The sequence below is a fragment of the Paramisgurnus dabryanus genome, chromosome 3 (genome assembly GCF_030506205.2).
Source record: "Paramisgurnus dabryanus chromosome 3, PD_genome_1.1, whole genome shotgun sequence".
NCBI lineage: Eukaryota > Metazoa > Chordata > Actinopteri > Cypriniformes > Cobitidae > Paramisgurnus > Paramisgurnus dabryanus.
In genome coordinates, this window is record NC_133339.1 from 26,086,334 (window position 1) to 26,208,229 (window position 121,896).

The window sequence follows — 121,896 nt, forward strand, 5'->3', positions numbered from 1 at the left end:
TTCTAAAACGCCAATGAACTTGGCATGCAGTAATTGACCAACCGAGTATAAAACGGGCAGCTAGTGCAATTCCAAATCAGATATTTACACTGAGAAAGCAGAGCATCAGTGCCCAGCCGACCTCAGCAATGGTACAGCAAACTGTGGCGGTGGGATGTGACGTCTCCGTTCACTTCCTTCACGGAAGTTACATACGTAACTGAGACGTTCCCTTTCAGTTGATAACTACGACATCATGTTGTGACCATCGAATTGGGAATCTCTACCAAAGAGCCACTGAAGCTGACCCTTCCAGTGCCTGCATAAACCTTCCATCTCTAGATCTGAAGATAGTGAACTAGCTACACTGGGAAGTGAACCCATAGGCGGAACAAGGGACACTGCATGGCCCCCCCATGGAAGTTACGACTGGGTGGCGTAAACATGAACAACTAATAGGTTCTCAGATATAAAAATCTCTAATTAACATCACATACTAGAGAGAGGTGCAGAGTGACTCTGCTAAGGGAAAACGTGGGCTGGTAGAATTAACGCAACGGAAATACACACAATTAGTAGGAACCCAGCAAGGGGGCGCTATATGGACGCCAGGCCTATCACAGGTTACAAAGAATACAGCTGATGAAAGGCTGACAGCCGATGCTTCACAACATCAGCCGCCAAGGGCGGTGGAGGAGTACCAAGCTTTTTGTAAGCATTTTGGCACTAACAGCATTCCGTATTGGTACTACTGTGTACCACCAAAGCGGTGTAGCAAGCCAACATGCGAGTTGGCACTCAGCGTTTCACTGGTGCATTAAACAAAGCCATAACTTGTCTGTTGCATCCATATTAACCGCAATCTTCACAATAAACATACTTAAATGCATGTGTCTTATAAACAAGAAGCAATAACAGTATGATGTGCAAAAGCAAAAAGTGTCACACAATCAATTGTTTTTCGGTGTTTATTTGCAAGTAGTGCAATCTGAAAACACAGAACGGTGCAGTGCAGTTGGAATGCTTCAAGGTAAAAGGTTACAGATAAAAAATGGACACAGAAAATAGAGTGCGCTCAAACCACAAACAATAACGTTAGCGGAAGATGTCTTTTATGCAAGTCGGACTAAATGGTCGCGTTGTGGTTGGATAGTGCAGATGAAGGCGTGGCATCATTATATTATGATCCCCTTACTACATCATGGGGGAGCAAAATCTGAAAGACCTGTTTTTGCACATGCTTGCAGTGAATGGTTTACCAAAACAAAGTTACAGGGTTGCTATTTTTCCTGTTTTTGGGGTTGGTAGAAGCACTGGGGACCCAATTATAGCACTTAAACATGGAAAAAGTCCAATTTTCATGGAATGTCCCTTTAATATAGCCTGAGGGAAAACTTCTTGTGTCTGGCTGTCATGTAGTCATGACATCATTTTCTGTATAAGGCTCAAACTGTTTAAACATATTACAACAGTTTGATCTTTCAGATACCTGTAGGATATGAATGGTAGTGGCACTCTCTCTCTCTCTCTCTCTCTCTTTCTCTCCCTCTCTTTCTCTTTCTTTCTCTCTCTATCTTGCAGAGAGACTTAGAAAGAGCAGGAGGTGTAATTAGAATGCGAAGGAGCAAGCCGCTGCTGCAAATTGAAAACATATTGATTCTCCCTCAGCTCTGTTCTCCCTAGCCTGAGAACAGGAGAGAGGTTCACATACAAGGAAGGTGAGACAATTGGATAAAGGGGTTTGGGTTGGAGGGTTGAGAGAATATGGAAATCGAGAGAGAGAGAGCGGGATTACATCACACTTTGAATTGGATAGAAAATAATGGCAAACATTTTTTTATTAATAGTTTAGGTCGAAATAAGTTTAGGATGATTTTGTCCTTGATATACAGGTTTTTACCTCACAAGTTAATCCACCTTAATTTTTGTCCCACATAAAACAAAAAGAGGGATCTCTTCCCTCATGCTATAAAATAGATAATTTACCTAGTACATCGTGTATGAGGACTCCACAACACTCAGCATTCCAACAAGAAAAGTTTAGGGACGTGGATTTGTCCACAATGTCCGTTTAGCATATCATTTCATGTTTGTTTATGTACACATACCTGCAGTGTCTTCAGTAGCTGGTGTCGGACTGCATTAAGCTATAGACACCAAACAGACTGTTTGAAAATCATCTGTTGATGGAGCCACGCATTATGTAAAATGATCGAAATGCTTAGCTGAATGGTTGAATCTGATTGAATACAATTTTTTTGAAGGCGTTTCTTTTTTTTAACACATTTTCATTAACTTTTAATTAAACTGAATTCAAAAGAGAAGCCCACTGTAGCAACAAGATTAAACATGAGGGTAACTTTTTTCAATGTAAAGCACAGAGCAGTCAGTATGTGAATGGGTGAAAGATAAGTAAATTATACATACACACACACACACACACGCATGTGCGTGCGCGCGTGCGTGCGCGCGTGCGTGTGTGTGTGTGTAATATACAGTTCTGGGGAAAAGCATTTTAATATAACAATCTGTGTGAAACAGTTTACAAAAGATATTAAAAAAGTAACATTTTGCAAATGGAGCAAAATAAAGAACCGAATATACCACACAGCGCCTTCTATCAGATGTTCACTGTATTGTATCAAATTAGTAATTTTGGATCACAATGATACTTAATACATTTTACAAACTGCCTTACAGGCCGGTCCGATAAAAGTGCTCAAGTTGCCGGATATGGCTTGGGATGCCAGATATTACTTGCGGGCTATAGTTTGCCCACCTCTGCTCTAAAGGCACCTAACAAACAGATCAAGTCACTCTTAAAGTTTCAAAGAAACTATAAAATGGCGGCGTGGGTACTGGGTACTTAATGCGTATTGTAAGAAAGTATTTTTTTAATGCATACCTTAAAAATATATAGCAAAATTTGAACATTCAACCCAATCATCCGGATCTGTGAGACAAATAAGACAAATTTATGTGGTAAAACAAACATAAGATGTATTTAGTCTTACCTGTGGGACCTTCAGCCCAAGAAATACTGTACCGTCTGCGCCAAAGACAGAGTATGCCCCGAGGCAAGTTTTACCAAGAGACTCCATATAATCGCATCCAATTAATGAAATCACAAAAAACGGCCAGTTCAAAGGATCACATTATCCTTTGCATTTTCATCACCGTATCATGCTCTCTCTGATTCACTCTTTCTCCTCACAATTCATTTAAAGCATTTCTTAAGCCAATGCTCCAGGGTTGTTTTAACAAGCAGTTGATTAGCTGTGGTCTTTTGCAGGCTAACGTTAAGGGTCCAAGTGGGAAGGATGTACCGTGCATGCATATCATGCCTTCGAATCACACTCCCTGCTCAGTGGTAGGAAACTATTTCCAAAGTCAGTGTGGTCCAGAACCAGCAGGAGCAACAATATGAGGAAGCTGTTGTAGCAGCAACTCTAAAACCACACAATCACCCCCCATTGCTTAGGATAATGGAGCCACAATCAATTTCGGTGTCACTTTAAGCTCTCTGCTAATAAACTCCATTCGCCTTAAAATGTTAGCTGTAACCTGATAATAAGCACAGCGGTATCCCAGGTAATATTTCACATGAAATATGCTTTGTTGTCAATGATCTGTGTATTTCAAACAAATTATTGCACAAAACTAAGGTAACCTCAGGGTATTATCAGTACTGATAAAAAACATGCCTATTTCCCCACTCATTTTACCATTAGGCAAGGCAAGTTTATTTGTATAGCACATTTCAATTCAAAGTGCTTTAGAAATTACATCACTCATAGACGCCCCAAGCCCCTTCACCTCCCCACCTAACACATTTTGATCCCTAAAATACCCATTCATTTATGTCCATTTAATCATTCCCTATTGGTTCATAGTGGATCACACACTCATGCTCAGTGGTCAAAGCCAGAACTGGTGTTTGCTCATTGTTCATTCCAGTGATCATGACACAGCTAATAGAGGCTGGATTAGTGTGCAGGAATGAAGAGGGCAAACACACAGAGACTAATGATGGAGACCAGCCAGTCTGCACCACTCTGTCCCATGCAGCCAAGCCCATTTTCATTGTCCCATCATACAGCATGCATACCATATTTCTCTATTCGAACTTTGTTTTGGAATGGATTGATGGCCTGTGTCATGTCTTTATAACACAAGTGAGTGTTTGCCGCTCGTCTGCGTTATAGCTTAAACTCATTTTCGACGCTTTGCCTGTCCCTATTGATACTAATGCACTGCCTTTTATTTATGTTCGCAAGCATAGATGCCGTATATGCTTCTTTATCTCATTCTTTCTTTCCGGTTCTGAAATTACACTCCACAATTCCCTGCTTCAGTAGATCTACTACCCTATATATTTGTCCCCTTACTCTCTCTCTGTTAGTGCGCTCTCCTCATCTCTGTCGTCTGCGCTTTGAATCCAGAGTGGTCCAGCACTGTACAAGACTAGAATTTTAAGCATGTCCTTTGGTCAGGAGAAGGGAGCGGTAGAGTTGGCTGCTGTATGCATGCAACTTAAAAGGGCTATAAAAGAGGGCTGTAGCATTGCACATGCAGCCTTAAAGCAAGTTTAATTGTATACTGTTAGCATTTGATTAAGAGATCGTTTTTTTAACCAGCAGTTGATGGTGTTCCAATATCTGTTCAAAGATTGTCAGCAAAGATTGTGTGTTTGATCTTCAGGGAACGCACATCCTGATGAAATGTATAGCTTGAATGCGCTGTAAGTCAATTAAGATAAAATGCATGAATGAATGCAGAGCGGTGTGCAAGCGCGATATATCGTGCCGCTTTACACTTACATGAGCTGTCCATGTCCCTGGCCACTCATTGCGCTCAAAACAACGTGCGTGTGCTTGTGCGTATTACACAATAAATCGTTATGTTACGCGGTTTGTTCGTCTGTACAGTACAATCGACGTGATTCGCGTCTTCGTTAAACGGTCCCACACAACGCTGAGATCGACATCAAAACCCTCATGTGCTGTTTTTTTTACTAACATTAATTTATCGTAAATGAAGAAAGCGCATTAATACGCTTTATAAAGGCGGCAATGGTAGGACGCACAAGGACGTGTGTTATAACAAAATTGGACAACTATGCAGTAGGCCTATTTAAAAAATTCATTCAGTTCAAACGAGTGTTTTTGGGATTAACCCTTCCTCATCAATCAACATTCATACACATACTATAACTGAAATCTGCATTCTTATGTTCTGCTCCTCTGCTTCGTCCAAATAAACGTGTTTTGATACCATCAACCGCCACGGTTTGGAGAAAATCTTCACCCTTCGCACAGCGGCCTTTTCTGTCGCCGCACATCCCTCCTTTGGTTGTATTATTTTCTCTCTCTCTCTCTCTCTCTCTCTCTCTCTCTCTCTCTCTCTCTCTCTCTCACGCTGTCTCACTCTCTCGCTCTCCCTCTTTCTGAGCCACAGCGCGCCTGCCTACATCCCTCTCCAAAATTTTCACTAGCACACAAGCGAAGGGGGGAGAGAATCGAACCCTTATCCTTCTTTCCCAGCACATCAAGTTCCTCATCTCAGGTCTTTCTTTCTTTTACATGGCGCAAGGGCTCTGCATGCGGGACGATACTGGTTCCGGTTCTGGGCGCGAGAAAGCCAACGCGGATTTGGATAACGGAGCATCACTGACGGGTGTAGAATACAGCAGTTCCGGCGCCTCCGCCTTCTCGTTCTCCTCCTGCCGGCTCTATGACGAGTAATGGTCGGCTCGTTCTGCTGGATGCTCCCTGCTCTAACCGGATCGTCGACGGTACCTTATTGCACAGCAGATTGCCATTTTCGGAAGAAACCTTCAGAGAGCTAGGAGATACATATGGAAACTGGGGACCAGAATTTTAGGAAAAAGGATATATAGTAGTTCTTTATTTTCTTCCATTTTCGTTTATGTTTATTAATTTATTTTGCTCTCGGTGAATTTTCTCATTTCATCGTTGACTTAATTTGTCAAATTGATGTAACGGCGGCATCAGTAGCCTTTATTAGATTTACGGTCTTAATTCTGAACATTCCTTTCGTTGATTTTGAACTGGACTATCCTGCCTCTCCATGTATCCTATATTTCTGTGCTCCTGTAACTAAATAGAGCTTCCCCTTATTTTTTGTAGTCTACCTTTCTCTTTTCCGCCTTTCCCTCTTGATTAGAATAGACTAGGGTTTGCTTAGCCATATTAAGAAAGAACAGCGTGTTTTTAAGCGATTTGCAGCTACGTAGGTCAACAGTTGTTGTAACACATCAAATTGTTTAGATATATTACGATTGGAGGCAAAGCCTTCCATTACTCCATCAACTCTCCACCCCTTTAACGTCTGTTATTTTCATCTAAATCCCACATTGTTCCTAAAGCTGTATTTATCTTCAATTCCTCACACATCAGAAGACAAACTACCAGCTATTTATGCGCCTAAATTGTCATAATTAGATACAAGTATTGTTCAAAAGCTCTCTCCGCGTACTCGCAACATTTGCTTAAGATCATATTCATTAACCGACACATAAACGGCACTGTTGCTTTATTTCGTTTGAATGACAAGCTTGGGCCATGATTAAAAGCCTAGGCAATTACCAGTAAAGTGTATATTTCTATATTACCATTACCTTTGATTATTGGCTTTGCAGCATTAATGTTCGTGTAAGTTTTTACTGTAGCGCTAGCTGCTGCATATCTTACCTCGTTTAAAAAAAAAAGAATATATAGACGATAAAGATTATTTGCTCTTGAAACAAAATTACATAAGCTGAGAAAGCGTGCTAAATATTAGCTTTACCCTTACAGAAATAGCCAGAAAGGCTCACCCATTTCTTCCTCACTCGGTTCTCACCCAAACGCAACCATAAGGTTCCTACCGCATCCACCCCCTTCCCCCTCCTTTCGCTCAAATATATCCCATTTTTTTAGTTTGGTTTGGTCCCGTAAATTTTCAAATATTTATTTCCTATACATCAAGAGGAAAGGGGGTCCCCCTTTCATGGAATGCGGAAACATGGGCGTGTTTGACCGCGGAGTTCAGATGTTATTGACCACGGTGGGCGCGTTCGCCGCCTTCAGCCTCATGACCATCGCAGTGGGCACGGACTACTGGCTGTACTCGCGCGGCGTCTGCAAGATCAAGAGTAACAACGAGAATGAGACCAGCAAGAAGAACGAAGAAGTGATGACCCATTCGGGACTGTGGAGGACATGTTGCTTGGAAGGTAAGAGACCAATGTTTGTCAGTCTCTCTTTGTTCGACAGCTGGTTACGTTTGGTTGTTTTGAATGAATGATAATTTCTTAAGTGGCACATGTGTGTTCGTGTTAGTACTTACGGAAACGAACCCCCCCTCCCTTTCGGGCCTGTACTACAGTGTGCTGTTATGTGGTAACGATTGTTTAGCGCCTTTACGTTCAGCACCACGGACAGCGACCATAACGCGCTACGCAAGATCCACATGTATCACATTTAAGAAACGGTGTTTAGTTTGTGATATAGTACAAGTACAATGTGAAATGTTGTCTATTTGATTGAAGGTAGCAGATGTGAATGTAGATAAATGGACACTTCTGGGACCACCACATGGTAGCACCTGGGAAAGAAATTCACTCGGGTCAGCAGGCACAGATTTCCTGTCATGCTCCAGTGAAGGCACTGACTGCTGACTTTGACCTAGCAATGTCACCTTGTGAGGTCATTGAGCACAACAAATGCTCTTCTTTCTCACCAGGGCTCAAAGGATTCACTGAAGATGGCCCGGGTCTCTTTGGCACATAGCCATATGCAATTTGTGTAGTGCACTGAGATACACATCTTTCACTGCTTCTAGAGCACCGCGCTGTGTGGGCTGGAAAATCTATAGCCCTGTTTTTGCATTATCTTCAAAAAAGTAAACGGGTGATTTGAATTTGCAAAGACGTAATGTAATCGTTTATCATTTATGCTGATAGAGGAGAGTTACCATGCATGAAAAACCGCAGGATCTGAATGAGCATAAGTTCCCATGTTTATTGGACCATGACCACATGTTGACCAAAAAGAGTGACTTTGGCCACATCTGTGAGTGTGCCCTCAACATCTGTTTGTAAGTTTTTCCTTAAGGTTTGTTTGTGAAATGACCCAAAGGCTCAAGGCTTACAACCTCGGTCACTGTATAACATTTGAAAACACTTGGATGATGGAGATCTTGGTGCCTCATGTTAACCACCAAGTGGGATCTGATTAACATTTTCATGTAAAATATCTCCCAATAGCTTCTTTAATAGTGCTTGCATTTAGAAGTGTATGCGTCCCTATCATTTGGCTCAGATTTTAGCATTTCACAAGGCTGTTGATTTGTGAAACGATTGGGAGTCGAGGTTGCATAAACTGAAAGATTGTTCTAATTTGAAGCCGAAAAGTACAGTATGTTTAGTCTTAACTAATTGCTAGTTGGTCAGATTAGTTCTTAAGACACAGTTTTATCTCAAAGGCTATGCAACTGGTCACTGGTTGTTAGTAAGACACAGAGACTGGTTGCATTAAAGTTGGATGCCGAGGTAAAATCCATTGGAATCCAAATGTAAATGTCATAATATGTGAGTTTGTTCAGCCAATTTTACTGATACAAAATTAACACAACTAATAATGCCAAGCCATAAAAAAATGTGTCAGAAAAAAATATAACAGTTCTAAACAGACTGTAAAACCAAAGTGGGTTGGATAAAATCATAAACTCTAGAATATAACGTAAATTAAACCTCTTTAGTACACCATGCAGTTCAAATGCTCATCACAGTCGGCTCATTTGCAAAATTAAGTAGGCTGATCCATGATAAGTCTTAATTAAAACCAAAATGCAAAACATCTGTATTCCTTCTGTTCTTTGTTTACCCTTTCCACAAAAATGACACAAGCAATTAGCTGAAACAGCAAGTAACCGTCAATCGTCAACCTCCCCTGTTCTATCCATCAACCAGGTACCGCCTCTCATGCATAAGACGGCTAGGATGTAAATCTCAGTGGTCAGTACAGAAAATGATTTGCTGGGGAGGAATAGATTTACAGCATGCAGGTGGGCAAGTGTGTTAGTGTAATTTGTCCCTAGAGTGTTCCGAACTGATGAGAGAGGAGAAACACCCTCAGTGGGCTGCCCTCAGCAATATTACAAGCACTTCACATATTTAACATCAACACTTGTATCCACCCACAAGTGACGTGCACTGTAGACCAATCTAGAGTATTACACCTACAAATACTCCTTGCTTCAATAACCAGTTTTGTCTCTGTAACCTTAAATAGGAACATCAAATTACCTATATGAAATATTGGAGATAGGAGAGTTTATTTGAAAAGTATTCAATAAACTTCTTTATACGGTGTTGCTTGTATAATTGGTAATAGGTTTGATGGGCTGCTGTGTGTGTGTGTGTGTATTCGTTAGGTGAAACTAATGTGCAAACAACAGTGTGTTTGTGTCAATGTGTGAAAGTTTTAAGATATACCTCGATAAAAAGAGCAAAAAACAGATTTACAGTATATGTGAATCCAGAATATGTGCCTAATATGAGACTAGCTAAATTAAGATTGGCATTCTTTCAGTGCTAAAATACAGCTTGTATTGACTATAGAGAATTACACTTGCTCTGACTAGTCTGCTTTGAACGATATTGCAAAAATCATTTAAAGAGGTCAACAGCTGTCTGAGGTTTAATTTGTGAAGTTCTAAAGATATACTTGTATTTGGGTTGAATATGTGATGGCCCTTTTTCATGTCTGTTAGAATTTGTTTTAGTATGTATTTTACACTGTCAGAAAAAATGATCAGAAATGGTCCCTAGCTGTAACTAGGGCAGGACCCTTTAAAATGCCCTAATATGTATTTAGGTACAGATATACATTTGGTACAAATATGTTGAGGTACTAATATGCACTCTTTGGTACCAATAGGCACCTCTATTGGCACAAAGGTTTGCTTTTTTTAAAGGGTACTGTGACAGCTAGGGATCTTTTTTTTTTTACAGTGTATGCATTTATTACTACTATAAGCACATTTATTTTGTTGCCGATGAACATAAAGTTGGCCCAAAAATATTTAACCCACAGTTTAAAATATATCAATGTAAAATTGCGTTTTTTCCAAGAGTGGCATTAAAAGAAAGTAAAACATTTAACAAAAAGAAAGTTGTTACTAAATTATAAAATATTAAAAGGTAGTTAGGATAAAACATATAAGGTAACTAGGATTCTGATTAACAAGCATAGTGAAAAATTTCCAGACAAATGTCATGAACTACTGTACTTAAAGTGAATATAAAAAGTAAAATCACCAGTGTTAAATGTACACTGCATGTTAATATATGGGTACCACCAGCACTGTACATCTAACACTAGTGATTTTGCTGTGCACCCTGTAAAATTTGCAGGTTTTTGTGAAATTGCTATTAAAGTGAATAACAAAAGAATCATTTAGGTTCAATAAAAACTATATAATAACCTTGCATAAGTCTGCACACCTTTACAGTATATAATGGGGATTGGGGATTGTGATTGTGTTCAGAATCAACTCATCACATTCAGACTTTAGACAATAATCAAAAAGTGAAAAAAATATGGCATAACCAGTGACATTTCTAAGACCAGGACATCCACCTAAAATTGATGAGAAGACCAGAAAACTTTTAAGGAGGGCTGCCAAGAGGCCTACAGCAACATTAAAAGAATTGCAACAATATCTGGCAAGTACTGGTTGCACCCTCCATGAGCCATTTATAACTTCCAAGTCCGGCTAAAGTTTGGAAAAAATATATTATTGGCCATATTACTAAAAAAAAAATATTTGGTGCAAAAAAACGTCACCAAAAAAACACTATGTCCACAGTAAAGCATGGAAGTGGCACCATCATCCTTTGTGGCTGCTTTTCTTCAGCTGGAACTGAGGCTTAAATCGGAATGTATGGAAAAATGAATAGCTCCAAATACCAGTCAATTTTGGCCAAAAAATTTCTGCCAAAACACTTGGAATTTCACCTTTCAGCATGACGACGACCCGAAGCACACCCACAAATCAACAAAGAAATGGCTTTACCAAAACAAGATCAATGTATTGAAATGGCCCAGCTAGAGTCCAGATCTGAATCCCATCGAAAATCTGTGAGGTGATCTGAAGAGGGCTTTGCACAGGAGACGCCCAACCAATTTGACAAAGTTTAAATGCTTTTGCAGGGAAAAATGGCAGAGTATTGCAAAGTCAAGATGTGGAATGGGTGCTGATGGCGCAGTGGATAAGACCTGGATTCAAATCCACTGTTACACACCATTCCTGAGTAAGAAACTTAACCCATAGTTGCTCCATAGGCCTGCGACCGCTGACATATATAGCAATAGTAAGTCGCTTTGGATAAAAGCGTCAGATAAATGTAAATGTAAAACTGATTGACTCTTAAGCTGAATTCAGACTAGCAGCGACTAGCAGGACCAGAGCAAAGCAATCTCATTGATTTCAATGGAAGCTTGGCAACTTTCGGAAACATGAGCGACAGTGATCGTTGGCGACTGGATGGGCCGTGTCCAGTCACGCAACAAATTTGAGAAATGTTTAACTTTATGCAAATGATGAGCGACTTTCGGGAGGGAATACCGATGACAATGAATCAGTAGAGTTCGTCATCCGTCTCTCGTCAGTTACTAAAGTGGACAGTACTCATTTGATAGTAACAACCAGATTTAAAAACGCCTCTTTTGAAAGACTTGAGCGACACACAGTGACAAAGTCGCTTATAATGTACCTTTTCACATTAAGATTGCATGCTGTGTTAAAATTTAAAGGTACTTCAACTAAGTATTAATTTAGAGGTGTGCACACTTATGCAACCACATTATTTTAGTTTTTTATTGTTACTTCCCTGTCCCTAAAAGATATTTGTTTTAATGGAGTTGTACAGGTTATAAATTCTGAAATTATTTATCTTGGTCTATTTTTTTAAAACCTTAATTTAAGCAGGGGTGTGTAGACATTTTATATCCCCTATATGTGTTTACTCTGCTTAAATGCTTGTGTGAACTTGACTTTATTCATCCACAAAATATTACCTTGGATTAATTCAAACTAATCGGATAAATGCCAAACAAATGTGTAGTTCTGAAAAAAGTTTATATACTTTTTAGTTAGGCTTTAATGTGCAAATACTTTTTAAGGGATGCTGTATGCTGTGTATTCAACCTAATACGTCAGTTTAAGCAAAAAGTGTCAACTCAAGTAATTAGGGCAAAGTTTTTGGTTTCTGTTACTGCAAAAATCAAACCACAAAAAACTTACCGTTGTCATGCCTCTCAGTGAAAGTTGACAGCTTGTTAAGGTCTTATTCTGGACACCTGCAGTGCCATTATAGTGCCACTGTGGATTACAATGTGTCCCTAGAGTGTGGTACCAAATATGAATCAACATTACATTGCATCTACTGTACAGTATGTAACATCCAGTAAACCAAAATGCACAAGCATGCATATACCCATCCAAACATAATGATACGTTGCCATGATAGAACAATAGCTGGTATGTGGTGGGCCATCCAATCAAATGACTTACAGTATACTGTACTTGGATGGGGTTGCTGAGAACTACAAATAATCTGTGTTATTAATCTTCATTACACTAACAATACATCTTAGGGTAGGGCACATCGAGAGCACCGAAACAGCATTTCGAAGTACAATGACAAAGGAGGTGCAGTTATGCTCCTTCCATTTTCAACACTACCCAACACTTATCATTCTGAATCTCTATGAGAGCAAGTTTACCCAAGAAGATGGATTGTTCTCCCAAATGCTATGAGTTGCCATAAATATTTTCTGGGCCACGGGGGGTTGTTACTAATGAATGGACTTTTCGCACTTTGTTTTCTTTTGCATGCGGCCAAACTGTGCATTTAAAGAGATAACCCACACCGTCTCAGCAGCAGGGGCGCAAAAAACTCTTGCATTTTTCTCACTTTTAGATAGTTTATATTCACAGATCTGTTCTTTTTAAGAAAGTGTCTGTGAGGTCTCATACCCAATATTCATCCAGGTAAACCAACCTACAGTGTGCCCGCAGTGCATGCTGTGTGCTAGTATTGGTGAAGGGCATCTTGGGAGTTGTTTTCTGTGATTTAAAATCTTTGGTTGTGTGTGAGAGTGATACATGTATGTACTTGCAAACTGCAACGTTTTTTTGCAGGATTTGATAAATAGCGCCATGTGCATGTGTCCATATATGTGACATAGGCTGAAATAAATAGCAGTGGGCTTCAGCTATGCCTGGCACTGCTGTAGAGATGGATTACGCTCATCAACTTATCAGATAAGGATTACTAGCCTGGCATGTATCTTCCTAGCTAATGACCCATGTCCAAAGTGGCATTACACATCACTACAGCAAATCTTAACTAAACACCCTAAAACTCTGCTCCAAACTTTCCTAAATAAAAAAGTGAAAAAGACTAAATCCACTTGTCCCTAGCCACCATCTGCCCATGGCATCATAAACTACACAGTTCATTATTTCATTGGCACGGTTGACGTGGGTTTCTTCTCTTTTAGTAACACTTCAATACCATGATCCACTTATCCTATAAACACTACTGATGTGATGAAGAGTGGGAAAACACTCTTGAGCAACTGGCCCATTACTGTATGTGCTCTGCCAAAACATCTTGTGGGTAATGTACAGTGAAAGCCCACAGAGCATTTCACCATATTGCACAATGCATTTTATCACCATGCACAATGTTGTTCATTTGGCCTAAGTCATTCAGCAATCTAATTGGTAAGGTGGACGTTTTATGTGAATATTTATCAGATTTTTGTTTTGGCGCTTTTGTATATTTATTTAAAAATAATTGTTTTAACTTGGCCCTGGTATAGCAGATGGACCAGCATGGCCACATAATTTACTTGGCTGGTAAAGCTAAGTTGACTAGAATGGTCTCTGGTGAAGCTGGTTTTCCGAGGATGTCTAAGCTAGATACAATTTTTGTGGTGACATTAGGATCCCATGATGGATACCAACATCCAAACCAACTTGTTCAAGAAGGTACAAAACGTATCACTGGTACCTTTTCAAAAAGTACACTTTGTACCTAAAAAGTACATACTGGTACCTCAAATGTACAAATCTGTACCAAAATGGTTCATATTAGGACCTTTTTTTAAAAGGTACCATCCTAGTGACAACTTTTGTACCTTTTATCTGAGATTTTATAATGGTGACAGTAATACAGGTCTTTTGAAGCAGATGTGCTTTAATTCTTTACAGTTTGCATGTTAACCCTTTCAGAAAAGAGTCTTTAAATACCTATGAAACTCTGTCACTACAATCATACACATTTCGCCCGCAGGCTTTTTCTGTTATTTCCTAAGCTTTCTTTTGAGCATTCCGCTGTTGTTACCCTTTTTTAAAAGTGTTAAAGAGCACCTATTTCATTGCTTAAATAACAACGTTATTTTGTGAATTTTGTATAATACAATGTGTTCCCATGGTTTATGGTTCAAAAAACACATTATTTTCCAAATACCGTACATTCTTGTAGCTCCAGATATCCTGCCTTTCTCAATCGCTTTGATTTTGTACAAAACTCATCGATCTGAAAAGCGTTGTGTCCCTGATTGTCCACCTAATCTATACGTTGTGATTGGCCTGAATACATCTGACGTCAGCTGGAAATGTGATGCTCCTTACCATGTTTGAAAGATTCGATCACAATGCAATGCTGACAGGAGTTAACTTACAGGCTGTGAGTCCAAGCGAGAGGAATTATGATAATGACCGTCGTGTCCACATCAACAGGCCCAGGAAGTAAACTGTTGCCTACAGTCCGTGTGTTTGTTGTAGTCCAAGAAAAGAGATTTACATCGGAAAGGATAACTCAAGTCATAGTTTACCTTGGGGTTCGTACCTTTTGCATATCGTTAACATGTACTAATACACACTTACACACCAAAGGATGTAAAATGTAAGAATGTAAAATCGGAGCATAGTTGCTCTTTAATAATAGATAATTAAAATGAATTGAAAACATGTCTCAAAAGCCCTTTACACTCTGTCCTGGTATTTTGGAATATAAGAATGCATAAAAACAAACGGTGCTAAATAGCACTAAAAGTGGTTCACTGGCTCGTAATCATAGGGGAACCATTTTAAGTGCCATATAGCACCTACAGTATGTCAGACCTGTGTAGAAACATAGGTCCCATACACACTGAATATTAATTTGGTTGTCAGTGACAACCACATTTACAGAAACTTTGCATAGTGTGTACATAACCAAACTGAACAACTAGTTAATAAAGGGGCGGTTTCCCGGACAGGGATTAGAGTCCTAGACTTAAACAGTTTTAAGAGCTCTCCAAACTGAAAACAACTTGCACTTACATATCTTAAAATACATCAGTGCCCTTTGTTTTACCTCAAAATGCACACAGGTAATGTTTTTAGTAAGGCATGTTTGTTAAAAGTAATTATATTTCCTAATTAAACTAAGGCCTAGTTCTGGATTAAGCTAATCCTGGTCCGGGAAACCGCCCCAAAGTGTTTCAACTGCATCATGGACATGACTTTTTTCTGAAAAAAATAAATGCCTAGAAGGAAAAAAAGGTCTTCTGCACGGTGCAGAAAATGACAGAGGCACGAGCTCTTGCTGACTAGTGTTGCCAGATCTTGCACGAAAAAACAGCAAACTAGAAAAATTCAATAATAAACCGAAATAAATCCAAATGCTTTACCTCAAAGATCAAAATATTGGGACCGGCACCTTCACACTTTAATAACACCAAAATCTTGATCGCTTCATCAGCCAAAAGCCTTAACGGTTCAGCGAAAACTGTATGTACGTACAAAAAAACGAGGACCTGGCAACACTACAAGCGGGCCATGGAGCAGCCCCAAAAATGCGTACAATTCACAACACCAAGACTTTTTTTATGTTTACACATAACGCTGTTAAAAATATTTTGGTCAAAGCTGTGAGGGATGAGCATGCGAGACGGCAGAACGTTGCTATGGTTATCTTTGTGTCAAACATCACATTTTCGGGAGTGAGTCTTGTTCGGTACAGACATGAAACAAACATTTAGGTGATTCACTCCCGCATTTAAATGCAGTTGTCCCTCCCGAAAGTTTGCCATGTGTACGAGACCATAGTGCTCTATAGAATCATAAGTGGTGCTATATCACCCTGTATGGTTCTTCTTAGGTGCTATATAGCATTAAAAATGGTTCCCCAATGATTACGAGCTTTTAGTCCTATTTAGCACTAATTTTGTTTTGGGTTTTAGAGTGTATGTCCTGTAAAAACATAAAAAAGCAAGGTACAGTGAACCACAAACCAGCCTTATTATATATGGTTTTCTACATAATCATTGTTCAGATTATTTATTTTAATACACTTTAAACAATCACACAATGTATTTGTTTTGAGGAATAACAATCATATTGAGAGTTACTTGCATTGGTTAGTCTTATTTTGAACTTCTCAAATACCGTACGTTAAGTAGATACAGCAGACAACCTCTGTCAGAATCAGAGGACAAAACTCTCCTCTCTCGCTCAGAGAGGAGGGAACATAATGAGGGTCTCAGGGGCATCATTAATATTGGATTGGTAGACGGCTCTGGTGAAACACAGCTTAAATCGTCTTCTTTCTAACTCGGCTCTTAAAGCTGGTAGAATGTGGTGGCTAAGCTTCTCTTTCCTTACCCAGCGTCCCTATCGCATGGTTTCTCTCTGTGGTTGTGCTGTTTTTACCTGATCGCTGGCAGGTGCGTGTGTAGGAGTTTTCATGCTATTCTAGATCTTCTATCTACCCCACTCAGTTGACCCTCAAGTGGAGAAGCGCATCTGCATAAGTAAATGAAAGAAGTGCTTACAAGCCCTCTACATCTTAATATTTCTCTTCATCTCTTCTGAGACAACACATTAATGCAGGTTTGCTTTTATGTATCAATTTTGTCTTGGTTTTCTTTTTCGCTGACAACAGGAGACAGTTAAATGATCTGCGGTCCGCTAGAATAAAATGTTATTGCTTAGAGTTTCCTTTTTATAGCTCAGGAGACCTAATTGAGTTCTTAGTTCTGTTTTATTTGTATAGTTTGCATAATATTTATTTGTAAAGTTACGCATGCATCAGCTTTTTATGTTTCTTGGTTTCTAAGCTGAAATAGACTTAAATGAGACATTTGTTGACATCAGAGTGTGTATAGCTCAAATAATTAGCTGTTGGTCAAAATCAATGATAGTTTTGTTTTTCTTAATATCTGATTTTGGCAAATATGAGCACAGTGTTTGACACTGTTTAGATGATTTCTGAACTCTATAGGAGCCTGTGAGATTACTGGGGGCTGAAATTATTATTATTTATACACTGTAATTTTTCATGTTTAAGTGCTGTAATTGGGTCCCCTGTTCTTGTTTCAACATAGAAAAAGAACAACCCAGTAACTTAGTTTTGGTAAACCCTTCTTTGCAAGCATGTGAAAAATAGGTATTTGAAATTTTGCTCCCCTTGTGATTTTAGAGATGGGATAATACCGCCCCTTATTCTGCACTATCCAACCACAGCACTGCCATTTGGTGCAGAGATCAGCTAATTTGCATTTAAAATGACAATTTTTTTGCTACAAGTGGCAATTTTAACATGTTATAATAAATTATCTATATGGTATTTTGAGCTAGACCTTCACATCTTAAAAAAGTCTTGTGAAATCTCCCCATTAAAAAATTAGATTAAACAATTTCAACTTGTTTTTATAGGTTATGTCAACTTATCACAGGTCAAAACTTAAAATAATAGTTTGAATTGACTTGCAAAACCAACTAGTTTTAACTTTTAAAAAAATTACACTGTACCCTGTTATCTTAGAGAAACTGAGATGTCATAGACGTTTTTACCAGTAACAACATAAACAAACAGATTTTGAGTCATTTTGTATTTTGGATGGCAAGGAAAATAAATGACAAGTAAGTTACCTTCATTCATATATCATATCTAACGCATATCAACGCATTACTGTGTAAAATGTATGTATACAATGTCAGTGTTGGGGAAAGTTACTTTTAAAAGTAATGCATTACAATATTAAGTTACTCCCCCAAACAGTAACTAATTGCGTTACTTAGTTACTTTTCATGGAAAGTAATGCTTACGTTGCTTTTAAGTTACCTTTGCTTTACTTTTTCTTACTTGGCTGAGGCTTGATCTCTTTCAGGCATTGCAGGTGTTTTTTTATGATCGCAAAAAAGCTCTGGCCTGCCATCTCCGTTTCTGCCCCAAACTGTTCCCACTCAGGCACACAGTGCGCGTAATTCTACGTTAATATGTTCAGTTTAATTCATTACATTATTTTATTTTTAAATTGAATTCATTAAATTGAAAAGTAACTTGCATTACTTTTTTGAAAAAGGAACTCTAATATTAATGTGTACATTTATAAATGCGTTACTTTACTTCAGAAAAGTAATATTATTACGTAATGCGCGTTACTTGTAATGCGTTACCCCCAACACTGTACAATGTTAACTACAGGTTCTTGATTTTTCTGCCTGGTTGCCAAACCTCTCCACACAGTTGTGATCCATGCTCTCCGTCTCCCTTTGTCTTTAGCAAACCAAAATATTTTCACCAAGGTATTTGTTTCAGAGATCAGTTTAGCCACTAGCCAGACCGATAAATTAATCCAGACCAGAAGTTCACTTCGGTTCAGGCGTACGCGACAACATGCATGCATCCGATTAAACTGTCTATAGAGGGTATGCATTTACGTCACTTTTCCACGAGACCATTCCGGAGCTCGCCCTGTTAAGTGGCAAAACATTCAACAAAATGGCTGGTTTTCATAGTGGCTGCTGCAAAAACGCCAGTAAAACGGACTATTATCAGCTTAAATTGAACTTACAGTAGTTGGCCTTAACAGTGACCCTAACAACTTGCCAAACAACCAGTAGTCTGTGGACATTGGCATATGGTCATACATTGTTTTTCCTGACATATATGTTTGTCTTGCCTATTAAACCATCCCATCTTTGTAGAACACAAGGCTCATCATAATGGATGTTTTTTTAATGAAGGCTCACTGACAGAACTTTGCAGTTACACAGAATAAGTATTCATTTATGTGTATTTCATGTATTTTTTTATAGGATTTTTATCTCAAAATTATACATTTCTGACGGCTACTGCTACTGATTTACTTCTCAGTGGCAAAACATTCAACAAAATGGCGGGCTGTTCTAGCGGTGGCCACGAAAATGTCAGTATAACTGACAATTATCATCACAAATGTAATTTAGTTGGACTTGATAGAGACCCTAGCAGCTTGTCAACTCACCTGTGGTCAGTGGATGTTGGCATGGAGGATCCATTTTCTTCTCCTTTTGGTGTTTCTTGGCAGTCTGTAAAACAATAGCTCCGAATTTTTGTTAAATCTGTTACTACAGTCTATCGCACAACAGCTTTTTCCAATTTAGATGCATTTTCCGCATGTTTTCACATTGTACACTAAATTGTGCCGCTCTGTCTTTTGCCACTCTGTGGGCATAACCACAGACACTTTCTCCGAGGGTGACGTCACGCGCATACCGTCTATAGAGACCTTATTTGTGTTTTTCTTTCTTATGGGTCTTTAATTTATCCACTTGTTAGCCTTGAGCTCCCTGTAAACTGTGTATTATGTGGTAAAATTAGAAAAGGTCATAATCCAAAAAATGAAATTCCTGTTACGACCAGGAGGCAAGTGATGTCATTCATGCTTTCTTTACAATGAGAGGGATAAAGGGCCAAGGGACATAGTGGTAGCTTTTGACCCTGGTATGCTGGGATGCTGCGTAATTTATCTCTCGCCTTTGGACCCAAGAAGCAGATCAATAAAGAAAACACACATGACCCTGTGTTTGGGAGTGGCCTTCACAGTGTCACATCATAGGTTATAGTTTGTGGATGAATGCAACAGTGCAGATCAGACAAGGTATGTTCGGCTAAAAGCAGTGTTTAAATGCAAAACCCTGGTAGTGCATCTGACATGTTTTTTTCTAAATTAGTATTTTTTATCAGGCTCTTATGTTTAGGTTTAATCATTTCATTTTAATGGCAATTAAAAGGTTACTAGTCAGTAATTGAAATGTCTTATTTTCTTAATTGAAATGCACTTTGAGCACTTTGCTGAAAGTTGTTGTGGCATTTAACAGATTCTGCCAACAAGGCTTTTTTTAATGGAGGATTAAGCGGAATTGAACAAAGTATTTGATGAACATAGAATACATTGCCGAGAGCATTTCATATAATATCATCATCTCATTTGTGACAGGTGGCTTTTAGGGGCTTTTGCATACGAACTACCTAAAATGGCTATAAGGAACAAACAAATTGCCACTTAAAAAGATTAATGTTTGCAAAAAGATTTTTTGCATTTGGTTTATACAAAATTAAATGAGACTTTTTTTGTTGTAAATGATTAGATTTGAAGCGGATCTTAAAGGAGGATATTTAAGCTCATTTCATGACTCCACACTGGCATGTGGATTTTTGCTTGGCGCTGTGATATATTTAGAACTTCACTCTTTGTATTCTTGTGTGGAATTGCAAAACCTCAGTGTGCATAACCCTGAGAAAGACCAATTATACTGAATTGATCTCACAGTAGACCACATAGTCAACATTAGGACAATTTTTGGTACCTCTTAAAGTGAATTATTCATTTAATTTCCACCTTGCTCCCCTTTGGCGGCCATTTTACAGATTTTAAGCAGCAGAAGGAGATTTCAGCATAAATGCTGATTAACTCTATAGCCGCTCCATTCATTTGAAGTCAGAGCGTTTCGCTGTTTTTCCCCCGATAGCAGCCGTGGAATCTGCAGCCCTCTCAGGTGTGATGAATTGGTGGTGTCCTTGGCACAGTTCATTTGCAATCCATTACAGCGCATTAGCTTTGTGTCAGAGAGGAACCCAAACACCATGCATCACTAAAGTAAGGGGATGGGATCAGATACCCCAACTAACACCCACCTACCATTGACTTGCAGAGCACGTTTGAATTTCAATTTGTCTTTTATAAAGCATGTTGAAATTAGGCCAGAACGGTTTAAAGGAAGTGTGAAATATTCAGGATAGAAACCGCCTGGAGGAAAATGTTATCGCTCAGAGGGCGCTCGTTCATAGCTCAGGAGACTTAATGGAGATCTTAGTTGTGTTATATTTCAAGTATCAGTTTTGTCTCGGATGTTCAAACAAAACCCTTAAGAGATGTTGAAAGATACCGCTTGTTGATATACAGTAAAAGCTTTATGAATTCTATGTAGACAACATGGGGAAAAGGGTTTGTCTTGATGGGAAATATTTGATTTCATTTGACTTTGGCACAGTGTGTATCATTGGTGAGGTTTTCTCTAAAACTACAGGAAACACATCAGAGATCTGTAGAGCCTTGTTCTTAACCTCTTGAAAAGCACCCCCATTCTGGCCCGAAACCATGAAAATACCTACTTTCACTAAAAGGGCTGTTTTTACTAAACCATTTATAGTATAAGCATAACTGTGGTATCATTAGATAGAAGACACTTTGAGCTTCGTTTTCCATGTTTCAAAATTATTTTAAGATAAAAATTTAAAAAGTTAGAGAGGCTGAAGTACATTGTAATAAAAATTTTTTTTGCATAACATCTTTTTTAACACTAAAAATCTTAATGATAAATATATGTGTGAAACCTAGAAATGCAATGAGGCCAAAGCCACAAGTCTAAAGAAGTTATATTTCACGTTTGAAGTCAATAGACCCAAAAATGAAAAGACTAGTGCCTTTTCTAAGTGCCAGTCAGCCACAAAATAAAAGTCTTTTGTTTACATGCATACACATTCGTTCTTTTTATTGTTTATCCTTATATAAGCGTGTAAAATGCCGTATCCACACCAGGAAATAAAGCTTCACACAAAGATCGTTGAATTCGTGTTCTAATTGGCTACACGTTCTGTCTATCAATATTTTCCATAAAGTCATTGGAGGAACGCGCGAGTCAGATGACGTCACGATATTAGACAGCGCTGTTTGGATATTATGTATTATACTCCCGCCTACTTGTACAATCATGTTTGAGAGCTGGTTTTGAACGCGAGTGTGCTCTCATATACAAGTGTTACGATGTAAATAGTCCTCAGATTGTATATTATAATCTATTACAAGACGTGCATCTGAAATCTGATGTAAACAATGGAAAATATATCCATATTTCACGGATTATACGCATTTGTGGACAAAAATTGTCATTGGATGTACTTTGTTGGAGAGTTTTTATGGGTTATTCACACATCTGAAACAGACTGGATTCGATTCGCGTTCCTTATACCAGCACAAAGGTAAGGAGTCAGTTTATATTATGCATGTTGTTATCTGGACTTCTGTAATAAAATACTATATTTATGATACTAGAGCAATTTAATCTCAAAACGGACACCATACACTGATGCTAAACCCTTAGACCTTTTAAACGATGTATAGTAGTGTTATTATTATTCTTGTTTGTACACAGTAGGCTATATATATATATATATATATATATATATATTGTTAGCAGCATAAAAAAAAACTGACGTCTTTCCGTGCGCGAGCTAGTGCGCGTCGAGAGGTCCCGTTTATTTTGTGGTTTTGAAGTTTTGATTGTGTTTACAGTGCGCAATTTAACATGTGTTCATGGTTCTGACGTATTCCTGTGGGCGGAGTTTAGTCAAAAAACTGTTCTAGTGACATCATTAAAGCAGGAAGTAGAGGGCTGTAGTCCAAACCGGCCATTCGCTGTAGGCTTTGAAAGGGGAATTCTGTTAAAGAAAATATATCGCCTGACAGTGAACTTTGAGCTTTATCATTTTACAGGTATTATTTATGCTATTATATCAACCATCATTTTAATTTTGATGACTGAGTTTTACCTTGAAGAGGATGATATCAAAGAGGGGATTAAATAGAGCATGTCACTTTTGTTATAGTTGCTATGCCTTAGTGTTTGTTCCAGTCTGGATGTTTTAGTGTGATGTTTTCATAGGAGGAGTTTGTTAAGATGTCCCTAAATATTACTGTGTGTAATGTCATGTCCATGGTGCTTGGTTTTATTTCCTACAGTTAATATTCAAATAAGCTGCTCTCTTCTATAGTAAAACTTTGGCTCTGTGCATGGGCACATGTGAGCGTGCAGGGTGGACTGAGTTGTTTCCACCTCAGACTCCCGCTTAGCACCTAGCTGGTGAGGTGCTGACAGTCACACTCTTTGGTCCAGGCAGAAGCATACGGCCAAGTCCACCCATCCAAGCTCTTTGTTTTGGGGTGAGGGCAGGGGCGTCGCTAGACCCCTTTTACTGGGGCACGTGCCCCAGTGTAAATCTTTGTGCCCCAGTGTAAATCTCAAGTTTAAATTTGATCATTTAACTAGTGGATTCCTTAGATAATAGTGGCAAAAACTGATTTATATGCAATGTAGTTACGCAATTTACGCTTGTAAAAGCGATGCAGCAGTCGCACTGACGCATACACACACACATTCTGCGCGTCTTTGCGTTCATTCGTGCACAACCGCATTCAAAAGTCCAGGTGACGCTAAGCGATTGACTTAGCTTATGAAAACATAACGAAACTAAAGTAAGTTTCTAAATAATAATGATAATCTTATTTTGACTGGATCACTTGGCTTCTTTTGATGGACATCATGTTCACAAATGTTGTGTACAAAGCAGGGAAAGGGAAGCAGAAAGGAGAGATGATGAGTTTAAGTGAAGTAACTTACATCTTCACCCAGTCAGGTCTCAAACATTCTCAGGAAAAATCTCAGGAAAACCTTTTGTCAAATCTATAAAATTGCATTGTTGTTGAGAAAATCAACACATGTGTTATACTGTTCTGTATTTTCAGATATGAAATTATTATTTAGTTTACTAATAATATTTAGAAAATTAATAATTAGTTTACTAATATTTAACTCTAGGACACTACATACTGTAAACAGTTAGCAGTAACTATGACTGAGATGTTTTTAGTATAGCAGTCATAAAATGAATGGTTTCTTAAAATATTGTAAAATATTATTGTAAAAATAAGTTATGAATCATTGTTATCATTGTATAATAAAGAAAATACTTCTCTGCTGTCATTTTTTCCCCAACAATTTATGCCATTTATGCCTCCAATATGCTACTAATGTTAGATATGATGAAGATGATACTTAAATATTTCTTTCGCAGTACCTGTTGCACTTTAGAATAGTGCGTTAAGCAAAGGACAAATAGAAGTGTTGCACACTTCTTGCACACAGCAGGCTTTCAAAAAAAGTCAGCAAAAAAGAGGGGGTTTGTGCCCCAGTAGAGCTTTATGTCGAGCAACGCCCCTGGGTGAGGGTATTATTACTAAATTACAGTATTATTACTAAAATTGTTAAAATGGTCCTGGCATGGACTGGCTATACATCCATAGATGAGTCCCAACTGGGGCCGGAGATGCCGTGAAGGCTCCAACTCTCCAACAACCGTGCAGAGGACAAGTGGGTTCGGAGAATGGATGGATGGTTTTATTATTAAAATGGTCTTTATAACAATGATTTGGTAAACTAAAAAGGTAAAAAAAACATTCATCAAACATCGTCCATTATTTGGGTGAAAGTTAAATATTTAAATTCATTCTGATATGTCGACAGTCTTAATATTTTGTCCAATTTCTCGATTTTAAATGAGAAAAAGTAACATCTTTCCCCTCTAACCTGCTTTACTAGCAACTGTGCTATGCATTAGTCTGGTTTGGCATCACTGCTGTGAAGGAATGAGAGCTGTATAAAGTTGGACAGGGTTAAACAGAAGCAATAATGAAAGTCATTTCTTAAGTTACACTTTGTTGCATAGTAAGTTCTTAACATCAATGAGGTGACTGAGTTAGCTCCTTCCCACAAAATCCCAAAAGATAACATTACCTCAATCTGTATTGTACTTTATTGTGCACCGAGCCGTAGAGCTCATTAGGTACATTTGATTAGCTTGCTTACAATATATGTGCATTATGCTACAAGTTCTGCTGCATTTCCATCGTCCCATCTGAATCCAAAACCACATGATCATGTTAACTGCGGTTAGTTGAATTATGTGCTTAGTCTGAATTGAATTAAACTTCAAGACATGCACTATAGTATTAGATTTCATACTAACATATTGCCACTCGCTCCTCTTTCCTCTCATCCTCTAAGTGGGAGATCAGATACATTGGTCCACTTTTTGTCTGTATTGATTTCAGGTCTGCAAAATACTTTGAATGCTATTGATGGGCAGCAAGTTGTGCCCTGTGTCTCACACTGATCTTTTCTCTCCATCTGTGATCTTTTTCCAACTAATATGGCCTTCATTGTTTGGGCAATTACACCCAATTCAGTGCCGAGAATTCACACCCAATTGTAGTAGCTGACCACAAAGTTATTGTAAATTATGGAGGGCTGCTTTGTATGGTGGCCTGGGCCCAAAGGGGCCAAGCGGTGCTGTGGTTGAGCAGAGCTGCTCAGATGGCTGTGTTTACATCAGGCACCAATGCTGGCAAAGCTTCCAGTCACAGCAAATGGTGCTGTTGGCTAAACATACTGCTGTCAGGAGACTGCCACTGTCAACTTCATTGAGGAGAATTAGACAAGACGGGCTATTTTAGGGAAATCAAATACTCAGATAATAGTGGTAACAGGTTCTGTCTTAATCAACCTTAACATGCAATCATTTATCAGAAGAAAATGTGAATGATGCTTGTTTGTGCACCACAATCTCAAGGCAATATGCTATTTTACAAGGTGGCTAATTTCATACGAAATCGTCACCACATACACGCTAAAAATTCAACCCCCAAACTATCGGTATCAGCAGATATCACTGTGAAGAATTGAAATATCAGTGCATCTCTAGTTTAAACCGGCTTTTTTCGTTGAAACAACCCAGCATAGGTTAAATTACAACCCAACAAACTTTTCGTGTAAATATCCAAGTCAGGATCCCAGCGGTTTGAAGTCACCCTGAAAGCAGAGGACATGTCAGGTTTATCACAGAAAATAACATGCACCTGGTGTCTTAATTTTGCAGACCTCAAATAATTCATGTGCAAGAAGGGTGCAGTGTTCCATATACTGTACACCAGGAAACAAACATTACCACTTCAAAAAAAAGCTGACCACATGTTTCTCTTCTAGAGATAACCTTTGGTGCAGGTTGCACCGAAAGTGTCAAACCAGACTGCTGCTAGCAGATGTGGCCATGGATAAATGTGATTCAGGTTATGGAGGATGTAGATTATGATAAACTTTCCGTCAGCTGTCACTGGTGTCCTCTACTCATCCTTTGCTCTGCCCATCTCTGATCTCTGCTCGGTTTTGTATTTGAAATTGGCAAGTGTGTGTGTGTACGTTTGTGTGTGTGTGTGTGTGTGTGTGTGTGTGTGTGTGTGTGTGTGTCTTTTTCTTGGAGTAATAAGGAACAATATGAATTTTTAATGAAAAGCAGCATGGTTTCTTTTTGCTCTCTCAAATCGCTTTCCAGGACAAGGAGTCTCTCATCTTCACAGAGCCTTGTGCTGTGTGTGCATTTGTACTGCGTGTGAGTGTACAGGCTATATAGACAGCTAGTAATCTATAGAGCTTCAATGTGAAGTGTGCAATTTTTTTGACTCTTTATATATTGTATATTATGCAGAGACAAGTATAAGTAAGACATTTAAAGAGTGATTTCCTGAAAAGCAGTGGCTTTGTGTAACAGTATTTTTCACATTCATTTTGTCCCTAGGTATTTCACAAAATGACAGTCTTACGCCTTAAACTAAACCACTATGCTCTAAGATGAATCAGCATTATAACATTTCATTTAAAGAACCAGAAAAGCAATTACCTGTACTCCTATGCATGGTGTGATGAATGGTAATGTGATTGTGGATTAAAAGATATAGCATAAACTTATTATCTATACGTCATAATATACGTGGTAATAAGTGTAAATTACTGTATATTTATATTTATAAGTATATATTGATTATTGAATTATTGAAAGTGTAAAGGCATAGATAATAACATACTTCACAATGGCTTATGGGAGTTTGACTTATTCCTGTTTCCATAGTAGCAGTGACGATTGGTGGATCTCTCTTAATGTGATATACAGTAGTTCAGTTCTTCACTGGGATTTCAGCAATTACACACTTTTACTTTATTAATATAACATATTTTATTAAAATCACACTGACTTGTGGCCGCAGAGCCGCATATACCATTGCTTAACAACCTCAGAGCTCATGGTAAGTCGTGTTGAAAGGTTTATACAGCATCATTAAATATCCATTTCTCTGCGGAGAGAATGAATGAGATTTTTATCGAGAACCCTACCGTTGAACTCTTTTGCTCATTTTCTTTTGCTCACTTGTTAACCTCTGATTCAGTCAATGAGACCAAAAGGTTTGGCGTAGGACTACCTGTTTGATGAACCAGTGGAAGACGATGATGGCCTTTCTGTTTAGGGTTAAAGCACAGTAAGTTTAAGGGAATAGTCTATCCTTTCGCCTGCGCCATATTAAACTATGTTATTACCTTAACTAAGAAGAGTTGATACATACCTCTATCATCTTAGTGCCTGCACGTAAGCGCTGTGGTGCGCGGCGACACTTTGATAGCCTTTAGCTTAGCCCCATTCATTCAGTATAAACAAACAGAGATAAAGTTAGAAGTGACCAAACACATCAACGTTTTTCCTATTTAAGACGAGTTGTTATATGAGCAAGTATGGTGGCACAAAATAAAACGTAGCACTTTTCTAAGAGGATTTAAAAGGGTAACTATATTGGATGGCGGAATAGCACTTTTAGGAGTACTTCGACTCGGCGCAGTAACACTCTCCCTCTCATTATGAGATCATTAAACAGAGATAAAGTTAGAAGTGACCTCACACATCAATGTTTTTCCTATTTAAGACGAGTAGTTATACGAGCAAGTATGGTGGCACAAAATTAAACGTAGCGCTTTTCTAAGCGGATTTAAAAGGGTAACTATATTGTATGGCGGAATAGCACTTTTGGGAGTACTTCGACTCGCCATGTATGGTGCTATTCCGCCATACAATATAGTTACCCTTTTAAATCCGCTTAGAAAAGCGCTACGTTTTATTTTGTGCCACCATACTTCCTCGTATAACTACGCGTCTTAAATAGGAAAAACTTTTATATTTTTTTATACGTTAAAAATTTATATTCGCCACATAACTGTTGATTAGAGTATTAAAAACTTAAAAAGTGTTAAATTACGGTAAATTTAACAGATAAAAGTGTGTGATTAATTTGTGATGCATCGCTAGTTAAAGGTGCTCTAAGCGAATTGAAGCGTTTTAGACCATAAAACATTTTTTGTTACATACCAGAAACATCTCCTCACTATCTGCTTGCTGCCTGTCCGCTGATCAAACTGTAAAAAAACGCGATCTCTGTAGACAGCCCAGGCTTCACAAACGGCAATATCAACAAATGGCCAAACCTAGCCAGCACAAAACAAAACAAAGTATTCCAGCCAATAAACGACAAGAAGGATTTGGGAGTGGGGGTTTGGCGCGTTCATGAAAGCACGGAAGGGAGGGGGAGGGGGAGGAGTTACCTACGCTCTGTCTGTTTGAAAACAGTTCAAACATCAACAGGAAGTGACGTCGCACATTATTCGCTTAGAGCACCTTTAACTCATGACAATCATGCGATTAATCTAGATTAAATATTTTTATCGATTGACAGCCCTACTTTTTTCACTTTCATATTTTTGTCTCACATTCTCCAACACCCCCACATCCATATGCATACATACAAACAGAGACCATGCTCTAGGGGTCACAGCAGCAGTGCTGGCACAAAACATTCCCATGTGCCTTCATTGGTCATCTGCATGCTCATTCCCTGCGTTTCATGTTGCGTATGTCTGTGCCTGTATTAGGCATTGTCTCTGTGTTTGGAGGGGACCAATGGCAGACACACTACGTCAAACTGCTGTGTGTCACTATCAGGAAGTATTTGGATGAGAGGACAGCGTCACGAGTCACAGGCTCATAGCAACAGCAAGAGGAAGAAAAAGGAGAGAGAGAGAGAGAGAGAGAGGGTGGAGCGAGGAAGATTATGAGAATGAATTAACACCTTTAACGGCAGCAGCCTATTAAGGCTGCAGAAAACCAGACAGGCACGAAGAAAGAGAGAGAGATACTGAGAGACAGAGTGATGGAGAAAGAGACATGCATATTGATGGTAGTGAAGAAAATGCAAAGTGTTGAAATGCAGCATACGCGTGGCAGATGCGGGTTTGCTTTTTGCAATGCAAATCTATACATGCGATACAACAAAGAAATTGATGGATAATCAATGTTGTTGTGTTAAAAAAAAGTATTTTGACTGATTTTCCTATTAAAAATAACTGAACATCCTTAAACAAAATTTGATGAAGTATAACTTCTATAAAGTGGAACAAAACAAAAAAAAGTTTTACGTTCAAAACAAGAAATAACAATTTGCCAAGAAAGTAAGCAAACATATTAAACGCATTTTAAGATATTGTAAATTCTTTGAAAACAAGTCTTATTACCTAACCCGGGGTTAATTCATATTTAAAAAAAATTTAACTGGGGGAAAAAGAAAATACTAAATGAAAATGATTTTTTAGTGCTGCAGGATTAAGGATAAAGTCAATTAATTTTCACTTGCAAAATATTGGAAATAGAGAGAAAAAGTGCAAAAGGAAATGTGTGTGGAGAAAAACAGGAAGAAAACGAAAATAAGAGTAGATAAAAGAAGCAGAGGGGAGGTGGTTTGACGCATCCAGACTGCAACCATTGGCTTTTTTCTTCATTAGGGATCAGAGGGAAAAACTGCAGAGAGGCAGTGCATTGAATTCTGGATGCATTCATCTCTCTGTCCTAGTGTTCCTACTTCATATCCATCCATAAAGATCTATCTAATGTCATGACTAACGTCTTTGTCTGTATATTTTTTCCCTCTCTCTGTGTACACACTCCTTAAAGGGACAGTTCACCCCCAAAAATTACAAATTCAATCATCCTTAATGCATATCTTCGTAATGTCGTGGTCACCATTAATGTTCATTGTATGCATAACAGCCTGGACATCATCCTTGGTAAACTGCTTTGTATTCCACACAAGTCATACAAATAATATTGAGTTAAGCCAGTCAGAATTTAGTTTTTGGACAAACTAGCATCTCTTTTTTTTCTCAATCAACCTGTATATACCCATACGCAGCTTGAGCTTACTGTACAGTACTCACTCCTCTCTGAGAAACACATGCTGTCTTTAACTTGTTCATCATCCTCGAGTTTCTCTCTGTTCCTCTCTGCCCATCTCACATACATGCACACAGACGGTACGTGCCCCCTTGGTCGCTCTCTCGGCTCAGGAAAAGAAATCAATAGCAACAAATTAATCATTCTGCCTAAGGCAATCCAGTAGAAAGGGGGAGGGCTTGAGAGGTGTCTATGTGAGTGTGTGCGTGTGTTGCTGAGAAAGAATTGGCAGTAGTACATGTTCTGACATTTGATTTAAGCTCTCCTTATGGCTAAACCAACATAATTTCATATCGGGGGCATAACTGATTTTGTTATCCTTACAGTTTTTTGCTTGTTGTGGTGATGTTTTGTTATTGTTCTCCTTGTTCTTTCGGATCATGTCAATCAGGTTATTGTTATTTACAAAGACAGAAACTCAGAGGAGAGGCAGTTTGCACTTGCACTTATGTTTAAAGTATAATGTAACATATAAGAATGTGTATTGGCTGTCTATAGCTTACTCATTTTTACTTGTTGACTAGTCATTCAAAAAAGTACCTTGTATAATGTACCTTGTGAAGTTTCAGTGGCCCTTTATATTTCTGGCATATTTAAGATGTGAACACTGTGTGATTACATTGATGGGTACACTGCAAAAATAGATTTCCTATTTAGTATTTTTAGTATAAATCGAGATACATTTAATTAAGGAGAAACATAAGCTAAGATATTAAGTCCTGTTTTCTGAAAAAAAATTTTTTAATTAAGTTAGTGTGTACCCGTGGGAGGGACACTGCATCATTTGACGAAAAACTTCATCAATACAACAACTCAAAAACAAAAAGCTAAACATGTAACTTTGAAAAGCTAAAATTCTTGTGATTTAAATGATGTAAACCATTTTAAGATATACAATCAACACAGCAGGTACAATTTGTGTCCTTTTTAGGCATTTTTTATGAATATGGGTTAATGCAACGCTCAATATGGCCTCACTAGTGACTGGGGTGACTGGATATCTATTCAGTCACGTGAGGTGCTTGCCAACCTTTGCGCAGTAGCTGAAACGACCTCGAAAAAATGTTTTAACTTTAACCTTAAGAAACAAAGTTATGTACAGTCTGATTTAATCATTGATCAGAAATATGTTATTTAATTGTGATTTTTGCACATTAGTTTAGTGATGTCTGTCTTTCCCTATTCAAGTAGATAGGATTTTAGTCTTGCATGTCTAAAATAGCTGCCCGTAGGCTTTGCAAAAATGGCCACTTAGTGACTTCCCTAAAAGGACTTTGGTTAACCTTCAGTACTTAAAAAGAGTACTTGGTTTAACTTCTTACCTCTGTAAGCAAATTTTTACTCTTGTTTTAAGCATTATTTGGATAATTTTTTTCAAAAAATTATGTTTATGAAATTATGTTAGGTTCAATGGTAGAATAGATTTTTAACATTTATTAATTTGAAATTTTTAAATACTTTTGCATACTAATGCATTCTACATATTATTATAATACACAACAAATTACATTGTGGACAGTATTAATTATTCTATATATATATATAATGTCCACAATGTAATTTGTTGTGTATTATAATAATAATGTTTGTTTGTTTGTTCGTTTGCTTGTTTGTTTATTCCACAGGGCTGTTGAATGCCTCCACTTTTGCGTCATGCTGCAGTTCCACCCTGGGTTAGGGCTGGGTATCGGTTCAGATGTTCCAGATCGATTCGATTTCGATTCACAAGCTATCAAATCAATTCGATCTTGATTCAAAAGCTATCAGAACGATTCTATTTCGATTTTCGATTCAATTTATGATTCCGGTTCTCGGGTCGGTTTTTATACTCGATTCTCGATTCAACTCAGTGAATATAGATTTAATACAAATACTTTATTAATAAAAAAGAACAGTGAACAGCAGTTTACAAGTGGGTAATTAATAAAAAGAAATTTAAAGCCACAACACTATCGTTGTCGTCTTGCTTGCGAATGTGTATATACTCCGGTCCTTTGAATTATTTGAAAATAATGCACACCCACGGTGTAACCTTGGGTGTGCATTATTTTCTTATAATTCCATTGCCCGTCGTCAATTATTCCTTACTAATTCACCAGCCTGTAATTTTATTATCCCATATACGGGTAGAACAACCATTACTAAAATCATGTGATCCACAACTATTCAACACCTGTCTTGCATTCCCAGACATGTACAGTATATACCACACAGGAAGTGGATTACGATCAGAAGTGCTGTAATAACATACACAGTTATCCCATTCAAAATGTTTACCTGATATACACAGCGTTAAACAGATTTTACTGTAAAGAGCACTGCGGTGTAAAAACGAGACTACAAATGAGCTATTCAACCTAAGAGACAGAGAAAATTACACAGGAGGTATAAAAGCAGATGTTATTGATCCACCCCCTCAACCCGGCACCTGGTTAGCAGCTAACTCTTCCCGCAGCCCACATGCACCACAGGGCTCTGAAAGAAATACCTGAAGCCAGAACCAAAGATGTTTACACACAAACAGGGAGTAAAGCAATGTTCGCTCACACATTACATGATGTGGCTGTGATAGATTAAATGAGGGAGAATTTGCCCTCAAATGCTGATAGAGTAAAGCACTAATCTGTTTCATAATGTGCCCCCTGATAGTTCATTGACCTCACTAACATGTTAACATCTTGATGGTGAGTCTGTTTGTGGGTGGGAGTTTTAAAGTGGCTGAGAGCAAGAGTGCAAGTGTAATTTGTTGACTTCAGATCGTATGATTGTCAAACTGTTGATCAGCCTTCTTATTTGACTCATGCTTGTAATTTTGTGATACCAGGACCCTCATCTGTTGGGGTGGCCTTTTTCCCTGGTCTTGTGAGAGGTGGGGTTAGCTGAGGTTTAGAGTATTGCAACATTTTGACTCAGGGTGCTGTACTGATATTTTCATCCCAATAATTACATATTTGACATTTTTGTATATGAATATTTTAAAGAAAAAAAATTATAGAGTTGTTCAAAGCTTGTAAGACGGTAAAATGTGCTCAATTCGTTCACCCTACACTCTTTCGTCTTAAATTATGATTTGTTTTATTGTGTGTAGTAATGTTTATATTGTAATCTAATATTATTCAGTGGCAGCTGGTCTATAGGGGATGCTGGGGCAATGCCGCCTTAAAGTTTGCCAGAGAAGAAAGCTACTCACATGTTACCAAAAAGTTATCAAAAATGTATTTCATTGCAAGTGTTGTGTGTGTATGGGGAACCACCTGAATGAGTGTGTGTAGGTCAGTAAATTTGTTAAAAGCATGTGACTTGAGGCTTAGCTTTAATTGGCTTGTTTCAGATCCACCTTGGGGCGCAGCACTGTGCGCCCCAAACCCTCCCACATTTGTTGTTGTTTTTTTATGTTTTTGACCTCATGTGATTGGATCATTCTCAGAGTCTCATAACCGCGTTGCAGATTGGCATGTAACTGATAGTTACAGTGCTCATCAGTGGAAGCAAGAAAAATATGTCAAGATGAAATAAAATTAGATTTTACCTTTACAAAATCACCCTTTACAAGGTGTTCAGTTAAAGAATAAATAAAGGATTAAGGAGCTTGGACCAGATCGACAAGCTAACACGTGTGCTTGTCCACCACTTCTTATGGCAAACAGAGTTGCCTAACATTAGCTGGATGCTATGTAAGTCATGCCTTTTATTGTTTTCCCTGTTTGCTGTTTTAAAGTCTGACTGCCTGAAATCTGTGGTGCATTTGAGCTGGCTTTGCATGGACTTAATGAGAGTGAGAGCTTAGATAATCTGGTATATTCTGTGGCTTGGTTGACTTTATTGCTTATGGAGTTTACAAGAGCATACAAAGCATGCCACTGTGTTTAAGGGAACTTCAAGTTATTGGACTCTATGTTTGTTGACTGTTGTGAGGGAACACATGCTTGTGCTGCGCTATTGACAAGAAACATCCTGGCCTGTGATTAGGCACTGTGTGTGTGTATGTGTATGCGTGCGTGCGTGCGTGCGTGTGTGATTACCTTGATTAGTTCATTACTGATAATAAACCAACAGTGGACATTAATCATTAGCTGTGATTATTAATGATCAAAATGACTAAATGTATATTATGTAAAGCACCTTATTATATTAATGTTGTCTTACAAAGCAAATTTTTAGCAGCCGCACCTCTGTATTTTGACTATTGCAGAGCTTGCTGTTCTCTCTGCTGTGGTTGTAAACCAAATCAACAACTCCTGTACACCACCCCCCCATTATCATCTCTCACCCTCCCATAGTTATTTATTTACACTCATCTCTCTCTCTCTCTCTCTCTTTCTCTCTCTCTCTCTCTCTCTCTCTCTCTCTCTCTCTCTCTCTCTCTCTCTCTCTCTCTCTCTCTCTCTCTCTCTCTCTCTCTCTCTCTCAAATCAGAAGGGGACGATGCTAATTAAAGGTATAAATGGGGTGTGAAATGTTTTGAGCTCGTCAACTTACGACCACATTCAGAGGTAGTCGAAAACGCGATGTGTTCTGGAAAGTACAAAAAACTGCGTACCCTCTGCCTGACCTTATGTTTAATGTACCAACACAATGTTTTTACATCGGTCTTTACTTCTTGTGCGAACCTGCAGGGTCTTTAGCCTGTCATTTGATAAAACTACAACTGTCATTGATAAAAGCAGCTGCTCTCTGACTCTTTCAGTTTTGTTTTATTTATTTATTCAATTTAGAGCGCAAGCTTATTTCATGAATTGCTCTCAAATATCGGAGGAAGCTACTACTTATAAATGTACAACACGCTGTGCAGCATGTTTAAATAACAACATAAGCAGCGGTAATCTTATATAATATTAGTGCACGTCAACTTAAACCTTTAATTTCTCCCACTTTAATTTATTTCACGACTCACCCATAGACCATCCCCACGAAGTAATCAGTACAAAAGCGGTCCACATTGGACAAAAGTGATGAATTAAAACACCTAGTGTGAACATACATGCATCTTTCTCATCCACTTGTGATACGATCGACCAAAACGCATCTTAATATCTCTCTCTCTTTCTCTGGGTGGCTGCCTTTACAGTACTCTTTATAATCTAGGGAAGCAGCAACATCGATTGCCTTTGATTTGTGATCTTTTATGGTTACTCATAAAAGTAGTCCACCAGTTCCAAGCTCATGCATACCTGCTGCTATTAAAGCAGGCTTGCGAATCATCTGATTTACATAAGAGTAGACTTTTCCATGTGATCCATGGCTGGCTGTTTATATGCCGATTTATGTACCTGCGCTAACCGTGCACTTTTTAGTGATGATAACGTAAGCTAACTTTCACCATCAATCAAAAATGCGTCATGAAGACGAAAAAACGCACTAGACTACACGTTGCATTTATTTAGAAAATTATTTCACAAAATCCAAGCCGAGGAACAGACATTTAATCTGGAAAGGCAAGTTATTCAACTAAACAATAGCACACAGAACAGCAGGCTGAAAAGATGTCCGTAAATTAACGTAATACAAACGGTTATTTACACGATACACAATAGCATACTGAACATACCTGGAAAGCTAAATAGGCTAAATGAACAGAACAAGCCAATGAGTATCAAGCTCGCAGGCTCGTCATCCCACATCACTGAATCCATTGAATTACATAAATACAGGAGCAGCATATAGCGGAATGGAGATGGTAATGTTGTCTCTTGGTTCATATATGTCAAGATTTATTTATACTGACTTACAAGTCGCGCCTGACTAGAAGCCACAGGACCAGCCAAACTATGAAAAAAGTGCAACTTATAGTCCGGAAAATAAGGTAATAGGTAAATAGTATTCAGTGCTCAGTCATTTTGCATTTACAAAGTAATGCTGAAAGAATGGGTTTCTGAGATGCAGGATTAGAATGTTTGTAAATATTGGGTTTGAAAGAAATAAAATCCTATTTTTAAGAATTATAACCGGCTGCATGTACATTATCCTGCATATTACACGGCTATTTACCAGAGGTGGAAGTAACGAATTACAACTACTCACGTTACTGTAATTAAGTAGTTTTTTCGTGTACTTGTACTTTTATGAGTACATTTTTAAGTCTGTAATTTCCCTTGTGCTTAAGTACAAATTAAGGTCAGTAATGTACTTCGCTACTTTGAAAATCACATTCGTTACTAAGTACTTGTAGAATTTGAATCAAATTAATATTCAAATCTTTGACAGCATTTGGATATCCAATAGAAATAATTGATCGTGGGCGGGCCAATAAAAACCCTTGTATTTGAACCGGAAAAAAGCCCGGTCTCTGGAGAGCTATTCAATCGATCCTCGTGCGTCCTTCACTGTGACGTTGTATTTAGTGTTTTAATGTCAAAGAACTTTGGCGTTATGGACGCTGAATTAATTAAAAATTCAGAAGAAATACCGGATGATGAGTGCCCATGGCCGCACCTGGGAGTTGTTCAAACAGAGGAAGGAAAGGAGACAGCGTGTAAATGTAATGCAAACTTTGTTTGCCATCTGCAGTGCCTTACAATACTTCAGCCTCTAATCTCAAAAAGCACATTATGGTAAGAAGACTTATAACCATATTTATTTGATCGTTTTCGTTTTTAATGTTGGGTAGACCTCACGATAATTTGCCTGAAAACATCACTTGAAACATGTAGGTATGTGACAAAATGACGTAATACGCACGAGCGCTTTGTTCCCACGGCTGTGTTCCTAGCAGGTATTCAGCGCCAGACGCGTTGTTGACTTAGGAAATCTGTCATATCTTTGCTTTGTGAATACCTCTAAAGCCCATATACTGACATAAATTACTTCCTCACGTTGATTCTCACGTTCGAATTTCCAAGATTGCTGTTGAAGAAAGTTATAAGCGAAGCAAAATTTCTCTCGTGTTTGGCATTGAAATCCTCTATGAAGGCGAGTATTTTTTGTTTCAAACCAAATTCTTTTGATAGAATATACATTTAACTTGAATTAGGTGAAGTTTGGGATTGATTGTAACATTCGCATGTGCTTTTTTAAGATCCGCAATTGACGTTGTTGTCAAAAGCAGAATCGCCCATTCAATCATTTTGGCTTACAAAAATTCTCCGTTTTCATTAATCCGTGCATTATTTTTTAAAGTAATCATACAGAACGAAGGATTAGAATCTCTAGATTACATTATTGGCATAATTTTGTCAAACATATAAATAAATACATGCATGCAACATGCATGCATTTATTGAATTATTATTAATGATAAATAACATAATCATCAATTAATGTATTAATAATATCTGACCATTTAAATTGCTCGCCAGCAGTATTATTCAATTAAGAAATATTAAAGAAACAATGAAATGTTTCTTTAATATATAAAAATACAGCTTTTATTTGAGAGGGCTTTGATTTCATATGGAAAGATATGCGTGGATTGATGCTCTCGGTTTCATTAATTAGTGGTTAATCAAAAATAATAACATTTATATATATATATCTTTTAAAAAGATGTCATCTTAATCTTGGGCTTTTAATTACATACAATGTGGTGTTTGAATTATGCAAATAGACCAAGAAATGAGAAAGTTATGATATTTTAAAGTGTTTGGTCAAGCGGAAGTTTTTCATAGTTTTATAGTTTTAATTGGGTACAAAAATGCCCCCTAATTTTCGAGTTAAAAATTCCATATCTTTCTTAATAATTATCCGATTTTAATAATTTAAAAACCATTTTAAAGTTCTTTTTATTATCTATCATATGGTTATAATTATATATGTATTTATATTTTTTGTCACATACCTAAAACATGAGCTTCAGTTACCTAGGTGACGAGCACGTAGACCGTAAAAAAGATTTAACATTGTAAAATGGCGCTCAAAGTTAAATTTCATGTCATTGTCAACATTGTATTATTCATATTGAATCAGTGTTTTAAGCTTATAATAATAAACAGTCTAATAAGGACTCTTTTATCAAATTAGTCTGTTGCCGTGTCCCACTGGCGTAGCAGTGTAACTGCACTGACAGCCTGTCTAAATTACACATATGTCAGTGCTAAATCATAAATGCTGATAACTTTTGAAATATTGTAGTGTACTTTTGGAAAGCTTTCTTGTCCAATAATATTTTTAACTCTTTTCCCCGCCATTGACGAGTTATCTTGTCAATTAAGAAAAAAAAACATTTGCATAAAACGTGTTTCTGAAGAATTTATGTTAATGTGCAATACCGCGATTGTCCACTAGATAGCGGACTTACCCAATTTATGGATAAACTGAAGCCAAAACGTTATTTACTAATTTTATGTTTGATATTCGTTCTGAATCTGATCTCTAACTAAATTCCTTCACAAAAATGCAATTGTTTCAGCTTTTTGCTAAAAAAAATGTGTATTTGTAAAGAATAACACCAATATTTAAGAGTTTATAAGCAGGGAAAAAAATAGGATGGAACGGTTTTTCACTTTTTTTATTGTTTGTTTGAAAGTAGATGGTCTGTTCTTTCATTTGATATATATATTTTTAGAAAAAAAAATTCCTGGAAGGCATTTTGTAAAACTTTTGTGAAAATCATAAAAAATGCTGGCGGGCAACTTTTCGAAAAATGGCTGGCGGGGAATGAGTTAATGTAAAAAAAATCTGTTTTTAAATAAAATAACCCAACAAGCTTATTTATATTGTATCATAATTCATTAATAATAATAACATTAGACCATTTTTATAACTTGATAAAAATTATATGAAGAAACAATATGAAATAATATAGCTGCTGTTAAAATCATTTAACATTCTTTAAACAGACAAAATTCCTGTACTATGTGTTTATTCGTATAAAACACAAATTGCCTGTTTTTAATCCATTCATATCTCTGATTTCATTCAATGGATTTAATGTTTATTCAATAAATATCACCGGCTAAAAAGTAATTTGTACTTGAGTAGTTTTTAAGAGGGGTACTTTGTACTTTTACTTAAGTACATTTTTAACACCAGTACGTTTACTTGTAATTGAGTATTTTTTTAGCAACTACTTGTACTTGTACTTGAGTACAAATTTTCAGTACTCTTTCCACCTCTGCTATTTACCTCATTAGTAAGGTAAGGAACATTAAATATTGATTTTTGAATTATTTTATTTGCTCATTTTAACTAATGCAGAACCTCCGTGAGGGAAAACCCATTTACTTTTGGGTTTTAAGATAAGTCAAGACGTTCAAATGTCACGAAGACATATTTGGTTTAATCATTTGTAAATATAATGTCATATATGTTATTAAAAGACATATTTATATTTAATTTTTGTGTAATACCTGTCAAAATGATTTGCAACATTCACGTTACCATCTGTTATAGGTTTCAGGTGGCTGTTATCTCGAAATAATATACCTTGGAATGTTGCGACTGGCCAATCAGAATCAAGCATATTACAGTGCCGTGTAATAAATGTTCTTAAAGAGATAGTTCACCCAAAAATGAAAATTCTGTCATCATTCATTCACCCTCATGTTGTTACAAACCTGTATAGATTTCTTTGTTCTGATGAACACAATGAAGATATTTTGAGAAATGTTTGTAACCAAACCGTTCGTGGACCCCATAGTATTGTTTTTTCCTGCTATGGAAGTGAATGGGGTCCATGAATGGTTTGGTAAAATAACATTTTAGGAGCCTTTCTTTTTAAGAGTGTAGTTATTAAAAATTTAGTACACATGTGAAACATGACTCAAAAATGAACTGCTGTTGAGATTTGTGTGTATGATAACAGTATTACTGTGCGAATATTTTTATGGCATGTGTGTTTGTGTGTATGATATTAGAATTGAGGAGCAGGTTTGATGGCTTGTATCTCGGTGGTGGTGGAATGACCGCTGCGAGCTAAATCAAATTAGCACCTGGTCTGTGAGGGTTCTTGGCTGGGCAGTGGCTGTGTTAATGAGAGCAGCCCAGCCACAGTCACTCTGTGTGTTTTACAAAGCATGCTCCGCAGTGAGCCTACACACACTCGTACACATGCGGCGCTAGGGAAGTGTGAACACACCCCCTGTGAACCATGCGTTTTCAGAGCAATGCACGTGTGTATTAGAGCTGAAGATCTTTGCCCGAACCCGACTGGACCCGTCGGGACCCGACGGGTTCGGTCGGGTTCGGGCTTCATTTCTAACATTTTACACGGGCTCGGGCCGGGCTCGGGCTTGCGCTGCGGCTTTGCGTAGTAAATGAGCGGTCAAGTTCAATGCTGCTGGATGCACTATCAGTAAGCGCAGGACCACGCTGAGGCCATTTACAGTGGATTTAATAATTTTCCTCAACAAAAACATGTAGCCTAATCTTGGTGAGTAAAGGTTTTTCAATGTATAACTAAATATTAATTGAGTCTTAAATACATAATTTAGACAGAGGATATAGACTAATGTTGGCATTAATGGAGAGAAGTGCCGAAGCAAATCCCGCAGAGCCTTTATCTTAATTTCATTATTGCCAAATACCCATCTTAATTCAGAATGTATTATCTTTATTTAATTCGTTAAGAAATAATTATTTTTATTGGCATGTTGGCCTGTTTATAGTGTATTGCACAGGCCTATTTAGAGTGAGATGTTACAGATGACTTCTTTTATTTCTTTGTTTTAACTTCCAAGTGACGTTTAGCCTAGTTGGTCATAAATAAATAATGTTAAAACCTGTGTAAATTACTCATTCTTGACGAAAGCTGTGTACGTGCACACATTTAAATAAAGTCGGGCTGTAAACGGGTTCAGGCTTTACAAAAGCTGTCAATCAAAATGTACTTTCGGGTTCGGGCCGAATTCTGTCGGGCTTCGGTCATTTCGGGCCTAACTTTTAAGGCCCGATTACAGCTCTAGTGTGTATGCATTTTCCCTGTGACCGGATATGAGTCACATCTGTATGACGGAAAGCTGATGTTATATGCACTGTTAAATGCAGATTCAGAATAGATAGTGTCCATAATGAAATCTGCTATATAATGTTTTTCATGATCCTAGAAAGTTTTTGTTGGGGATGGTATAACATTTGTATTAAAATAAGTTTTTATAATAAATTACTTTTTAGTGCAACATTTTAGTGTTGGAATGGCAAAATTTCATACTGTACCATGCCTACCTTCAATACTGTTTAAAAAGCAGGTCAGGGTGACGTCTTAAGCAGCTGGATGTTAAAATGTCAAGTGTACATACGTATATGCAACGACTTACAATAAAGGTCCAGAAATATAACATTGTTTTGATATACTTTGGATTTTTTTAGTTATAACCATAATAATCATAATTACATTTATGTTATTCCATAGTTTGGATGACTTTGCTATTTTTTTAAAAGCGGATAAAGAATATTGCTAAAGAATAAGTATGTGACCCTTAACAGTTGACTGGTAGTGAATATAAGTGGAGAGCATGGTTTTACATGTATACATGAACATTGTATGTATTTTATAAATCTGATTTCTGTAAGTGTGTGTACTGAAATAATTTATTATTGATTTTTGATTAGATATTTTGATCTGAATCTGTTAAATAAAAAAATGCCTTATGTGCTAAAGTTAGAGGGACTGTCAGCTGGACACATCACTCTTAACACATTCAATATGTAGATATGGATAAATTAAGATTCATGTAGTTTATGTGAGATTATAAGAAACAAATAGGATCAATTCTAAATTCTCATTGGGTGAGCTGGATTTAGTGTTAATATAGCTAAACGTCAAAAATAAGATAATAATATTAACCGATTCTCTCAGCACGTATCATACATTTATCAAATACTTTTACTTAATCCTGGACTCAGGTCATTCCGAAAGATAGCTTTGTTGGCACAATCCAGTAAACTCACAACCCATTCCTCACCAAAAGGACTTCTCTTGAAGTGCACAGAAAAAAATTGGATGAACGACGGCATGCATGTCAAGGTGCAAATGTCTTTCATTCAAAAAAACCGTAAGGAGTGACTGGAGACATTTTTAGAAGTGGAGATTTTTGCATCTACTTGCAACCTACTAGGATTTTGAAACGAAAGACAGTCCACTTTGTTAAATACCAATGAAATGAAGTGACATTTGTGAAAAGAAGGCATTTCAATTATTGGCTAATAACATATTTATATTGCCATTTAAAGTAAAAGTACTGAACCTAAAAATAAGAAAAAAAATGCTTATTTACAAGAAAACAAGTTTTTTTTAGGGTTTTGCATTAGTGATGCATGGGTCAGGGTTTTTGCCAACCCACGGTCTTGGTTTTATGAAATTGTTTGGCCTGCACCACATCAATGTATCTATTTTTACACCCCACCCAGCATCCGCGACCATTAAATAGACATATGCATTGTAATGTAAATGAAAACAGGCTTTATTTTAGCTAAAAGTGCTTGAAAACACCCACTAAATAGTTTTGCCCTGTAAACTGGCAACAACTGCTATGAACCATAAAAACCAGCATGGTCATATTAATAACAAGATAGGATAATGATACACATTTTCTACAATTACAAAGCTGCGTATCTTTCATCTTTATTTTTATTTCTCTGTTTGTTTTGTTGTTATGGCTGGCAATGCAAGCTGCTTGGCACTTTTGTGACGTGAGGCCAACGGTTTGGGGACATTGCGTAATTTTTGTATTACAGAAAATTTCTGTAATTTATTGTGACCGTTAATTTATGGTATTTTTCCAGCACCCCAGCTGCCAGAATTGTAAAGCTTTTACGAATTTTTACAGAAAAATAATTTATTGTATCACAGAAAATTTCTGTAATTTATTGTGACCGTTAATTTATGGTATTTTTCCAGCACCCCAGCTGCCAGAATTGTAAAGCTTTTACGAATTTTTACAGAAAAATTATTTATTGTATCACAGAGAATTTCTGTAATTTATTGTGACTGTTATTTAACTGTATTTTTCCGGCACCCCAGCTGCCGGAAAATAGCTGTTTTTTATGGAATTTTTTTTACACTGTACATATGCCTACGTATTTTAACCTTATCAAAGAACATAATAAAAATATATTCCCGAATATTTTATGTAGGTTATAGGGAATTGCACGCAACACACGTTTTTTATTTTGTTTTTAATGACCTGCCCCGACCTAGTCTGGCTCCGCCCTCCTACGTGCTTCCGCTTATTTTTCATTTCGCTTCAGCAGTACGTCTGGGATTTCTCTATAGAGTTTCGTTTTCTCCTGCAAAAATCTGCAGGACCAATCAGCGAACAGATGGGGGTGGCTAAGAACAATGACGTTGAGGTCGTGCGTCAGTTTGAGTTGTAGTTCAGTAATGGCAGCGGAGAAAGACGTGAGAAAAGCTATTCGGTCCGTTGTTGCAAAACTGCCGAATATACACAAGTTAAAGCCGGAGCAAGAACCAGGTTTGCTAACTTTTGTTTGTTTGATTATTCTGACTTGTTGTTTCCAGACGGTTTCGGTGCATGATATACGTCACGACCACATGTTAGCGATTGGCTTTGGCAGATCCTGAGTGACTCTGGGCATATCCAATAGTTTTAAACTTCAACAATGGACCCTCCTTAACGGAAGTAATGCTTTGCTATGGAGCGTGGCCAGACTCTCTGTACAAATGAAATGAATGTACGAGAGTCTGGTTATACCAGGCTAGCCCCGACCTGCCAAGAAAGTAACAATTTCTTTACCCGACCCAATTTGACTCGTGGGTTATGAGACGACCCGCGCATCGCTTTTTTGCATCTGAACTGTTCATTCACATTTGTGACCACACATTCTAATCATTCACCATGTACAGTAGTTATGTTGTATGCATTACAGTGATTTTACTACAGTTATTATAAAATCAAAATCATACTAAGCCAGTGTGTTACAAGAATTTTATCACAGGTAAGGTGTGGTTAAAAGAACACATCTAACTTAATAAAATCACTGTAACACACTGCTTTGTGGCTTATTGCTTTCCTAAACAGCTTTCTGGCAACTTGAATGCAGAGTTCAGCAGCCTGATATAGATACAGAGAGGAAAAAGGGCAAAAAAGGAACAGAACATGCAGATCTTTGACCAGCTGTTTTTAGATCGCCCTCCAGTCCTCATAGGCTGTACAACCCATTCCTCCCCATTCTGCTCTCCTCATGTCCTCATTCATTCTTTGTAGGTAAGTTGTAGCCTCATCACTCCTCAGACAGTAAAGGAGTTATATAAATTCTCTTATCCTTCATACACTTTTTCTCTCCAAACATTTGCACATATTGACTTTACATTCAGTCTCACACATCTGGGTCTGCGATCGTCTTATGTTTCATGAATCTGTCTGTATCATTCATTCTGGGCTCTGTTCTGTTCTTTGCTCTTTGCTTGAAGGTGAAAAATAAATTGAGGATGACCCAAAAAAAGTTTGCCTGGAAACTAGGATAGGACAACTGTTGTCCTACTAGCGGCACCATCAGCGCTAAATAGACAGGGTGACATCTTCTGAAGTGTGAGATTTTCACCATTCCTGTTTATTTCGATTCTTAAATATTTGTATTATTAAAGCTATACATACTTTTAAAAATGTAAAGATTGAAATCTAAATTAGATTTTTGTGGCTTATAGTCTATGGATAAAAGTCATCTACATGCTAGTAGTGTACTAAAAGTAACTTTTACATTTCAAAACTAATCTCCTCTTTTTAAAAAAACAGACCAAAAATATTCTCATTCTGCACCACAAAAGCTTTTGTCCATTAAAAAATGCCTTCTGGAATGTCCTGTACGTAACTAGAAACAAGGATCGTGTTTCTCAGCTGTAAACACAAAATTTGAGTCATCATTATCCATCTAAGTATGGATGTGCAAAGATTAAAATGCACAGATCTGCTAAAGGTTTGTCAAATTTAGTACACTATCATAAAGATGATGGCCTTAATGATAATAAATATGGAATTAAAGCCACTAAATGTGCCGATCTTTTGCTCGTTCACCTCCTACTGGTGTCTCCCTTTCTTTAGTATTTCAACTTTTCTGACTTTATCTGCTCTGTGGTATCCAGTTTAACATACAGTATTTATCTCCTAAGCATCGTTTCCATCTCCATTGCTTTCTCTCTTTCCCTCCACTAACATGTCAGTTCCGATGACCTGATTCTTGGTAACTGGTCTGGAATCTCAGATTAGGAAAACAATGTTGGATCATCTCTTTGGCTTTGATGTGAATGTCAGCTGGGTCGGATACACTTGAGTCCAGCCCCAGTGTGTAACACCTACCAAACACACAATTTTTTATAAGCTTGGTTGAAACAGCATTAGCGATTCACACACTTAACATGCTGTCACTTGACATGATGGGCAGGTGATAACGCGAGGGAAGAGCGGGTTAGATATGCACGGTAGAGAGAGAATGCTGATTCAAGTGACAGAACTACATGCGAAGGGAATACTACAGTAAAGAAGAAACAGAACAGATGAGAAAGAAAGGAAAATGGCTTAAGATCAGGTTGGAAGAAACGTCTGCCTGAAAGAGGAGATTTGGTTGACATATAGAGAGAAGTGATGTGTGTGTGTAAGAAATAGAGAGAACCACAGGGATAGAAAAATGACGGTGGGGTGCAGGGCCTTTTTAGCTGAGCATCAAAGCTAATGCCCAGGGATCTCTGATCTTTAAAAAGTCAACGAAAGTACTGACAAGATTGTGTGTGTTTGTAGTAGGTTTGTATGTGTATGTTTGCACTGCAAACCTTCTAAAACCTTTTCATGCCCCATATCAAAACCTAACTAAATAGAATTGCTAACAAGTTCAGAAGAAGTCTGTAAACTGATTCTTCTAGCATGCCATGATCTCAAAAAAAGTATTTTATGACGTGGTAAATTTGCATAAATGTGTGTAATGCGAATCAGAAAAAACTGTACAAAAGCATTGAAATATTGTGATAAACAATAATGAATGGCTCCGCCCCAAAATGTCCTTGGGGCCAGAGATGAGGACTCGAGTTTGAGACTCGGACTCGAGTGCAACTTAAGTTGCACACACAGTGACTTCAGACTCGACTTGAGACTCGTCCTCAAAGACTTCAGACTCGACTCGGACTCAAGCCGCAGGACTCATGAACAATGTTTATTTTTAGGAAACGTCTGATGAGCTCAGAGACTTGTGTGAGCATCTCTGACTGTGGCAAAAGCAGATCATACTAAAACATACGAATGAGATTGAGATAGCAAAAAATTGTGGTGCCCCTATGCAAGTACTTCCTGTCACTGTTTAAGTTCAGGGATAAGAAGAATGTTATAGTCCCTTACAAAATTAACCATGGTTTTATTGTGGTAATAGTGTATTAACCATGCACTCTAAAAACAAACGGTGCTATATAGCACCAAAAGTGGTTCTTTGCTCGTAATCATAGAAGAACCGTTTTTAGTGCCATATAGCACCGGTGAAGCACCTGTGTAGAACCATATAGTGCTATGTAGAACCAAATGTGGTGCTATATGGCCCCTATATGGTTCTACACAGGTGCTTCACCGGTTCTTCACCGGTGCTATATGGCACTAAACACGGTTCTTCTATGGTTACGATTCAAATCAACAGTTTTGGTGCTATATAGCACCGTTTGTTTTTTTAGAGTGTGTTTTTTTGGTGTATTGATTACTATCAGCAAAACCATGGTTTAACTATGGTTATAACTATGGTTATTTTGTGGTTACCATGGTTTTGCTGCAGTATGTTTTTTGGGGCGGGGATGGTGAATTTTTGTAAGGGAGTGGTCGGGATGTAAACTCCAAGCAAAACAACTGTCATGAATCTTGTATGATTTTTATAAAAAAAAATCTATATTGCCTTTTTTTGAGAATCAATATAGTATTGCCAAACAAAAAATATTCACAATACTTGCATGGTATATTCTTAAATCCCTACCATAGATATTCCTTATGTTCATGAAACTACATTTTCCCTTGAAGTCTGTGTAATGTTAAGTTATTAACCCCCCCAGACAAATTTGAATGATTGAAAAAAAGGGCAAGAAATAAAATACGTTTTCAAAATCTTGGAAAAATAAGCAGGATTCTCTGCTCTCAAACGCTGGGGGCGTGTCCACTGTCAGTGCTCAAACCACGCCCACTCACTGGAAAAGATGCCGTCTCTCTTAACCTTCAAATGCAGGGGACGGGGTCATACTCATCTTTAAGTCACCATTTTAGACCTGCCCAAATAATCCTGAACACAGAAATGTGAAAAAAACCTGTTTAATAATCTTACTTCACAATTCACTACATAGTTCACAGTTTTTGCAGTACATTTCAAATTTCAGCAATACATTTCTAAATTTAATAATGTGTTTCGAAATAATTATCTTAAATGACTTTACCCAGACTTTAAGGCTGATAAAAATGTAACTTTTGGCTAAAATATATGAAAACACTTGATTTTGGTGACTTGCTGTTAAGTCTGATAGTCTGAAATCCAGTTAATCAATCACATAACCAAGGTTAGACCAACCATTGACGTAAAGTGACTTGTAGTTACACTCATAAATGCAGGTTGTTGCTGGATTTCCCACTAGGGAAATAGCTAAGTATCCCATTTTGGAGCTGTTACCTGGTACTGTCCAAAACACACACCACCCGAACACCATCGCAGCCTCATTGTTTATGCCATAACTCATACACACATACAAACACACACAAGAGCACCTGCTGGGTAGGGTGTGAGCAGAACGATGTGCTCCAGTACACAACTTACCACCAGGAAAACTAAGATTAATAACTGGTGATTATTAAGATGAATACAGCGATTATGGCTGTTGTTTAAGTGTGCTGTCACTGTCGTTAATTAAGGCCACATCATTAGCACACTAACGGCAGGTATTAACCCTACACCTATCCATCCCCATCACTGGGGTTAATGGTAACCAAGGAGTCCTCGCTACACTTAAGTGTGGTTTTGGAATAAAATCTGTGTTATTAAGGGCCCTATAACAATTATGAAGGGCAGTACAGTGGGTAGGACTGTTGCCTCACACCAAGAAGGTCCCTGGTTAGAGTCCCTGGGTCTGGAGGCCTTTTTTGTTTCTTCCCACAGACATGCAGGTGAAGTAAATAGTCCTTCCCCAATATGTGTAGCCTATATTCAAGACAACTTAAAACGTTTAAAGACCAGCAAACCACTGGTTTAAGCTTGGTTTATGCTGTTTGTTTTCAGTATGGTTTTATCACTTGGCTCATTCTGGACTGAGATATCTGCTTGATATAGCCATCCAATTGGTCTAAACTGTAACCATGGAAACTCGAAGGCTAATAATGCATGGCTCATGAGGCTGCTGCTAAACTTTTTGAAACTGCTACACCCACCTGCAACAGGCCAGAGATAAAAGACGAAATGGGGCGGAGCCTGATGGAAGAGCCATGCGTTCCATCTCTTCAAAAAAAATATGGCCTCCACCTCCGCCAAACTGAACCAAGCTGATCGACACCCCCTACACACACACACACACACACACACACACACACACACACAAAATACATCAAATACACACACAAACCCTCTTTAGCTCTGTCTTTAACTGTGTGGGCAACAGCATTGATTTTCTCTTGATCTGAAGGGATGACATCATTGTTAGATGGAAACAGCATGTGGGCGGCCTCTTCTGCACGCCAGTCATCAGTAGTGTGCTCTGTGATAGGACACTGGCTTGCACAGGATTACATGATGTCCTTCTTGACATCCGCAGAGGCAAGAAGAGAGAAAGAGAGGGAAGGTTTTTTTTATTATTTAACCATTAACATGTACCATGAGTGAGATGGACTGCATAGTGTCTTAACAAGCACACTGACTTCAGATATCTAATGAGCCAAATGAAGGGTGGAGATGAAGAGAGACGAAGTATAGAGAAAAAAGCTTGCAATTATCTTTAATAATCCGTCTGTAATCTTTCACACTGAATGGAAATTGTGCGGAAGGAGAAGCATGAGAAGATAAAGATTACAATTAAAATAAAAGTCACAATTTTTCGTGTAGTAATCTGCAATTGTTGGGCAATGAGCTTTATGAGTTTTCTGAGGCTATTCATCACCAAGACGCCAAAAGGAATTAAGTGGAAAATGAAACAATGAGGAGGACAAAGGAAGAAAGCTAGATATTGTTAATAGTAATAAGCAGGCCAGTAGATTTTTAAATTGACACTGTATGAACAGGCAAAGCAAAACCCTAGCAGATACTTGCACATAACTACTTGAGTAAGACCTATTGTACTTGAGTGGGAAAAGATTACAAAACAAAAGTAAGGCCATGTCAAAAATTTTAATTGAGCTTAAGAAAAGGTCACATGATTTTTGATAAGGGAACACAGGGGGCATCGATACTCCCTGGTTTTTGCGTGGCATTATGGGAATTTTAGGTAACAAATGAAGAGTTTGGTTTCAAAACGCAATAAATCCATTTTGACTAATTTGGGTAAAAAAATTTTTCTATACCAAGAAAGTGACAAGATGAAAACCACTACTTTCTGTATAAACTTTCACAAAGAATCTTTAGGTTATAATAACATTAAAAATGTAATCCATAATTTGATTTTCAAAGATTTGTTATAAAAACACTATGAATCTATTGAATCAATATATAAATGTGCATTCATCTTTGCCATGTTATATTCATTTAGTTGACTAGTGGTAATAGCATTAATCAAAACCTTTACTTTGTTATATTAAGAACACTGTCATTGCTGCTGTCATCCTTGGTTGTCGTTGGTGAATCGATCAGCTGTAAAATGTTTTGGTCCTGTTCGATTTTCATTGACTTCGAGTAAAATAATGGAAAGTTTTCATAAGATCCCCTGGGGTCAATGTGTTAGCATGACAGAAACTTGATGCTGTCATTTGAGAACAAGCAACAGCCGGCCTGAGTGTCTCTCACGTAAATTATTTGATTTTGATGGCTTACGTTTCTTCCCCGTCACAGAAAACCACCATTATTTTGGTATTATTTATGGTATTATTTTGTTTTGTTTGTTGATCATGAAGTACAAAGTAGATGATGAAAACTAGTATTCTGTGTGTATTCCGCATGGCCATTGTGGCTTACAATGTGTTGATTGGTGCGCTGCATTCTGCAGAGAAGAAAGACTGGCGTTTATCGCGTTTGGGAATAAATGGAAAAAAGATGACCGAGTAACACGGCGGAAATTGGATTGGGCGTAAAATTAAGATTTTACTTTTTAATACTGACCAGATACAATATAGATTTTGGCGGTAACTTTTTTTATGGCATTTATCGCGTCTTGGAACCAAACTCTTTAAATGTTCCAGTGCACTAAATCCAGATTACATGTCATCAGTTACTACCCAGCTCTGGATATACTTGTATCAGGGCTCGCAAAATCGCTAGCCCGACGTCCCGGGGCTATTGTGAATTCCTGTCGGGCTACCAAAATGTATCTCCGCCCTGCCCGTCGGGCTATCTTGGGGAGGAAATAATATTTTAATGTTTTTGCTTTGTCTCAGATTTAGTTAGGTCATTATATTGTATGTATTTCAGCGTCCTCTTGTCAGTCATTATCCTCACGTAACAAGTGAAACTGTCAGGAAATGAAGTGAAAGCATAAATAACTCCCATCCTTTAATGTGCGCGTCTGAAATGCGCACGACCCTCTGCATGCACTTCTCCCGGCTTCGCTCTTCACGAGCACCTGCTTGCTCTGCGCGAACTCAAGTCATTTAAAAAAATAACGTTTCATTTTTACCTCATAGACTAACATTGTTTTAGCGTTTCTTTTTTCTTTCTTCAGTTAGTAACTTAAATATGTGAGAAGGAAAATATATTTGAGGGATTTCTGATCGATTTGACACGTCTAGCCTATTGAGAGAATATGATGTTAGAAGCTTTTGATAGGTGACTTAACAGCAGTGGTAAGACATGTTTACCAAAAGCGGATAGAATGTTTATTTGTCATTTCGTTTTACCTCGGAGTCTAATATTATTCTAGCGAAAATAAACAGCTATGGTAAGATCTGTAAACCTAAAGTGAATTAAATGTTTATTTCTTTTTAATAAATATCTGTTTTAAATCTTCTATAATGTGTTAAAGTCACTGGTTGTTTATATATTTGATAAAATACTATGTTATCTAAATACAATGTGTGATGTGTTGAGGTATTTCATTATATTAAATTATATTAAAAATAACCTGTGTTATAATACATTCATATAATATTTCAGTAATATAACAATTCAATTATTCTAACGTTAGGGGGACGTTGAAATAACCTAAAAACAACATTAGGGGAATGTTTATTTTTTTTAAGAAAACATTCCTTGCTATTAACCAAAAACCTTGGAAAATAACATTCTAGAAACCAAAAACTAATGTTAGTGGTACGTTTTGGGAACCAAATTGTTAGCTGGGGATGGGCAGGAATAGTTGGCTTACATGGAAATCCAGTATTTATCAATATTCTACATTAAACAGTTTATTTTTATTCGGGCTACTTGTATTCATTTCGGGCTACCAAAAATGAAAGAGTGCCTGCCCGAAGGGCTACCAGGGATTTCAAAATTTTGCGAGCCCTGTGTATAAGACATATCTAGAAAAACATCCATTAAGCTCAACCTAAAAGTGAATTAATCACAGCAGTTTCTTCGAATTAATAGATCAAAATATTGAGAAGAGAACAGGAGAGATGATTAATAATAAACGGATGAACAGTGAGTTTCAGCAGAAAGATTATGCCACCGTAAGTAGCAGTGAATCCCATTCAACGCACCACAAGATCCAACACATACACAAGAAGACAGATGACAGAAGCAGGAGGGAGACAGCAAAATATGTGTAAATGCTCGAGTGTGTTTTTCTGTCTTCAACACAGAAATGTGCGAGAAGGGTGAATTAGCTAACTTTACATTTTAGCTAGTATAAATCAGTAGTATGAAGATCAAAAGTACAGGACAGCTTATGACAACAATGTTTTTTTTAAATAAGATTTGTCCACTATTCAGGTCACAACCATGAGTAAGCAGACAGTAGCATACTGTATGAACATACACTTAGTTATTAAAATGGTTATTTCTCTTTAACCAGAACCCAAACTCAGATCTTATAAGCAGTGAGATCTTATGCAGAATAGTTACAATTGACTAAACAGTCACAGAGCAAAAAAATATCACAATAATATCTTATCATGACCCAAATCTCGATATACGGATCAGTCCCTGGCTATTTCTGGCAATGCTATCTTTTTTAGCCTTTTTAAACTGAAAATTTGATCCATTTCTGTCTGTCTACATTTGTGTAATTAACTCTGCCCTCAGTCAGTGCGTCTATGTAAACTGAATATTCATTGTTGTGTAGGTAGAGAAAAGGATATGAAAGAGAGTACATAAGAGATGCAGGTTCATCGACTGATGGTGCCTGGGAAGGCCTTGTGCGTGGGCCGACCGGGGGTTTCTGCTGCACAAGCACTCATAAATTTGCTGTCCTCCTTCTCCACCTCCTTCCACCAATCGCTCTCTCTCTCTCTCTCTCTCTCTCTCTCTCTCTCTCTCTCTCTCTCTCTCTCTCTCTCTCTCTCTCTCTCTCTCTCTCTCTCTCTCTCTCTCTCTTATTCTACTCCTGGCCCCCCTCATGATAATGATAATTGCATGCTTTATGAGAAACTGAAGCAGGATGTGAGTGCATAGCTCATCTCCACGTCACTAAGATGGAATGGGTACGGTGACCCTTCTCACCCATTACGGTGATTAAATAAGACCGACTCTGTCCTTGTGTCAGTGATGCAGAACATAGGTTTCTTCATCCCTGGATGGACATGGGTCACTTGACTTGACTTTGGTATTGATAGATGTTTCATACCTGGCTAAGCAGATGCCTGTTAGAACTGCTCTTATGAAGTCGTTGATGGGGCTGATTTGACAATATGATCAAGAGAGGTAAGGTTCCGTTATATTACGTGGCGGTAAACCAGAGCTATAGAATCCATGCAAGCAGAACAGACGTTTTCATATTACCAAAAGTGAAATATCTACCCGTTACAAACTGTAAATGACCATATCTGACAATATAGATGTCACTGGGACGGTACCCTTTCAAAAAGGACACGTTTGTATTTAAAGAGTTCATATCTGTATACATGATATATACCAATAAACTCTCTCTTTCTCTCCCTCTCTCTCTCTCTCTCTCTCTCTCTCTCTCTCTCTCTCTCTCTCTCTCTCTCTCTCTCTCTCTCTCTCTCTCCCACTCTCTCTCTCTTTCTTTCATCTATCTTGCCCCTGCTCCAGCTAATTGCCGCAGAGCTCATTGATAGAAATCAATGTGCAATGTTTGATTGTGAGCCAAAGAACAGGAAGGTGAAGCATCAAACACACACAAATACACAAACATACACTCTCAGCACTTTTAGATTTGATTCACTGATGATTAAGGGATGCCTTGCACAACCCTGTATGTGTGTGCCTTCCTAGGGTTCCCACAGATATATGGCCTCCCTCCCAAATATCTGACCTTAATGCTATTACCAGTTCTTGACAAACATAACCAAATTAAAGATGGTACTGATATTTTATGTAATGCATACTAATAAATATGTTATGTTGATCTAGAGATTAAACTATAAGAAAATATTACATCACAGTTATAGTGACCAAAATCACCACGGTTATCAATATCATAATGGTTTGCAGTTTAAAGAAGTAAACTTTTGTTGGCATAAAACTTCAAATAAATAACATTCATATTGATCATGGCACATTTAAGGGCGTGAGATAAATGTAGTAATCTAGTTCAAATATACAAGTAAGTAAATCAGATTTTATTTAAACACAGGACAAATCAGCAAGTCATCTGTCTGTCTTTGTGAGAAATCGGGTGTACTTTATTAACCAGGAATAAGCTGCACGAAGTGCATCACCTGCGCTCACAGCAATTACGAAAGAAACAAACAGAGTAAAAAGGAGCTTTAAACTCATTCAAACACATCATTTAATGAAAATTAATAGAAAAGATGGATCTGTCTTAAGAAATATTAAGTTAACTTGCATCAGTATAACTATATTTCCTAAATGTTCGAATTTTTTGTATTTAAATTCAGTGAAGCACCGTCATCAAAAACACATGGGAGCAGACGTAAATGAATGTGTTTGTCTAAAGTTATTGCTTAAATTGGTTGATGCTTAATATTTTTGGCACGGTTAAACGGAAAATAAAAAAATAATGCAATAATACTAACAGTTGGACATTTTTATCACAGTTAACCATTAAACCGGCATTCGCGTTAAAGATCAATAACTATCAATAAAGTGAAGTGTGAACTTACAACCTGCTTTGTTTCTCATACAAATCTAGCTGCTTAAAATTTTTTACTTTATGGATCTTAACAAATAGTAGAATTTTCAACTGGAACTGAATGCAGACTTGGTGCCAGACACAAATTCATGGACGGGCATTTCATTTTTCAGAGGGGCACAAATGAGATCAAACTGCAATGCATAATATCATTAATTATTAATTAAATGGAAAAAAAATGAGGAAGAACTGACGTACCTCTCCATTGACGCAATACAACGGATGAGTCGTAAAGATTGGACCTAGCCTACTGAAGCAGTCTAAACACACATCGCAGGGCTCGACATCAACGCTTGACATAAACACTTGTCCGCTTATCAGAACAAGTGGATTTTTTTAAATGAAAGAGAATTTTACTTCCCTGACCGGACAAGTAGCCTAGCCTGATTAAAACACCAATGTATATCCAAAGCACTGCCACACGAGATCGCTTTTTTATTACAACTAACGTTAAGCAGTGGCGCATCAAAAATTTCCGTGCTCACTATCAACAAACCAATAAAATACGTTTAATATATATATTTTTAAATCAGACCAAACACACTTTTATATAGGAGTTATATATAGATATATATACAAAACAATAACGTTTGATAACAGTAGCCTATTGATAAAAAAATATGCAAACAGCAAGGACTGTTGATTTGTGGGAAAGCTGGTATACATGTGAAAGGAGACCGCAGGCCCGCCCATGTCGCCGAGACTGATTGAATGGAAAATAGCTGTGTGAAAATTCTAATGAAATATTTTGTATTATATTACGTTTTTTTAAAGGTACAGTATGAGTTTTCTCTATTGGTGAGATTGCAACCAACCTTAATTTTAAAGCTACGGTGCAAACATGAGACAGCATAGGGACAAAACGTGGTCTGTAGAACAGTTAGTTTAGCTGTCAAAACATGAGGGCAACTTCCATGTACATGTAAGGAGACCGGCAGTGTATGTAGATAAAACCGGCTCATTTTAAGGTAATAAAAACAATACAGTTCATTATGTAAAGTCTTATACACCACTTATTATATAGTTATGTTTATTATATTACGTTTCTGTCAAGAGATCCTTCTAAACGTTACACATTGCACCTTTAACGTGTTTTTTTTACATTAAATGCTGTCCAAAATGAAAACCAATAATAAAAGCCAAAATAATACAGTGTCTTTGTCTCAGAAGCAGAAGGTAGTGCTTGTCTTTCTTCTTGCCCTCTAAATCTAGTGGAACAGACTGTATAGACTAGAGAGAATCGTGTAAATCTGTCTCCTACATGAAGGCGTCTTTGATAGGCCTCTGCTCTCATCTCCACAAGCATGCCGCTAATGTTCTGCCTCCCAGCCAAAATATCCCCAGCAACACCTGGCACCACGAAGAAGAAAAAACTGATTAAATCATTAGAGAAACACATGGGAGATAGAGAAAGAGAGAGGGAGAGGAAGGAGGTAGAGTAGTGTGGTAATGGGGTAGGGATGAACGACTTCATAAGCTTGGCACCAGGGTCCTGGTGCAGTGCCCGTTGTTTATGTTCACACACATCAAAGGTAACAGTAATTGCTGCTGTTTGCAGGCCCACGTCTCTGTTCACCTTGACTGACCTGTTATACACTATGGGCCAGCGCAGTGGTTTAGCGGTTCAGGTTTCTTTCTGAGTAGACCAGGAAACGTCTGAACCTGGACATGAAACCTAATGAACGAACATCAGGAGATCAACTTCCCATCGCATGGCTGAATTGTAAATTCAAGTTGATTAAACTTTAAAATTTAAGTGCAACAAGGATTTCTTACAGTGCATACCCTTAAGAAAGAAAGATATAGAAGTTGTCACTGGGGGAGTCCATCTGTATAAAAGACCTTTATAAAGGATATCATCCCAGTGACAGCTTTTGTACCATTTTTCATTTAAGTGTAAAGTCAAAAAGGAAGAGCTTGAATGGAAATTGTGGATATATACTGTAGTGCTTAAATGTACAAACCTAACAGCAACTGTTTTTCTCTTTCTCTGTTACAGGAAACTTCAAAGGACTGTGTAAACAGATAGATCACTTTCCAGAAGACACAGATTATGAAGCAGATGCCTCTGAGTACTTCTTGCGTGAGTGACTCTTTAATTTCTGGGAAAAGTATTCACATTCTCAACAGTATCTTCTGCCTCATTCAGTTTTATATTTGAGGTATTTAAAGCAGTATCTTTTTCACTATTTTGACCTACATGTGCATTCTTGGAAATCCAAAATGTTTTGGGATGCTGATTTCAACCTGGTTGATGCTGAGAAAGAAACATGGTCTGGAAATGGATGTTGTAGAGCTTTATTTCAAGCTGTGGCTTAGCAAAATCACCTTCATTACCTGTTACCTTTCCAAAAGAAAGTTTTTTTAAAAAAGTGTTGTGCACTGTCAAAAAAAAAAGATTTTAAACTATACCTTTTCTGTCGCTGGGTTGGTACCGTAAGGGGTTGTGCACACCAAAACTTTTAAACGCGACTGAAAACGCCTGGACAACGCCGAGTGCCAGCTTTCTTCAGCTAAGCACATTAATAGCTCTGATACGTCCGCTGTGAGACGGTTTGTTGCTGTGATACTTGTCCCGCCCCTCCTGCACTGTGATTGGACGGCCGCGTGAGAATTGACATTGACGAGCGTAGCTTTTCATCCAAAGTTTAACATTTTTCAACTCTCGGCACTGAGCGAGGAAAAAACGGATGAAAACCGCTAACTTATGGCTTATTTGAAATCTCAGAGCTTCCATTGGAAACAATTGAAAACATGCGCCGGCCGCGGGCGTAAAAGTTTTGGTGTGCACGCCCCCTAACCCTTCAGTCACATTAGCTACAAAAGTGAGCTACACCGAGCGACACGCACTCGCTTGATGGGCGTTCCTTGGCTAGTATCTAAAAGCGGTATCAAAAGTCACTTCAGAGGTATTGTTTAGTTACAAGAACAATGTTTTGGAATTTAAAAGTATTTATTTCTCGATAAAGGTAACAAAATATATGAGATAAAATGCCAAACTTACAGAAATACGCATTTTCCGCCATCTTTAATTATTTTCTTCGACTCGGCCACAGACCTACGTAACGCTGCCCCTTCACTCCGATTGGCAGTGGTTTTGTCGCATCACTCAGCATTGCATAAAATAGCCTTCTTGTCTATTTTGTTGCCCCACCTTGCTCGCAAAGCGACGAGCTCGTCGATAAATGAGTAAGCACACAGTTGAGAGTACCCATTAAATTCCATCATATTTGTTTTTCCTACTATGGAAGTCAATGGTTACACTCAGCTGTGTGCTTTCCATCATTTATCAAAATCTCTTCTTTTTTTTTGTTCATCGGAAAAACTTTTATTCATACAGGTTTAGAACAACACGAGGAAGAGAAAGTGATGACAGAATTTTTATTTTCGGGTGAACTGTCCCTTTAAGGTACACAAAAGGTCCTTAGGGTATAATATTGTACCCCAAAAGGTACAACATTTCAATGTGTTGTATGCCGACAAAGGTACAAAAATGAACCTTTGAGGGTACCACCCCTGCAACAGAAAAGGTACAGTTTTGTTCCTTTTTTCTGACAGTGTGGGTTCCTCCTGGCCCAGTAGGCCCCTAGAATCAATATAACCTTTAACCTCAGCAGCTATGGCCCTAATCGCTTTCAGAAAGTAAGCTTTCTGTTTTTCTTTCTGTTTAGCCATGATGCTTTGTTTTCTAGGTGTGATAATTAGTGTTGGGTGATATGCCCCACTTTGAGATCGTCCTATCGTCAGCCTGTGAGATTGCCGATACACGATAGTATCAGGGGGCGGGCAGTAGTTTACTCATTTCTTTATTTGTTCCTTTTTTTAATCATTTATGACAAATCACTTGATTGATAGACAAAAAGCAAGCAAGGGCAACACTGTCATGACCGCAACCTTCTTAAAACTGATAGCATTAAAAGCCCAGGCGCTCTTAATTTCCTGCGTGCCAGGTAGCGGGAACAAAACACTAGCTGGTTTTAACCCTCTTCGCACTTAATACAAGGAAATGTCAGAGGCATATTACAAGCTCAAGTGCTAGGAAGAGTCAGAATCATGCTTATTACAGAAGTAGTACATGCAGAGCGCATTCAGGTCCGTGCATCCGGGACGCGTGCATTAAGTCCAGGTGCATGCCAGAAGGAATCTGCGCATAGTGAAACCCACACACCCTCTCATGCGAGGAAATACATGCAATATGAATATGTGAAACTATGATGATAATAATAATAACCATCGCCAACTATCGTCATGAAAGCTATTGGCGATATGTCTGACGATCGTCGATACACGATACTATCATCTATCGGCACAACCATAGTGATAATGTAAATTTCGCTCGTTCTGCTTAGACTTTTAACCAACGCAGCTTCTCGCTCATACAGTACATTTAAACCGGGCCCTATTACGGTACACTGGCTCCATCGTAAACACAGGGCATTGATTTCCACTCTTTTTTCGTCTGCGCAAGCAGACCCAGGAAGTGTGTGTCAAACAAGCAACACGCATCAATCCTAAACTCACAAGCAGGTCTATCAGTTACTGTCATCAAAACAAGGGCCTGAATTGACCGGAAACAACATGGTAACAACCCAAACTAATTAAAGATTCTGTAACTAGAAAGCACAAAGGTGGACTGTTGGACAGCGATGAAAAATGTATCTAATTTACCCTTATCTGCATATAGGAGCTCAAAAATCTCAACAAAATGTTATTCTGTGCAGCTCAGATCAAAGATCCACCTACACCAGCTAGAACTGGCAAGACAGATTTGAGATATTAAATGATCTATAACCAAGAGCCACAGGAACCAGATCTAACCTTATCTGTCAGATGTACTCAGAACCATTTATAAGAACACGGTTAGATGATAACATTTGATAAAAAAACATACAGTTATCCCAGTATAGGACCCACTTTAGCTTCATGCATCACCTGTAACAGGTAGCCGACCTGCTGTAATTGACTCTTGACTGGATCTATGATTATAGGTTAAGCAGTTATAAGGTATAGGTTACACAGTTATGTAATTGACACTGTCATAATGATCCACTATATATGTGAAGTCTTTGACTGAATATCATATCCATTCGAGCAGTATGTGATGCCGGATGGGTGCCGAGCTCTGAACGCATTTGAGTGGGGCACATTGCGTGCTAACTCTACAGATAACGCTTTGCCCATAAGTGTCTACTACCATAAAAAGCCATGTATTGGTGGATATTGTATAAAGGCTATAGCTGCATTCAAGGGGCCTAAAATTACTAGCAGCACCATAGATCCACCACAGACCTCACAACCTTCATGTGCATGTGTATAGGAACTCGTGTTTGTCCTTTTCTTTTGCTGCAATTGGACGAATAGGCCGCAATGCTCCCAGTGGCTTGTGAATTAGGACACTCACTTCCATAAATATTTCAGCCTCTTTCTTATATAGGTCAGTTTCTGTCTCTCTCTCTCTTCTCCTGCCTACTTTTCATCTTCCTGCCGCTCTGTCGTATCGTCTCAGACATCTGCTCTGTAGTACCTTTGGACACCGACTGTGTCCTGGGTTGAAGTAGTGATAGATGATTTGAGGTATAAACAGACTGAAATCCTTTCTCAATTAGGGATGGGCACGAGTACTCGATTGCTCGAGTACTCGAACGTGGCATCGATGATCGATCACGAAAACGATGATCATGTGGGTTTATTTATTTATTTATTGTGGATATGGCGGCATTTGGATGTCTGGTTAGCATTACAAGCGCATGTGGTAGTAAAGACTGGGTCTGGAGATGCGTGTTTGACGTCGTGTCAAGCTACGCAGACCGACGTATGACATCAGTAACATTACCATGCGTGATTCAAAAACAAACAGATAATTCCGCGCGACCGCGCATCAGCAACCCGCCGGTCCACGTAATGCGCGGCAGCCCGCGAGCCCACGAAGCTGGTCACACCTCACATCACTGAGGCACTATGGTTTAAAAGGATGTCGTGATTTTCGGAAATACAGTCAGTCAGGTGCAAAATGTACAGCGCCGTCAAAAGTTCAATGGATTATCATCTCATATTTAAACATCAAATGTCAAGAGATACCAGAGAGCCAAACGAGCATTACCATTACATCTTGACTGAGGTAAGAGGACGACACGACACAGCTAAACGCGCATGATAGCAAAACACTTAAAGCTGCTTAATGTTATGAAGCTTGAACTTTGACTGGAGTGCGCTGTTTTTGATGCACATCCACAAAGGGAGTTAAACTTTCTTTTTTTTTAGATAACTTAGTTGAAGTCTTGCATTTTATGCAGATAGATGCACGTTGTATATTTATGTTGTATAAAGGCTTAATATTATGCAGAGTGCGTCAAATAGAAAGGGCTTCGGTTTGTGTTTATTAACCCTTTAGTTTCACTTCATCACGCAGCTTTTCCTGTTAGAGGTTTCTGTTAAAAACGTTTAATTCATTAAAAATCTAGTATGTGTTCATTGTTCTGTCGTAGTTTCTTCAAAATTACGTTTTATTTGAGTTTTTTAATCAAAATATTTTCATTTTCACCATGACGTGTACGCCCCGCCCCTTTGATTGCCCCGCCCCCAGTTAATCGAGTACTCGTTCTTCAGACCTATGGATTAATCGAAATGAAAAAAAGACATAAATGCACATCCCTATTCTCAATCTGATGACTCACACAGCAATTTTTTATTTGAATTTATAAACCTCTGTAGAAGTTTAGGCTGAAATGGTCTAGTTCAGCATTCCCATCATGGAAATGTAAAGCAGTGGTTCTCAAACTGGGGTCCGGGGCCCCCAGGGGGGCCGTGAGATGGTGCCAGGGGGGCTCCAGTTTTATAAAATTTTATAAAATACATTAATTTATCATGAATTCTGTGAAATTAAACCTAAAAAAATAAGGCAGCACTACATTGTATAATGTAATGTTTTGTTTAATTAATTTGTGAAGTTTTAGAACTGTTTTTTGTCATAAATTTTCTTTGGGGGGGCTACAAAGGAATGCACCGTACACAAAGGGGGCTGCATGCTGAAAGAGTTTGAGAACCACTGATGTAAAGAAGGACCATAGATAGTTCGATTTGGAGTTATTTTGTAATATGCTAAATTAGCCAGGGCTTGAACAGAAAAGTGCAGCTGATAAATGTAATATGTGGAGCTAAAAAGCCCTTGTTGTGAATTCCTTTTTGAATTTTGAATAAGCTACATTTTCTGATGAATTTTATTAAATACTATTCTAGGCCTGTCAGGTGTAGTATGGGTTTGTGCTTCCAAAGATAAAATTCAAAGATAATTCCAAAGTAGTGATCTGTAGCTGCCAGATATGGGTTTTATTTGAATGTGTAACTATTAAATGCTTTTTCATAAAGAAAAATTGACTTTGAAGTACTGAAACAATTCCAATCACCAAAATTTGAAACAATGATTTCTTAAACTGCCCATCTTATGACTGCTTTTCCACAAGTTAAATAGGTGTACGAGTTCCACAAAACAATACACTCATTTTCCCTGGACAATGCTAACATATTCCCATTATAAAACATTTTCAAGTGCATTATTTTCGCAAATTACAGAAATTAAGACCCGCCGGGGGATGTATACTGCTTGTGGACAGCATGCTAATTGCTAGAAGCTAGCTGGAGGTCCGGACCGTATCTTGAGAAAGTGATAAGAGACTTGGGGGTACGTTAGCTTCGTCGGAAAAGCCGGGTCAGTAAGGCCCGGTCTTGGTTAGTTTGGCAAAACACTATTATTTAGAAAGTTCATGTAGAATTGTAAAACAAAGCAGTTAAATATTTATTTCTTTTCACTTTCGAAAAGTACGGTAGCTGGTCACTGGCTTTGCAGGAGAAACCACGCTGCAAAATAACTAGCATACCGGTTAGCCACCTCATCGTTCTCAATGGCAAAGGACTGCTAAAACACACACACAAGTTCACCCACTCGACGTGCACCAATTCGTGGGCGGGATGACTTCAGGTTTTTACGCTGCTAACAATATCTATATGGCCTACTGTCTACAAACATTAATAATATTAAAATTTACTATACATTGTTTAAAAGGTCTATGGGTTTAGCATCAGTGTATGGTCTCTGTTTTGAGATACAGATGCTCTAGCATCATAAATGTAGTATTTTGTGACAGAAGTCCAGATGACAACATGCAAAATATAAACGTAACTTCTTACCTTTATGTTGATATAACGATCGCAAATCGAATCCAGTTGGTTTCAGATGTATGAATAATCCATAAAAGTCCAACAAAAAAATATCCAATGACCATTTTTGTCCACAAATGCATATAATCCGTAAAATATAGATATATATAGTCTGTTGTTTACATCAGATTTCGCATGAACGTCTTGTAATAGTATAATATCTCCTACAATCTGAGGACTATTTGCGTTTGTAACACACTGTATATGAGATTACACTTTAGGTTCCTGTAAACACATAAACACGCGTTAAAACTTTGTTTTTAAAAGTAGGCGGGAGTATAATCCATAATACCCAAATAGCGCTGTTATTTCCGTGAGACATAATAACAGTATAGAGGATATCAGCGAAGTGACTGCTCTGTACTCTCAGAGGACATTCAGAAACCTGTATCTCACTCAAAACAGCATGGATGGATTTTTTTCCAAGTTTGTATGCGTGTGGAAGCACCAGAGACACAAAATAACACCACGAAACCCAGAAAAAGTGAGTTTTTCATAATATGGGCACTTTAAAAATCAGCTACAACATTCTCAGACAAAAGGTACACAAAGGTAAAAGTTGTCACTGGGGTGGTACCTTCTTATAAAGTACACTTTTGTGCCTAATAGGTGCATATTGGTACCTCAAAGGTACACATTGGTACCTTAGAGGTATATACTGGTTCCTCAAAGGTATCTCTACCAAAATGGTATTGGGACCTTTTTAAAAGTTACAATCCTAGTGACAACTTTTGTACCTTTTATTTCTGAGAATGAGACCGCTGAGTGTGTGCCAAAGTCAGAAATTAGCTTGAATACTTGCCCCAGGATTTTTTGAGGGGCATTATTTTATTTTGCCCCGTAATAAAAAAGCTAATTTCTGACTTTGGCACAGACTATGGTTTAACAGCATATAAAGCTGTTATGTAGAAATCTGCAGAGCCACATTAGTGAAGTAATGTCTTAGGTGACATCATACAAAGAACTGAACATGTATTAAACAAATACTGTGATAATGTACAAGCTATGAGAAACAGGTCAGCGTGCACATCTGAACACACGCTGCGTGTGCATGTATATTCATGCCTGTATTTTTAGACCCCAGCATTTGCATATTTATAAAATTACTGTATGGATTCATGCAAATGTGTTAATGGGGGGCTGATTCTCAAGTACCCATAGGCATTGGCTTGTTGACGGTTATCATGAAAGAAATATCTCAAACGTAGCGACAGAATCATCTGCATATTTACAGCATACACAATGGAAATACACACACGTGCACAAATACCCAGGAGCGCACACGCATTAACACAGGCCCTATCCGTGGCAGGCTTCTCTTTGCTGGAGTGATCACGAGAATGCAGCCCAGGCAGCAAAACCGGGCAGTTCACACATCCACACACAGTTATATAAGAGTGCTGAAGCATTTTGAAGCGCCAGTGGGTTTTTAGATCATGCCGTGTCAGAGCTGCAATCTTCCACAGCGCTACCGTACAGAGGACCAAACAGCACTGGGGGAAGGGGGGATGCTGATGAGAGAGGGAAAGAGAGAGGCGCCAGCTGGTTTAAGGGACAGAGGCTATTAGACAGTGGAGATCTAGGTGTTCCTGTAGCTCAACTGGTAAATCATGGTCCAATGCTGAGGTCGTGGGTTCAATTCCCAGTAGGCACTGATAATGAATGTACTTTTTGATGCTTTGGAAAATGCTTGAATGTGTATAATGATAAACACTGAAATAAATAAAGGCTACTGCTTCGTTCCTTCTTTATTACTACGGTTTTGTTTCATCTCCAGACAGCTAATGAGATCCGCAGCATTACCTTAAGTCTGATCTGTTTAAAACAAGTTTTGTTTGTTGCATGTAAAAAATTGTGGGAGTTTTAAATCATTTGGGTAAACTATTCCTTTAACAAAATAAACTGTAGAAGGTATGACTCAATTAGATTGATAGACATGTTAAAAATGTTAGCTTTTTAGACAAACCTAAAATGCTTGTTCAACAATTACTAAGCTTATTTACTTTTTGGAAAAATTCGATTAAAATCCACTTGGTTCAGTTTTTGTGATTTCAAGATAGGGAATTACACTCCTGAAATGTAATTCAATAAAGACACTTTTATAACCTTCCTGTTGCACAAATGTGACCCTGGACCACAAAATGTTTGGGACATTGAGATGAATGAATAACATGATGTATGGTTTGTTAGGATAGGAAAATGCCAAAATACAACTATTTGAGCATCTGCAATCTGAGGGAATTTATATTTATGGTAGGAAATTTACAAAGTATTTTCATGAAACATAATCTTTACTTAATATTCTTATGATTTTGGGTATTAAAAAGGTATAATTTTGACCCATACAATGTATTGTTGCCTATTGCTAAATGAAGAGTTTGGATCCAAAATGCAATAAATCCATTTTGACTAATTTAGGTGAAATGGTGTTATCTATACCAAGAAAGTGACAAGATGAAAACCACTATTTGCTGTTACAAACTTTCACATAGCATCTTTAGGTTATAAAAAACATAAAAAATTCAAATCCATAATTTGATTTCAAAGATTTCTTATAAAAACTGATAATTTTTTCCGCAAAATGCAATGAATTCAGTTTCTTTTTAAATGCTATAAATCTATTGAATCAATATATAAATGTGCATTCATCTTAGCCATGTTATATTCATTTAGTTGACTAGTGGTATACACTGATTAAAAAAAAAAAAACATTAAATGCATTAATCAGAACACTTACTGTATTTTGTCATGTTAATGCTGCTGTTATCCTTGGGACGTCGTCGCTAAACTTTTTTGACAGCGATGAGCTGTAAAATGTTTCGGTCCTGCACGAGTTTTGTTGACTTTGAGTATATAATGGAACGTTTTTCATGAGATCCCCAATGTGTTAGCATGACAGAAGCTTGATACTGTTCAAATAATCAAAGTATTATTTTGTTTTTGTTTGTTTGTTGATCACGAAGTACAAAGTAGATGAGGAAAACTGTGTTTGTGTGTGTATTCAACGCGCTGCCATTGTTGTTTACAATTGTGGAATGGTGCGCTGTGATTTGTTGAGCGGATTTATTGCATTCTGCAGACAAAGAGGACTGGCGTTTATCACTTTTTGAGAGAAAGGAAGAAAAGATGACAGATTAACATGGTGGATATCGGATTTTGCGTAAAATTAAGAATTTACTCTTTAATACTGACCTGATACAATACAGATTTTGTTGGTAACTCTTTTTTTATCGCTTTTTTAACCAATTTCTTCAAATATTTTTTGGTTTTGTGGTCAAGGGCTACAAATGGTTCTCCGTAATGGATAAGTGATTCTACAGACTATAACAAAATAAAAATAAATAGTTATTTAAAAACATTTTAAAATATCTTTGAAGCACCAAAAATGGTACTTCTATGACATCGCTGAATCTTTTTCAATAGTGCATAGAAGTTTCCTAAAGAGCAAGCATTTTTGTACATTGGTCTGTGAAAACTATACGAGGCCCATCAGCAGGCACTCAGGAGTATCAGTGACTGTATGGCTGTCACCCTCACGGGTACACGGTGTTGATCTGACTCTGGCCAAAACTGGCTGTGACTGGATGACCCAGACACACAAACAGACGCACACATACCCAATGAAATCAATGAGGCTGGGGCAGACCGAACAGTGGGTTTGCATGTGCGGAGGTTGCAGTGGGTTAGCTGATGGACTGGTCCTAAAGCAGATGGGGTTAAAAAGGAAAACACTGGCCAGTGAATGCCCTGATCGCTGTGGCAAATAGGAATTTAATGAATCTTTAGCTCTCTTTCTGTGTCTTCCATCTTGCTTGAATTTTCTTACTTTATACACGACAATCCATCAAGCCTGGCGAGGGGGATGGGGCACATGCCACTTAAGCTTGGGGCATTGGATGTGAAGCGTACTCACATGCATGATCACACATGCATGCTCACACACATGGGAGTTCAGGCTGCTGACTGTGTTACCTGATATGACATTGCTTAGCCTATAGAGAATGCATACAGGCCACACGCCCAGATCATGTGATTGTAATAGCAAAGGTCTGCTTTATTAGTACATTTTGACCACGGTAGTCTTGTACTTTTTAAGTCATGTGAATTGCATCACTGTATTTTGTACTGGGTTCAGTCATGTTTCAGTGCATCTTACCCTAAGCACTTTTTGTTTAGTCAGACATACGCAAAGTATGCGTGTGATCTTTTCTGTATAGTCAAATGTATCAAGTAATGGGATAAAAAGATGAAGCAAGTCAAATAATGTATTTATAAGATAAAGCATTCCTAGGCATGAATGTCAATAACACTTGATGTTTGGGGAAATATTGGCACAAAGCAGTAGATTGTAGACATAGAGCATGTGATAGAGTTGGGAACAAAAATGATGTCATGAACGCCAGATGCGCATCAGTCTCTAGAGCTTTTTCCTTTATGAGCTGTCTTGCAGGCTCATAGCTGAAGTACTTTTTACTTTCGACGTGTTCATAATATGTCTTAAAGCATAACCTACTACTTGTTTATAATGAACTAAAGCCTTCACCAATCAAACTTTCACTTTAATGCAGAAGTGCTTTAACTGTGTTCGTGGCCTTTCACACTTACACAAATAGTCATAACAAGACAAATCTTTTAGAGTCTCAAGTGACTCCTTTGATTGGTTTGAATAAAATTTTGCTCTATAACTTCTAAATGTGATTCATCTACACTCTCAAAAAAATTGTATAAAAGATATCGCTGGGATGGTACCCTTTAAAAAGCTCCCAATATGTATCATTTAGAATGTTGGGTTATTTTCAACCCAGCGTTTGGTCAAAAAAGGACAAACCCAGCCTTTTGGGTTTAATTTAACCTATGCTGGGTTGTTTCAAACGAAAATTTGGTACCAATATGTACCTGTGATGTACTAATACTACAGACTGTAAAAAGATGGACGTAGGTTTGTGAAAAGCTTTTTTGAAAGTAGGTAAAATGACAAAATTTTCAACAACCCCAAAGCTCAAAATGTATCACATGACTAGACAGAGCAGACCTTCCAATGAATTACAAAGATACATGGAATGTAAAAAAGTTACATTAACTGTTAAAAATTTATATTTTTAATATTAGAAATCAGTGAAAAAAGTTTTATATGGATGTCAATGGAAGATGTGTGACCGAAAATGCTGCTTAATCACATATTTTTGCTTGTAACTTTCTCATTTCATCAGATATTTGCATGAAATTTTAACAGAAGGTAGAATTTTGTTAGTTCTTTCAAATAAACATATAGGGCCCTATTTTAACGATCTAAGCGCATTGTCTAAAGCGCATGGCGCATGGTCTAAATGGGCGTGTCCGATTGCTATTTTAACGACGGGAAAATGGTTTGTGCGCCGAGCACACGGTCGAAAAGGGTTATTCATATTTTCCTAATGAGTAATGGGTGTGTTTTGGGCGTAACGTGCAATAAAACAATAAGAGTCTTATCTCTCATCCCCTTTAAAAGCCAGCTGCGTTGGCCCTATGTCTAATCCCTATTTAGATGACGAACTTTGTAAACTGAAAAACTAAGCAGAGGAAGAAGAACCCCAGATTAAGAATAATGTTAAAAAATTTGTTGTTTTTTATTTTTATTGACATTTTTATTTTTTGGATTAAAACCTTTATAAGACATTTTCTTTCAGAAGTACAAATAGCAGGCTTTTAATTGCTGTAAATGTATTGATATCCAACATAATCATTGTAATCTCATAAAATAATTTTCAAATATGCAAGAAAAGGTTTGTACTAAAATACAAACATGAGATAAAGAATTTGCAAACGCGCGGAGAGCCGAAGCGTTTCAGCACTCGAACAGTGCCATGGGATTTTTACAAAGCATTACTTAAAATGTTTTTCATCTCACCATATCCACAGGTACAGTGTCATCATGTACAATAAATCCGTAAGGTAGCATTTAAAAACATTTAAAAATAGATGGATTTGTTTTAAGCAAAGCATTTATTTACTTACCAGGCTACAGGTGAAGCAGCTCTTTACGCCTTCTAACGTCTCATAAACGGTCCTCATTTATGTCCAAGAGATTCAATAATCATCTTTTATATTCAATCCTTTAATCTTTCATATTTAAAAGCATTTTTGTGCTGCTGTATTATTTTCTCCTACTATGGAAGTAATTGGGGTCCACAAACGGTTTGGTTACAAACGTTTCTCAAAATATCTTCCTTTGTGTTCATCAGAACAAAAAAAATGATATGGGTTTAACACAACATGAGAGTGAGAATGATGACAGAATTTTTATTTTTGGGTGAACTATCCCTTTAACATAATTTAAACGGATGAATTACAAAAAAAATCCACCCTCCTCACAGTTGTCATTAATGGCAAAATGACTCCCTTGACTTCCTTTTGTAGCCAGCCTTTAGCGGCCGGTCGATGAATTGCAGATTAAGTCACTTCCGTATTGGCTTCATCAGACAGATCGGAAGGTTGCCCCTCGACTAATACATATCTAACTAAAAGTCTAATAGGACTAATCGTCAACAGAGTCACAAAGTCAGCTGTGACTGATGTCCCTATCCCCTTGTCCAACAAGGGCCAGGCTAGGGCTTAAGTGTCTCGGACCGAACATAGGAGTCACATGACAATGAAAACATAACGGATGCAGTCCAGAATTTATGCATACTGCACCCACACATACTATACAGAACATACTGATTTAACAGTTGATTCAGTATCCATTTTCGGTTTGGGGGGTCTGTTAGCAAGTCTTAAATCACCAGGGGTATACCAAAGGTGAAAGAGTTTAAGTGCGATTTGAATGCATTAAGTTTGGTATGACTCAGGTATATGTGTTTATGGTTAGATGGGTGATGATAGAGCAGTGGTGTGTGTATGTGGGGTGTTGAGGCAGGGCTACATTAATAAGTGTTTGTAGTATTCAATCAATGTGCCTGCAAGCTAAAGCACCTGATAAGCATGACCCTCTCCTTCACATCAGCACATTCAAGCCTGTGGGAGGCTGATTAAGTTTGAATGCTAATTTTCTTCCACAATGCTGTCAATGAACGAGAGAGAGAGAGAGTGTGAGTGAGTGAGTGAGTGAGTGAGTGAGTGAGTGAGTGAGTGAAGGAAAGATGAGGAAAGCAACGAAGATACAAAGTTCAAAGACGGCCTCTGTCAAGAACGTGCATCAATTTGTGTCTGTATGAGAGAGTTTTGCTTCGCAGCTTGGCACGATTATTCATAAGCAGGTGTTTGTATTTCATACATGCAGCATTATAAGGACATGGCAATGAGTTATGTTGTGCTTTCAGGGGGTCAGGGTTTGGTAAGTTAGCATGAGTTCAGTTAGCCTTGGTAGATGCTGTTACCAAACCATCTGGATCCAAAAATAATTGTTCTTTATATTGGAGGACATATATTGAGTTGAATAAGAAAGCTAACAGACCTATACTTCAGGTTTTATAGACATGAATCTTGTCTAAAAGAGCTGTGAGCTTTCTAAAGCCGCAACTTCACCCCAGGGTTCTGCTTGAGCTGGCAGCGTCTTTGACCTCCACCTAAATCAAAGTTTTGACCTCTAGTTAATCACCCGCTTTATAACCTCCCCGCTCTGATCAGGTTTCCCTTGCTTGCTCACTATGAAAAAGAAAGTTCATTGCCCTCACCAGCTATTGCCAGGGAGAGTGTGCAAATTATAATTTGGACTGTGTCATTGCTAGCTGGGCCGGAATTTCGGATTGACAGTTTCTTCATACTTAAAACCCACAGCGCACAGTTTTGCATGACATGGCATCCTTGCAAGTGTAATGGCAACAAGACACTACTTCACGAAATGGCTACAAGTGGATTAATGATATTGTTTCTTTGAACCCAATTGATAAAAACATTTCGATTTTTATTAATTTAAGCGTGATCCTTTATTCAAAATATTTTGTACTTTATTGTAAAAGTGTTAAAATTAATAAATGTTCAAAATAGTGCTAAAATATACATTGGTAATATCGTGTTTTTTATGTACCAAAGCAACACCATAGTATTTAGGCTACCATAGTATACTTTGGAGTATCAAAATTCCAAATATCATAAAAATAATCATTATAATCAAATTTTAGCTTATTTGTAAGAGCATTGTGTTATTTGAGCAAAAGTTTGTGGGTTCAATTGCAGTGGCGGCTAGTAACTGCTCCGAGGGGCGCAAATTGAAAATAAGGCCCAATCGCATTTCTCTGTTTACCCCTTACCGTGCAAAACTAATAAGGGGTAAGGGGTAATCAGAGAAATGGGATTGGGCCTAAAGGTCTTGACACACCGGGACGATTTTCGTGCGCGTTTATCGTCGGCGTTTAACGTGACGTTTTTTGCTTTCACACCCAGACGATTTTTACTGGCGCTGAGCCGAGTGAGGTGCAAATTCACCCCTGGACGTTAGATGGCGCTTAATACAAAACAGATTTATGCCGGTACACAAGGGGGCGCAGCGAAACTTTATGCTTCTGTTCTGACACTCACTTGTCACACAGAAGAAGAAAGCCACACGCTAGTCAATAACAAGTCATGTGCTTGCTTTTAACAAAACATGGATATTACTAGTAGCAGCTCGATTTCTAACAGCAGCAACTATACAAAGACTACTTCAACTCACCATCAGGATTCACCATCAGGACTCACCACCAGCTACTTGATAGTATGATCATGTGAAACATGATCTTCTCAGATAAAAGCAAACTGTGCATTCGTGTTATAGTCATTATAATTGCCATTTTGAAAACGGTGTGTTTAAATATCTCCGTGAACTTAAATACATTTGTTAAATCAAATCTATTTAATCAAATAATTCGATTCTATTATCAGCACTCTCCACATAAAATTAACTATTTTGATAGAACACGTTATATCAAAATTAAAGCTCTTTCACAAAATATAAGGTAATGGGTGATCCGATGTGTGTATTTTTGACTACTCTTTTACAAGCACTTTCTCTTGTTAACAATTTTCTCACATTTCCTCCCAAATGTATTGTATTTTGTGATTTGGCTAAAGAAGTAGGTATGTAGTTATAACAATAAGAGGTCAACAATACTGATGTACAAATATATGCATAGTGTCAAAATGGCACGTTATTTACAATTCGTTTTTTAATCAAACATTTATTTTTGTGAATGAACTGCAGTTTGCAATAACAATCAGAGACATGACACTAAAATCAAATAAAACAGGAGTCAGAAATGTTGGTCCAGAAAAGTCACAATGACTTTAGTGCAACTGAACGGTAGTGCAAATCAACATTTAGAAATTAGAAATTTTCAAATGAATTTCTTAAATATATAATCACTTAAAATACATAAGTAAATTGGTATATAATAAACATTAATTTGTGTGAACAAGAACTGGCAGAGCTGTAGAGCAAAAAAGTCACAATGATAGAAGTCTAAGTGAACTGTAGTGCAAATAAACATATGTATGAAATGTACATGTTCAACTGTATTTCTTGAATGTATAAACATAAAAAAAAACTAAATAAAATGATATATAATAAACATCTATAGGTGTGACCAAAAACTGGCAGTGCGCTCCTCCTGTGCTCCTCTTTCTTCTTTGCACTGCTTTTAATTTTTTCCCTTTAGCATCTTTTAATAAGAGGTACTTCTCCAGAGGTTTGTCTCGGACTGTTTTCTTTTGTTTAGATTGGACCTTGTCACGGCTGGTGCTGGATGATCCTGAAGACGTGCTTGCTGGGGCCTCCTCACTTTTGCTCACATCATTTTTAGCAGAAATATTGCTGTGAACACTGTAAAGATAAATGTAGTTTTCATCAGAATCAATCTTTCACACCACGATATCCATGAGGTCAATATTTGATTACAAATGTAATTTAGATTCATGGTATTTCATCTGACTAAAACTAGGTTACCTATACACAGAACACAAATTAACCTCTTAAAACCCGACCTTTGGTTTGGCTTGCATTTTAGATTTCTTACAGTTATTTTGGGGTTAGGAAGAAGCAATGAATATAATAACCAAATATTTTTCTTTGAACATGAAGCAGTGTAATTGTCCACGTTTGTGTACAACAGGTTCCAGTTACACACAAAGTATTGTGGTGCAAACAACAAAACGTGATATCACACGGTGTACAGGGAACATGCATGGTATGAAGTTAATCACTGTTCAATGTCAGTGCATTACATATCATAATGTAATGCACCAATATTCATTTTTATTACTTGCACAGTTATAATGTAAATTTGCACTACTGGTCCGTTCAATACACTACTGGACTGTCTATTTCATACTCCCTGTTCATTTGCACTGCTGGACTACTTGAAATGCATCGTTTACACCCCTGTACTATGTAATGAATATTAGAATAACTATTCACTGCACAATAACTTATGCCATTGCACTCTTAACTGACTAGTTACAATCCAAATTCATTCATGCACTACCTAAATATTAATTTCACTCCTGGTCTGTATAGTTTAATTTATTATGTACATATCCATTTGTAAATTTCTGTATATTATGTTCATAGTACCAACCACAGTAAATTGTTCCATCGTATTACATAATCCTGCACCTATGCAAATACTGATATCCTGCACTTTTTATACTGCTTTTGCACTTCTGGTTAGACCTAACGTTAAACTGCATTTTGTTGCCTTTTACTTGTGTAATGACAATAAAGTTGAATCTAATCTAATCATATAGCCCACACAGCTATGTATTGTTATGTTCTTATATATATCACGTTACCTTCGAAATTCAGTCGATGTTGTGAGGAACTCCGACACCTTCATAAACCTCCACAGCCTCGATGCTTCCTTGTGTGTTTACCTGTTCCACGTGCTCCGCAAGACCATTTTGTGCTTGAGCGCCACCAAGTCGTGTTTTACTGGAACTTCAGCAGCGCCAGGCACGTGAACAAAAGCCCCAATCTCATTGGTCGGCCAACTTTTAACGCGCCGCGTCAAACCAAAAAAACGTGTCCCACGCGTTTTTCTGAAAATGACGCATTTGCGCCTCGCGCTTTTCGCGTGGGTGTGCGCACTCACATTGGCGCTCGTTCTTGAGTCACGAGGCATTAAACGTCGACGATAAACGCGCACGAAAAACGTCCCGGTGTGTAAAGACCTTAAGTGTGTCATGTGTGCAGAGCTGTAAAGTACTTGAGTAATTTTACTTGATTACTGTACTTAAGTATTATTTTTGGGGATTTTTACTTTACTTGAGTACAGTTAAAAACCAATACTTTTACTTTTACTTAATTACATTTTTTAAGAAAATAAAGTACTTTTTACTCCTTACAATGTTATTTACAGTCAAAAAGTACTTATTTTTTAGAGATCAATTCATTCTATTTTCCCTTGCTCTTACCAAAACAACTGAATTGTGCTGATGGCTAGTTTAACTTAAATGTATTTCATTCTGGATCCTTTGCACCATTCTAAGGAATTGGCCAACAGTTCATCTGATAATGAAGACTTTTTGCTTCTTTGAAACCAATAACACATGAGGTGTGTTCCTGTGTGACACGTTCCCTGCCATTTGCAGCTTCTCTATCAAGACTGAGACCTTGTTCACACTGTCAGTCCAAATCTGATTTTGCTGCATATCCAATTTGACAGATTCGCTATCCATATTGTGTATGACAACTGTTTAGATCTGATCTGTGCGTCCTGTAGCGTTCTGCCATTTTCCGGATTATCTGCACTGTTTCTATGGCAATGACTTTGCGCTGGCACGGCAATCTGCCTCGACTTCTGACGTGTTTAGGTGACGCAACAGCATGACATAACCGAAAAGCTACACAAATGCGATCAGGGCGGTCAGACTGAAATGGATTTCCGGAAATGCGATTTGGAAAAAACCATTTCAAACCACCACTGGATGTAGCCTGAAACGGATTAGAAAAAACGGATTTCGTGGGGTTTTTGGCCGTTCACACATTCTAAATGTGATTGGATTCCTATCAGATATGCACCGAAATCGGATTTGGACTGACATTGTGAACAAGGTCTAATACACTGCATTGGCTGCCTGTGAGAGGCTTGATAGAGCTTGAATTTTGAAAATCATCTTCTGCTTAAGTTCAATTCGAGGTTTTACAAGTTTGAGTAGCATGTTGCAAACTGAAATTAGGTAGCCTTATACTGTAGTTTGATAAGTAAGGAATAATTGACGACGGGCAGCTGAATTATAAGATAATAATGCACACCCAGGTGGTAAACGACGCAAAGCAGAGTGCCGTTACCCCGCGGATGTGCATTATTTTCGAATAATTCAAAGGACTGGAGTCATTTATTCCGCTTATACCACGGTTACAACAAACATTGCTTTGGTGCCTATTTTTAAGACATTTTAAAGTTAAGGTGTGCGGTTATCAAAAAATAATCAACACCCATGGAACATTTCTCAGCCAATCAGAATCAAGCATTCAACAGACCGTGGTATAAATAAATACAATTAAATACAAACTGTTGTAAAGCAGGATAAAACCTTGTATGTGTTCCATTCACTTCATTTTTTTAGAGATTAAAAGCTAACAAGAATATCTAGTTTTCATTCATCCTGATACTTTTACTTTTTTAATACTCAAGTACAATTTTAATGTGGTACTTTGTTACTTTTACTCAAGTATGATTCTGGCCAGATACTTTTACTTTTAATTGAGTAAAATTTACACTCAGTACTTCACTTGAGTAACATTTTTGAGTACTTTTTACACCTCTGCATGTGTGTTGCTTGCGTTTTCAAAATATGTGTTTGTTGCATCATGTGAACCATGTGCATCACGTGTTTTGTCAAAATAGGTGCCTGCTGCACATGCGTCAAAACGGTTTATGATAAAAGAGACGCTCACATTCACAAAATACACGCAAGACACTCTCTTAACAGTAAACTCTGATTACGCATGAGATTATGTGAGTATCTGGCAAACGAGAGCGTCTCTTTTATCATAAACCCTTTAGACGCGTCTGCAGCAGGCACTTATTTTGACAAGACACGTAATGCACATAGGATCACTCGACGTGCAGAACACATATTTTGAAATTACGAACCACACACGTGACGGGCTACATACATGTTGTGACGAACTTCGCATCGAGCGCCCTCGAAAAAAGAAGTCACCGGCCGCCACTGTTCAATTCCCAATGTACACTCATATTGATCAAATGTATAGCCTATCTTGAATACATTGTAAGTCATATTGGATAAAAATGTCTTCCAAATTAATAAATGTAAACGTAATGCGTAATAATTTCCTCATTTGAGATTTTTTGTGATGGTGAGTAAAAGTGATTTTTTCTTTTTAGGTGCGCTATCACTTTAAGGACTGATCCTATGACTTTAACAGTAGCCCTGGCTGTGTAGAGCCTCTGAGACTGAGCTTGTAAATGCTCCAGTTCAGAATCATCTAATAGAAGCTGGCATTAGAAGAAACGCTGCCGCTTTGCTCCTCTCTTCTGCACTTCTCTTCGCTTCAGGCTCGTCTTGCCCCTTCGCCTATTTACCATGTTAATACCATCCTCAAGGCACTGTTTAGGCCTCTGACATACCCTCAAACGCTGCCCAGGGCTTGTGTGAAATTTTCCCTGTTCTCTGTGCCAGTGTCATGACTGGGGAGGTTGGGCAGATTGCCGAGCGAGAGATGTGCCTGTCCTGGGGCATCATTATCAGTCCAGGTCCCTAAGGTTTCAAACTAAAGCTTTCATTCCACAATGCTCACACACAAAGAGCGAAAACCTTTATCAAAGCGTTTGGAGATGTTCTTGTGGATTTAATCTGCATCACTATTTTCTGTCTCTGTGTGTAATGTTAGATATCTGTGAGATCTCTGTGTGGGCCATACCATCTGTTGTATGATATATATAAATACATATAGCCGTTTTTTTAAACGCATATTTTTTCCTGTAACAAATAGAAGTTATTTCATTTTGATAAAAACTCCTATTGTGCTTCATAGGAGAGATACTGGGATACCCTACCACCTTAACTAGGTCATCCAAAAAAAATTCCACCAAACGCCACATGGCCCAAATGAGAAAAAGACATGGTCCGTCACTGTCTGGAGGATAACTAGCCTGCTGAAAAAACATTTAATTCATTAATAATCTAGTATGTGTTCATTTTCTGTCATAGTTTCTTCAAAATTGAGTTTTATTTGAGTGTTTTAAATAAAATATTTTCATCATGCCCCTATGGTTGCAACGCCCCCGGCCTGCCCACCTGCACAACCATACCACCTTAACTAACAAATTTTCTGTGGAAAACCCTGATCAGGATTATATTTTCACAGAATGCTCTTTACATTATGTAACGATTGTTGTAGAAAACAGTAAATCACAAAAAATTACTTAAGATGGGCTTTTACAGATAGGGTCACAAATGATGAGGCGAAGCAGTTGACAAATCCTTTTTACTTATGACTATGTCTGTAGAAGCTTCAATTTGTTTTATATGTATTGTCTATTTATTGTACATCCACACTGTAAAACAATAAGCTGTAGTTATGCAGCTGTTTGCCAGTAACTTGTTGTAGATTTAAATTGATGTTATTTACTGGCAACATTTTGTTCAACGTTAAATAAATATTAAACATAAAAAATTCTTTACAGAATAAGTCTATAAAACAACAGCCTCATACAAAGCATTCTGGGAACCAGAAATCCTCATCAACCTTTTCCTGTTTTTTTCCTTCAGATTTTGGTTCCCAGAATGCTTTGCATAAGGCTGTTATTTAAGTTTTATTCTGTACAGATAAAATGTTTAATGTTCATTTAATTTGAACAAACTGTTGCCAGTAAATAACATCAATTTAAATCTACAGCTGCCAGTAATACTGTCATTTTTACAGTGCAGTCATAGCACTTCTGGTATTTGGAGTGGAGTGTAATCTATCTACGGAAAACACTCTTTAACTAAATGAAAGGCAAAGGCAATCTAGCTGTCCCCCGGTAATGAAAACCAACCCAGGAGACTGCTCTGTCAGGACACTTCTGTCACCTTCAGGACTGTCGCTTTAAACATTTCTGATGCTCTCACATCAACAATCGATAGATTTAGGTTATTATTGTTTTCATTTTCAATTCCACCATCCGTCTCGCATCCTGACCTGTCCCCTTTCCCTCTGGTGTCTTCGTGAATGAGGCTGATGGATGAGGAGGAGGTGCTATGTCGTCTCTGTACCGTTACTGCCATGTCAATATCCCCTATGGTTAATGTCAGATTGGGAAAAGTGTGTGAGAGAAAGTGAAAGAAATTTGGCAAAAGGTTGTTACAGGGCAACAGAAACATTAATATTTAATCAGACCATTTCCAGCAACTCTACACCATAGGGGGGTGGGGGCAAAATGGGACAAAGAACATGCAAGGACATCCACCTAAAGGTTTATTTATACACTCTCAGAAATAATGATACAAAAGCTGGTACCCTTTAAAAAAGTACAAATGAGTGCATATTAGCAGTGGTGGCCTGTGACTTCTTTTTTCGAGAGCGCTCAATGCGAAGTTCGTCACAACATGTATGTAGCCCGTCTTGTGTGTGGCATATGTGTTTTGTGCATCGAGAGATCATGTGTGCATCACGTGTCTTGTCAAAATAAGTGCCTGCTGCAGACACGTCTTAAAGGTTTATTATAAAAGAGACGCTCGCGTTTGACAGATACTCTCATAATCTCATGTGTAATCAGAGTTTACTGCTAAGGGAGTGTCTTGTGTGTATTTTGTGAACGTGAGCGTCTCTTATCATAAACGCATGCAGCAGGCACTTATTTTGACAAAACATGTGATGCACATGGTTCACATGACGCAACAAACACATATTTTGAAAACGCAGGCAACACACATGACACTCCGAACACTTTTAAATTAGTGCCCCTCGGATGAGCAGTCACAGCCGCCACTGCATATTAGTACCTTAAAAGTGCAATTTGTATAATCTAGCACCGCTAGAGAGTGCCAGATCAAATCAAGTGTAGACTGATGGGATTTGTTGTCTTTAACTCAAACACTGATGGCCATCAATCAGACGGGAAAGAGAAATCATGTTACACATGAGGTAATCAAGTTTTATAAATGTTGTGTTTGATGACATCGTTTTTTTCATTATGTAAGGTTTCATGTAATGTTCAAAACCCAATTGTTAGTCATAGATGTTACAGTATTAGTCCAATACGACGGTTTGTTAACACAGCACAGAATTAAATGTTCAGATGAACAAACTTACCACAAAAAAGCGAGTGGCCCGACAGACGCTATTACTTCCACATTTGTCTACGACACTGTTGTCATGTGGTTTTTATGTCAGTAAAGGCGGTAACAAAGGGTAACGATATTAAAGTCAGTTACAGGCCACTGCACTACCCCGTGTCACCGTTTAGGGCAGCAATTTTCTCATAATTTATAAGTAGTTGAAAACATTATAGATATTGTTAGTAATCAGCTGGACAAAATATATAACACCGGACTAGTGGTTTTTGGATATTTTACTGCAAATATCTTACAAATTGTACCTTTAAAGGTATAGGTACCAAATGTTTACATAATACCTAAATGGTACAAAATAGGACCTTTTTATAGGGTACCATCTGATATAACAATCACCTATATTGCAGAGGCTGATATATTGGCCGAGATATTTTTTATTATTGGCATCAGCCGATAAATCTTTTTAATCAGTCAGTAAATTTCTCAATTACTTTAATTTGATGTTTGTAATAAAAAAGACACTCAGTGTCACTCAAAGTTAAGCCAAAGTCGTTTCAACACACTTATTCAAACCGTGAGATGTCAGATCCACATTGATTATGTCTTGTAAGTACTTCAAAAGGAGAGGCTAATTGGTGTTTCACCAATTTTTGTTTGTCTCTTATTTACTGTAATAACATTTATGTTACATCGGCCTCATATCCGCCACACAGCTTTCTTAATATCGGTATCGCCATTGGCCATAAAAAAACCCCCATATCGGTCGACCCCTACCATCCCAGTAACTGCTTTTGTACCATTTTTTTTAGAGTGTTTTTTGCTAACAAGGCCCACATTTTTGCCAACTCTGCTAATAGTGGTTAAATTTAAACCATTTATAGGCAATATATTTTTACTGTGCAGTATTTCATTGTTTAAAAAATATATTTCCCTTTTGGAAAGAAGAAAGGGTGCACAATTTTTGAAAAACACATAGGAAAGGGAGTCGGTACTACCAAAACACACTTGTAGCCAATCAGCAGTAAGGGGCGTGTCTACTAACCGGTATCATTGCCCGGGTTGTGTTTGTGGGGGGCGGATCTATCAAAAGAAGGTCCAGATTCTATTGGGGTAGGGGCGTGTTTGTTTACGTGATTCAAATGTCAACATTGGCTTTCAGAGATCATCCACCCCCCATTTAAGTGCTCAAGTTGTTATATTAGAATTACAATACTAAGTAATACTTTAATGTGTGTTATCTGCAGATGTCACTTGACTAGACTGACCAGATTCTGACACATTCTGATTCATAACATTGTAGACAACAATATTTTCACGTACGATTATCATTCACTGTTATTTTTGAGTGTACAATTTTTATGCATTATAGTCCCACTTATAGTATGTATTAAATAGGTATATATATGTCTGTATGTGTGACAATTCCTGCCTCAAATGGTCTTACTAGATCAACATTACAGCAGGAAAGTGAAAAAGACACTGAGAATTATTAAAGTTTCTGTGAATAGACAGAGAGAAAGTCGGAAAGATAGGAAAGGACGGAACAAAGTGAAAGAAAATTAAAATGCCGTTCATCACTTCAAGTCTCGTTTATGTTTCTCTGGGGGGGAAGAACTGCAGCAAATGCACTAAGACCATCTTACCTTATATAACACATAAATAGATTGAAAAGACGTTGCTTTTCAGCAGGGCGCATATTTTTTCATTTTCTTCAAGTGAAATATTAATAGAACAATTTGAGATCTGTTTGTTTGTTTGTTTGTTTGTTTGTTTTTGTCTACAGTATTTGCTAATGATGCGTGCAGAAATGCAGCATAATTATTTCAATAGTAAAACCAGCACATTTGCGTTAAGTGGGTTTGGATGTTGTGATCTGCAGCATATGGGACGAGCGTGGAGGTTTTCTTGTGCTGAAGGAGGGCAAACCTTTAGTCCCCACTTAAACCAGCATGAGTTCACAATGCTGTCATGCTGTCCGCACATCAGCATTTATGAGAGAGAGAGAGAGAGAGAGAGAGAGAGATCGACAGAAAACTTGCTGAGGTTGCAGACTAGATGGGAGTGCTGAAATTTTAACTAGATGAAAGCATAACTTTGCATGTCAAGTATTTTAAAACAGCGATAGAGAGCTTTGAGTATCAGGGATGACTGGTGAAGAGAAAAGAAACTACAGTGAAGGAACTATACTACACTACTAAGTGGAGATGAAAGTGTTTCTTATGGACTTTTTCTAGCATTAAAGATCTAATTGGCTTGGCAGACTGTCCTAAAACACTCATTAACACTCACTTCTTGTTTTAAGCCAAAATCCCCTTGACAAACATATTTCGTATAAATAACACAATCTCCAAATTGCTGGGTTTCTCTGGTCCTGTTTAGCCATGAACAAGTATGAGTGTTAAGCGCAAGTCTTTGGTGAGACTCTTGACCTCAGATTGCTCCTCTACAGGCATTTAAAAGGGTGTGCGAGCTGTTTACTCTACTGGCAAAGTGTTGATTGGCTGTGGCGCTTAGTGCTGAGGAGAACAGCTGCTAAAATCTGCCGAAATGACAGCTTCTCGTTTTCCTTCTCACACTACACTGTGTTCTGAACTCTGATCCATTCAACAAGTCACAGTATGGATTGAACATCGTCTCTCGTGTTACCTTACTCTGAATTTTCAAATCTCTCTCCATCTGTAGGGGCCGTGCGAGCGTCTAGCATCTTCCCCATCCTCAGTGTCATCCTGCTCTTCATGGGTGGCCTGTGTATAGCTGCCAGCGAGTTCTACAAGTCCCGTCACAATATCATCCTTAGTGCAGGCATCCTCTTCGTGTCTGCAGGTGAGTACATGCATAACGTCTTTGTTGTTTGGATCTGTGGCACTTATATGCTCGCCACGTTTTATTTTGTGCCACCATACTTGTTTAACTACTCATGTAACCGTCTTTAAATAGGTAAAACATGGAAGTGTTTGTTGGCTTCTTAATTCATCCCTGTTTGGATCCTAAGGAATGAATGGGGCTAGGCTAAATGCTAACACATTCACGACACACTGTACAAAAATTAAGTGCACGCATTGAAACAAGAAAGGTATTAATTTCAATTTAAAGTTGAACAGTAAAATATTGAAAACGGTGGTGTTTTCCTTTAACAATTGTCTCATTTGTTTCTATTTGTATTAGAGATGCACCAATATATTGGCCAATAATATGTGCTACAAAAGAGCAACCACTGACTGAGCAATAAAATGTTCCCATGAGACAAGAGTTGATGGTATTTATGGAGCTGTGTTTTTTAAATCCAGCCCAAATCTTGACCATTCCTGTGTTTAGACAGTCTAGCATCACTTCACTCAAGGCATCGGTTATAACGCTCTTCATCTGTTGTTGAATAACTGCTGATTAACATAAAATGAACAAAACATCCATATCAAATTCTGTTTACCGCCTCCACACAATCCAGACACAAACTGGATTGTGAGCGGTTGTGAATAAGGCCCAGGTTTTGTGCCACACACCAAAGTACCACAAATTTGGCCTAGCATCTCGCACAAGACTAGTTTAACAAGCTGCCCAACTTCTATATAGTAGACGGTTAGCAAGTCGATTTCTTTTCTGTCTCTTTTAGCTCTTGATTCTGTTGCTCGGCTTACAGAAGCCTTTTGGGATTAAACTCTAAAAATATGGTGTCCCTGACACACTTTCCCAGTGATCCATCATTGTGGTTTCAGTCTGTCACATACAACTGTAGCAGAGTGTGACTGAAGTCACAGATCATGACACAGATCATGTTCCTGTGAGGTCACCCACGTAATCTCTGATTTTAAGATCAATCTCCTCATTTACTTCCTCACCCTGACAATTAAATAAAGACTCACCTTTCAGCTTATGATTATGAAGTTGGCTGTTAACCTTGCTATTTAGAGGACAGATGCACTTTATTTTACGAGATGTAGAGATAACAGAATGACTATTTTGTGCTTCTTTACATCTATGGTCTAAAATGTACTTTTAGGTGCACCAATGCCATGCAAATTGAGATTGACTTTTTATTATTATTATGATCCACTTTTTCATTTTTAATTGCATTGTTCCTTGTTTTGTTTGAGCAGTTTTTCAGTGCATGTTTGTGACAACCTAGTCACAGTTCATTGTGTCACACACAACAACATTATATATTATGAGATGAACCGATCTATGCCTGTCAGTTAAACTGCAGTCTTGTGTTTCTCACATTTTCATGGTTGCTCAGTGCAAGGTTTAGATCTACATTTGTTTCATTGGGTGTTGAATTGCATCAACATTGTTATGGTTATACAGTCTAATGCAGTGGTTCTCAAACTGGGGGCCGCGAGATGGTGCTAGGGGGGCCCTAGTTTTATGAAATTTTACAAAATGCATTTAGTTATCATAAATTCTGTGTAATTTAACCTCAGAAAAATAAGGCTAGTAGCCAACAGCACTACGTTGTATCATTTACTATGTTTAGTTTATTTAAAGTTTTTGAATATTTTATAATCATAAATTTTTTGGGGGGATGCAATGAGATGCACTATACAGAAGGGGGGCCGCACACTGAAAAAGTTAAAGAACCACTGGTCTGATGCACATTATAAAATAAACAGGTCTGCTCTGGGATGCTGACTGGTCAATACAGCATGTGATAATACATGATACAATAAAACTATTGATGTAAAACAGCAGTTCATCTCCCTCATCTGTATGTGCACAGGACCATTTAGGGACAACTATTAAAATTGGTTTATTTGTCAGAGACTAAAAACTTGAAGCACTAAATGTGTCCTTAATATTTTAGTACAGTTTGTGGTGACTCTGAAAAGTAACAAGGTCATGTTAAAGCTGAGGAGATTTATGCTGCGTTCACACCAGCCGTGGTAGAGGTGTCAAGCACAAGTGATTTCAATGTTAAGTCAATGTGAAGACGAGTTGACGCGCGTCTGGACGTCTCGCAGCACGAATGAAGCATTAAGCGCGGTACGATAGACACGATTCCGCCTCATTAAGCGTTGTCGCGGCAAAGCCGCAAGTTGAAAAATGTGAACTTTGGCGGAAAAACGCGCCACATTAACCAATCAGGAGCTTGCTCTAGTAGTGACGTGATTACAGGAAGCGAGCAGAGTCGCAGAAGCCCCTCCCATGTCACAAATTTCCGCATGAATGTCTCGATGACTAGAATTTCACGCGCGGCTTTCAAGCACGAATGAAGCAAATAAACTCAAAATGTTCAAGATACAAACTAGACGCAGTAGACGTGAATTTGACGCCTCAAACGCAGCGGGTTTGAACCCACGGTTAAAGTCATGGTTTCGATCCCTATTAAACACAAACACATAACTTCAATGCACTGCATTTCCAAATGAATTAAAATAACATATGGAAACCCTACGGAAAAATCCAGCTAAGACCAGCATAAGCTGGTGAGCTGGTTTTAGCTGGTCTCCCAGCTTGGTTTTAGCTGGTATTGCTGGTGTAGCAAGCTGGTCTAGCTGTGTTTTGGTGACTTTTTATGCTGGTCTAGCTGTGTTTTGGTCCCTTTTTAAGCTGATCTAGCTGGACTTAGCTGGTCAGGCTGGAAGCCCAGCTGACCCACCAGCTTGACCAGCTTTGCCAGGCTGGGAGGACCAGCTACTGCCACCTTAAACCAGCTAAAACCAGCTACCAGCTTATGCTGGATTTTTCAGTAGGAAAGTTACGCACGACTGTATGCAAAGCATTAAAGTATCTCCTCTCTTCTCCACAGGCCTCAGTAACATCATTGGCATGATCGTGTACATATCAGCCAATGCGGGGGATCCCTCAAAGAGCGACTCCAAGAAAAACAGCTACTCGTACGGCTGGAGTTTCTACTTTGGTGCTTTGTCCTTTATCATGGCGGAGATGGTGGGCGTGCTGGCCGTGCACATGTTCATCGACCGGCATCGAGAGTTGCGTGCGGGCGCGCGAGCCGCAGATTACCTGCAGGGCTCTGCCATCACGCGCATCCCCAGCTACCGTTACCGCTATCGACGCCGCTCCCGCTCCTCGTCCCGCTCCACGGACCCCTCGCACTCCCGCGACGCCTCACCGGTGGGCTTGAAAGGTTTCGGAGCTCTGCCCTCCACCGAGATCTCCATGTACACGCTCACCCGTGGGGGAGACACCCTAAAAACCGGTCACGGCACCCCCACAGCAACCTATAATTCCGAGAGGGACCACAACTTCCTGCAGGTCCACAACTGCATCCAGAAGGACCTAAAAGACTCATCCCACACTAACACAGCCAACCGACGTACCACCCCTGTATGAGGCACAACCTTACCCCATGCAGACAGCTGGGAGACAGGAGCTGGGTGGAGGCGGCGATGTGGCCCGGAGTATTACAGATCAAACGTCATGTACCATGAGTTTTCGTGATTAAGAGGAAACGGGAGGCTTTTTACTTTTCGATCAAAGATTACACATGTATGCATGATTTTGCCATTTGCCATTGACAAAACGAGTCTGGTTTGAAATGGATGAAAGGTAATTGCAGAAGGGTTCATTCAGGCTGTGACGTGGGAGCTGTAGCTTGTGATGTTGATTTGACATCATTTTTGTTTAGAAAACATTTCACTACTCTCGTCGGTCTACGTGAAACGACAAGCTACCGCTCCCTCATAATGTTCTTCCCCTTTCCGCTGTACTCATCATATTTACGTTCATTTGTTATTTGCGTAAAAACTGTGAACCGTTGCAGTAGGGTATTCAGTAAGAAATAGCCCAGTCTGCAATCTCTCTTACAAAAGGTACAATATATATATACATATAGTATATATAAATATGTATGTATTAATTTTATAATTAAATAAACCTAATAATCAAGACTTTTCTGAGGCAAAAAATTAAAACAAGAAAGGGAAATACTGTTGTGTGCTAGGTGATGATGATCTGTTGGAACAGAGACTCGTGAGCGGCCGTGGACAATAACATCACAAGAGAGTCTTCACTGCAAAAGCTGCTGTAACAACAGACTAAGACATTCAACCTTTGACAAAATTATATTCTTTTAAAAGAACCTTCTCATCTTTTTCTCAGTCCCTGTTTGCTTCCTTTCGTTTTCCTCTCACATTTGGTCGTCACGGGAGCGAGAAAAAACGATGCGTACGTCGAACCCCTTCAACGACACGAGCGACAAAAGGGGTGAGAGTTCACTGTTAAAGACTCCGGAAACGACTGCCAAGACGAAAATAAAGGAAGGACGAGGGAAAGAAGAGGACGCAGAACTTTAAATAAATACTTGCAAGAAAGCAAGCCAACAAATAAAAGTACGAAATATTACGAGAAACAAAGCTAAGTGACTCACGAATACAACGATTAAATGCATGCTATAAATTTACAGCAAACCTGCTCTTGAAACTTAAGTTTTAAAGGATAATGATAATTATAAAGGGAAAAGCGATGTTAAAAAAGCTAAATATTAATGTTTTGTGTACTCTTTTGTTTTAATTACTCATTATAATAATATGCTTTGGTGATAAACCAAACGAACAATTACGACGGAACAGCTTTTTTAATTCTGAGTTATTTCTTTATATGTACTTGTATTTCTTTCATGCATTTGTTTTTCTGAGAATCACACGCCTTAGCCATTACGTTGATTTCTTTGGATTCATTTTAATGTGTCGTTTTATTTTAAATGAAATCTAAAGGTGCCAAAACAGAATGATCTTGAACTTGGATGCATCAAGTCCTGATGAATAAACAGACAAACCCAAGGGGGAACAAACTCGCTGCTTCTCTGTGTTTCTACATTACCCAAAACCTCACGCACCTGACGAGGTTTCAAGCATCATTTAAACCAGCAGGAAAGCAGGCAGTGTTGTGAGTGAGCATGAGGCTTTCCAGATGAGTCAGACGTGAGTAAGTAACAGTAGGGAAGCAAAGTAACAAGCCACGTAATTACTCATCTGTTCAAGGCTAATCTATATGTGGGAAACAGTCTCTTAAGTATGTAATGTATCCGCTGTTGTTGTGTGTGTGTGTGTGTGCGTGTGCGTGTGCGTGCGCGTGCGCGTGCGTGTGTGTGTGTGTGTACCTGGTAATTATCACGTTGTGGGGACCAATTGTCCCCACAAAGATAGGAATACCAGTGTTTTTGTGACCTTGTGGGGACATTTTGATGTCCCCATGAGGAAACAAGCTTATAAATCCAACAGAATGATGTTTATTGAAAATGTGAAGTAGCAGAAATGTTTCTGTGATGGTTGGGGTTAGGGAATGGGGTAGGTAAGGGGAATAGAATATACAGTTTGTATGGTATAAAATGCATTACGTCTATGGAATGTCCCCACAAAACATGGAAACCAGAATGTGTGTGTGTGTGTGTTTACGTGTGTGTACGTGTGTGTACATGTGTGTACGTGTGTGTAATTAATGACAGCCACATTCACAGCGAAACACTGACTTTTTCTTTTGTGCAGTAAGTTGTTGCGTATTGTTGTTTTGCAGCAGTTATAATGAATGGGGAGTGATTCTTTCAAAGTTTTTAAAACTATCCCAGACCCCAGACGTCTCTGGGCCAGATCCGCACCAGATCTGCACCAAACTTGGATCTGTTTACACAAAAATATGGATCCAGCCCAGAGAGCAAAGCACCATACTCTTACATAAAATGGTCTTCACGGCCTTCTTGAAGTCTTTTGATAGCTTTGTGACCCCGAACTTAACTGAATTTGAGAACTGAAGCAATTGAGGCTTTTTGGTGAATTGTATAAACCAAAATATTTGTTCATGAATCATTACTACATTTTGTGAATAACAGTTTTTTAAATCTGTTTCTTATGTAAAGCTATTCCAACAAATCTCATGGCAATTCGTACGACCACATTCGTATGTATTTGTATGATTTTCTTTTTTTTTTGTTTTTTTTTTTTTTTTTCCTTTATTTATTTGAAAGGGACAATGCACATCAATCAACATTTTTTGTTTGCACTCAAAATGTAAATGCGCCAGAGTTAGCTAAAGAGCTATTTTTCATCTGCAGTCCCTTGGCAGGTCAACACAGTACAAAAATACATAAAAACCACAAAACAAAATAAACACTAAGTAGATAAATAATAAATACAATACAAAAATACAAAAATGGGCAGTACCTAAAATCAGATTAACTATCAATGATTGCATTTTTGAGAGTTTTTAATCCATTTCTTAAGTTTAAATTTAAACGATAAATAGCTGGTGCTCTTTCTAAGTTCAGTAGGGAGACAATTCCAATAACTCGAGGCCCGTACCGAGAAGACTGCCTGGCCAAAGTTACTTCGCCTGTACTGTATAACACAGTCTCCCCTGGTAGCTGCCCTATTTGCCCTCCCATTGTTGTCCTTCAGTTTTACAAATTCACCCAGCGGTGGAGGTGCAAGCCCATGTGTAATTTTAAAAACTAGACAGGCATCTGAATAATTTAAAAAATTCTTGAATTACCCAACTCGTAAGGGCAGTGTATTTTCAACGCTATCTCATGAGAATTCATACATATTTTATAAATTGGCTAATTTGTATTAATTCATACGACCACATTTGTAGGTTTTTGTAAGATTTGCCTTGACCCCTGTGACTTTGGGGTTAGGGGGTTAGGGTTAGGGGCAGTGTTGGGAACATTACTTTAAAAAAGTAATTAGTTATAGTTACTAATTACTTCTCAAAAATAGTAACTGAGTTAGTAACTGCGTTACATTATTATAAAAGTAATTAATTACCAGGAAAAGCAATTATTGCGTTACTTAAAAAAATCTAATATTTCAAATAACTTGAATACCCCTTACAAATTAAATATGTTAAATGACTAAAATGGATACTAAAGAGAAATCACTAATTTTTTGGCAGCATGTGACGATTTGAGGTGCTTTATTAGATCAGAATTACTTGCCACAGACGTGGAGAGACTTTTTCTTCATGGGCATAAGTTGCACATTGGGCATAAGTTGCACATCACATCAAAAATGGAAAAGTAGTGCTTTATACTTCGTGTTTGCGATCGCTACCTTTGAGCTTGTTGTACTTGCCATCACCCTGTCGCCTGTGTTTTCCGAGTGATTGATGCGCGATGACCGGGCTGCATGTCAGTGCTTTGAGATGGGGCACAGCAGCAGCACGCACCGCTGCTCGTTGAGAAGAGAAAACGACGCGTATTTTCATGTCAGTCTACAAATGTCTCCAACCACGTCAGAAAAGATCGCTAGATTAGTCCTATAAAGTCGCTAAAGTGATAGAAAGTTGCTAAATCTAGCGACAAAGTGACTCAGTTGCTCAGACTTTTTTACACTGCTCGCTCGCTCAGACTCGGAGTCGGACTGTGCGAGTGGGCGTGCCTGTTTGTGAACTCTGCCTCTGGTTGGCTAACGTTGGAAACTAAGCCAATCACCATCAGCTATGTGGTTCTCCCACCCATAGATATGTATAAAGGCTAGATGGCTCGCCCGCCCTGCTGGCCAATTGAGTGGAACGTCTGCATTTTGGCGGCCATCTTAGGACAGGGCGCTCGCTCACTCCTAGCATTGAGTTTTAATGATGCAGGTACTTTTAAATGACCATAACTTGCTTAATTTTTTACCGATTTTCAAACGGTTTGGTTTATTATAAACGTCAAAGATGTAACTATGACACTGCATACCTATACTAAAAATATATAAAAAAATCATGAAACATGTCAAAGCATCCAGTATTATAGCCACGTTAATAACGTTTGTAAAAAACCAAACCGTTTGAAAATCGGTAGAAAATTGAGCAAGTTATGGTCATTTAAAAGTACCTTCACCATTAAACTCAATGCTACGAGTGAGCGAGCGTCCTGTCGTAAGATGGCCGCCAGGTGATGCCATTAGGGACTCAGCGGTAAGCCATCTAGCCTTTATACATATCTATGCTCCCACCCCCTCTAACACAGAGACACACCAATCATCATTAGTTATGTTTCTCCCAACACACACACAAGAGAACAACAGTGTTTGGCTGAGAGAGTGAGCATACGCGGCTGAAAATCACTTCAGTGAGATCAATTTTAGTAACGCGCAGCATTTTAATGTCAGTAACGATAACGGCGTTATAACGGGGGAAACAGTAATTTATTTGATTACTCGTTACTGAAAAAAATAACGCAGTTACTAACGCCAATTACTTATAACGCCGTTATTCCCATCACTGGTTAGGGGTTGGGTTTCGTTGTAGTTTTTTCATGAGAATTGTACGTTTTTGCAGGATTTGCCTTTACCCCTGTGACATTGGGGTTAGGTGCGGGGTTAGCGGTCGGGTTTCGTTGTTGTTGTTTTTTCATGAGAATCATAAGTTTTTGCACAATTAACTTTCTAAGAATTCATACAAATTACCCAACTTATAAGGGCAGTGTATTTCCAACACTATCTCATGAGAATTTGTACATATTTTACAAGTTGGCTAATTCATATTAATTCATACATCCACATTCTTAAGCTTTTGTACGATTTGCCTTTACCCCTGTGACGTTAGGGTAAGATGTGGGGTTAGGGGTCGGGTTTTGTTGTTGTTTTTTCATGAGAATCGTAAGTTTTTGCAAAACTAACTTTGTATGAATTCATGCAAATTACCCAACTCGTAAGGGGCAGTGCGATTCCAATTCTATCTCACAAGAATTCATACATATTTTACAAGTTGGCTAATTCATATTAATTCATACGACCATGTACGTTTTTGTACGATTTGCCTTGACCCCTGTAACGTTGGGGTTAGGTACAGGGTAGGGGTTGGGTTTCGTTGTTGTGTTTCATGAAAATCTTACATTTTTGCATGATTAACTTTGTATGAATTCATACGAATTACCCAACTCGTAGGGGGCAGTGCATTTCCAACACTATCTCATAAGAATTCATACATATTTTACGAGTTTGCTAATTCGTCTTAATTCATACGATCACGTTCGTAATTTTTTTGTACGATTTGCCTTGACCCCTGTGACGTTGGGATCGAATCGAATGTTTTTGCACGATTAACTTTGTATGAATTCATACGAATTACCCAAATCATATGTACAAATTCTTGTGAGATCATGCTGGCAATTCATACGAATAAGCAAACTCGTCAAAAATACATTCCGGTGAGATCAGGCTGTCCATTTCATGTTTTCAGAATACTTGGAAAGACTAGGGAAATTTTTTGTAATACTTTTAATTACTTGTATTATTTTATTGAAAGATTCAGTCCCCATTAAAGTTATATCTATTCAAAAGAGTGACCTGTACAGTTGCAGTTTTTTTTTACTTGTGTTGTGTTTTACAGAAGAAAAAACTCATTCAGTTTGAAACGACATTGTTGTAAACCATTCCGTTAACATGTTTTGTTTTGCCACGATCCAGTGCACCTGCACATTCCACAAAAGAACCTGGCAAAAACGGATATAAAAAGGATGACAAGTGGAATACGTGCAGTGTTCCCGAGAAACCGAACACAGGTTTGTAATAAAACATGTCACTTTGGGCTTGAGTGACCTACTCAAGCATTCTCCTACAAGCACAATGTTAAAAGCATCGCTTTCATGATCCAACAACCTTGCAGGTTTTTCCTAGAAGATGCATACGTAACAGGTACCAGGATTCATGCGTGGGAAAGAATTGCTTCAGAGAGCACCAAAGGACTACAGTTTTATTTCAAGAATTACTTCTTTTAACCAAGCACAAAGTCATGCTCAATAAGAGTATGTGTCAATCAAGACAACAAGCTTCATTGTGAGAAATGAATCTTGGAGTCTCAGCGGTAATGCAGGCTGAGAAATTTTCCTGACACATTGAATTCATGCCTCCTCATTATATGCCAACATCTGAACCATCTATAGGCGACAGCCATTTTGCAAGACTTCTCTTGACAAGAGAAGCCAAGAAAAAATACAACTACAAACAAGCAGTGTTTTATGCGTTTCTCTGAATTAAAATGCTTCCCTCGTTCTCCCACTCTCTATATTCACTCATCCATCTCCTTTCATCTCGTTGGGCCAACATGCTTGTCCTTAATTTGCCTCCCCTGCACAATCTTTCATTTTTGTGAATTATCTACTTGCATACTACACTCCCTCCCCCATTCCTCCATCTATTGCTATCCATCCTTTCTTTCCTCTCTCTTTCTCTTACACATTCATCACTTGCTTCATCCTTTCCCTCCTCCATCACATTCTGACATCTTGCTCATCAACTTTACCATTCTTCTCATCTTTCTTCTTTCCCAGCAAATCAAATTCCCTCTTTCTCCTTATTACAATATTGTGAAAAAGCAAAAAGAAAATCAACAGATTTAAACAGACAAATCAATCATCGAGTAATAGCCTCTTCGTTCCCGAGATCAAGATTAGCGACTGATTAATGAACACTCTCACTCTTCAGTTTCTTCTAAATGACTTGCTGTCTCTTAAGACTGTGGGCTGGCAGTACATACTGAACCAATATATTTGCTGCCTCTTTACACAGTTTTTTGTCCCATACTTCATAAATGTATCTTTTTAAATACCCATTATATATATATATATATATATATATATATATATATATATATATATATATATATATATATATATATATATATACGTACATGTGCGGACACGTGTGAGATTACTAGTTGCAAAAAGTGAGACTTAGAAATTCTAAATTCTCTATTTGAACCTCACTGTTGTGAAAGATATCAAAAAATATTTTTCTTTCCAATAGGTTGGCAAAAATCTTTAAAAAAAATTTAAAATCTGATCATTCTGATTTTAAAAAACTCTCTGCTCCTGTAGTATACATTGTGTTTGCAACACAAGAGAACACACATGGGTGATTCTCACAAAATCCAGTTTTAGGAGCTGTCCAGCATCAGAATTTTTAAAAAGCCCTTGAAGCCATTTTTTTTCCGATTAAGGTCTGAACTTACTATAACCATTATTTTTAGAGGATTTAAAAAATATTTCCTATAGAATTATTTAATTTTTTTAGATTATCATTATCAAAAACGATCATTACCACAACATATATGCATTTATGTTTCTGTAATGAGAACTAAAAAGTTGTCTAAGTACTACGACAAATTTTAACTTTTATCTGGAGAGAAAAAATAAGAACTGCTTACCTGGTAGCCATCTTGAGTGTCACAGTCAATTATGTCCCTTCCAACAGAAGTTTTTTTTTTAAATGTTAGTTCCTTGAGGGCTTAAACAATGACTGAAAATTGTTGCGGAGGATGAGAAAATTGGTCTTGGACACATTTATATTCCTTATTATTGTCTCTACATTTACCAATGATCACCAAATACCACATGTTTCTTTATTGTAAACGTTTATAGTATAACATACACTGAAGCTCTTTATTTTATTAGATTTTTTAATTATAAATATTTCCATCTCAAAGAACCCAAATCCAGTCATGGACACATTGTGGTAATGAAAATGTTCCCCTTAAGTGTGGAAAAAACAACAAAATTGGTTTCTATGATGTCATTTGAAATCATGTGAAAAATAGTACATGAAGAGGTGTTTGTAACTGTATGCTTCTTATTGTGATTTTTTATCAAAATGTTTCATGACACCTCATAAGTCTAATTTCGCGAGAATCACCCAGATACACTGTATATGAACACACAAAACGTGTACCCCAGCTGTCAATGTGGCTGGGCCAGTTAAAGAGCTTCTAATATATCTACCATTAGATATAAATATTAGGGCTGTCAAAAGATTAATCGCGATTAATCGCATCCAACATAAAAGTTTGTGTTTACATAGCATATGTGTGTGTACTGTGTATAAATATTATGTATATATAAATACACACACATTCATGTATATATTTAAGAAATATTTGCATTTAAATACTGTATATACATTTCTATAATTTATATTATATATAAATATAAATATTTTATATATAAATATAACATTTTTTTCTTAAATATATACATGATTGGGTGTGTTTTTATATATAAATAATAATTATACACAGTACACACACATATGTTATGTAAACACAAACTTTTATTTTGGATGCGATTAATCGCGATTAATCTTTTGACAGCCCTAATAAATATACATATATATTTGTTTGCAATATGAGGTACTAATATGAACTCTTTATGTCCAAATTTTCTTAAAGGGTACCACCCTAGTGACAGCTGTGTACATGTTTTGTCTATTTTCTCTGACTGATAACATGTATACCATGAATGGTTAAAAGTGCCAACTGCATAAAAGTAAACATAAAAACACACTTCTGCAGAGATTCAAGCGTTCATCTGAGTGTGTGGGGTGTCAGTGTGCACTGTATGTCTGTGGCTGAGGGCGTACAGCGAGACCTACATTTCCTTCTCCAATGACCCTCTTCTGTAGCCGTGAGGCACGAACTGTCAAGTCTGAAATCGAGTATTGCGTGTGTGTCTTTTCGCTCTACAGCCCAAATCTTTCTTACAATTCCCTTTCCATTGGTTCTTTCTTTGGATCTCTCCATCTCTCTATCTCTGTGTGTTATTCCCATCTCTTACACAGAGTGTCAATATCTGCATCTTGCTGTGAGACATGATGTTAGATATTAGCCCCTTGCTGTGTACCTGTCAGTGACTGTCTACCTGTCTACAGCCTTCTTCATCTTGCTACCTCTCCATTTTGACACCTCACACTCTCTCTTCTCGCCCTTCATTCTTATTTTCTGTCAATCTGTATGGCGATGTTAAGAAAAAATGTATTCATTTGTCAGACGCTAAATATAAAGAATAAAACGTGTCTTAAGTTACAATGCAATTGGGTATTAACCAGTCCATCTGTTTTAATGGGAACTGAACCTATGCCCTTGATATTGTTAACAACATGCTAGTTTATGACTTACGAAATATTGAGCAGTATACATTTTATAGTATTCATGCAACAGGAAATATACCATTATAAAACATTTTCATGGAAAGCTACATTGATGTCACATGACCTCATCAAATTGCATGTGACATCAGTTAGATACAGCCAGTTATCATCATAAAAATAAACCCTTTACAATTCTGTGCCCACAACATAAATTCATACTGTACATACTGCTGCATTACTTAGAGTAGTATGCTGGTGAATAGACATTCTCTCTCTCTCTCTCTCTCTCTCTCTCTCTCTCTCTCTCTCTCTCTCTCTCTCTCTCTCTCTCTCTCTCTCTCTCTCTCTCTCTCTCTCTCTCTCTCTCTCTCTCTCTCTCTCTCTCTCTCTCGTTGTGGTGATAAAACGTGCCTTGTGTGTATCTCTGCAGTGCTGTGTGATCAGAGTGGAGAGTGAGGTAAGACATACCAGGACACAGAAACTGTTTTGTTGGTTTATGAGAGACCCAAGTAGGATGCTGCCCCCTTCTGGGTGGGAATACCACATTTGTTTGGGTTGTGGCATCAAACACCAAGACGAAAAGGAGAGGAGGTAATGCAAGTATGTTGCCCTGTATGCTGATATGTCAATTTGTTGCTTTCTTTGAAGTCATCATGATAATAACATTTACCCCATTTGGGTAGTTGCTGCATGTTCAATTTCAACAAATCACAACAATTTTCCTATAGGCCTTTACATTTATAAAGCGTGTGTAAGCACAGATTTGATTGAAAGTCCATATTTATAAAAAACTTTGAAGTGGAAAAGTGCTTAGCGCCACGTCAGGTTCTGAGCAGATATACGCACTTTTGCTCGTCAGATTGCTGCAGGTTTTTGGAAATATAAGCCATTCTTGCTGTTCGAAAAGGATTTGAACTTCGGCAGGCGCTCTTTTATATGTTGATGACATTAATTGGGCACTGTTTAAATGCTCAGAAACTGCTAAGATGCGCACAAGTTCAAGATCATTTGCGGTTTATAGATTTCACATCTGAAGAAAGCGCAGTCAACAATTTGATCTCTCAAGTGAAGTCAACATGAGCTCACAAGATTCTCATATTTTGGTCACGATGTGAGGTCATGGTACACTCAGAGTGAGCTCCTAATATGGTCACGATGTGAGGTCATGGTACACACAAAGTGAGCTCCTACTATGGTCACTATGTGAGGTCATGGCACACTCAATGTGCACTCTTACTATGAACTCAACATTCTGAATTCACAATAAGCTGGCATAATACTCACACCGTGAGAATCTCAGAGTATAAGAATGGTGTGATGTCACTGTGATCCTCCAATATAAACCTTTTCCTACTGAGATAGGAAGTAGAATGCCCTTGATTCTGATTGGCCAGTCGGAACATTCCAAGGTATGTTAGGTAAGGGATATATGGATATAGAGGCAGCCGGTAGTTATCGGGAAATAAGCCCCGACAGTGAAAAGGGGCTTATTTCCCGATAACTACCGGCTGCCTCTACATTATCCCGCTTATTACACGGCTACTTGCCACATAAGAAAAAAAATGGACATGAATATGAATTTGAAACATTTTATTGGCATATTTGTTTTAAATTAACATTTTTATCCTTCCGCGAAACTTTGCACAGATGCATAAAATGATCGTAATACCATATTAAGATCCTCTGCTTCATACTTGTCTGTCTCCATATTTTCTGTTTTAGCCAGTCTTTGAGAAGTTTTAATGCCCATTTTGTATTTTTTTGTGTGTTGGCTTCGTAGCTGTCATGCTCTATTTTGTCAAGTTCAGTCTCGGTAAGCTCTCTCTGTCTTGTCGTTGTTTGTTCTTCTATCCACTGTTTAAATGTTTTGTTTTTTCCGTACATGTTAAAATTAATGTCAAAATGTTGTGGTTGTCCAGTGTTTGTCACAAGATGGCGCCAAACAGAAATCTTTATTGGCGCGGAGCGATTTTAATCGTACAAGTAGTACCGGCTATGCGTTATTACTTTGGAGCGGTTATTATTTGAAAAGAACGAACCTACAAATGTCTCAACTGACCAATCAAAATCAAGCATTCCAGAGAGCCGTGTAATAATAAGGGATAATGTATAGACGGTTTCATCAGACAGTTTCATTAGTGTGGTGATGCTATTACGCATGGTCCAAACTTTACTTCCGGTTTCAGGTTTTGTTTAATGGTCTGACTAGTTGCTAATCTTAACTCTTGAACAAATACCTAATCGAAAATAACAAATGTTTTGGTTTCCTGGGTTTTCTACCTGTTGTTTATTTTGCTTGTTAAATAAACTACTTTAAAGGTGCTTTAAGCGAATTCTTGCGTTTTAGACCATAAAAATTTTTTTTGTTACATACAGCAAACATCTCCTCACTATCTGCTTGCTGCCTGTCCACTGATCAAACTGAAAAAACGCGATCTCTGTAGACAGCCCAGGCCTCGCAAACTGCAATAAAAACACAGTGGCCAAACCTAGCATCACGAAACAAAACAAAGTGTTCCAGCCAATAAACGACAAGAAGGATTTGGGGGTGGGGGTTGGGCGCGTTTATGAAAGCACGGAAGGGAGGGGGAGGGGTTAGCTACGCTCCATTTGTTTGAAAACAGTTCAAACATCAACAAAAAAGTGAAGTCACACAGATTCGCTTAGAGCACCTTTAAAAGGACTTAGCGAGGTTTACTGGAAGTTATGCGTTTCCACAAATGCCACTTGTTTATGGTGTTACTGCTGAAACCGTCTATAGGCAGCAGCAGAAATAAACCATAACAGTGTGATCAGGATTAGGATCTTGTATCGCACTGGTTGGGCTTATTCCGTGATAATACATAATCCTGCTTTTTACATGGCTATTTACCTCATAAGTAAGGTAAGTTACATTAAATATTAATTTGAAACAAATGTATTTTTAACAAATGCAGCCCTTCCGCGAGAACAATCAGGTTTTAAGATAAGACGTTCAAATGTCACAAACACACTATTTGGTTTAATTATGTAAATGTTTATATACATTTTGTGTAATATTAAATTGTACCTGTCAAAATGATTTGCAGCATCCGGGTTACCATTTGTTATTATCTGGTTGTTTTCTGGGACTAGCCGTGCACACTTGTTTGGGGGGTAGTCTTCCGCTAAAAAGACGAATTATCCTTAAAGGGGGACATATCATATCCTTAAGGGGACATATCATGAAATTTGACTTTTTCCGTGTTTAAGTGCTATAATTGTATAAATGTGAAAAAGAACAACCCAGTAACTTAGTTTTGGTAAACCATTCTCTGCAAACGTGTGAAAAAATAGGTCATTGAAATTTGGCACTCCTTGTGATGTAAGAAGGGGATAATACCGCCCCTTAATCTGCACTATCCAACCACAACACTGCCATTTAGTGCAGATATCATCATATATATAAAAATGTGTTCTGAAATGTCCCCTTTAAAATATCCAAAAAGGTAGATTGCGGCAAATTTCAAAAGTCTAATAAAGAAAAAGAAATGATTTGACAGAATACAAACCCTATAACTAACTAGGAAGATTGATTTGATAAAAAAATGGGGTACCTTTAATATAAACTACATGTGAATTTTGACGCACATAGGCCATCTACCTCACAGACACACATAACCTAAAATTGAACAGCTCATGCCATTGGTCAGAGAGGTCATGACCATCCCTTTCTTTCTAGATACAAACAGACAGCGGGACCCTCTAGTGGTGCGTTGTGAAAGTGCGGTGGTCTTCTCTCCTGCTCAAGAGTCTGGTGGTGATGATGCTGCTGCTGGCTTTAAGATTGCTGTGTCCATAGGAACCAATTCAGAATACAGATGCCACAGTGCGGTACTTGTGCATTAGGGCTGCAGTCAGGCAGACTAGCCAAGGACTGTCCACTCTGTCCTCTCTCATTTTCAAATGAAAAAAATACCTTCTTCAATTCAATTTGCCTTTTATCAAAATTGCTAATTAAAGATTAAGAAATAAATAATACTAAAGAGAGAGGGTGTGGAAGAGTGGTTTGTGTTAGAAGATAGGACAGCTGAATGCCCTGCCTGAGCTTCTTATATAAGTGCACATTGTACGGATGGCACCAATGCAGTAAGCTCACGCACTTGCCCCTCGGCCACAATGACATACTGCTTTGGCCCTTTTATCTCCACGCTTCTATTTTTTTATTATACACTTCACTTTTCTTAGTAAAATCTGGGCCTGCTCATTGTCACTCCAAGGGCATGCACCTTTTTCCCCTCTCTGATGTGTTGTTAAAATAGTCTGATGTTTAGGAAGCTTTTGCCTTTGAAAAAACCAAAAGACAAGCAACAAAAATGTGATGACAACACTTCAAGGTCTAAGCTTATCAAAATGGAACAAGTCATCTTTGATAAAGCCTTATAAATATTACCAGAAGGTTGCTGGGGCAATTCTTGTCAGGCGTGCAGAATACTTATTGTGCATACTTAACACTGTTGAGGTCTAAATAATATCTGAAGATGTTTCAGGGTTTTTAGTATGTGGTGAAGCATTTTTGCAAAGAGGTCAGATGCCTAATTAGGCGAGTTCCCTTTGGACAATGTCATAAACAAAATCCTTAATCCAGTGCTCAATTCTCAAGGACATAATCTTTAAGATATGTAAAGCAAGCCAGTGTTGCATTTCTATATGAGGCATGGAGTACAACAGGTAGTGTAGATCAGTTTCTCTCAACCTTTTAATCACCTATTGTCCACAACAACTCCAACTTGAAAAAGCGTTAATATTCTCAATGGCAATATATGCTAGAGCTCAGAGAAATGTTTTTTTGGGATCAATTTCGATTTTAAACAATTTAAGGTCTCCTAAACTCCTTTTATACTTAACGTACTGGTCTCAATTCTTAGTGACATTTAGGTACCACAGAAATGAATACACCATACAAAATTCAAGTTCCAATATGAACACAACAAATTGTGCAGGGGAAATTTCATGGATTTTTACAACTTTCTGCCATGGGGGCCAGGAGAAAGACAGGCTGAGATTTAGCTTGGTCATCTTTAACCTCATTCTGAATTAACTTCTGTCCTCTAGAGAAACCTTGTGAATGTGAAAATAGTAATTAAGGGTATATACAGCATTCATTATCGACTATGCACCTTAAGGCAAGGAATTTCACCGTCAGCAAGATCTACAAGGCCGCCATTGATTCATTTCCTGCTATGCAGCACTGCTTAACTGGATCAAACTTTCTTAGAGGTCAGCCACACAAGCTTATTATGTAAAACACTTGAAGATATGCCTAACTAATGTGGTTTAAAAACACTTTAACCCTTAGATGTGTTTTTGCAAATATAATTAACTGGACATTTAATACGATTACTGAAATAAATGCTACAGAGGTACAAGAAAAAAGCACATTTTACCCTGGACCACAAAACCAGCCATTGGGGTCTTTTGAAATTGAGATTTATACAGCCTAATTTAAGCTTCCCATTGATGTATGGTTTATTAGGAAAGGACAATATTTGGTAAAGACAATGCATTAAAATCTGGAGAAAAAAAAAGCAAAGCACTACACAAAGCATTAAATCATATTCCCCACCAAATAATTAATGCCAAGAACTCTACCTAAAAACAAATCAGGACAACACAGTCGTTTTCACGTTTTTATTAAACTCTGCAGTACTGCATAATAACACCACCACAGACAAAATGTGCATAACACACTTATGCAATTTCCTCCTTGGCAATACGGTCTTTCTTGAGGGGTCCCTGTTAAAAGAAAAAACAAATCGATTAGCAGCTGTGGTCACGCTTAAAGATAACTTAATCTAACTGGCTTCATGTCATCAGAGAGTGAACAGGGAGAAAGCACAAATGGGGCACTACTCCCCTGCCTCACTGATTTTACTTTTGCACTGGAATGGAACCCAATTCTCAGACTGATGGGCTGAAACAGGTTACGAACAGTGCATGGGGATGCACTGAAGGCACATACCCAAAACTTGCATTCTTTGACTAGTCAATGTACAATTTCATGCAATCACAACCATGAAAGCATAATCATAGGAGCAGTCTTTACAAGAGTCACACCAACCCTGTGGTAAAGTGCCTCGGGTTTATTTGCTCGAGGCTGAATGTGGGCAACTACGCAGGTGCAATATTATTCAGGATGTAAAGCACCGCTATACAGCCCAGGGCAAAAATCTTCCAATTAGACTTTAATTTAAAAAGGCAGTGCCTTAAATGGGTGCTAATGCAGTCAGACATAGGCTGGTGAAGCCTAGTAAACATACCTCAAGTCTAATATCTATAGACTATGATTGAGGATGCCTGAGGCACAGAACAGATAATCTGCTCACTGACAAATCATCTCTCCCAAAGCAGTCAAACTCTTACCATAAACACTTTCTTCTCCTCGATGGTCTGGAATCGTCCATGACCAAATTTGGAGGTGGTGTCGATGAATTTGAGGTCGATCTTTTCCTGGGCACGGCGGCTGGTCTGAACCAGAAGAGACTTGCGCAGAGTCAAAACCCTCTTCTTGGTTCCAACCACGCAGCCTTTCAGCATGAGGAAATCATTGGTCACCTCACCATAGTGCACAAAACCACCCTAATAAGGAAACAAAACAGTCAGTTTATAAGTGCTTTAGGAAGTATAGGATCAATAAAAAAAAAACTGCACTCACCAGAGGGTTGATGCTTTTGTTGGACAGATCATAGTCCGTAGCAGCGTTGTTTTTCACTACTTTGCCATCCTTTGTAAAATAGCCTGCACCAATCTTGTAGATCTAAAACAAAAGAAAAACCATGAGAAACAAGCAAAACTCATTATACCAGAAATGTAAAAATGACTCTTTAGGGCTTACCTTCTTGTTGATCTCAGTGCGGTGATGGTAGCCCTTCTGACCAGCACGAGCCACAGAGAAGGCCACACGGGCAGGATGCCAAGCTCCAATACAGGCCACCTTACGCAGACCACGATGGGTCTTGCGGGGCAGCTTCTTTGTGTGCCAACGGCTTGTCACACCTACAAAAACAAGATTGATGAGCAAGTGGCCTTGTACAAGTTCACTAACATTTTACAGTAGATGTGCTGTCAGAAGGAAGGCAGCATGGGATTTTCCTCATGCATTTCGGGCGCCATGCCTGACGCTATAATCCATGTCTTTCATCATTAAAAGCACCACATTTAATAGGTCAATTATAAATTAGACACAACTAGACATTTAAACAACATGACCTACCCTTGTATCCGTGACCCTTGGTGACACCGATAACGTCAATCATCTCATCCTGACCGAAAACGCTGGTGATGGGAACAGACTGCTCAAGTTTCTCTCTTGCCCAGTCAACCTTATCAGAGATGGTGCCTCCGTTCAGCTGAACCTCCATCAGATGAGACTTCTTTTGTCTATGGGGCAGCAGACGCATCTGCAGAGAAAAGGTGAAGATTAGCAAATCATCACAAGATACGCATTGTAATGCATAAATAAAAGCAAAAAAACCTTGCATAGAGCACCAAAGGTTTATCAGACACTCCACGTACCTGTGTGTGGGCAATGATGCGAATGACCTGGCAGTATTTCTTCATAGAGGCAAAGTCTTTCTCCAACTGCTTCTTGCCCTCTTCATCTTGCCACCTCTTGCAGTACTTCGTAAAAGCCTTCTTCTTGGACTTGTACCTGTGGATGGCAGATGGGGCCAGGGGGGCACAAAGAGAGGTTGGCACACAGTCCCTTCATAGCCTTAAAGGCCAGAGGAAGGAAACTGGGCACGGCTGCTTGCCCATCCTTATGAGAAAGGTGGGCGTTGACAGCACTAGGTCTTTTCAGCTCATGGCACGGTTTCTAAGGAGCCCTTTCCACCGGCCAGAGGAGCCCGGAGCTCATCAGGGCACAAGGCACCTGAGCGGAGCTGCACCACACCGACAAGGTTAGAATGGCTCAGAATAAACACTAAACTGTTTATTCTGGCCAACTAGTTTACGCTCCAATACATGCAATTACAACTTAATGCATAAGCAATGTAACAATTTTAGTACTGAATTCTTTTAAGGATTTGATTATAGGAGTCAAGCTTTACCAGTTTTTGTAGAAGCGACGTTTGCACTCATCACTGATGTGCTCAGCAAAGATGGTCTTGAAGGAGCGCAGACCACGAGGAGTCAAGACGTATCCAACAACACCCACAACGATCATTGGAGGAGTCTCCACAATGGTTACTGCCTCAACCACCTCCTTTTTGTTGACCTCTGGTAAGCACAAAGTAAAATATTAACTAAAGTGCAAAATAACTCTAATCTTACAAAATACAATTTTAGAACGGTTATTTAATTCACGAAACTGCTCTCAGTACTCGACATTCAGCAGGGGATTTAAAGCCCAATTATGTCCGCCCGTCGAGGAGATCATCACTGGCAGACACGTGTGTAGAAACTAAGGCCACGATAACAAACTCATTTTATTTCTCCGCAAGAAAACCCTAACGACTTACTTGAGCCAGGTCTATCGACCTCACGGACGATGTGGGTCATGCCAGCCTTGTAACCAAGGAAGGCGGTCAGGTGAACAGGTTTGCTGGCATCATCCTTTGGAAAACTCTTCACCTTGCCACGATGGCGACGGCTCCTCTTGCGGGGCAGAAAGCCCAGAGACCCGTGGCGTGGGGCCGAAAATTTACGGTGAGACTGAAAAACATGGTATAAAATGTTAGTAAGTTTTTAAATGCATTAAAATAACGGTTTAAAAACACTTAAAGGTATAAAAAGCTTCTGGCGGCGGCCATCGTACATTTCTAAAGGCCTAACGCACATGCGCAGATAGTATTACTACATAAATGCTAAAAGCGAAAATCACATCTACGAATAAAGTGGAAATGAACATTCGTAAGATTAATTAAATGTCCGAATTCGTGTTGTGTTTTATAAAACATTTAAATCATGACTCTAGTTTAGGGCTGAAAAGATCGCTGCCATTTTCCTCTACAGCTAAACAAGCATGTGCAGATAAACAGTTCAAATAGCAACATATCTAAATTATAATTACAGAAGAACATTCGTTTATGTATAACAAGTTATGTTTCGAAAAGGATGGATGGTTAATTAAACGGATGCGTTTGATAAAAGACGGATTCTCAAAGCAAGTCTACACTCACCATTTTGTCCCTAGTCCGATTGAAAGAGAGCGATGGGAAGGCGGCGCTTCCTTTTAAGGCAGTGGGGCGCTCGTACGTCATTGCGTCACCACGTACACGCCCCACTGTAGACTTTTTCGACTTCATACGGCGCTACAAGAACCAACAAGCAGATTACATCACAGTACCGCGAGAGCGAGTCGAAATCAGACGACTCCTTGTGATTCCTCGAATTGTTCTCGCGGTACTTTGATATCATCCGCTCGTCGGTTCTTGCTGCAAACAAGCCGCTTATCTATTTTATTTGTTTTTTTCTCTTATGATATCTCATTACATAAGAAATATTATTTGATTAATGTTATACTTTTGTTGGTCAAGTTTAGTATACATAAATGTAAATATGGTGATTATAAACCATTATTCCGTATTTTTCTATTAGAAGTTAAAGGACAAGTTCGGTATTTTTGACTTAAAGCCCTGTTTTCAGATTGTTTATGATGAAATAGAACGGTTTTGACTGAAATTAGGACATATGACGCTGTCCCGAGCATTTTCAGTTTCTGTGGTAGCACCCCCCCACCCACACAATGGCTTCATAGGTGCACTGGAACAATCCTTACTAAAATGCATTAAACGTTCGTTTACAAAGAGTGGTCAGGGGTGTTCACTGATATGCTCACACAAAAATCGCTGCAAAAGATGCTTTCCAACAGCTGTTTTAGCATTAGTTGTTAACTTGTGGACCTATTTTTCCAAACGCCTCACTTCCGTACATTCTTCCGCTGCGAGCTTGAATAATAGATACTCCAGCCCAGGTGGGGGCGATAATCCACCTTTGCCAATTGCGCGCAAACCACCATTGAATGAATACACAGAAAAAGCAGAAGATCGCTGTCTGAAAGCATTTGAAACAGCTAGCTAATAATAATGGGGCGATTTTGTGCAGTTCCAAAATGCGGGAAAATTCGTGGCAAAACAAGTTGTCACAGACTTCCTTTGAACAATCCGGAGAGGCTAAAGTTGTGGCTGGAATTTCTGGGGTTGGATGTGATCACACCTGTTGAGGTTCTGCAGAAAGCTGATCACCGTGTCTGCGGTCTACATTTCACTGATGAGGACTTAGCTTGCGGTCGAAAGAAATCGCCAAAAAAGTTATTTCGACTGAGAAATACAGCGGTTCCCACATTACGTCCTGGGACGACAGAGTTGGAAGAACTTGGGGTAAGCTTGACATTTTTGTAATGTAACGTTTGTAACAGGCGGAAAATGAACGTATTTGTTATGTCCATAACCTGTCATGTTCATAACATCATAAAAGCCTAAGACTAACCCTAGCCTACATGAAAAAATTTACATGATTTTGTGCGTTTACTATTTTTTGGCTGTGGAACTTTCATGATGAAAACGTAACGATTCACGTAGGCTATCATTAACAGCATGCAAGTTCCAAGACATTTTAGCATTAGCCATGGACGTGACAATAAGGAATTGCCATACTATTATGTCATATGAAGTCAGCTCCGATGTGTTGGCCCAGAATAGCATATACTTTTTATAGCTCATACATTGTGGTGCTAATGTACTTTCTCTGTCAAATACCCCTGTGTGACTTCCAAAAACTAACGCTGGCAAGTTGTAAGTGTTTGGCATACATTTAAAAACAATGAATAGTGGTATAACATTGAATATTTGTGATTTGTGCTGTATTGCAGGCTGTTGGTGGTGTTGAAGTGAAACCTCACATTTTCAAAGTGCCACAGTCAACTCCTGTGAAGGAACCAAGCACTGGCAGGCCTTTATCCTTCTGCAGTGGGATGCCTTTGCTTCTTACCAGCCCACAAGGTTATCAGAAGTCAAGGAAGTCCCTATCTGGCACGTATCTTGCCTACACTGCTTTTGGGGAGAGTTCAACTCTGGCTGTAAGATATTTCTGTCTTTTGTCTAACTATACAATCCAGAAGAAAAATAATTGTACTAAAAATATACTTTAAAAAAGTGTACTAAGTATATTTTCTACATTTTGTACTATTTTCATCAAATCAAGTATAGTTAAGTGTATTCAATTATGTATTAACTTCAGCTTAACATCTATATGACTACACTTCAAGTGTAAATAGTATACTAATATGGAACACTTAGTATAGTACAATTGCATTGTTTTGCCATTCTAATGGAAATACACTTACAAAGGCATTGCAGCGCAAATTATAGTTGTGTTAAAGTCAATTTTGTGCATACACTAAAAGTATACTTTTAAAATGTACATATTAAATACTCTCTAAATAAAGCACAACAAGTAGAAGCATACTTGTTTTATACTTCATGTACTTTAATCATATTTCTAATACACTAAAGTATACTACTTTTTTACCTGGGATTATTTACTTACAATAATTTGTCAATACTTGCTTGAAAATCTAAAGCTCCATTATTACACTTCTCAACAGTCAGGCGAATTTCAGACTGAGATGGCAATATTGGACACCAGCATCACTTCAGTCTACAGCGATGACGAGAAAGACATGACTTTTAGTCTGTCCAGCAAACAATCCACCTCCAGTACTGCATCTAGTTCAGTATCAAGTCCCTCAGAAACACAATCTGAATGGGATGATAGTAAATGGATAGTCAATGAGTCACATCTCATGAAGCTATTCAGGACCTGTCACAAGTGTGGTGTAGCCATCATTGATAAGAAAGTGAACAAATTGGGAAGCCAAATAAAAGTGCAGTGGACCTGTCTGAATGCCCACCATGACACGTGGGCATCATGCCCAGATGTTGGAGGAATGGGAGAGAATAACCTGCTTGTACCAGCAGCTGTTCTGTTTACCGGAACAACATTCACCGAAATCCACGAGTGGGCCAGACTGTTGAACTTACAGATTCCAAAGAAGACCCAGTACTACTCTGTCCAGTCAAATTACTTGTTTCCAGTGATACATCAGGCTTACAAGGAACATCAACAGAACCTAATACAGCGGATCATGCAATTGAAGGCGGAAGGCAAACCGGTTGAACTGTGTGGAGATGCCAGATCTGATTCACCAGGTAACATATTGGTATTGTTGGTATTTCAAATTGAATGTAATTGTTAGAGCTGGGCACAGATTAATATAGGTTAATCTCATACAAAAAAAAGTATTTTTTTGCATAATATATGAGTTTGTGCTGTGTGTAATAATTATGTATATATAAGTACACACACATTCAATTCAATTCAATTCAATTCAATTTTATTTATATAGCGCTTTTCACAATTGTTAATTGTTGCAAAGCAGCTTTACATGAGTAGATGTAGAGGAGAACATTGAAAATCAATACATAGTATAAGAAGTAGAATATAGCGGCTAAGGATAAAAAACCGTGTAAGCGAGCATATTAATAATGTAACGTATACAGTAAAGTGCTAAGTTAAGCCAAAGTTGGCTGACTCTCCCTGGGACTAAAAAACCCCCTAGGAGAAAACCCAATGGGAAAAAATCCTAGAAGGACAAAAAACCCTAGGGAGAGATTAATATTTATATTTATAATATATAGACACGGTAGGGATAGGAAGCGTGTAAGCGGATTAAACTGGTTCAGCCGGTGGCCGTTGGTCGCGCATCGATTTGGCGTCACGTTGAAGGACAGCCAGTTGATTAGTGGTGCGATGACCTTCACAGCAACAGGAACTGGGTCTGTTTGTCTCATTGTCCTCAGAGTCGAGGACGAGACAGGGAGACAAAAACAGAATTCTATTAGCGTAGGGGCCGTTCGCATGTAATGCAAGTGTCATACATTATAGTGGTTCAATTCAGCTCGGTTCCAGACAGGCTAACTATTGCGGCAAGAGTAAATTACCCGTATGAGGTATGTGAGTGCTTTGTTCTAGACAAAATAACTACTGCGGGAAAAGTACATTTACTGGACATTCTATGTGAATGCTTTGTTAAAGAAGAATGTCTTAAGTTTAGATTTAAATTGATCGACTGTGTCTGATACTCGAACATTATTTGGTAAATCATTCCAGAGCTTAGGGGCTAAGTAGGAAAAGGATCTACCACCTTTAGACACTTTTGATATTCTAGGGATAATTAAGTAACCCGAATTTTGTGATCGCAGTTTACGTGGTGGATTGTATTCTGATAGTAGTTCTTTTATATACGAGGGCGCTAGGCCATTTAAGGCTTTGTAGGTGATTAGTAATATTTTAAATTGTATGCGATATTTAACTGGTAGCCAGTGTAAAGATGCCAGAATTGGACTAATGTGGTCATACTTTTTAGATCGAGTAAGCACTCTTGCGGCGGCGTTTTGAACCAGCTGTAGCTTGTTTACCTGATTTGCATGGCATCCCCCGAGTAACGAGTTACAATAGTCTAATCTAGAGGTCATAAAAGCATGGATAAGCTTTTCTGCATCTGATGCAGACAGCATATGGCGTATTTTTGAGATATTTCTAAGATGGAAAAATGCTGTGCGGCAGACGTTGGAGATATGACTATCGAAAGATAGATTGCTGTCAAACATTACGCCTAAATTCTTAACCGTGGAAGATGGCACCACCGTGCAGCCATCTATGGGCAACTTGTAATCTGACATATTATGTTTGGAGCGATTTGGTTCAATAATAAGTATCTCTGTCTTATTGGAGTTTAGCATAAGAAAGTTATGTGCCATCCAGTCCCTAATATCACTAATGCAGTCTGTTAGCTTAGCAAACTGGTGGGTTTCGCTAGGATGTGACGAGATGTAAAGCTGGGTATCATCCGCATAGCAGTGAAAACTTATGTTATGTTTCCTGATAATGTCTCCAAGAGGTAACATATATAACGAGAATAGGATAGGGCCTAGAACTGATCCCTGAGGTACGCCGTATTTAACGGGGGAGTGATGTGACTCTTCCTCATTTACATAAACAAAGTGATATCGATTGGTTAGATACGATCTAAACCAGGCTAACGCCTGACCACTGATGCCAACATAGTTTTCTAGTCTATTGAGTAGGATTCTGTGATCTATTGTGTCAAAGGCTGCACTAAGGTCTAGTAATATAAGGATTGAGATTTCACCACGATCGGATGTTAATAGGAGGTCATTTGTAACTCTAAGCAGCGCTGTCTCTGTGCTATGGTGGGGCCTGAATCCTGATTGGAACTTTTCATATGTATTATTATTCGCTATGAATGTGCGTAGCTGGCTTGCCACTATTTTTTCTAATATTTTAGAAAGAAAAGGTAGATTTGAGATTGGTCTAAAGTTATTAAGATCTCCCTGGTCAAGGTTTGGTTTTTTAATGAGCGGTCTAATAACTGCTAGTTTGAAAGCTGTTGGAACGTATCCTAATTCTAGCGATGAGTTAAAGATATTTAGTACCGAGTCGGACACTACATGAAATACCTCTTTTAGTAATTTTGTGGGAATGGGGTCTAATATACAGGACGATGATTTAGATGACGTTACTAATTTAGAGAGCTCTTCTATTGTAGTAGGTTTAAATGACTCAAGATGTTCGTATGATAATCTAGTGGTAAATGTACTATTGGGTTGAGTGGTGGCTGCTTGCGTAGTTTCTATGTTTTCCCTAATAGAAATAATTTTGTTAGTAAAGAAGTTCATGAAGTCGTTACTATTGTGTTGGAATTTACTATTGGTTTCTGTTTGTTCTTTGTTTCTAGTCAGTTTCGCAACTGTGCTAAAGAGGAAACGAAACATTCATGTATATATTTAAGAAACATTTACATGTGTATATATATTTATATTTTTATATATTCTATATTATATATAAATAAAAAATATATACATAAAACATTTCTTAAATGTATACATATGTATCTGTGTGTGTTTACATATACATAATATTTACACACAGCACAAACTTATATATTATGCAAAAAAAACTTTTATTTTGTATTAGATTAATCTAATACAAAATCTAGATTAATCTAGGCCCAGCTCTAGTAATAGCACAAAAGCACGGATAACTTTTATGTTTCTGTTACTGCTGGTTGGCTTACACAGAATATTGTTTAATTTTACAGGCCACAGTTGCAAATACTCCACATACTCGTTCCAGCTTCTCTCCACTGCTGAGATTATTCATTTTGAATTACTACAGGTAGGTTTTACAAACTAATCAAGGATTCCGTGGGGAAAAAACAAGATTGGATTATTATACATATGTATTATACATTTATGATTATACATATTTTACCCACAGGGCATTGACGGAGCATTGTCATGTACACAAAGTTTTGTGTAAATCTAATAATGACTTATTCATTTATTTATCTGTATCTCTCCTGTCACTGTGCAGGTGACTGAAGCCAGCAGTTCGGTTGCCATGGAGTCAGAAGGTTTTAGAAGGGGTCTCAATGAGCTGCTGTATAAGGAGGGACTGGACATTGACCTCATCGCCACAGACCGGTCCCCATCAGTAAGAAAAATTATGCGAGAGGAATTTCACCAGATCCACCACGAGTTTGATCCTTGGCATGTAGCTAAAGGTAATTGTTCTCACAAAACATTGTCTATTGAGGCTGACACAAGTAGCATCGTCAGTACGAGACTAATAACATTTACTTTGCCACTGCCACCACGTTATACTGTGAATGAACATGCATCTAAAATCTGTTCTTTGTTCTGATTGCACATACACACAGGCATAAAGAAAAAACTTGTGCAGCTTTCAAACAAAAGGGACAACCATGATCTACAGGGCTGGATACGCTCGATAATAAACCATTTTTGGTTTTCGTGCGCCACTTGCGGTGGGAGTGCAGAGGTAATCCCCCCAACATCTTGATTACAAGGAAGACATGTAATGATTATATACAAGTGTGAACATGCTGTTATGACCGTCTAGCATTCCAATACCTGTGTTACAATATAATTTGTTTTGTAGCAACTGACACAACGGTGGACTTCACTTCTCCATCACATCTGTGGGGAGCATGAATGGGATGAAGATGGTGAAAAAAAGACATGTTTCCACGCCCCACTAAGCCTAGATGAGCAACTGAGGAAACGCTGGCTCCAACCACAGTCCCAAGTTTTCAAGGGTCTACAGGCAATTGTCGAGGACAAAAGACTTTTGAAAGATCTACAGCAGTTGACACAGTTTAAACATACTGGTATGTTGCCTTATGACATATCTAATGAAAAATGCACACGTATGTCATTATTAATTTTTTGATAGGTCTGTCCTGGGTAATACAGACGTCTATAAGATTACCATGATGGCATTTCTTTTCAGGGGCTCTGGAGGTGTTTCACAATGCCATGCTGAAGTACTTGCCCAAAAGACTGCATTTTGCATATGAGACGATGGTTGCTCGAACAAAACTGGCCATCATGGACAACAACTTTAAAGTTGGCAGAGAGCAGGCAGTGACTGCACAAGGTATAGTAGAATAATATACAGCTTATTTGAACATTTTTGTGAATGCGTTTTTGTGATAATAACTAGGTGTAACGTTTGACACTACAGGAACTACAAGATACAGTCTTTCATTTAAAAAACAGAGCAAGGACTGGATAGTCAGGAAAATCTATGAGCCAACCAGTCAGACCTTCACCAACAGCCTTGTGGAACGTGTGTTGGCGAGAAGGCAGAACCAAACAGCTGATGACCGACCACATTTTCATCAGCCTCCAAATATTGCTTCTAAGCCGAGACCCCTTAAAGAGGATGCCATTCAGAAGCACCGAAGTAGATTTCCTGAACAGTCTGACAGTTAAAATCTGCAGGATCTACACTGAGGGCAATTGTGCAGGGTATTTCTAATTGTCAGCAAAATTATGTAAATAGTTCAAGAGTTGGCTAATTGTGAAGTGTTCATATTTTTTATAAGAAATACTGTAAGTGTTGTATAAAAAAACTTTTATTTTAACAAACTGTGTTGCATATTTTTAAAAAATGCAAAACTTTTTTTTAATAAAAAACAAGAACTTTTATTTCAACATACAGTGTTTTGTGGTTTATACACTACATTCTGAACAGGGGGTATGTGGAAACTGGATGGTAAATCTGTTGAAGACAAGAAATGTGTGTTTAGTAATTACCAATTTCATAAGACATAATTGAAAAGGTGGGACATGCTCTCACATACCTTATTGATGTGTTCAGGACACACTATCTTGCGATGTTCATGAAGCAGATGAAGAACAGGGGGTAGCAAGGACCTGAATAGTACAATTGCTGAAGAGAAAAAATGTCTGTAAGTAATTAGGCTAACTATTTTGACACCGTGAACTTGGACTAGGCTAGGCTAGTGCAATGAAATAGAGTTCAGAACACAGCCTCTATCTCCCCTTCTTTGAATCCTGTGTACTGTTCAGTGGGGGATGGGAACGCATCTCTCACGGCCCACACAACACAGCTGGGCAGAACGACTCGATTGCCACGTCCCAGTTGTTGACCCTTGAGGGCCCACTCCAGAACCACTCTGTATGACACCATTCGTAACTGTCTGATAGTAACGTGGAAATTACGTAATTTATCAGCAAATCATAAGTGGGATATACAATAGCAATAAGTTACTCTAGATAACAAATTTACTGATCAAGAATTATTCTAAGTTTACTTACCGATCTGATAACTGGCCATTCAACCCCTCTGGTCTAGGACGCTTTTTCCAATTAAGTTTCGGGACATAAAAGAATGTCTCTATAACCGGTCTCTGGAGCAAATCCCGAACATCACGATCTGTGACACAAGTCAGCGAGACCTCGGTTTCGTCGACGGATACGTTTAGATTCTCCATCCCCTCTGTAAACAGTAAGTCCCATTCGGTGCAGCACAAACTCTCCTCTTCTGTAGGCATTTGTTTACACTTTCGACAGGAACACCACCAAGTGCCTGTAAGCCTTGAGACAACAGCAGCTTCGGCAACAGGCGTAACACTGGACTCCTTGGACAAATGCAGCTCAAACTCTGCCTTTCTTTGCAGGAATTCTTCCTCTGAATATTCAGGTTCAAACCTGTAACCGACTCCATCAAAATCGACCTCAAAACCCTCATCCTCCCATTCAAATGTCTCGGAATCCATTTCCAAGTTGACATAGATAACCGATCTTTTAAAAATGTTTGGATAGCGAGCCTACGATACCACGACTGTAAAAAAAACTACAAAAAGACTACAAACGCGCCCATTTCCGTTTCCGGCGGCGGAGTACCTCACAGCGCATCTAATACAAGTCAATGGAGTCGGACAAAACTACGATAAAACCTGTTGGAAAGCGCCTTTTGCAGCGATTTTTGTGTGAGCATATCAGTGAACACCCCTATGGGGTGCCAATTGTAAAGTGGCGCATACTCAAAATATCAGCAACATTTTGTCACATTTAGCTTCAAACAATGTTTTAAAAAACTGGTATTAATTTTTGACTTTCACTTTTTAGCACATTTACAAAATTATTTGTCAACTTAGAGATATTTTAAATAGTTAAATGTAAATATTAAATGTTACATCTAAATGTTAAATGTTAAATCTAAATATAAATGTAAAATCTAAATGTTAAATCTAAATATAAATGTTAAATCTAAATCTAAATGCTAAATCAAAATCTATATATAAATGTAAAATCTAAATGTTAAATCTAAATCTAAATGTTAAATATAAATGTTAAATATAAATGTAAAATCTAAATGTTAAATCTAAATGTTAAATCTAAATCTAAATGCTAAATCAAAATCTAAATATAAATGTAAAATCTAAATCTAAATGTTAAATCTAAATGTTAAATATAAATCTAAATGTTAAATATAAATCTAAATGTAAAATCTAAATGTTAAATATAAATATAAATGTTGAAATTAAATGTTTCGGGTGAAACTAAATATTTAACTAATATGCTAATTCAAAATGCCGCTAACCGGAAGTGCCAAAATAAAAGCTCGAGGAGGCCAGTGTGTGTGTTTATAGCATCGTGTCAAATAAGTAACGAATAAAAACCATCTCATTCGAGGAAATTGACTCTTGGACATGGATTATCGTGATAATAACTATTTAAAATAATAATCACGTTTGGAGAAACTGTATTTGAGGAGTAGGCAAGTGTCATTTTTATGAAAAGTGCGGGACCTGTAGCAATAATAATAGCCAGCCACGAGGGGTCTCACTTTGACTGAATTTTATGTCCTCGCTCATCATGTCATCACTCTGTCATGTTCGCATGCTTAATTGCCAGCAAGAGCCTGTATCCCCGCCCGCCCCGACCAGGTACGGTAACCGTTAACGTTACTGTCGTTCAAAATGTCCAACGAATGAGAATGAGAGCATCGGCAGAGCCGTCCTGGCGGCTATCCAAAATGTTTCAACAACGACAACAACCGCCTCCGGGCCACCACATGCCACCACATCGGTAAGTACGTTTTTCAAACCACGTAGCATTAGATTTTTTTGTAAAGGTTAACTTAACTAAACTAGCAAAAGAGATTTGTTACTAGCAACAAATGAACTTTATGTGTAGCACATGTGTTTCTATAAAGCGTAAAACTCACACGTTTAACGTGAGTGACGCAGTAAACCATGGTTTTATTGTGGTAAAAGTGTAGTAACCATGTTTACATGGTTTAACTATGGTTTTGGAAAACCATGGATGTCAAACCCATGGTTATTTTGTGGTTACTACGGTTTTACCACAGTAACCATGTTTTTCTGGTTTTAACCGTAGTAAAACCATGGTTAATTTTCGTTAGGGTAAGATTATGTGAAGATTTGCTGAGCAGCAAAGCATGATTCATTAGATAATTTAGCATTACAGCTACAGAGGCTACTTCTCACCTTACAAATTACACTAAATTGTTGGTCAAATGGAAATCTCTCTGTCCTCAGTCAGACATCTCACCTTGGCTTAACTTACCTGTTGACCTTTACTCACAAGATAAAACCATTCTCTGCTTGGCTAGAGAGAGAGAAATGCTGATGAAGGACAGCGGCAGTCATAATGATAAAGACATTTAATTTAATGTGAATAAGGTACCAGAGACAGAGTGTATTCTGTAAAAAAGCATATAATGTATCTCTTTTTGTTTCCGTTACCAATCTCAACCATGACCTTTGACTGCTGAGCATGTAAACATTAAAAACACATGAAATATAATGTTGCTAATATTTGCTAATGTCTCTTCAGGTTCCCACCACTTACAATTACACACCGGGGCCAGCCACACCCACCACCTCCACTGGGACATCATACCGCTCGGTATACTTGCATGTAACTTAGCTGGCTGTTTGTTTGTTTTTTGTTTTGTTTTTTGTGTGGTGTAATGTTTCAGGATTAGTTCCAATCATGATGGCATATTTTACACAACACTAACATGTGACAAGAAGATAACGTCTTTGGTATTTTGTTTATATTTTAAAACCCCTCAGGGCTCTAGCACCAGCGTTACCACACCTTTACCAGCAACAGACTTCGCTCCAGTGACCTGTCTGTCAGTAAGTACTCATTAATAATCATGTTCATATTTGTTTGATTTATTTCTCATTTACCACTCAGTAACTTCTCATCTTTTGATTGTCTATTTTATTTAAACATTCCTTAAATAAATGTATAGTACAATCTATATTTTTCTTTAGTCAGAAAGATAATAAGTGGATGTGAATGCTCATCTGTTATAATGTCTATAATTCTCTCTTGAATAACCCTTTTTTGTTATAGCTACATTCCAAATGTCATTTTCTTTGGTGTGTTCTAGAATGACTACCAAGGAAGACATCAGATTTCCAAAGAGGAGCTTGAACATGTTCTTTCACTGAAAACCACCTTTACAGAAGCGGCATCTATTCCTTCAATCTCAAGGCCAACTTTCTACAAGTTACTGCAAGACTATAATATCCCAACATCAAAATTTAAGAGCATCAGTGATCAACAGTTGGATCTTGAAGTGTCACACATAAAAACTGAACACCCAAATGTTGGAGAAGTGATGCTTATGGGGCATCTCCGCTCCAAAAACATTGTGGTTCAAAGACAACGTGTAAGAGATTCTCTGCGAAGAATGGACCCAATTGGTGTCCTAGCCAGGAGAAGAACAGCAATAGCTCGGCGAGTATACTCTGTCCCCCATCCAAATTTCATATGGCATGTAGATGGAAATCATAAGTTGATTAGGTGGAAATTAGTTGTTCATGGTGCCATAGACGGCTACAGTAGGATGTTGATGTTTCTTCACTGCTCCAACAATAATCGTGCTGAAACTGTTAAAGACCTCTTTACTGCAGCTGTTGGACAGTTTGGCAGACCACTGCACATCAGGACTGATCACGGAGGAGAAAACGTTCAGATTTGGGAGGACATGCATGCGAGCAGGGGGGAAGGCTCTGTGTTAACAGGAAGGTCTGTACACAACCAGAGGAAAGAGGGTTTAATCGAGACTTGAACAAAAACTGCAGCCATGTTTATGCACCCATTTTTTATGAACTGGAATCCCTGGGTATCCTAGACATTGACAATGCAACAGACCTATTTTGTCTCCATTATGTCTTTCTACCCCGAATCAACCGCACTTTGGAGGAATTCAAAGCTGGATTTAACAATCACTCTATATCATCTGAAGGAAATAGAACACCAGTTCAGCTTTTTACTCTGGACAATGATTTGCCTCATTTTCACAACCCAGAACGCTCAACAGCAGGGGTAGTTTTTTGTTCCTCACACAACTATCAAAGAGGATTTTCCCCATTGAATGATAGGGATTTGCAAGAACTGAATGCTGCCATTAACCCTCTTCAAAATGACAACAACAATGGCAAAACATTGTTTCAGAGAACACAACAGTTTATTTTTGATAAACTCGTAAATGTGTGACTTCAGCATAACATGGACAACTGGGTAACACTAGCCTTTTTGTACTTTCAAAAGTACACAACACAAATATTGATGTTTTGTTGTGCTTCTTGAACTACAAGATTTAAAACCTCTTGCCAGCATATAGATGTTTGAAAAAAGACAGTATTGATACATAACTGATTTCCACTACATTGTTCTTGTTTTTTTAAAGTACCTAAATATGCAAAGTAAAAGTACTCAATGAAGTAAAACAATACCTGTCAGTGTTTTATAATATCTTATATATTACATACATAACTAGTGTATTATTATGATGTATCTCTGAGAAGATGGCTGTTCATAAGGTAAGATTTTTCTTTTATCCAAAACGTTTTGTAAAGTGATTGTTTGAGGAGTGTGAATTTTTTCAACATATGAACAAATACATTCTTCAGTTTATCACAAAACATTCAACAGCAATAAATCTAAATATGCCAGGCTTTCGATGGTGAGGAGGGGAATTAAAAATTGTAATCTGAAAAGTACTTCAAATTTCTATGGAATTATTTTAAATAAATGTACATAGTTTATTCCTTCACTGCTGTTTCATTAAAAAAACTGTTAATTAAATTCATCAACAATCATTGTTAAAAAAAAAACCACACACATAACAAGGTTAAAGAAACTACATTTGAAATTTATTATTACTGCGACGATTGATTCCATATCTTTCCAATCATACAGTTCAAAATCTTACAGTATAAAGAAGGGTCAGATAGTCCTCACAGAGGTAAAAAAAAAATTTGTAAGAAAACAGGGCGAAGTGTGGAGCAAGATGGAACAACACAAGCTTAAGTATTTCTTTTTAAGATTTCTTGTGTACTGCAATTAAAACCATTGCTTTAAAACATGGACAAACTATGTCGTTTATGAACAAACATGTGGAGCCCTGCACTAAACAGTGGTGTATTACACTGCAGGGGTTCTTTAACAAATTAACTGTTTGTTTAAATGGTGCTGAATAAAGATCCATTCATTAGTGCTACTAGGAAGCAGTAGTTAAATTCATCATCATCAGCCATTGTTTTTGCGTTTACAAAAAGGTGAAGCTCATTTGCACAAGTGTGCGCAATGGGAAGATGTTTTTTTTCATCATGAATAAACATTAATTTAGGAGATGGATGAAAGCCAATGGCTGGGACTTTGCTGCTCCCTGTAGCAAATGCCAGGATGTGACCAGGTCTCAAAGTCTTCAGGAATGCCTCCTCACTGTTGGTTAGAGTCCTGTCCCCGTACTGTATGTGTCTCTCAGCTCTTTATCTAAAAGCAAAGGGATACAATTGTTGACTTGAGACAGTAAAATACTCAGGTTTAAAGGGATAGTTAACCCAAAAACGAAAATTCTGTCATCATATACTCATTCTCATGTTGTTAAAGACCAATATAAATTTCTTTGGTCTAATGAACACAGAGCAAGATATTTTGAGAAATGTTTGTAACCAAACTGTTCGTGGACCCCATTTACTTCCATTTTTATATAATTTTTCCATTTTAAATGTTGACAGAATTTTCATTTTTGAGGTAACTATCCCTTTAAGAAAGCCTGACTCAATAAATTAATGAGTGACTAATAGATTACTGTATAGGTATTTTGGTGAAAATTTTATTCTGAAAAGCAATTAGATAACATCTCTATTCTTGTTTGTGGTACATAAACATTAGATAGGCACAGCTTCATGGGTTGTAAGAAATAAAATAAATTTGTAAGTTTCCTGGATTTGTCTGGTTGATAATATACTGAATTACAAATAATGAGTTTGGTTCCAAAATGCAATAAATTCATTTTGACTAATTTCGGTAAAAATGTGTTTTCTATAACAAGAAAGTGACATGATGAAAACCCCTATTTTCTGTTACAAACTTTCACATAGCATCTTTAGGTTATACAAACATAAAAAATTCAAATCCATAATTTGATTTTCAAAGATTTATTATAAACTTCTTTTTTCCACAAACTGCAATAAATCCATCAATATAATAATATATATTAATGTTCATTCATCTTTGCCATGTTAAATTCATTTAGTTTTTCATTTACAACTGATTTAAACGTTTAAATAAACATTAATGGCATCAACCAAAACACTTTTTCATATTAAGAACACTCATTGCTTGCTTGGGATGTCGTCGTTTAACTTTTTTGCCAGCCATCAGCTGTAAAATGTTTGGTCCTGCTCGATTTTCGTTGGCTTTGCATAAAATAAAAGTTTTTATAAGATCACCTGGGGTCAAGGTGTTAGCATGAGAGACCTTGATGCTGTCGGGCGAACAAGCACCCGGCAATTTTTGTCTCCTAATACTTTACGTGAGAGGCACTTGGATGTTGATGGCTGACATTTCTTCCCCTCCACAGAAAACCACCACAGGTTTATCAATGCTATTAAAGTGTTATTTCGTTTTTGTTTGTTTGTTGATCACGAAGTACATAGTAGATGAGGAAAACAACGAAACAACATTACAAATTCTCAAACCCACCTCTCTTTCTCGAGCCCACAGGACTTTCAAAGTCACTATCGGAGAGTTCCTCAGGTTCCTCCTGGAGAAAAAAAGTGATAAATAATACATCAAGCAAGTGGTAGTTAAGTATTTAACACCGAGTTAACCTAAAAAAAATTAGAAGCAAAATAAGCAACATAAATATTTTTACTTCTAACACATTGAAATGCTGCCCATAACTGAAACCCTGTACTGACATGTAAACTGTTTAACTGTACAGGTATGTTTATTGATGCCATTAAATAGAGACAAGTGGCTGAACTAATCGAGGCAACTTCTTTTCCACCCCACAGAAAACTGCTTGAGACATTTGGTTTCATTAGTCTTTTGCATCCCTTGACTGTACTCAAATACTCGAATGGGAAAGACTGGCCCATAGACAATGCAAACGTTCTTCTGAAAATGGCGGTCATTTCTTCTTTAAGTTGTGCTTCAGACCAGTCAGATGTAAAGGAGATCTTCCCAATAAGGCCATTGCGTGCTAAATTTGCTCTTGAGTCTCCCCTTGGAATGCGGAATGTTGATGCTGACGAAAAAGGCAAGCACACAACATCTCTTGTATAATGTTTGCAGGCTTTGTTTTTTCTGACAAAACGTGAGTGTGTAGCAGTCCTTTGATGAACTGATGAAAAGGGAACCTGAAATCAATGAAAACAGAGACACTTGTGCATTACAAGAGAGCAATTCGTTTTCGTTAATTGTGAATGCAAACCAACTAACTGATGGTGGTTCATTAAACTTTTTTTGTCAATAAGCAATTTATTAAATCAAAACACTGGTGTTGGGTAAAATATGCCATCATGATTGGAACTAATCCTGAAACATTACACCACACAAAAAACAAAACAAAAAACAAACAAACAGCCAGCTAAGTTACATGCAAGTATACCGAGCGGTATGATGTCCCAGTGGAGGTGGTGGGTGTGGCTGGCCCCGGTGTGTAATTGTAAGTGGTGGGAACCTGAAGAGACATTAGCAAATATTAGCAACATTATATTTCATGTGTTTTTAATGTTTACATGCTCAGCAGTCAAAGGTCATGGTTGAGATTGGTAACGGAAACAAAAAGAGATACATTATATGCTTTTTTACAGAATACACTCTGTCTCTGGTACCTTATTCACATTAAATTAAATGTCTTTATCATTATGACTGCCGCTGTCCTTCATCAGCATTTCTCTCTCTCTAGCCAAGCAGAGAATGGTTTTATCTTGTGAGTAAAGGTCAACAGGTAAGTTAAGCCAAGGTGAGATGTCTGACTGAGGACAGAGAGATTTCCATTTGACCAACAATTTAGTGTAATTTGTAAGGTGAGAAGTAGCCTCTGTAGCTGTAATGCTAAATTATCTAATGAATCATGCTTTGCTGCTCAGCAAATCTTCACATAATCTTACCCTAACGAAAATTAACCATGGTTTTACTACGGTTAAAACCAGAAAAACATGGTTACTGTGGTAAAACCGTAGTAACCACAAAATAACCATGGGTTTGACATCCATGGTTTTCCAAAACCATAGTTAAACCATGTAAACATGGTTACTACACTTTTACCACAATAAAACCATGGTTTACTGCGTCACTCACGTTAAACGTGTGAGTTTTACGCTTTATAGAAACACATGTGCTACACATAAAGTTCATTTGTTGCTAGTAACAAATCTCTTTTGCTAGTTTAGTTAAGTTAACCTTTACAAAAAAATCTAATGCTACGTGGTTTGAAAAACGTACTTACCGATGTGGTGGCATGTGGTGGCCCGGAGGCGGTTGTTGTCGTTGTTGAAACATTTTGGATAGCCGCCAGGACGGCTCTGCCGATGCTCTCATTCTCATTCGTTGGACATTTTGAACGACAGTAACGTTAACGGTTACCGTACCTGGTCGGGGCGGGCGGGGATACAGGCTCTTGCTGGCAATTAAGCATGCGAACATGACAGAGTGATGACATGATGAGCGAGGACATAAAATTCAGTCAAAGTGAGACCCCTCGTGGCTGGCTATTATTATTGCTACAGGTCCCGCACTTTTCATAAAAATGACACTTGCCTACTCCTCAAATACAGTTTCTCCAAACGTGATTATTATTTTAAATAGTTATTATCACGATAACCCATGTCCAAGAGTCAATTTCCTCGAATGAGATGGTTTTTATTCGTTACTTATTTGACACGATGCTATAAACACACACACTGGCCTCCTCGAGCTTTTATTTTGGCACTTCCGGTTAGCGGCATTTTTAATTAGCATATTAGTTAAATATTTAGTTTCACCCGAAACATTTAATTTCAACATTTATATTTATATTTATATTTAACATTTAGATTTTACATTTAGATTTATATTTAACATTTAGATTTATATTTAACATTTAGATTTAACATTTAGATTTAGATTTAACATTTAGATTTTACATTTATATTTAGATTTTGATTTAGCATTTAGATTTAGATTTAACATTTAGATTTAACATTTAGATTTTACATTTATATTTAACATTTATATTTAACATTTAGATTTAGATTTAACATTTAGATTTTACATTTATATATAGATTTTGATTTAGCATTTAGATTTAGATTTAACATTTATATTTAGATTTAACATTTAGATTTTACATTTATATTTAGATTTAACATTTAACATTTAGATGTAACATTTAATATTTACATTTAACTATTTAAAATATCTCTAAGTTGACAA

At 37.9% G+C, this 121,896-nt stretch overlaps 5 protein-coding genes and 2 non-coding genes across 7 annotated transcripts; 2 read left to right on the plus strand and 5 right to left on the minus strand.

The window, feature by feature from the left end:
- The first annotated feature begins 5,406 nt into the window (after nucleotides 1-5,406).
- On the plus strand, nucleotides 5,407-86,739 carry cacng2a (calcium channel, voltage-dependent, gamma subunit 2a). Its single transcript, XM_065278585.2, has 4 exons — nucleotides 5,407-7,216; nucleotides 56,557-56,640; nucleotides 81,651-81,791; nucleotides 84,712-86,739. The coding sequence occupies exons 1-4, from the start codon at nucleotides 6,991-6,993 to the stop codon at nucleotides 85,254-85,256; spliced, it is 996 nt and encodes a 331-aa protein (XP_065134657.1). The 5' UTR covers nucleotides 5,407-6,990; the 3' UTR covers nucleotides 85,257-86,739.
- Nucleotides 86,740-100,400: 13,661 nt separating this feature from the next.
- On the minus strand, nucleotides 100,401-103,982 carry rpl3 (ribosomal protein L3). The gene is made up of 9 exons (XM_065273722.2): nucleotides 103,906-103,982; nucleotides 103,246-103,438; nucleotides 102,835-103,003; nucleotides 102,299-102,434; nucleotides 101,997-102,183; nucleotides 101,619-101,779; nucleotides 101,439-101,540; nucleotides 101,147-101,362; nucleotides 100,401-100,519 (listed from the first exon to the last, which is right to left on the minus strand). The coding sequence occupies exons 1-9, from the start codon at nucleotides 103,906-103,908 to the stop codon at nucleotides 100,475-100,477; spliced, it is 1,212 nt and encodes a 403-aa protein (XP_065129794.1). The 5' UTR covers nucleotides 103,909-103,982; the 3' UTR covers nucleotides 100,401-100,474.
- Nucleotides 100,589-100,722, minus strand: LOC135759073 (small nucleolar RNA SNORA54). Its single transcript, XR_010536639.1, has one exon. It is a non-coding gene; the product is annotated as a small nucleolar RNA SNORA54 (small nucleolar RNA).
- LOC135771214 (small nucleolar RNA U83B) lies at nucleotides 101,844-101,935 on the minus strand. Its single transcript, XR_010542864.1, has one exon. It is a non-coding gene; the product is annotated as a small nucleolar RNA U83B (small nucleolar RNA).
- A 598-nt stretch (nucleotides 103,983-104,580) lies between the features above and the next one.
- LOC135769877 (uncharacterized) lies at nucleotides 104,581-111,812 on the plus strand. Its single transcript, XM_065279430.2, has 9 exons — nucleotides 104,581-105,105; nucleotides 105,597-105,803; nucleotides 106,332-106,935; nucleotides 109,908-109,984; nucleotides 110,183-110,372; nucleotides 110,529-110,650; nucleotides 110,771-110,999; nucleotides 111,122-111,268; nucleotides 111,356-111,812. Exons 1-9 carry the CDS (start codon nucleotides 104,812-104,814, stop codon nucleotides 111,604-111,606), a joined length of 2,121 nt encoding a protein of 706 aa, XP_065135502.1. The 5' UTR covers nucleotides 104,581-104,811; the 3' UTR covers nucleotides 111,607-111,812.
- Nucleotides 111,813-112,130: 318 nt separating this feature from the next.
- On the minus strand, nucleotides 112,131-113,144 carry LOC135769177 (P2X purinoceptor 7-like). Its single transcript, XM_065278563.2, has 2 exons — nucleotides 112,456-113,144; nucleotides 112,131-112,337 (listed from the first exon to the last, which is right to left on the minus strand). The coding sequence occupies exons 1-2, from the start codon at nucleotides 112,914-112,916 to the stop codon at nucleotides 112,157-112,159; spliced, it is 642 nt and encodes a 213-aa protein (XP_065134635.1). The 5' UTR covers nucleotides 112,917-113,144; the 3' UTR covers nucleotides 112,131-112,156.
- Nucleotides 113,145-117,319: 4,175 nt separating this feature from the next.
- On the minus strand, nucleotides 117,320-121,120 carry LOC135732202 (uncharacterized). The gene is made up of 6 exons (XM_065250095.2): nucleotides 121,097-121,120; nucleotides 120,932-121,024; nucleotides 120,089-120,160; nucleotides 119,397-119,837; nucleotides 119,179-119,239; nucleotides 117,320-117,963 (listed from the first exon to the last, which is right to left on the minus strand). Exons 1-6 carry the CDS (start codon nucleotides 121,118-121,120, stop codon nucleotides 117,920-117,922), a joined length of 735 nt encoding a protein of 244 aa, XP_065106167.2. The 3' UTR covers nucleotides 117,320-117,919.
- Nucleotides 121,121-121,896: the final 776 nt, after the last annotated feature.

Coding starts and splice junctions, on each gene's coding strand:
- cacng2a (XM_065278585.2), top strand. CDS start 6,991: ATGGAATGCGGAAACATGGGCGTGTTTGACCGCGGAGTTCAGATGTTA. Junction 7,217..56,556: donor GAGGACATGTTGCTTGGAAG/GTAAGAGACCAA, acceptor TCTCTGTTACAG/GAAACTTCAAAGGACTGTGT. Junction 56,641..81,650: donor TGCCTCTGAGTACTTCTTGC/GTGAGTGACTCT, acceptor CTCCATCTGTAG/GGGCCGTGCGAGCGTCTAGC.
- rpl3 (XM_065273722.2), bottom strand. Junction 102,435..102,834: donor CGTCGCTTCTACAAAAACTG/GTAAAGCTTGAC, acceptor TGCCATCCACAG/GTACAAGTCCAAGAAGAAGG. Junction 101,363..101,438: donor ACAAAAGCATCAACCCTCTG/GTGAGTGCAGTT, acceptor TTTCCTTATTAG/GGTGGTTTTGTGCACTATGG.
- LOC135769877 (XM_065279430.2), top strand. CDS start 104,812: ATGGGGCGATTTTGTGCAGTTCCAAAATGCGGGAAAATTCGTGGCAAA. Junction 109,985..110,182: donor TTCATTTTGAATTACTACAG/GTAGGTTTTACA, acceptor GTCACTGTGCAG/GTGACTGAAGCCAGCAGTTC. Junction 111,269..111,355: donor GCAGGCAGTGACTGCACAAG/GTATAGTAGAAT, acceptor TTGACACTACAG/GAACTACAAGATACAGTCTT.
- LOC135769177 (XM_065278563.2), bottom strand. CDS start 112,916: ATGGATTCCGAGACATTTGAATGGGAGGATGAGGGTTTTGAGGTCGAT. Junction 112,338..112,455: donor AATGGCCAGTTATCAGATCG/GTAAGTAAACTT, acceptor CGTTACTATCAG/ACAGTTACGAATGGTGTCAT.
- LOC135732202 (XM_065250095.2), bottom strand. CDS start 121,120: ATGCTTAATTGCCAGCAAGAGCCT. Junction 119,838..120,088: donor CTGGGACATCATACCGCTCG/GTATACTTGCAT, acceptor CATTGATTTCAG/GTTCCCTTTTCATCAGTTCA. Junction 119,240..119,396: donor TACAGTTAAACAGTTTACAT/GTCAGTACAGGG, acceptor TTTTTTCTCCAG/GAGGAACCTGAGGAACTCTC.